Genomic DNA, 114,527 nt, shown 5'->3' on the forward strand with positions numbered 1-114,527 from the left:
TGTTCTAATGAGATGCAATATAGAGCACCCAATCAGAATAGAGTTATTTACATATATCAGTCTTAAAGGCACAGTAATCAAAATGTCCTGTTTGATTCTAGGTGATGAAGATGCCTTGAAAAAAAGCATCAAGCAAAAATACATTATGACTGGTATTATTACATACAGTCTCAAAACTGTTACAAGCATATCTGAAGTAAAAATAATAATAATAATAATATAAATAAACTAAATATGAGAAAAATGTAGGATATGGCTCTTTAAATATGGAGGCACTGTGTAGTAAACACTGTAAACAAGTAAGTTAGGCTAACGGCTAATTCCAGTTTTTCAGTACAGAAAGTGATACGGACATGTAAAATGCGGTCCTTTTATTGGTTTGTCTGAATATTTTAATGTTTTAAAATCCTCTTTTCCTCTCATTTTGTTACGAGGCTGAAGTCCGCTTCTTCCTCCTCAGCTTTTAATTCGAATTTTCCGTTCCACCTTAAAAGGAGCCGTTAACGTTAGATTCTGGCGCATGTACGCCGCTCACGTCTGAACGCTGCCGCGCCATTTAAGGTGGAACGGAATATTCGAGCAAAAAAGCTGCGTGATAAACCAACTTCAGGCTGGTCAACGGGTCACTGTTCCGTGCTGTGAACAGGGTGGACGCGGAGGTCCTCGAACAAACCGTCCATTCTCCCTGCAGCCCGAGAGAAAGTCCTCTGGGAGGTTTCCGAGCTGCTCTTTTCCTCCAGGCGACCACCGCTTTCTGAATGTCACGTTTCATCCGAGCGAGCGTAGACAATGTGGACTGCAGCGTGGAGTTTATGGGGTCCTCTCCTTTTCTCCCTGGCTTCTGGAGAACGACCACGAAGGTAAAACCGCCAGAAATGGCAGAACATTACTGCTAACTTTCTTAATGCTGACCGTCAGCTCGAGTGTAGCGGTAGCTGTGTCCGCTGTCTGAGTGAGGAAGGAGGTGAAATAGGTGGATTAAAGAGCCTCAGAAAGGAAAAGGAAAGTTATTTTAGTCTAATTAAGTCTAAATTAAGGCTAATTCGGGGTAAAAACTCCCTCAGGTACCTAGTTAAGTAAGTAACGTTACTGAGTTCCCTATAGAACTACAGTGAAACTCCTGGAAGGGGAACTCCACCAACTTTTCCAAATTTCCGAATAATTCACTCCTTGAGATGTAAACAGAAGCATTCACAGTGGTGGTGATGGGAACCAGGGGTCACAATGTCTACAACACAAATATAGCCATTTTATTTACCACACACAACCACCAGAATACGCTGTTTTTATATGTAAAATTGCCATATATCTGAAAATAATGTTTTCTTAGAGGCCTATTTTGCCTCAGAATGTCCTGCATGTAGCCCTCCATCACAAATTAAAATTAATAATACATTTCAGTCCAAACTTTTATCCCCAAAGTGTTGCAAAATGAGGTCTCGGGTACCAGGCAGCGTATATGTAGGAATTCCATGTAATAGCTTTCTGTGAGGGAGCTTTTAGAGGCGGACGCCCGGTTCCTATCACCACCACTGTGAACAGTTCTGACTCTGTAAGTTTCTCTAGAACACAGCGTTCCACACCAAACCGCTCAGAGTAGTTAGTCTTCTCTTTTTTGGGGCTAATATAAACTGATAAACCCCTAAAGTGAGACGCGTGATTGGCAGCAAAGCCTGACCAAATGCTAAAACATTATGAAAGACATAAAAGTCCTTTTTGGAACAAAATGGGTGGAATTCTCCTTTACATTTTATGCCATTTGGCTGACGCTCTTATCCAGAGCGACTTGATCATTTTTACACAGGTAGGCCAAGGTAGTGTTAGGAGTCTTGCCCACGGACTCTTATTGGTATAGTGTAGGGTGCTTACCCAGGTGGGGGATTGAACCCCAGTTTACAGCATAGAAGGCAGAAGTGTTGACCACTACACTATCCAACCACACCTTTAGGGCGATGTTTTCAGGATCCTTTCAGATTTGGAACTTAAAAGGGAATTAGAAAGTAAATATTCAGTAAAACGTAGAGTTTTTACTTCACTGAGAAGAAAATGTGTACTCATTAAACATCTCCACATGAGACAGAGGCTAAAACAGTGAGGGCATCAGCTCAAGTCCTTTCAGCTTATTTCCTATTGGTGTGCCACATCACAAGGTAGTAAAATGTGTTTATTTGTCCCCACAGTTCCCACAGGCCAGTGTTCGCATGTGGTGGGAACTTTACTGGACGTTCGGGCTTCATTGGGAGCCAGGGTCATCCTGCGGTTTACCCGCCTAACACCAAATGTGTCTGGAGGATCACGGTGAGGAGTTCAGTTCGTAACGGCATTAGGGCTTTTTAATGTGCTGATAACTAATTATATCTAATTATGTTATAATCCTAGGACAGACACTGTTAAAGGGCCCATATCATGGAAGCGTGAGAGTTTGATGTTGTACATTAACAGTGTTAAATTTCAAACACTGTCACTAATGGTCTCCGTCCAAATGTAGAAACTAAACAGCCTGTTTTTGAATTTATAGTTTTTGTGACATCAATAAAAACAACAAATTTACCTACGTCTGCCTATTCAACTTACAGCAGTTCAGCCTCACCCACTCACGCTGAAGTTATAAGGAGTGTTTCAGCCTGGTCTGCTTTTTGAATGAGCGCAGCCAATCAGAACAGAGCTCGTATCCGTCTTAAAGGCACAGTAACAAAAAACCAGCCGGTGTAGTGTTGAGTGGCAAGGAGACGTTGGAAAATGGTCACATGAAAATGAATTATACATCAAATCACACAAGCATTATAAGTGGGGAAAAATTGATATCCAAGCAGGATGTGGGCCGTTCAGAGCTTTCCTTTTTTGGGGGAATTTTGTTTTTTCCCAAAGATTCGCTTTTATTTTATTTACTATAATTCATTTTTACATGACCTCTCTTTATCTCTTGAAATTAAACAAGCTGTTTTGGTTACTGTGCCTTTAAGGCTGATCTATGTAAATAAGCTCTGTTCTGCTCGGCTGTCCTGTATTGTGTCTAGGTCAATAAGTAGTTCTGTGCTGAGAATGACCACCACCCAAATAGCACCTGCTCTGAGATGGTCCATGGGGTCCTGACCACTGAAGAACAGGGTAAAAGGGGGCTAAAAAAGTAAGCAGAGAAACAAAGTCTGCCTATATATTAAGTGGAGCTGATTAAATGGACAATGAGTATAGAAACAAGGAGGTGGCTTGACCCCGTTGTGTGTGTATATATATAGCAAGTACGTTGTTTTTCTGTGACATCACAAAAACAATGAATTCCAAACAGGTTGTTTTTGCAGCTTACTGGGGTTGAATGATTTTGAAACTTCAACAAGGTCATTGAGCAAGACACATAACCCCCAATTGCTCCCCAGGCGCCGTGGATAAGGCTGCCCACTGCTCCGGGCAAGTGTGCTCACTGCCCCCTAGTGTGTGTGTATTCACTAGTGTGTATGTAGTGTTTCACTTCACGGATGGGTTAAATGCAGAGGTGGAATTTCCCCGTTTGTGGGATTAATAAAGTATCACTTCACTTAGACCCTTTAAGTCATGTATAATGTTTAGTATCTATGCAGAATGAATAGGCTACATTAGCAATAAAGGTTTTATAACCTTCATTTTTTGAGGTCTTCTCAAAAAAGGTCCTATTGGTAAGAGCTGACATCAGATCTGTCCACAGCTTATCTGCAATGCCAAATGTCCACAGGTGCCTCAGGGTAGAGTGGTGTCCCTCTCCTTCCGCGTGATGGACCTGGAGAGCGACAATCTGTGTAAATACGACTACGTGGACATTTATGACGGACATGTCAGCGGCCAGCGCCTTGGCCGCTTCTGTGGCACCTCCAGACCCGGTGCGCTGGTCACCAGTGGCAACAAGATGCAAGTGGTCATGGTGTCGGATGCCAACACAGCTGGGAGTGGTTTCTTGGCCGCTTACGCAGCCATTTGGCCGAATGAAGGAGGTAATGACCCTCTTATTCTACCAGCTCATTACAGGCTAAATATGGAAAGAGGCCCAGCCCTGTGTTATTTGAGTTCAGCCGTGCTGTAGATGGATAAGTATGATATGATTTTGGAAGCACTCGAGTCCTCTGCTGTTTCCTGTAAGCTGTAATGTAAGCTGGGTGGACTCTATCTGGTTCGGCTTGCACAAACATTAGTTTTGGACAGGATCGGTCACTAATTTGGTCACACCTGCTCACAGCAGTGGTTTTCTTCATATTGAATTTTTCCGTTTTAGAACAATAGTGAAGAAATCCAATCGGAAATGTTGACCTTTTGTTCAATAAAGCTATTTAGAGCCATCCCACTCTGACTGACTGAAACAGCTTTACAAGGGCAACATATTAAACTAATTACAGTACCAAGGCAAACATATTACAACCCCAATTCCAATGAAGTTGGGACGTTGTGTAAAACATAAATAAAAGCAGAATACGATGATTTGCAAATCCTTTTCAACCTACATTCAATTGAATACACTACAAAGACAAGATATTTAATGTTCAAACGGATAAACTTTATTGTTTTTTGCAGATATTCACTCATTTTGAATTTGATGCCTGCAACACGTTCCAAAGAAGTTGGGACAGGGGCGTGTTTACCACTGTGTTACATCACCTTTCCTTTTAACACTCAATAAGCGTTTGGGAACTGAGGACACTAATTGTTGAAGCTTTGTAGGTGGAATTCTTTCCCATTCTTGCTTGATGTACAGCTTCAGCTGCTCAGCAGTCCGGGGTCTCCGTTGCCGTATTTTGTGCTTCATAATGTGCCACACGTTTTCAATGGGAGACGGTCTGGACTGCAGGCAGGCCAGTCTAGTACCTGCACTCTTTTACTACGAAGCCACGTTCTTGTAACACAGCAGAATGTGGCTCGGCGTTGTCTTGCTGAAATAAGCATTTTGAACTTTGTGCCGATAACAATCCAGACAGTCCTTTTCCTCTTTGGCCCGGAGGACACGACGTCCATGATTTCCAAAAACAGTGTGAAATGTGGACGCGTCAGACCACAGGACACTTTCCCACTGCGTCAGTCCATCTCAGATGAGCTCAGCCCAGAGAAGCCGGCGGCGTTTCTGGGTGGTGTTGATATGTGGCTTCGCTTTGCATGGCAGAGTTTTAACTTGCACTTGTCGATGGAGCGACGAACTGAGTTCACTGACAGTGGATTTCTGAAGTGTTCCTGAGCCCATGTGGGAATATCCGTTACAGAATGATGTGGGTTTTTAATGCAGTGCTGCCTGAGGGGTCGAAGGTCACGGGCATTCAATGTTGGTTTTCTGCCTTGCCGCTTACCTGCAGAGATTTCTCCATATTCTCTGAATCTTTTGATGATGTTATGGACTGTAGATGATGAAATCCCTAAATTCCTTGCAGTTGCACGTTGAGAAACGTTGTTCTTAAACTGTTGGACTATTTACTCACACAATTGTTCACAAAGTGGTGAACCTCGCCCCGTCCTTGCTTGTGAATGACTGAGCCTTTCAGGGATGCTCCCTTTATACCCAATCATGACACTCACCTGTTTCCAATTAACCTGTTCACGGGTGGAATGTTCCAAACAGGTGTTTTTTGAGCATTCCTCAACTTTCCCAGTCTTATGTTGCTCCTGTCCCAATTTCTTTGGAATGTGTTGCAGGCATCAAATTCAAAATGAGTGAATATTTGCAAAAAACAATAAAGTTTATCCATTTGAACATTAAATATCTTGTCTTTGTAGTGTATTCAATTGAATATAGGTTGAAAAGGATTTGCAAGTCATCGTATTCTGTTTTTATTTATGTTTTATCCAATGTCCCAACTTGATTGGAATTGGGGTTGTAAGTTCCCTGGGTTTTTATGATTATGAAAACTCAGTCAGGCACTTTTAACTGGTACTGTATTCAGTGCACAAAGTGAATAATAACTGTATTTTGGATTATTTAATGCATCCCATCTTCATGGCACTGAAAAAGCCACAAAGACTGATACTATTGATTACAGATACAGTACATCCTCATTGCTCACTGCTTTCCTGTGGCAGGGAACCGGTACTGTGGTGGATTCTTGAATAAACCTGGAACCTTGAAGACTCCTAATTGGCCAGACAGGGATTACCCTGCCGGGGTGACGTGTTCATGGCACATCATGGCACCTCAGCACCAGGTGAGATAACTATCTTTAGGCCACGTTCACATTACCAGGCTGAAGTTGCACAAATCCGATCCAATTTTTTGCCCTAACATGACTCAGATCTGATGTTTTCAGGGTCGTGTGGACACAAATCTGATCTTTTCAAATCCGATCTGAGCCACTTTCATATGTGGTCCTAGATCGGATACGTATCCGATTCGTGGCCATGTGACCTTAATGTGACGCTCAGATCGGAATTCCCTGTGCATTCCCACTGCCATCATTCAGCGTTACCACGGCAACAGCGCCAAACAGAGGTTAAAGCCTGTAAACGGTGGAAAAGCAGCTCATCTCACCTTTTTCTCCTTCATCTGACTCTAATAATGAAGCTGAGAGCTGATCGGAGGTAATGATCTACTGAGCGAAGCTCGTTAGTTTGTGCTGATGATGCAGTGATTCAGTCACGTGACATTACTGAGGAGGATGGGGTCATGTGGGTCATTTCAGGACGCCGGTTCATCACATTAATGACAGATTTGAGTCACTTACCTACATAAGTGTGAGCAATCGTGTCAGATCGGATTTGAGCAACGAGGCTTGTAATGTGAACGTAGATTTAACGTGATAGTTTGGTGAAAACATAGGAATTTCCTCTTTTCCCAAATGCAGTGAATCAGCCAAGACATGAAGTTTGCTTCTTTGGTTTGGTACCAGAGCCACAAAGCTAATGCAGCTAACAAGTAATGGAAGCTTATACCCCACCGATTAGCATTGTGCTAAACTGCTTACCTCAGACCTTGTTGAGTTGTTCATCAATCACAATTAGACTTGTTTATGCGGTTTCCGACACTCTGACACACTGTTATCTGTCAAAGTGGTCAAAATGTATGTTGTAGAGCTAAAAACAGCTTGAATTTTGTTTGTAGTTTTACACGTTTTTCCCAAATTAGACTTTTTCACAAATTGTTCCTTTAAGAGGCTGAAAACTCATTTGGTGTCAGAGCTCCAGGACTCAGAATGTGAGAAAGAGTGAAAGAGAGTAAACAGCCTTCGCCTGGCTGGATAATTAGCTGCTGGCTGATCTGCTGCTCTGCTAATTAAATGCACCGAGGATTAGAGCCTATTGGGTCAACACAGTATTTACTCAGTTTAACTCGAGATTCAGCATCTCTTTGCTGGACGACTCTCTTTAAGTCAAATTTGCTCAGTTTCTCCAAATGTAGTAGATCAGCCGAGACGTGAATGGTGTCTGAAGTTTGTTTCTTTAGTTTTGCACTGGAGCTGCGAGGCGCTTGTAGGTAGGAAGCTTATAACCACTAATTAGCACTGCGCTAAACTGCGTTTCATCACACATCAGCCTCAAACCGGGTTGAGTTGTTAAGTAGTCTTAAGCCGACTTGCTTAACATACTGCAATCTATAAAAATCGACATGTGTACACAAAATTTAGATTAGAACACTTGTGTGGTGTTGATGTGTTTGTTACTCAGTGGTCTGGTGGACCCACTGTTTTATTGTTTTTTTTTAAAAAATAAAAACAGTCACAACAATTTATGTAAAAATACCAGATGTTTAAAATATCTCAAGTGGCCAGCGTAGGGTTTTCCTTCAGCAGCTGTAGCCAGTGAGTTCCCTGTCCATCTTGTCTACAACATTCCCGCGAGAGCCACAGGACCTGCCACAATATCTTGCCGCGGAGTGTTGCAGTTTTGTGCACAGGAGCGGGAGGGAAACCTGCATGAAGAGACATCCCACAAATGAATGAATAGCCTAAAACAAGTAGAATGATCACTAAATCAATAAATGTATAAACAATATAAAATGACAGCAGTAAAACAGTTCAAATGAATGTCGTCATTCAGAGGAGTTGTGTAGCAACCGATCATGTAAACAACACGCAAATTCTTGTAGCTTACAGAGATGGCGTAGTCTATGGTCATGGCCAAAGCTTCCCAGCAAAACACCAAAAATAACCGCTCTGTGGTTTCATTTCTGCTTTGTGTTTACTAAGAATAAATGTCGTTTGGTGAAATTATTCACAGTGAGCCTGGTGACCATGACTGCTGTGTTATTTCAGCAGAGAATAATGTATTTGTGAATAGACTGTCAGATATTGGATGTCAGTTTGCCTTGTTGGCTGTGCGGGCGGGAGCGGGACTAATGATTCCGATTTTCTGGGGGGGTGGGATAAATTACTGGAGCTGACGGGAGCGGGACTGAAAAAAACATTCCCACCAGAACTCTAACATAATGTACATATGCATTACTGAGCCAGTGATAAACTAAAGACGCCAAACATGTCTTGGCTGATTGTCTACAGTTTGAGTAAAATAAGAAAAATTTGATTTTAAACTACTCATTTAAAACAGATACGGCCACATGCGTGACATTGCATGGTTTCACTGTCATTTGTTCATCTTCGACTATATAATGTAGTCATTCGACTATGTTCCTGACTCTCTCTGCGTTGCTGTCTCAGATAATAGAGCTGAAGTTTGAGAAGTTTGACCTGGAGAGGGACAACCACTGCCGCTACGACCACATGGCCGTGTATAATGGCGGGGAGGCGAGTGATGTGCAGAGGATCGGCCGATTCTGTGGAGACAGCCCTCCTGCGTAAGAGCCCATCTCTGCTGTTCTAGTGTTGTGGTCAGTTCATGTTCTTACAGACTCTCCATATACCCAGCCTACTCTCACGCTTCAGCATTTCAGGCACACAGCACCATTACACCATTACATTTGTATAGCATTATTATTGTTGTTTTACTATACTATTCTTTTTACTTTATGCAGTGAAATTATATATTTCTAAAGGTTTAACAGTGCATGACATCGCAGTGCAAAACTGTGACAGTGCCTTGTGGAGAAGGACGTTAATTATAGTTTCTTAAAAAGTTCAAAATTTAAAATGTTAATTTCGGAACACTGAAATGAAACTACTTTGAATTTCAAGGAAATTGAAAGGTAGAGGTGGGTCATATAAGTGGTTGGTTAGTGTAGTGGGTAACACCTCTATCTTCTACACTGTAGACTGTAGAGTCCTTGGGCAAGACTCCTAACACCACCTTCGCCTACCTGTGTAAAATGTTCAAACTGTAAGTCTCTCTGGCTGAAGGCATCTGCTACATGGCGTAAATGATATGGTAAAAATATAATATTGTGATATTTGAGGAAACTTTCAAGATGCGTGACCTGCCACAGTATTAACATTTTCTGACATTTGAAAAGTTGGAACAGACAACAAAAGAACCAACAGTCTTACGTTTACAAAATACTATCAAAAGCTATGATTACAATGTTTCTTATTCAACAGACACTTCACTGCACTAAATCCAGTTAATCAGGACTAATGATGCTCTCGATGTAATAAACATGAAGTTGGTAGGTGTTCTTTAAGTACTGATGATCCACAGTGTACTCAGAAAAGAACATTTATCACAATAACAATAAATATGGTCATATTGCCCAAATCTAGCTCAAGGTTGTAATTTTGAGGTTTTAGGGAGGGACCACTATCTGCTTTCAAATCATTTGTGTACAGGGAGGGACTTTTAAAGTAATTAATTTCAGAGGAAAACGGGGGGAAAAACACACACCTAATAGTACTAGGATCCTAAGGGTTAATAAGTACATGTGAAGGACGTTTTCCTGAGTCTGACAATATTTTAAAGCAATTAAAAACACAAGCACTGCTCACTGCTGCTCATCTCACTCTTACTGGACTCGCATGTTCATTGTCATGGTAACGTTTACTCTAAGTGATACTCCATGCATGCGCGTTGGATCTGATTACTTGTAGTGAGCTTGTAAACAGAGATTTTCATCAGATTGTTGAGTAGAGTGTGATATAAACACTACAGTCTTAATCTATAATCGTATTGGCAAAAATGTTTGCATGTAAACACAGACACTGCTAGGAAGCAAGACAACTAATAAGCCAATTAGGCCACTTTAATAACTGCATACAATGAACAAGAAAAGATGATTAAAACATTACTGGCAATTATTCCTCAAATTTTATGATTTGTTGTGTTTCATGATTTTTGTGACAGCCCCAACAGAAACATGACAAAAGGAGGTTAAAGATAGTTTCGCTTTTCACAAAACAAAATTACACGCACATTCATGAAATTCAAGTGATAATAAAATATCTGCTGTTCTACTTACAAAAATGGATGATAACAGAATGGTAACTTTTAATGGTTAAGTATAAATTACGTTTGTTAAACTATGCTGTACAGAAGCTTTATATTGTTATCAGCTTGCAATGTTTGATCAGTTTGTCAATCATTTTTATATCAAAATTGCAATAGAAAAAAGTGCAATTTCCAAATCACAAGAGCTGCAATTTTAATTATAACAATTTTTTTATTAAAAATCTTGTCTTAATTGGGGAACATTAACCAAATATCAGGTCAGATTGTAAACTGCCTGTAGATGAGTTAGACCAATCAGAAGCAACCAAACAACTATATGCTGTGACCTCATGAACCACAACTAACTGGCAGTCTGGCATGGTCAATAAAGCTTCATGTTCTAGTCTTCGTGACCAAAATAACAGACCTGAACCTCGATTTACAGAAAATAATCGCAATTTAAATTACAGTCACGATATCGATCAGAAAAGTCGATATTTTCTCGCAAATCGTTCAGCCTGATTTAACAATCTAATCAACAGGTTTTCTAGTTTCTAATGTCATTCTTATCTGTCTGTTCAGCCCAATCTACTCTGACGACAGCCAGCTCTTCATTCAGTTTGTCTCTGACCTCAGTCTGACCGCTGATGGTTTTATTGGTCATTACCTGTTCAAGCCTAAAAACTCCACCATCACAGGCTCTCCTCTAACCTCAGCTCCAACCACTCCAACCACCGCGAGGCCCACAGGTTTGTGCTCCCACTGTACTGTTAGTGCTCCATGTGTATGCCCGGTGCCTGTCATGCTTTCTTTACCAGTTTGCATTGACTTTGCACATTAAACACTAATGAAAAGAGGAAAATGCGATCATGTGTAAATATTTGTGACAGTGCTATATTGGGTATGACGTCAAAGCCCACAGCAGCACTCATTAGCATTTAAACATTCCAGTGGTTTAACTTTGGCTTTGTCCCCTTTAACTCGTTTAAATCTGCCACACGTTCATGAAAATGAGACTCCTGACAACCACCTGGAAAACCAAAACTGTCCCCATCAGATAAACAGCATTTAAAGCTTTCATCTCTGAGAGAGAGAAAAGCTGCTGATGTTCTTAGAACAATGGACTGACCACAACATCAGTCCAGACCTCAGCATCACTGAATGTGTTTCAGATTTCTTGGATCATGAGTAGTCGAAAGTGCAACCAACTTCTAAGAGTGAACTTAGGAGGTGTGGAAAAATATCTCTTTAACGTGCAGGTAAACGAAGATTTTTCCATCAGGTTGTGATGCGCGGCTGAGAAAGCCGAAAGAAATCAGAGTAAGGGTACATATGTGCTGAGAAGTCGGATTACTGAGCTAAAATCCAGCTCTCGTTATCAGACTTCTGTATCTAAGAGAGTCACAGTATGCTGTCAGGGTGACCACTTGAATAATCAAGTAAGTGCAGAAATCTGATCGGCTTATTAAGTATTAAGCATGTAAACGCACTCAGTGAAAATCAAACATTAGTCTGAAAAAGAAGGCGAAGTATCCGCAAACTTGACAGGCAGTAAATTTAATAGCAGTGTTATGAATTTGGACGTGTAATGGTCTTTGGACAGTACGGAATGTATTAGCTTGGCCAGACGGGCTGTTTTTCATTTGGCTGCACTATTATTCATAAGCACAATGCATCAGCATGCTTTTATAATAACTCGGAGCTGTGGAATTACGCTGACGTTTCCCACTGTGGTGATAATGTGCTTTTCTTCTCCACAGCACTTACGTATTCAGAAGCTCTCTGCAAGCAGAAATGCACAAGGAGCGGAACAATTGAAAGTCATTATTGCTCAAGTAACTTTGGTAAGGGTTTTTTTTTCTTTTATTTTTTTTCTGTTGTTTATTTAGACCCGCGCAGCCGACAAAGCAAAGCATAGAAAACGTTCGCCTCTGATATTGTTCTTGCTTCTGGTGCTCGCTGTCCTCTGTCTGATATATTTACTGAAAAGGAAAAGCTTGGACACTGAATAGCGCATTGTTGGTCACTCGTCTAGACGGTGATATTTACCAGCTGGAATACGAGCAAACAGATAGTGTTTTAAAAAGACAGCAGAGAGAAGCGTCCGTACTGTGGAAAGAACCGGGCGTTCTTCAGAGAACAGGAAGCCACGGTGTTCTTTCAGTGACCTAATGTTTTGTGCTTGACCTTTAGCACTTTAGTCGGTATTTTTCATGTTTTGATATACATTTTACACCTTATTACTTAATTGTATAGTCAATTAGTTACACAAATTTGTTAAACAATACATTAGTGAATAATTAACATTCAGTTTACATCTTGTAGGGGTGTGAATTGCAGCAGGCTCCACAATATTATTTTGGTACTTAAGTGTGGCAGTGACATATTGTGATATATCGCAGTTTGTCAAAAAAATCAAGATTCCAAAAATTTTTTAAAACATTACCGTAGTCCTTTATATATAGTACCATGCAAAAGTCAGAGGCTACCTTTAATTTTTTCATTTCCTGTCAAAACTGCCATTTAGCACAAGTTTTTGTTATTATTTACACGTCGGGAGATGTTTCTGACGATCCACTTGCCTAAGAAAGGATAAGTTCAAAGGGGAAAGTGAAAAAAAACCAAGCTTCCAAAACTGAAGTTTTAAAAGAATGATTATATAGAGAAAACGAGACTCCTAACAACCACCTGGAACACCAAAACTGTCCCCGTCAGATAAACAGCATTTACAGCTTTCGTCTTTGAGAGAGAGAAAAGCTGCTGATGTTCTTAGACATTAGACTGACCACCTCAGAGACCAGACCTCAACAACACTGAATGTGTTTCGGATTTCTTGGATCATGACTAGTCGAAAGTGCAACCAACTTCTAAGACTGAACTTTGGAGGTGTGGAAAAATATCTCCTTCAGATTTCACTGAAAAACTGAGAGTGGAAACACTAAGCTCTATACATTTTGATATTATATATTAGTTGTTGAGGTTTCTGCGTAATTTCTGTCAAATATACCGTACTGTGCGAAGGTTTTAGGCATCTAAGCAAATTTTTAAACAGTTGACCTCAGCAGTGAGTTTATCACAATATACATTAGAATAAAGTCGTATTCATAATTCAAATAAACACAAAAACAATAAAAAGGAACAAGAATTTCTCGGGTCCATATTTTTCCTTGACACCTTCACAGCCGCCACAGAGACTCGTTAATATCATCAATTACATCATGAGCTCAATTTACTGAGCACTGATTGGTCAAACCAGGAGCTGCTTTTTAACTACATATAATACTGGACTTCCTCGAGGAGAGGCTTGGAAATGGTTAAACAAACACACCAACATCCAGAAAATCATACATTCATTATTAATTAATATTCTGTGAATTTTGTTCATTCAAATATTAACATTTTTCTCAGCAAATAAACACAAACTACACAAATAAATAGATTCTGAAAATGTGTCTTGGGTGCCTAAGACGTTGCACAGTACTGTATGTTTGTTACATTTTTGCTGATGCTGGAAAATGAATAACCTGTGTTTATTAGCCGTTTGAATAAATGAGGGGTGCACAGTATCAGGGCAGTATGCCCCTTTTTCATTTCCATTTCTGTGCTATAACGGCAACGTTGCTGCTTTTTTAGTTTACTTCCTCCAAGTGTTTAGGCAAATGCATCATCATCCTTATGATCCCTGTGACCGGAAGGTCGCCGGTTCGATCCCCAGGGCCGACAGTTCATGACTGAGGTGTCCTTGAGCAAGACACCTAACCCCCAACTGCTCCCCGGGCGCCGTGGATAGGGCTGCCCACCGCTCCGGGCAAGTGTGCTCACTGCCCCCTAGTGTGTGTGTGTTCACTAGTGTGCATGTGGTGTTTCACTTCACGGATGGGTTAAATGCGGAGGTGGAATTTCCCCATTTGTGGGATCAAAAAAGTATCACTTAACTTAACTTACATTGCTAAACGTATGCACAGATATGGTTCAGCTTTATGGGAAATAGACAGTGTTCTTAAGGGGGAATTTTCCCTATTTTGCACTAAAAGATATTTTTTAGCCAAGTCATAAAATGTTTTGTCTTCTTAATTAACTTAATTAACACAATTATAGTATAGATTCTTTGCACTACGAGTGAGAACTAATTAATGTAAAATTACAGCATGCTTTTGTTATCCTCAGCACTAACTGTGGCTTCTGAAGATTAACTGCTAAGAGAATATTAATTCAGTTCCTATCAGTACAGTAATGGCAATATTACTGGTTTTTTTTTCATGTTTCCATTGCAGAAAGAAAGACAAGCGCATAAGAACAAACACATTTATGGGTTTTATTTCATCACAAACCAGTTTTGGTCCATTACACTACACAGTAAAATGCAGTTATAATCAAATACTGTCCAAGACAAAGTTCACTCTATATCATATTGCGATTGTTATTGTACTGCTGTATTGTGAAGGATGTCCAGCTCTACTGTGTCTGATTCTGAAGGAGCAAAGTGTGATATTTTTGTCCATGTCTTGTCTTTGCAGTGATAACGGGCACCCTGATCTCAGCAACCATGCGAGAACATACTGTACTCGCCACTTTCTCCATCATCAACGTGTATAAGGAAGGAAATCTGGCCATTCAGCAGGCTGGGAAGACCATGAGCACCAGAATCACGGTCCTCTGTAAAAAATGCCCTTTAGTCAGAAGAGGTGAGTAGACTTGATAGTAATAGTGACTTTTCCCAACTCGAAGCTGAACCTTATGGCCGAATTTCCCAGTCCTGGTCCTGAGGTACTTCTGCACTGCATGTTTTAGTGCCTCTCTGCTCGAAAACAACCCATTCAAATAATAATTTGGTGAAAAACCTAAGTTTACAAAGTTTTCCCTTCGTCCCAAATGGAGTCGATCAGCCAAGAAATGGAGACTGAAATGTGCTTCTTTAGTTTTGAAGTGGAACTATGAGGCCTACAAAGCAAACAAGTAATATAAACATGTACCCCACCAGTTAGCATGCACAAATTACAGTACTGTACAAAAGTCAGACCCCATCCTTCATTTATTTAATTTCCGGGAATTAAATAGAAGTTATTTATTTATTCGCGTCAGGAAAATAAAAACCTACGTTAACAGAAATTGACAGATTTATGTGTTTCCACGCTTTGCCTTTACTTACATCTATTCTTTTCGGGAGACTCACTTTCAGTCCCCCCAATTTTCATCCCAATTTTGATGTATCCAATTCCACCCACTACTTGGGACACCCTCAATCACATGATACTGCCAGCACTAGGAGGGCGAAGGCTAGCACAGGCTTCTTCCTTCCTGTGAAGCACCGCCGCATCTTTCCAAACTGATGCTGAACGTGACGTCGTTGGACAGCTGAATGCGCTCGGAGGAGAACGCCAACCACCAGATCTGCTACGTCAGCTAACACGCCTGCGCTGACTAGCTGGGGGGGCTGCTCTCTCCCGACCACAGATGTCTGTTGCATCACCAGAGATGGAACTCGCGACCTCCTGATGACAGGACCAGCGCTTAGACAATTTTTCAAAGAAATCGGCAGGGATATTTTTCCACATTTCAGAAGTTCAGTCTTAAAAGTTGGTTGCACTTTCTTCTCACCATCCAGTTAATCCCAGGAACGTTCTGACATGTTGAGGCCCGAACTCTGAGATCTTAGAGCCCGAACTCTAAGATCTCCCACTTGGAAGCCAGGCTCTCCAGATTGGGAACGAGGCCAAGCTTACATGGCTGCATGCCACTGTCAGTCGCATAGTGTCACTGTTTAAGACTTTAGACCAGTTTTGCAATAACCAAGATATCCAGCATTAGCCTGCTTCACTCTTTCTCCTGATAGTGGTAACTTGAACTGTATGAGCTGAGCTGTATTAGTTCCTATGGGCTACTTGCTGAATGAGCAGGTACTTAACTATGGTAAAGTTCAACAGTATGAAAAAATGAGAACTTGAGCCATTTGCTTTGGACACCTAGTGCTGTAAAAGGTTGGCTTCTGGCCTTAAACTGCTGTGCTGTGCTTTCAATTAGTACAGTAACTAATAACATTAGCCAGTAATTTGAAATATTGGTCCCCCTTAAAATGAAATTCTTGCTACAGCACTATGGTTCCTGGACGCTCGATCGGTGGTTTGATAGACAGGTGTCAGTTCAGCTGCAGAACTTGCTGCCTGTTGCCTAAACATGTCACTACCAGTGCACCGTTCCATGGCAGTTGGCCCTTGTTTGAGGGTGATATGAACTAATCAAGCTCATTCTTTGTATACAAATGGCTTAACTGGATAAAAAGAAGCAGTTTAACCTTTACATGGAAATGCCTGGATTCCTGGACAATTTGTCCAAGAATGGAGTTCCTTTTTTTTTCCTGAACATGGGACCAAAAACCTATACAATCCAGGGAAATCCTGGACGGGTGACAACTTCACCTTGTGCTACTGTGGTAAACCGTGAACTGAAGCTCGTGGAGGCGACTGTGGAGCAGTTAGCATAATACCGCTGCATAACGCTGACTGGCCAAATGGCATGTCTCAGTGAAGCTTCCCTTCACTTCTAACTTGGAAGCTTTCAAAAATATCAGCACTGAAGGGTTTACAGCTGAAAGTGTTGGGTTGATCTGAGACAATGTGGAGATTTCAGTCGGCAAATTCCACATTTGCTTGGCTCCATCTCAGACGGTGACACATTTTTAGCAGAATATGCCGTTTTCAACATCCTAGCGTGTGAGCTGAAGCCCATTTTGTCTGTCTTTTCCCTGTCATAGACGGCATTAATAACGGCACGCATGGTTCTCATTTCTGCTCCATGCTTTACCTCGCTTTATTTAGCGTAGAAATGTGGCAGCACCGGCGCAAATGGAAAGTCTGACAGTGAAGCAGAAACGTTTCGTTTCTGAAAGGCAGAAAAGCCACCAGAGTGGAATTTGCTTGGAAAGCAGGACTGGGAATTCGGGGGGACATTTGTCATTGTCTGTGGAATGTTTGTGGAATTAGAAAGGCACAAGTGATTGCGGAGATGCTCTAAAAAATCCAAATCATGTTTTCGTCTTTGTTGCTGTTAGGACTGAATAATATGGACAACGTTAGTGCAGTTATATTGCTGCATTTCTATATTATGAAAAACTGTGAAGATTTTTATTCAGTGTTACATTCACTGAACTGCATTAAGTCCTATTGAAAAGGCTAATTATGCTCTCTTAGTATTAAAGCATGCATTGGTCAGTGTTCTTTATTTATCACAATATAATAATTGCCCACGCCTAACAGGGACTAACATGATCTAACAAGCGAAAATGTCAGATTTTATTTCAGTTTGACCTTAAAGGACCCTGATATAACATGAGTAAAGATGGATTTGAATTATTTTGACCTATTTACATTTCTTGGACCACACAATCCTTATAAATATAGAATAAACTGTTTTTCCAATTTGTAACCTTCTCCAAATTTTAAGGTTAATACGTTGACAAACGTTGACAGTCTTAGCTGCTATTTAAGGGGTCCTTTCAACAAAAATCGAACCATTGCAGGGCAGACAGACAGACAGTCACTCACACCTATGGGCAATTTTAGCATGTCCAATTGGCCTGACTGCATGTCTTTGGACTGTGGGAGGAAACCGGAGAACCCGGAGGAAACCCACGCAGACACAGGGAGAACAAGCAAACTCCACACAGAGAGGACCCTGATCACCCGGCCGGGGAATCGAACCTAGGCCCTCCTCGCTGTGAGGCGACAGCGCTACCCACCACGCCACCGTGCCGCCACTAGAACAATTCTTGTTCAAATTTTCCTGTTCCACCTTAAATGGTGCCAGAAATACCAGAATGGGATACTGCTCTCGCAAAAATAACTATATTGTATCTCTTTTGTTTTATGTGTTTTGATGGCTTTATTGTGCTTCTTTTCTGTAGGTCTGAACTACATAGTCATGGGCCACATTGATGAGCAGGGGCAAGGCATCGTTTCTCCTCACAACTTCGTGATGGCCTTCAAAATTAAGAAGCAGAGAGACCTGGCTGTGCTGACCAATGTCCACTGCTGATGGTAGGAGGTGGTCATCATGGATTTGTAGTCTTGTGTTGTGAAACGCACATATAACCTCTGGTATTTATATTTACCAAATCTGGATGCTTTGTAAGTATGAACGATCACCTGAACCTGAGCAAGGACTGTTTACTGACACAGTGCTTAGGAACTCCTTTCACCTAAAAGAAAGAGCCGTGCATGTCCATGAAACTATACACCTCAAACTGTGTTTTTATTTATGTCTATTGTTATTTGATATTATAGACCTTAAAGCTTCCCAGATATAGACCAGGGCTGGCTTTGCATGGTGAAACTTTTAGGCAACAAGTTGCATGTTCTGAGTTCCCTGGAACCTCATTTCTGTGCAGTTTGACAGTTACGTGAAACAAATAAAGTTGCACGCAACATATTTAGTTGCTCCACTAGTTAGCCAGATTAACAGCTCGTACAAATTTGATCGTGTCATTCACGTGATATAAACTCATCTGCAACTGATCTACATTGAATAATTGATACCATTTTTATAATCTTTGCTGAATTTCTTGCTTAATTTTTCATCGTTTAAAATAGCTGTATTAAAGGTGCTTGACGAAGACGCAAACTAAAAGGGCTTAACGAATGTGGCTGAAAAACGGGCTATCAAAAAGGGTTTTACAGCTGTTAATCCAGCTGGTTACAGAAACGCTACCCTCGAGAAGCTCACATTTGTTCCTTGTTTTCTCTCGGTTAACTGACAAACTGAAAAGCTATCAACCTTGCAAGAAGTCAGTGAGGAGTATCTCCTATTCAGCTTTCCAAAAGACCGTCTTCTCTTTCATTTTTGTGTCCATCGAGTCAGAGTCATTTTTGAAATGATGTCTTTTGACCTGATCCTATGATCCTGTGATAAGCATTTTAATTGGCTGTTTCATGAAACTTGTTCTTTGACCTAGAGATGCTTGCAAATGTTGCGAAGTTTCAAATAAGTTGCGAGACGCTTTACATTATGTAATTCAAGTGCAGTTTAGTTTCATATAGGTTTCAAAATTGTGTGTCAAGGTTTCGCTGTGCAAAGCCGGCCAACTATTTAACCTAGAATTCACTAATTTATTCCACCAATGGGCTCAGTTCATGTCCAGAAAACTATCCTTTAGGCATTTTTTACGTTTTATTTTTTGTTGTTAAATTGAAGATGATTAAAAAAATCTCCTGAAAATGAAACAGAAGTGATTGAAATCTTGTTTTTGAAACGCTCCAATTCGATGCGTCTGGGTTTCTGGTCCTGTGACTCAGTTGCTCAAATGGGTCCTTGATGCTGGAAAACTACCTCACAGATTAATGGACTGTCCTGATACAGCCAAAAGGTGTTCCGGCTATAGAGATGAAAACAGATATTCACATAAAAAATGGTCCTCTGCCAAAGGAAGAGCTATTGCCAAGTACAAATAAGACAAATACAGAGAAATATACAAACACAGCAGCCTGTCCAGCCCAGACACGCTGCAAAAAGCTTCGGCTTTTCTACCAAGAGTCTGTCATTTTGAAACAAAAACATTTAATTCAGGCAAACAAGTAACTCAAGAGCATTTGGAACAGGAATCTGGACTCGTTCCACCGTGGGAATGTGGTTGAGATGTATGTATGGGTCTCAGTGGTATTAGATTTGGGAAGCAATTTGTGGTCCATTTTTCTGGTTTTCTAAAAAGGTTGCCAGACATTTTAGATGAAAGGCTGAAAATTGTTTTTAATAATGGTTCGGCTGCATATCCCTTAAATTTAGTAATAACTGTACATCAAACTGAAATGTAATCATCATCTTCCATTGAGATGTACCACACATTTCTTGTTGTTCTTAGTTACCTTGAAGCAATTTTTTTAAATTTACCCCAAATCTCCCTCCGTACCCCCAATGTAATGTGGATCATTTTAACCATGTTTACTGTCTGAAATTTGCTTCTTTACTTTTGCTCTGGAGCTCCAGGGCTAATGTAAGTTAAAGAAACTTAGAATTCTATCTTGCACCGTACAAACTACACTATAATTCCAAATGTTTTCACTCAACCATCCAAATCGTTGAATTCAGGTGTTCCAATCACTTCCATGGCCACAGGTGTATAAAGCCGAGCCCCTAGGCCTGCAGACTGCTTCTACAGACTCTCAGGAGCTCAGTGAATTCCAGCGTGGTACCGTGATCGGACGCCACCTGTGCAGCAAGTCCAGTCGTGAAATTTCCTCACTACTAAATATTCCACAGTCAACTGTCAGTGGGATTATAACAAAGTGGAAGCGATTAGGAACGACAGCAACTCAGCCACGAAGTGGTCGGCCACGTAAAATGACAGAGATGGGTCAGCGGATTGAGCAGAGTGCTCAGAGGTCAGCAACTTTCTGCAGTCAATCACTACAGACCTCCGAACTTCATGTGACCTTCAGATCAGCTCGAGAACAGCGTAGAGAGCTTCATGGAATGGGTTTCCATGGCCGAGCAGCTGCATCCAAGCCTTACATCACCAAGCGCAATGCAAAGCGTGGAAAGGAGTGGTGTAAAGCACCACCACTGGACTCTAGAGCGTCGGGCTGAAGCAGAATGTCAGCTTACTGGTCACTGTGTTTACATGCACTTAATAATCTAACTGCCTAAAGTCACATTCTGTCAGAAATCCAATCAACATGTTTATGTGCACTTGAGTAATCAGATAATGTGAAACTCCAGGTCTGTGTGAGTCAGAGAGCAGTCAGATTTCTACTTTACAACCAGCCAACAGCTTGCATGATGCTAATTAGTGAGGTATAAGCTTCCGTTACTTATTATGTACATTAGTTTTGCATGGAGCTACAAAGCAAACGAAGCAAACTTCAGTCACCAAACATGCCTTGGCTGGTCAACTACATTTGAGGTCAGAGGAAAGTACGTTTGATTGTTTACTGAAGTATTCTTCTAATAATATGATGATCATTCAGAAACGCTTGAGATTCCTGCAGGAGAAAGGGGGTAAATCTTGGAGCTGCCTCACTGCTGGAATTTCACAATGACTTCCAGATTCCAGCACCACCACAGAGTGTCCCCATGGATTAGAGCTGGGCAGGCTCACGAAGCGATGGCATGGAGGAATGCGAGTGCATTTCTGGTGATGCCTGGTGAAAGCTTATTGTAGTTCGGAATTATCAACATGCTAAAATGCAGGGTAGCTGATAACTGTTTACGATGTATCCCTCTGGCTCCCGTAGAACATTTTTCTTTTATGAAACCACTTCTCGAAATTGTGGCTTTTAGCCACTCTGTTTATTATAGGTTTAACGTTTCTGGATGTTCCACACAATCATTTTCCAACTAAGTGTCATTTGCGAAGGCGGAAGAGGAGACCGCTTTGAGGACAACCTTGAGGAGAATGCTTCAGGAATGAGCGATCAATATCTTTGCATATCGCTGCTGTCGGAACAAAACCTCGTATTTCCAAAATGGGAACTTTACAGGAGAAGGAAAAAACATACATTACTTTCAATGTAAGTCAGTGGACCCAGATTTTTTTCCAAGTCATTTTTGGCTGTTTATTTTGGTCCATCCTTCATGAAATTCACATACAATATAAAGGCCAACATGCATTTTCAAATAATGTCAAAAGCTGAAAATCGACAAACGTGGAGATACGAGTTTTGGTTCCGACAGCAGCGACAAGCTTGTAGATGCCCGAGTTGTGATGTTTAATGTTGACAGACTTGTTTTAATGAGTCATTGGAAGGCAGACATTTACAAACGATTGAAACAAAGTTGAACACATGAATTCATATTACATTACCAGCAAAATCATCATATACGTTTCATACAAAGAGACAAAAATAATAGTAAGTGAACAGGAAAAGAGAAGCAGGAAGGTCAAAGGAATCACCTCACTTCCAGAATCCTAATGGTGCAAATAATGAAGAAGAGGGTCAGTTAACATCGCTTAAATGACATTGTGATAATTTGCGCCCTGTGGGTTTTACTCGTTGGTAACATTTCAGGGTGAAGGATTCCTTGAAACCGGTATTCCAAAAGCAAGGGCAGTGGGAACAGATGGAGGAGAGGAAGAGATCAGAAAGTAGAAGAGACTGAGGGACTAGACAGGAGAAGGAATGCTGACATCAGCCCTCCACTTTGTTCAGGCTCCTGCCCATCAAACAGGCAAACACCGTCATCACCATCTTTGGGTTGACCTCCACGAGATCGTCGGGTAGAGCGTACACTTTGGCTCCGATTTTACGTGCCACTGAGATGGCGTATCTGTGAAGGGGAGAGAGAGTGAGCTAAGGGTGCGTCTCAAATCGATCCAGGTTAATTTAATTTCTAACGCTTTTAACGAGAGACAGTGTCCCGAAGCAGCTTTCCAGAAACACTGCAGTCCCCTAATGATCCAAGGGAGAGTGTTGGGAGAAACTCTGAGAGGAACACTGAGAGGAACCGAGACTCGGGAGAAACTCTCTAAGAACATGAAGAAGAAACACTCAGAGGAACCAAGACTCAAAAGGAGAGCCCATCCTCCACTGAGAAGAACACTAGTACATTACTGATTGTGTTGAACATACACCGACCAGCCACTTCATCAAAACTACCTCCTTGTTGCTGCACTCATTGCCCACTTTATCAACTCCACTGACCAAATAGGAGCACTGTAGTCCATCTGTTTCTCTGATACTCTGTTACCCTGTTCTTCAGTGGTCAGGACCTCCATGGACCCTCACAGAACAGGTAATGTTTGGGTGGTGGATCATTCTCAGCACTGCAGTAACACTGACGTAGTGGTGGTTGTGGTGTGATAGTGTGTGTTGTGCTGGTCTGAGTGGATCAGACACAGCAGTGCTGCTGGAGTTTTTGAACACCTCAGTGTCGCTGCTGGACTGAGAACCACAAATATCCAGCCAACAGCGTCCTGTGGGCAGCGTCCTGTGCCCACTGATGAAGGACTAGAGGACGACCAACACAAACTGTACAGCAGCAGATGAGCTGTTGTCTCTGACTTTACATCTCAAAAAGTAGAAGTATCTAATAGGGTGGACGGTCAGTGGACACAGCGTTAAAAACTCCAGCAGCCACATCACGTGTCACTGCAGTGCTGAGAATGACCCACCACCCACATAAAACCTGCTCTGTGGGGGTCCTGACAAGTGAAGAACAGGGTGAAAGGGGGCTAAACTCAAAGTATGCAGAGAAACAGATGGACTGCAGTCTGTAGTTGTAGAACTACAAAGTGCACCTAAATGGTAAGTGGCTGGTTGGTGTGTGCAGAACATTAGATATGAAAATACGGCAGGTAAGAAGTTCAGTGTGAGATTAACATTGGATGAAGCAGGTTAAGATTTAATGAAGACCAGTGCAGTCATGAAGCTCAGAACAAATTACAAAAGTTCAAAAGAGGTTATGAATATCGCTGTTGTCGGAACGAAACCTCGAATCTCCAAAACGGAAACTTTACAGGAGAAGGAAAAAACACACTTTACTTTCAATGTAAGTCAGTGGAACCAGACGTCTTTCCAAGTCATTTTGAGCCGTTTCTTTTGGTCCGTTCTTCATGAAATGTACACATAATGTAAAGATCAACGGGCTTTTTCATATTATGTCAAAAACTGAAAAACGACCAAAAAAGGAGATACGAGGTTTTCTTCCGACAGCCGCGATATGCATTATTCAAACTGACCCCTCGTAGCGTATGACGGAAACTAACTGACCATTCAGCCATTTCAGCCTCTTCCACGGTAGAAATGATTCAAATGCCATCCCACTATGCATGTACGGGATGAACATGTACCCTAACTAATCCAGTACACCCCAGAACCGAGTCGCAATGACAACGTTTTGTAGATACCCCATTTTTTGGTTGACCATTGAATGTCCTGCAAGTCTTTTATTGGCTTTTGAGTAATTTTCCACTGATCTGGCAATGAGTTCATAGTTAGCTTGATGCTACGCTAAGAAAGGCAAATTCCAGATGACGTCGAGCGTTTCCCAGCGTTCCAAAACATGCTGCTGTCAGCCATCTGTTAGCTCGTAGCTCGTTTGTCACAGTCAGAGAGCAGTTAGTTTAATGCTGTGCTGTTAAAATCGAGCATGTAGTTTATGCATCACGTCAGAAGTTTTCCATGTAAACGCCTTTTAGCTTTTTGTTAGCTTTGAAGTCATTTGTCATACGTTTGGAAGTATATTAGCAGTTAGCCTGATGCTATGCTTTCAGAGTCAAGTTTTACAGGGAGTTGAAATGTGTAAACACGCGGCTTTCAGGCTTTTCTTAGCTTTTAGCACGTTTCTCATACATTTGCCAGGCTGTTATTTCACTGCTATGCTATCGAAGTCGAGCATGTCGTTTACACACGACGTCAAACGTTTTCTCGGTGTGAAAATGAGTTTTATGCTTTTAGACTTTTGTTAGCTTTAAGGTCATTTTGGAGTATGTTAGCGGTTAGCTTGACGATTAAGTTTCAAGTTTTCCAGTAGTTAAAACGTGTAAATACGTTGTTTTCAGGCTTTTCTTAGTTTTTCATACATTTCCCAGTCAGCTAGAAGTTATTTTACTGCTATGCTACTGAAGTTGAGCAGCAGAAGGCGGGAATTACTGCTACTGAGTGCTGAATGGTTGGCGAGCGGAGCAGCTCATTAGCTGTTCGCGCTCACTGACGTCATGAAGGCGCCGTTTTAAACTCCTTTAACTCCAGTTTAAAAGCTCTTATAAACATAACAGCGGTGTTAAAATGTTTTATGCTGTTCTGTGTTCAGGAAATAAATTTATTCTTTTACACTAAAAATGTTCAAGCAGTTATAAACTATGATTTTGCTCAAATGCTCCATATCAACCCATTCATTCTGGACTCGCTTGGGAGCGTTTGAGGAATCCGGAAGACATTGCAGAGCGGGAATTCTCCTCTCTAGTTCTCTGGCTATGCTACCAAAGTTGAGCGTGTAGTTTAAAGTTTTCTATTTGTGGAAATGTGTGATATCCTTTTAGCTTCTTGTTAGCTTTTAGGTCATTTGCCATACATGTGGTCGAATGTTAGCAGGTAGCTTGATGCTACACTTTAAAAGTCTGGTTTACAAATGAGTTTAGTTTGTTTTTCATACATTTCCCATTCAGTTAGCTGTTGTTTTACTGCCACGCTACAGACGTCAAACGTGTAGTCTAAACTTTGCATTTGTGCAAATACGTAGACGCTTTTAGCTTCTCGTTAGTTTTTATGCCATGCATATGGTAGTTTGTTAGCAGTTAGCTTGATGCTACTCTTTCAGGGTCAAGTTTACAGATGACATCAAAGTTCGCGATTAGCTTAAATGTATAATGTGCTATTTTCAGGCTTTTGTTAGCTTTTAGCCTGTTTTCCATACATTTCCCAGTCAGTTAGCTGTTATTTTACTGCCACGCTACAGACGTCAAACGTGTAGTTTAAAGTTTTCTATTTGTGGAAATGTTTTTAGCATCTTGCTAGCTTTTAGGTCATTTGCCATTTGGTAGTATGTTAGCAGTTATGTTAGCTGGTTTACAAATAAGTTTAGTTCATCAATTTTTAGCATTTTTTTTTTTTATACATTTGCCAGTCAGTTAGCAGTAAATGAACTGCTGCGCTACTGAAGTCAAACATGTAGTTTAGTATTTTTAGCTTAGTAGTTTTCCATTTGTGCAAATACGTGAACGCTGTTAGCTTCTCGTTAGCTTCTCGTTAGCTTTAATGCCATGCATATGGTAGCTTGTTAGCAGTTAGCTTGATGCTACACTTTCGAAGTCAGGTTTACAAATCGGTTAGCAGTTTGTTTACTTTGAGCGCAGTTTCCGTATCACGTCAGACGTTCTCCAGCGGTGAAAATGTATAATTAGCTTTTAGGCTCTGGTTAGCTTTTATGTTATTTGCCAGTCAGTTATCAGTTAGTTTATTCGTTCTTTAAAAAGATGGTTCTTCAGGGGTTCTTTAGTAAAGAAAGTCGTTCTATATGCAACCATGAACACTCAAAGAACCCTCTGCATGATTGGGTTCTTCGCATCGTGGAAGGGTTCTTCAGATAGATGGAGTATGTGTTGTAGATGGTTGTATATAGAACCCATTTTGCTAAACCAGTTTAGCATGACATTTAAGGTTTTCAGTGACCTGATGTTCCAGTATATCTAGTCCTCTGTTTGACCTAATCAGGTCACTCACTGTCATTCTGCAGACGGTAATTCAGTACATACAGAACAAGGGGTCGATCTGAAACAGGGCCTCCGTGACAGATCTCTATCTGGTTGATTCATTAGCGGCGAGTGAGGAGAGTTACTTTGCGTTGTTCAGTTTATCCTCGGCGCTCATGTCTCCCCTCTTCACCATCTCGCTCTTGATGGCACTGGGCGCGATGGTATGGATCAGATCGATCACCGGCAGGCTGGTGCTGATCGATTTGTCCTAAAAGGATTGAGAGGATTTGGAGATGATACAATTTGAGCATATGGTGCTTTAGATTAATGGTGTTTCTCAGATGTATTTGTCATCAGAAAAAAAGGTTGAGATGCATTCATCACCTGCGTACGGGCTTCGTTTGCCTTGATCTATATCATTTTGTCCTCTAGCCAAGCTATTACGGAGGATTTACTGATGAGCTAAGCTGGATTAGGGCCTAGGCATGGGCCTAATCTGAGATCGTCAAGCATCATTGAACAAATTGGATAAAGGTGACATCAAAATGCACAAGCTTGTTCAGAGAACAAATCCCTGGTGTCAGAACAAAACCTTCTCCTTTTTCTTTTTTTTTTAGGTTTTGACATACTTTGAAAATGCCTGCTGCTCTTTACATTGACTGTAAATTTCACGACGAATGGACCAAAAGAAATGACCCAAAATTACTTGGTAATTACTTGGTATTACTTGGTAATTAGTTGTATAAAATGAATTACTTGGTAAATAGCTGTAAAGTTACCATCTTGGAGATACAAGGTTTGTTCTGACAGCAGCGAAATACAGAAGGAGCCCGAGCCTCTTGCCTTAAAGCTGTTGATAAACGAGTCTTTCTGTCCTTTCTGTAAGGTACTGTTCACCCAGTCGATGATGATTTGGTCGTTAACTTTTTCTCCAACGCCGATGTCCGATAAAACTTTGACTGTGTACCTGCACACAGCAAATATGATACACACTACTGTTGAAATTCATGTGATATAAACCCAGTTTGGTTGCAGATATATTTCTAAAATTATTCTTCAAAATAAGTGAATCCTAAGATGACAGAGAAAGCTGTAGAACAAATAGCAGTCGTGGGCTGGAGGTTGGGGGACTGGCCTTGTGACCGGAAGGTTGCCGGTTCAATCCCCAACACCAACAGCACATGACTGAGGTGTCCTTGAGCAAGACACCTAACCCCCAATTGCTCCCCGTGCGCCGTGGATAGGGCTGCCCACCGCTCCAGACAAGTGTGCTCACTGCTCACTAGTGTGTGTGTGTGAGTGTGGTGTTTCACTTCACAGATGGGTTAAATGCGGAGGTGAAATTTCCCCGTTGGTGGGATTAAAAAGTGTAAAAAAAAAAATAGGTGTAGCTATGGGGGGCCTGGGGAGGCCTAGGCCCTCTCACTTGGAAGCTGAGCCAACCCAGATTTTGAACAGTCCTCTGTTATCAGTGGAATATCTTATATTACAGAACGACTCCAAGGTCCGTTATTGCATCCTTGTGTCGTTTATTTTCCACCTACAAAAAGGGTCACTTCCAAAGCTTTGATCACCAATTTTCTGGGGGCGATTTTGGCGGCAACACGGCAGTGTTTACACGGCTGCAGTTTTATGCCAACCAAGACTGTGGGAACTTGGCTGAAAAAAGAGGAAATATCCAGTGAGCGGTCAGTTGTGTGGACGAAAATGCCTTGTTGAGAAAATGTGAGAGGTCAGAGGAGAATGGGCAGACTGGTTCCAGATGATAGAAAGGCAACAGGAACTCAAATAACCAACCAGAATCTCTGAGGAACGTTTCCAACACCTTGTTGAAAGTCTGCCACGAAGAATTAAGACAGTTCTGAAGGAAAAGGGGGGTCCAACCTTTTACTAGCAAGGTGTACCTAATAAAGTGGCTGGTGAGTGTATGTCATAGTTATATAAAATAGGAAAAAAACAAGTGATTCCAAACTTTTGAATAGGTTTGTATGTGCCATATGAAACTGGAAATGCAGTGAAACTGTAATGTTTGTGAACTTGCAGTACTTTTATTAACTAAAAAACCTCAAACAAAAACAAACAAAAGCTTACATGCATTATTTTACATTGCAGTACATGGATGTGAATGAAGTACCTTCTCATTAGTTGCCATACCAGTGCCAGGGTGTGCATGGGGCTGCCCTCATTGATATTTTCACCTCCAATCCCCACCAAGGAAAACTTTGCTTCCTTTTTGCCCAGATCTACAGCATAATTGCAGTTCTCAAGCTACAAACAAAACAAACGTTGGCTTTATTAAACATGGACAACATTTGTACAGAATTTTCATTTAGAATAAATACAAAGAGAACAAAACTCGCTCTATGTATCAATGCCGTTGGGGTGGCATGTTGAATATGTTGCTCATAACAGTGAAAAACTATTATTTGCCACTTTCCTAATGCAGCGCTACATGAAGCTTGTAACATTAGGCTAATCTTGAAATGTTAACTGAACTGGTCGCCTATATTACTGACATTTTGTCCGATTCAAGGTAGTTTATGTTAAGGAATGGACGATTGACTGTCGGGTAAGATTGGTATTTCAAAAACATTGATATTAACCCTCTACTGCATTATTTTTTTCTAGCGTGAAATAGATCTGATTATTAAATGTTTTTTTTTTTTTTAAGTAGTGTGTGCGGGGGTCATTTTGGAGTATGTTGCCTTGAGGCAACATTGTGAGACAGTGGGAAGAAATGATTTAGAGTGTTTGTGTTGTGAGACCTCTGGCTTGTGACTGGCCAAATCCATTCTACTGTCCCGCAGTGTTGCTTCTAGGCAACAAACATATTTCTGCAAATTCTCATAACAAAAGAAAATTATACTGAATGTCAAAAAAGAGGTTAAAAAGTGATAGAATGACCAGGAACATGCTTTTTGTTGACGTACTCAAACTGTTCCCTTTATTGTTAACCCTGTCATTGTCTTTAAATATGGATAATGTTATTGTAAAGTGAGGAAAATGGGTTTGTTGCCCTGAGGCAACATCGTGCAATACAAGTTCAAATACACTGTGCAGGAATCTGGCTCTCAGTTCCTCACCCCTGCTGTAAGTGATGAGAACTCATCTAAACTTTCATACAGCCAGAAACGTCAATGTCGAGGTAATAAAAGTGAAATATATGAAGGTTCTGGAAATGAAGCTTAAACTTATTTTGTTAAAAATCTAGGATTTCCAACTGCACAGATAGCTCCTAACTGTTTACTGTAATTGTCTAAAAATGTTTAATTAAGTTAAACCGTTCCCTGCTATTAATCCACACACATTGTTTGGAGAACCATGAAACATCTCAAACCCCCAAACCCCAAACTTCCATCAGTGGTTTGTTTGCACAACTCATACTAACTTTTTTCATGTTGGAACCAAGAATTGAATACGGAGGCCTGTTGACTCTCCTCCAGTCTACAGGCACCTGGATCCGCTCATACAGCTGAAGAATGATCAAACCGTCCATCAGATCACTGCAGAAAAACAAGGTTAGCTCAGTTCTTTATTACAGTACTCAAAGCTGCGGGTTCAGCTGAAACACGGCCTCAGGACATGCTCTGGATCTCTGCATATTAGAGCAGCCCAGTGCGTTATTTATTTACCTTTAATGTGATACACTATATGGCCAAAAGTATGTGGTGACCCACGTAATTATTGAGTTCACATGTTTCAGCTACAGCCATTGCTACCAGGTGTATAATATCAAGCACATAGCCATGCAACCTCCTTAGACAAACACTGGCAGTAGAGTAGGTACTGATAGGCCCAGTGACTTTAAAGATGGCTATGTCATAGGATGCCACCTCTGCAACAAGTTAGTTCATGAAATTTCTGCCCTGCTAGATCTTTCCTAGCCAATGGTAAGTGCTATTATTGTGAAATGGAGGAGTGTAAGAGTGGCAGCAGCTCAGCCATGAAATATTAAATGACACTAACTCATAGAGCAGGCCTACTGTGTAACGTGTAAAAACAGTCCTCTGTTGTATCGCTCACTACCGAGTTCCAGAGTGCCTCTGGAACCAACATCAACACAACAACCATGCTTCAGGATCTTTATTAAGTGGGTTCCCATGGTCGAGCAGCTGCACATAAGCCGAAGATCACAGTACGCAATGGCAGGTGTCGGCTAGTTTGGTCTAAAGCACGCTGCCTCTGGAGGGATGAATCAGTATTTGGTGAATTTGAGTTTGGCGGATGCCAGGAGAACACTACTGGTGGCACTATGCATTCTGATAGGTAAAGTTTGGTTGAGGAGGGATAACGGGCTGGGGCTGATTTTCAGGATTTGGGCCTCTTAGTTCCAGTGAAGCGTGATGTTAATGCTACAGCGTACAAAGATATTTTAGACAGTTATACGTTTCAAACTTTGTGGCAACAGTATGGGAAAGGCCCTTTTCCTGCTCACAGCATCACAGAAAGCGAGCTCCATAAAGACATGGTTGGATGAGTTTGGTGTGAAGGAACTCCAGTGGTCTGCACAGAGCCCTGAACTCAACCCCACTGAACACCTTGGGGATGAACTGGAACATCGATTGTGAGCCAGGCCCTCTCGTCCCACGTCAGTACCTGATCTCACAAATGCATTTTTGACGCAAAAATTCCCAGAGACACACTCCAAAATCTTGTGGAAAGCTTCCCAGAATAGAGGAGCGAGTTTACAGCCGCAAAGAGTCGGGACAACACTGTATTAATGACCATGCTTTTAGAATGGGATGTCCAACAAGCTCATATAAGTGTGACGGTCAGTCATGTTTTGGCCATATAGTTCAGACTTTGCAATACTGATGGCGCAGAGCCTCTAAGCAATCACTGAATGTTCTATTGTCTGCTCTGAGCATCCAGACCAAAGGCATGTTCTGTGGATGGTTGGATGGATTATACAGACTCATTTAATGCGTTTTATCGATTTCCTAGAAACAACCACAGCTACTGTGTCAAACGTAGCTCACTCAGTCTTCCCATTGCGCCTAGCTGCCTCACCTGTACAGATGATTGACATACGGACTGACTCCCAGTGAATTCATCCAATTCCTGAAGGTTCTGTCTTCTCGCGATTCTCCTGCAGAGTTGGAAATAAACACAGTCCAGGGTTATTCACTTATGACTGAGGGTTGTAATGTGCCAACGTGTGCAGTAAAAACTTTCACACTGCATTTAACTTTGACTCTGCATTAGCAAATGTAAGGGGAATATTAATGGACATCCCACGGCTTCAGCCACTGCTGTACAATTTGTGTGGTAAATAGTGCGGAACACGGCAGGCTGCTCTTTGCTCATTCTAATTCATACAATCGCTGCACACATGCTGTGCTGCGACTATATGCTCTTAGAAAAAATAGTGCATTACATAATTACATACCCACGTACAGCGCTCCAAAACCCTTCACAGTCTTTTTTCAACACATAGCGCTGCCTTATGTAACGCTGTAGTAACCCTTTGGCGAGGTTCAGTAGAAGCAGAATTCATTTGGCAGACTTTTGGCCTGTTATAAATACCGAGCATGTGCTCCAAGTTCAGTGAGTGTCATGAGCCGCTGGGGTGATGTTACAGTTTTTCCAAATGGACTTAGCACATTTCTGCAATACAACTCTCACTGTTAACATGCAGTTTGGTCTCTGCAAGTCACTGGAAACTGATATGAGTATACTATAAAAACCAAGTACCTGCATTAAAGCGAAATGTTTATTAGCATGTTTGAATGCCCAGTCCATTGAAATGCTGTGCTTATTAACACACTGATCATTGTTCTAATTGCTGACTCTTCAGGCTGAAATATACTGACAAACTAATCTGAACTATAAACTTGTATTGCAGTTTTGCCATTGGTCGCATACAAATCATGTCCAGAAAAGTTGGGACGGAATGTGAAATGCAAATAAAGACAGACTTTCACCTGTAACGATGATATTTATTGTTCGACCCCACTGTCATAACACACTTATTCTGATATTGATGCCTGCAGCATGCTCCAAAAAGTTGGGAACGGAGCAACTTAAGAAGCAGGTAAGAAAGGCCTAAATCTTTATCATTGCTGATGGTCAAGGCTCGCATCAGCAAATAATCCGACAGTTTATAAATGAGCAAATGGAAGGATTTTAGGTATTTCATGTAAACAAGGAGAACCATAAATGAATGCTTCTGATCTTCGGCTCTTTAGAAGCACTGTATTAAAAGCCAGCATGCTTCTGTGATGGATATCACTGTATGGGCTCAGGAATACTTTGGCAAGCTGTTGTCAATAAGCACTATTGATCACTGCAAATTAAGACTGTACTAGGTCCAAAACGTCCAAAAACACCGCCGACTTCTCTGGGCTCGAGGTCATTTGAAATGGACTGATGCACAAGGGAAGCATATATTGTGGTCAGATGGGTCAACCTTTCACATTGTTTATGGACATAATGGATGTCATGTTCTTGGCGCCAAAGAAGCGAAGGACCATGCAGCCTAAAGTTGAAAAGCCAGGGTCTTTCATGGCCTGAGGGTGTGTTAATGTAGGGTGTGTTAACACTGCAAGGTATATACACATTTGCTAGACTAGCCGGCCTGTCTCTGATTGAAAAGGTGCATTTTGAAGCACGAAATACATCAATGAAGGCCCTGTATGGTTGCACAGCTGAAGACTTCTATAGCTGAGGAATGATAAAAAACATCTGCTTTCAACACTGGATCAGTTGGTGGTTTCAGTCCTGTGATGTGGGCTCCCGAGTGGCGCATCCGTCTAAGCGTTGGCCGTGTCATCAGGAGGTCGCGAGTTCGACCCCTGGTGATGCTACAGCCGTCCGTAGCCGGGAGTCCAAGAGAGCACAACTGGCCTCGCTCACTCTGGGTGGGTAGGATGGCCCCCCCTTCTCCCCCCATCACTCAGTGCAATGCTAGTCAATGCAGGTGTCTGTTAGGTGACTTAACAGATCTGGCGGTCGGCGCTTTCCTCCGAGCGCGTTCGGCTGTCCCGTGACGTTGCGTGAGTGGCAGCTTGAAAATAAGCGGTGGCTGGTTTCACAGGTCTCGGAGGAAGCCTGTGCTGCCTTCACCCTCCTAGCGTTGATGGCATTGTGTGATTGGGGGAGTCGTAACTAGTGGGTGGACCTGGAGACGATTAAATTGGGGAGAAATCGGGTAAAAAAAAAAAGGGAAGTGATGTAACACAGTGGTAAACATGCTCCCATCTCGACTTCTTTGGAAGATGGTTCAGGCATCAAATTTGAAAAAACAAGACAAAAAGTTCACAAAACATCAAGTATAATTTTTTATGAAAATACTCTTTTCAAGCAAAACTTGCTTAATCATGTCTTTCTGCCTTTATTAGCATTCCAACTTGTTTTGGATTTTTTTTCAAACAACATTATTGCTTTGGGCAAAAAGAGTTCTCATAACTGTCTCTTAAGTATCTCACAGAAAGGTCAACCGAGGAAAAACTGCAATGGACACTCTTGCTACTGACCATAACCAAGTAGATTACTGGGTATGCAATTCAGTCACATCAAATGTGTGAAGAAAACGATGAGCAAGCTGTAAAACCGAGAACATGACAGTGTGAAAGTTCCTCTGGTCATCTGTGAGGGGCATTATGAACAATAATGTTGTGTGTTATTAATAACGCAGAGGACGGAGAGGTTAGAGGAGAGAGTGAAACCTGCTTCTGAGCATGCAAAGGGAACAGTCACAACACAGTACCTACAATGGCAGGGGTCAGGTCTGGGCAGGAAAGAGAGGGGAGAGATAACGAAAACATTATTTGGCCAAGACCCAAAGACTTTTGACCTCCTAAAGCATAATTAAATACTGTATGCGTGATAATGTGATTAGACACTATGCACCCCCTGTTGGTCATTCCGAGTACTGCCATCATTAAAAACACCTGTATTTGTCTGTCAGCAGTCAGTGTGGTTGGTATAGAGGTCTGATACCTGACTCGAGCTTGACAGGGCTTGATAAAGTATTGTTTTTTGGGCTATAGATCTGCAAGATGCATCTGGAAATTTTGCACAGTGCACAACAAAGCTGATCTTATAACCATTCACCAGGAACAACAGCTGGGCTGGGAATAAGGATGGATGTACAGTACTGTTCAAAGGTCAGTGACCACCTATGAGTGTCTGAACACTCCAATTTAATCATGCATTAAGCCCAAGTAATTCTTTTTTCAAGGTATATTTCTCAGGATATTAGATATAAGACAACCCGTTTGCATAAAGAGGAAATCAAAGAAAAATAAATAAAAAAAAAAAAACAGGAGTTTCCAAAACTGGAGATCGAAAAATGATTAAAAAACCTCAATGCTATGGATCTGAAAGGATGTGTGGTTTTAAGAAGCTGCTGGTGTTCTCAGGTCAATGGACTGTCCACCCTCAACAGGTGAACGAAGGATGTAATGAAGGTAAAATACTGAAAAATGATACTGTATTTTGTTATTGGGGCTTCTGTGAATTCTTTTTGATTGGAAATTAACTAAGCACTTTTGCACTGTGCTGTACATTTAAGCGACTTTGTGTCAATAATGCACATTTGTGTTGTTTCTTTGTGAAAACTAGGTTTGAATGTGTCGCCTCTGCTGGAGAGAACAGAAAGTTTCAGTGCTGTTTGTTCTCCATCGCTGGATGTTTCTGAGGCCTCTCGAACCCCTTGAGATGTAACAGTGGATTTTTTTAGGCCTTTCAAACTTTAGTACCCAGTGTTGGATCCCAAAAAGCACTGATCTCACACAAAAGCTTTCTTTTAGCTCCTGCAGAGCTCTGTTTGTGGAGCACAACTCACCCTCCAGCATGGCGAGATCGATGCCGTTGTCGCTGGGCCTGCTCAGGGCGGGAAACATGTTGAACAGGTTGGCCACAAAGGCCATGTTGAGCTTGTGATTTCCTGCCACTACGTCCTGAGGCGTGACGAACTGCCTGCAGTCCAGACGAGCCGCCTGTCTCAGCATTAACTCCGCCCTCTTCTCATCATCAGGCTCCTGCAAAAGAGAAGAACGCTCCCATCAGCTATGATCGGTTCTCATGTTCTGCCTCAAGAATGATGTTCCAGTACTTTGTTATGATTAACAGTCTCAAGCAATGTGATTTACTTAGGAGTCAATGCCTTCATTCAGGTTGTGCTCAGTGATTGTGATTAATCTCACTTCTGACTTTAAACATGCCGCTGTGGCATAGGATGCCACCTCTTCCACAAGTCAGTTTGTAAGATTTCTGTCCTGCTAGATCTGCCCCTGTCAACTGTAAGTGCTATGATTGTGTAATCCAGGAGCAATGCAGCAAATGAAGCGGTAGACCTCACAGTGTCTATCCTCCGTTGAATCACTTACTAACAAGTAGCAAATTGCTTCAGGAAGCAACATCAGCAAAAGAACCGTGCATCACTAAATGGGCTTCCATGGTCGCCGCTGTTCTGTGGATGTATCACTCTTCTCTACCTGTCAGTCTGATGGACGAGTCTGGGCTGGGCGAATGGCAGGAGAACATTACCTGCCTGACTGCACTGTGCCAACTGTAAAGTTTGGCGGAGGCGGGATAATGCTATGGGGTTGTTTTAGTTCCAGTGAAGGGAACTCTTAATGTTTCAGCAAAATATTCTATGCTTCCAACTTTGTGGGGACAGTTTGGGGAAGACTCTTTTCTGTTCCACCATGATAGCGCACCATTGCACAAAGCAAGCTCAAGGCATGGCTGGGTCAGTTTTGGTGTGGAAGAACTTGACTGGCCCTCACAGATCCCTGATCTCAACCCCATCGAGCACCTTTGGGATGAACTAGAACAGACATTGTGAGCCAGACCCTCTCATCCAACCTCAGTGTCTGACCCCGCAAATGCTCTTCTGGATGAACGGGCAAAAATTCCCACGGACACTTTCCAGCATCTTGTAGGAAGCTTCCCAGACGGGAGAACCTGTTACAGCTGCAAAGGGGGGCCGACTCCATATTAATGCCAGAATGGAATTCATAAAAGCTCCTGTAGGTGTGATGTGTTGGTACTTTTGTCCATAGGATGTGTAATGATTCAATATACCTAATGGCATTTTCTGATCAATCCCAATAGTTTCTTGGATTTTCAGTGCAAAACTCTACAGTTACGTCTGTGTTCCAAATTAAAATAGATACCGTTGTAGCAAAAGTTTGGACACTTGTTCTCATAAAGATGAAGCTTATCAGTTCTGTGATTGCATGAACATCCATCAAAGGCTCGATACTTAAAGTTTTGTTTTATGAAAGTGTCTCACCATCTGTTTCCCAGCATATAGTTAAGTAAAAGCAAAGATGGGACATGAATGATGATAGTTTTAGTGTGAAATAACTTCTTGAAATATGAACAAGCCTATAACATCTGCACTATGCACTGCATACTCTATGTGTGGGCTAATATAAAGATTATGGGCCAAATCTACTGAAGGTCTGCAGTGGTGCTGATGTATTTACAGCTGATTCATTAACATGTGGACAGAAGGCTAAAAATATGCCTTTTTAAAAAAAGGGCAGGATGGTGGCACAGTGGGTAGTACTGTCGCTTCACTGCAAGAAGGGTTCGATTCCCCAGCCGGGTTCTTCGGTTTCCTACCGCAGTCCGAAAGACATGCAGTCAGGTTAAATTGCCCCTAGGCGCGAATGTATGTGTCTGTCTGTCTGCCCTTTGATGGATTGGTGGCCTGTCCAGGGTATATCCTGCTCCAGCACCCCCCCTGTGACCCAGAAGGATAAGCGGTTAAATGTGTGTGTTCAGGTGCAAAAATAGAGGTGCAGACTGTCCAAATGAACAACCTCGGCCAATTTACTGCCTGTAAACATTGTGTAGTTTAATGCCAAGGAGATTCAGTTACTTTGGAAATGATGTCATGTGCAACGACATATTTATTAAATAACTCATTTCATTACATTTGTAGTTGGTAATATGAGCTAATTTGACATAATTATAAGCAGTGGCTCCACACAAGAGCCTCCCCCAGGGGTTACGTTGTCCTGAAATGACCAGGTTGCATTTTGGGAAACAGTATATCACGAAAAGCTCTGCCCACGTACTGAAATATTTGACTACAGTAGTACGTCATCCAGGGATCATGCTGGTCACAGTACTGCAAACTACTTACTACATGTGGACACCATCAGTACATGAGCTAAGCTACTGTAGTTGGCTATTCCAAACACAGCTGTACTATTTTAGAACAACAGATATCAGTGATTAAATAACTAAAATCAATAAACGCCTTGCTCTGTAAACTCTGCCTTACTCCCTTAGTGCTTTCCAGCGATATCCCTGACTGACAGCTTCACTAAAGCCTCACTTTCACTTCGCTATCTCAGGGTATCTGAGGCCTGAGGATCAAAAGACTGGCCTTTATCTTATCAGCACAAAGGCATGTGATTCAACACGAGGATCGATTACACGGAAAGCAAGCGAGGTCCATACAGACGCTCGCTCACCTGTGGAGAGGGGGAAGACCATTGAGCACACTCACGTTCAGGCCGGACATTTCGATGACGATCCGCATCTCGTCGTCTCCGTCTCCTTTCGGGGAGATCTGATCCAGGAGGTGGAAGTAGGCCCTGGAGTCCTGAGAGAGAAAACAAACAGAGAGTATCAGGCTCTCGTTCCGTTATAGTATGTCGTATCTGGACCGTGAAAGAAGTCTTCGTCCAGCAATGCAGCAACCAGTTCCAAAATTGGTCCCCAGCATCGGCTTTTGGATGAAGTACTGCTTTAAAACAGCCTAATGACAGTCAAACTGGATCAAATGTGGGATTCATCTGGTAAAAAATTCCAATTTCTTTAATAATCTGTCCACAGCTTTGTGACTGGATCAGTGTTTTAATTTGCTCGGTTGTTTTTGTCATTTGGATTCGTAATTTCCTGACTGTGGCACCATCCAACAAGCTCAAGAACACCGAAGCCATAAATGCTAGAAATGATGAGCTTATTAAGTCGAGTCAAAGTTGATGTGTACAGCGCTTTTTACAGCAGACACGGCAACAAAGCAGCTTAACAGAAACATCCAGCTCTGAGCCCCCATGAGCATCGCTCGGTGGTCACAGTGGCAAGGAATAACTGCCTAAATGCAGGCAGGAAAATTTATAAGAACCAAGACTCAAAAGGGGAACCCATCCTCCTCTGGTCGACACCGGACAGCAGACAACAACACGAGCAAAATGAACAGAGGATAAGGTTACGGTGGTCTTCGTTGGCCCTGGAGAGAAATGAGTTTAATTGTTTATCAGTTTTTTAGTGTTTAATTAGCAGGTCAGAGTCTCCTACTGCAGTTTGGTTTTAAGATTAAGTTTGGTTTTTAAGATTTAAGATTGTAAAATGTACCCAAAGCTTTAGAATAATGTGACCTGCACGGCAGACGATCTGTTTTTGTTCTTCTCATAAAAAATAAATGTGTTTGGAAAACTCTCTCAGTGTCTTCAGTTTTTCTTTCTGACTGCAGTGTTTGTATGACGCTTACCAAACGTCTCAGTTATGATTTATGCTTCGTTATAGTAGCTTAAACCCCCCCCTCCCACCACCACCCTCCCCCCGGCCCCAGGAGTAAACTGCAAGGTTCGCCCCACCCGTGACGTAATCGTGCCCGTCCAAAATAGCAGCTGTGTTGCTAGTTTCGGTTAGAAACAAAATGGTTTTGTTCTAGAAACGAACAATGGAAACACATCCAAAGGGATGATACAGGTTCATACAGTTGAGTGAGCTCAGGACTTCAGGAACTGAACAGAAGGCCTTGCAACCTCAGCTTAACCACCACCATAACTGGGAAGTGACTGAGGAATCAGTGAATATGTTTTAAATTAACATTGGGTCCATACTTCATGAGAAAAATCATCACTCTAGGCCCTATAGAAGTTCTCAGAAAGCCACCCACTGTGAATACCAGGTTTTGGTTAGCCGTTTGGAATGGAAAACAGCGGCAGCAGCTCTATCAGTCTTTCCTGAAAGAGCCACTGTAAACAAGCTAAAGCATATCGCAGTTGTTGGAATAAAACCTTGTATCTCCAAAATGGTCCCTTTACAGGAGAAGGAAAAAACCTTTCAGTGTAAGTCAATGGAACCAGACATTTTTCCAGGTTTCTTTTGGTCCATTTACCATGAAATGTACATACAATGTAAAGGGAAACAGGCCTTTTCACATTAGGTCAAAAACTGAAAAAAATTGGAGATATGTTTTCCTCTGAATACGTTCCTTACAAGCTTGGTCAAAACATGTTTATGCTCATCACTGTTAGTGCTATGTACTACTAGAACCCCATAGGAGTGCTAGCGAATCGCACTATTGTGGATGTGTTTTTGAGCTGACTTTGACATTTATGGCCCAAATCGAAGGCCCAGCTCTCACCAGTTAGCCTGGCCAGCTATAGCAGGAATAGTAATGGCCACTTGGGACTGTAAATGATTTCATGCCAATTCAGTCCCAACAGCTATAAATCGTTCTTGGATGAAGTGCTGAACAGCCACAGCTCAGCTGGATCAAACGTGGGTTTTATTGCTTCAGTGGTTTTATAAGCTTCATGTACGAGAATATACCCTCTTATCTGTAGCGTTGATGAGTCATAATCTGCGAAGGTTACTGTGCCGAGATGAGAAGTGTTAAATCGTTGCAGTCTGGCGAGGAACTCTAGAACAGAGTTCACCAGCTCAGCGAATCAGAGACGCTATGCAATTATATGCAATTCTCAGTCCATATACTGTAGATTTGACAATGATGTGCAGCTGGTTTAAACAGGGATAGCACTGATTTAACTGTTAAATCTGACATTATCACAATTCTGGATAGTTCGCTGAGGAGAGGACATTTGGAGAAATTGCACAATCTTTCCTGCAGCTGGAAATGAGGCAATGAGCTATTTTTGCATGGCTGCTTTGGCCCTAAGCAGGCCTATAGAGAGGCAGTTGATGGAGTGGTTATGAAGCAAGGCCAAATCACTTTGACAGCCAGTTTCCCATTATAGAACTGACAAAGCTTTGTGTGCCTGACACATATGTCAAACATCATGTAATTACGTGACCCCAGTGACTTCTTTCCTTATGCTGGCTGTACTTAAGACTACACTTCACAGTTTCACATGTCTAACTGGTTTGGGATGCCACAGTTAAACATGCTGCTCTCATGGAAAATAGCTCAGAAATTCATGTTTCCATAAGGAGGTGACTCAGTAACAGCCTTGCTCACCACTGCAATTAGGTGTGTATGATGTGGACAAAGTACTAGCATTGCGATTAAACACCAATCAAGGCAGAACATTATGAGCACCTCCTTGTTTCTACGCTGCATAGCTGCACTCTGTAGTTCTACAGTTACAGACTGTAGTCCATCTGTTTCTCTGATACTCTGTTACCCTGTTCTTCAGTGGTCAGGACCCCCATGGACCCTCACAGAGCAGGTACTATTTGGGTGGTGGGTCATTCTCAACACTGCAGTAACACTGACGTGGTGGTGGTGTGTTGTGTGTGTTGCGCTGGTCTGAGTGGATCAGACGCAGCAGTGCTGCTGGAGTTTTTAAACACCTCAGTGTCGCTGCTGGACTGAGAATCACAAATATCCAGCCAACAGCGTCCTGTGGGCAGCGTCCTGTGACCACTGATGAAGGACTGGAGGACGACCAACGCAAACTGTGCAGCAGCAGATGAGCTGTCGTCTCTGATTTCATATCTACAAGGTGGACTGACCAGGTAGGAGTGTCTAATAGAGTGGACAGTGAGTGGACACAGTGTTAAAAACTCCAGCAGTACTGCCGTGTCTGATCTACTCATACCAGCACGACACACACTAACACACACACCACCACGTCAGTGTTAATGCAATGCTGAGAATGATCCACCGCCCAAATAGTTAGTACCCACTCTGTGAGGGTCCATGGGGGTCCTGACCACTGAAGAACAGGGTAACAGAGTATCAGAGAAACAGATGGACTACAGTCTGTAACTGTAGAACTACAAAGACCAGCTATACAGTAAGTGGAGCTGATAAAGTGGACAATGAGGGGTCGAAACAAGGAGGCGGTCAGAACGTTGTGCCTGATTGAGTTTGATTTCGATTTTGACGCGTCCTGTGATGTGATACAGTGTACTGGTGAACCAGTGATCTGACATGGTTAAAGTGTGATGATTCACTTCTGTTGGATAACACCAACACCTTGATTCACCCAAACGCCCAGAGAAAAGCTCAACCGCAACTGTGATTGGACCAGGACACTCACAGCACACTTTAAAAACATGGTAATTGGTACGAGCTCATATTTGCATACCGAACGTCTCAGCAATGCAAAGGCCAGCGTTTTAATTTGCTTTGTTTATATAATTTTAATTTCCTGAACGTGGCACCATCATCTCAACCAGCTCAGTAACACCAAAGGCATAAATGCCAGAAATCATCAGTGTATTAATACAGTGTTGATCGGTATTGGTCCTGAACAGATAAGAGTTTAATTGCTTTCTTTCATGACTTTTTCTGTGTTAATTGGCAGGTCAGCGTCTTCTAATGCAGCTTTTTTCTTACTTATATAGTGTAGCAAACATTTCGGGTATGATTTTAAGGTTGAGGCGCTTTTGTGAGAATAATCCATGTGCTTTTAGCAGCTGTTTGGAAAGGAAAAAATAATCATTAAATATGGAAAGCCAGCTCTCAAGACACGTTCATGAGTTTTTAAAAAATATAAAGCGTTAGAATAATGTGACACACATGGCAGGCGAAGTGTTTTAAATAAAAAATAAATAAATGTGTTACGCTTTTCTGTGGCGTTAAACAGAGCACAGCCAGTACTGACTCCTTTTTAACCGTCCAATAAGGTTTGGCCTTCGATACATCCCAAAAACTTTTAAACTTGCAGTAATTATATTAAGTAAACATTATTAAGTAAACATTTTGCTTGCTTGCTTGTGTAGAGTCATAGCCGAGGGGTGGCAAGGGGTGGCCAGTGGCACCCTGCAATGAAGCACAGCCTCCACAGTTATGGAAATTGAGGCATCATTAGTCAGCAATCATTACCAAACCATCCTTTATGCTTTATGGTGAAACTACCATCGGGATGGTGACGCTGCATTTATTAATTAGCATATCTTGCTGTGATTTTCTAATTAGCCAGTGGTGGACGAAGTACATAAACCGTGTACTTGAGTTAAAGTAGAGACATCCAAGGTCAAATATTCCTCCAGTAAAAGTAGAAGTTCCTCCCTTTAGACCTCCACTTGAGTAAAAGTACTAAAGTATTTACCTTCAAATGTACTTAAGTATCAAAGTAAACTTACTAAAAGAGTAATTGGGGCTCTGGCCCTGTGACCGGAAGGTTGCCGGTTCGATCTCCAGCACAGACAGTCCATGACTGAGGTGTCCTTGAGCAAGAGACACAACCCCCAATTGCTCCCCAGGCACTGTGGGTAGGGCTGCCCACCGCACCAGGCAAGTGTGCTCACTGCCCCCTAGTGTGTGTGTATTCACTAGTGTGTATGTGGTGTTTCACTTCATGGATGGGTTAAATGCGGAGGAGGGATTTCCCCGTTTGTGGGATTAAAAAGTGTCTCTCTAAATGAACTAATTTGAGGTGAAAATACTCCAGTGTCTCTCTTGGTAAACCAGATAAACTTTTAATAGAAATTTTACGCTGCTGCGCTGACGTTGAACCGTGTGCTGCACTGGGTCGGTATGACCAACAGGTCAAAACCAGCTCTAAACAAAGTGACCGCTGGGCCCTGATTGGTGCTCTGGCTTTGCGCTTCTTTCGTTTTGACATGTGACGTTTTTATACACACAGAGACCAAAAGGAACGACAGATTTCTCAGAATGTAGGAGGAAAAAGTCGGATATTAGACTCTGAAATGTAGTGGAGTGAAAGGAAAAAGTCGCCCAGAACGGAGAAAGTTCAGTACAGATACACCAAAACTATTTAAGTACAGAAACTAATTACATTTACTTCGCTACCGTCCACCACTGCTAATTAGCTCAGCAAACGAGTGAGTGAATGTGAGCTGAGTCCCTTTAGCAACTTTATGACATCAGCTATTTGATGATAAGGTGAGTTACTATCAAAAATGAGTTAATCGTGTTAACTAATTACTGTACATGCCGTACAGTGACGTGTTATATGTTACCTTTACAGCGCTGTCAGGCAAAAATATGTTACATTCAAAAATGTTCAGTTGCTTGTTAACACAAATAGCTAATCAGCCAATCACACGGCTGCAACTCAGTGCATTTAGGCATGTAGAGGTGGTCAAGACAACTTGCTGAAGTGCAGACCGAGCATCAGAACGGGGAAGAAAGGGGATTTAAGGGGCTTTGAACGTGGCGTGGTTGTTGGTGCCAGACGGGCTGGTCTGAATATTTCAGAAACTGCTGATCTGCTGGGATTTTCACACACAACCATCTCTAGGGTTTACAGAGAACGGTCCGAAAAAGAGGAAACATCCAGTGAGCGGTCAGTTGTGTGGACGAAAATGGCTTGTTGATGTGAGAGGTCAGAGGAGAATGGGCAGCCTGGTTCCAGATGATAGAAAGACAACAGGAACTCAAATAACCAACCAGAATCTCTGAGGAACGTTTCCAACACCTTGTTGAAAGTATGACACGAAGAATTAAGGCAGTTCTGAAGGCAAAAGAGGGTCCAAACTTTTACCTAATAAAGTGGCCAGTGAGTGTATGTCACTGCGTCGGAACAAAACCTTGTATCTCCATTTTTGCCATTTTTTCAGTTTTTGACATAATGTGAAAACGCCTGTTGTTCTTTACATTGTGTGCAAATTTCATGAAGGACCAAAAAAACGGCCCAAAACGACAAAATCTGGTTCCATTGACTTACATTAAAAGTAAAGTAAGTTTTTTCCTTCTCCTGTAAAGTTACCAGAGAGGTTTTCTTCTGAAAGCAGCGATGTGAAAGTTTAATACAGTAACTTCGTTTTTTGTCTTGCCTGAACACCCCAGGCTAAAAGCTCTAGCCATGCCCCTGTTGGAATAAACATGCCATGCATTGTGCAGGTGTAACCCTGATTGAAGAAGAGTGGATGGTGATGGTACCTTGATGTCCTCGCTGAAGTTTCTGATTTGTTTCCATCCAGCAGCATCGAGGTGATAGTTCACCCAGCGCAGCAGCAGCTCCTCAGGGGACATGGAGAGAAGGTGGTCCAACTCCTCAGACTCCCCCAGCAGCGCAATAAGAGCTAACAGACACGTACCATATTAGCACTTGCAGGCAAGGAAGCTTCTTAAGGTATGAGCAGTTTCTTTAAGACACTGAGGCTCAGCGAGTACGTTCTTTAGTTTCATTGTGTTCTTCATGATATTGGCAGAAAAATAATTTGGTCAATTTGGATAGTACATAAAATGGCTGTATTTGTGTTGTAGACATGGTGACCCCTGGTTCCTATCACCACCATGGTAAAGAACTCAGAAGCAGCCTATTCTAAGTTGGTGAAACAAATCGCCATTGTCTGAACAAAACCTTATATCTCCAAAATTATAACTATATACAGGAGAAGCAAAAAACCTACTTTACTTTTAATGTAAGTGAATGGAACCAAGACTTTTATACAAGCCATTTGTGGCCGTTTATTTTGGTCCCTTCCTCATGAAATTTACACACAATGTAAAGAGCAACAGGCATTTTCAAATGATGTCAAACACTGAAAAACAACAATAAATGGAGATACGAGGTTTTGCTCTGACAGCAGCGAAATGACCTTAATAACGATGTTGATTCTGTTCAAAACTCATCTTAGTGCATCATGTTGCCTTGAAATGTTGAGTTCTCACAACAGTGTCTTTTTAAGAGTGCAGTTTCATCTTTTCACTGTCCCAACACACCTGATCCAGCTCTTCAGCTCATTATCAAACCCTTCATGATCTGGATCAGGTGTGCTGGTGAAACTGTGCAGGTCACTAAGAGCAGGATTAAGGTTAACAGTGGTCTAAAGTGTGTCTGACCTTCGTTGCGTGAAAGCTCGATGTCAGCAAACAGGCCGATTTTAATGATTTGCCAAAGGAGCCCCAGCACCAAATGGGGGGTTCCAGCAATCATGTCCTGGGCATCGATGTTGACCACTGTACAACCAATGGCTGAGGCTGAATTGAGGGCCAGAATCAAGTTCTCCTGAGAAACAAGAGAGAAAAGGTTGAGATGGTTACAGTACATGTTCAAAAGGTTGTATGATCTTTAATTTGTCACCCATCACGTATGTTTCAAGAGATAAGTACTTACAGTCATGGTGAATGTTGTGCGTTTCTTTGTACTGATGACCCGTTCATCGATCGTGTCCGGCTGGGACAGGTTGATCATTTTGCTGCAAAGAAATACAGCTAATCAATGCAACAGCATTGATATCTATAGACATCAGTAGATGGACACAGTTAGCATGATTAACATCATCATACTAACAACATCGTACTATACAGCCTAGACCAGGGGTCGGCAACAAGGTGCATGCGTCTCTGTTACTGTCCTGTCTCTATCCTATCCCACAGAATTAGACTTGCAGGTAAAAATAAAGCTCTGCTGGTCGTTCTAACAGTTTTAACAATAAGTGGTCTCACATGTCGGCGTTAACGTAGAACTGCTAATTCACCCTGGCGCGCAGACTGCTTATCACCAAGGCAACCATTGTTGTAGCAGACAGCAATCTTGCCTTTGGTAAACTAGTTTCCTGATATGTTTAATCTGCAGCGAAAAACTGTCAAACACTGAAAAGACAAATTTTCCAGCTCGGAAATTCCAAGAAGAAGCTGGCGAACGAGAAGCGACCTCATCCTCGTAAAAAATCAAACATTGAAAGACATTGTACAAGAATCTGTTTGACTTTTGAGGAAAAGTTTCCTGCCAGAGATGCGAGAAAAGCGGCTATAGCTGAGCTGAAGCTTAAAGCAGAGCAAAGTGAGTCTGTGTTTTCCTTTGTATTAAATGTTTTAGCCTAAATTAGCACATTAACACATATTCCTAGCCAAGATGGTAAAATGGACATAATATTGTGGCTCCGAAGGTGGTTTGATTTTTGCTGAACGTTTGGGTTGCCGAGCCCTGACCTAAATGTATCATTAGAAACTAATGAACAGGATGCCATGCAGTTCCACTGTGGTGTATAATCAAACACACGTGTGCTCATATTACCATAGAAGTATTCCATCCTTGACCGATTTGAACAGGCTGTCATCACTGGGGTCCATAGGGATGAGATGTTTGCAATCAGGGTCGTTTGCCAAGGCCTTATTGATCCAGTTCACAAAGGCCACTTTCTCTTCGTCTGAGGGCCAATTCGACAGACAAAACATTAGCAATACAAGTGGCAGACTCAGATTACTATTGGAAGCCCTGCAGAGGGAAGGGCTATAAAATGACCTCATTCATGCAACTCATCACTACTAATGGGACGGCAGCCTGGCTCAGCTTTCAGCAAAGGCTAAAATATTGCACTGAGCGACCGAAGAAGGCCGTAAATGTTAGCATATTACAGGCGATACATTTGGGAGAGATACGACTGGGTTTCTGTTCTGAAAAGTGACAAAAGTGTGATTTGTTTCTTAAACTGATTCAGCATTTTAGTCCTACCAGCGTACGAGTGCTGGGTTCCTTCACTGGAGATTCCAGAAGTCCCCCCAAATGAGCGGATGCCATCCCTTCTGGAGATGGTCTTGCGGAAGGTCTCTCTCACCTCTTTGCTTCTCAGCTCCTGGTATATCTGAGGAATCAGACAGAATATTAAATGATCACAAGGCGTGAGATGGTCAGACACTCCAGCCAAGTAGTGAGCTAAATCTCCTGAAGCTTAGCAATTTAAGCACCGCAGGACTCCAGCTGTAAAAGTCTGTGTATATCAGAAGCTCCAGATGATATTATACTTCAGTACAGTCATAACAGGCCTTACCGCAACAAACTCCTCAAAGCTAATTTTCTCGTCTTTGTTGGTGTCCCCGGCGATGAACTTCTCCGCTATCTCTCGCACCTTGTACCCTGGCAAAGAGAAGCTAGCTTCCCGAAAAAGCTCCTGCAGCTCAAAGTCGCTGACGTAACCGCTGTTATCAATGTCTGCAAGAGAGACAGAGAGATGCAAATCAATTTTCATTTGGTAAATATGTTGCACAGTTTCTCGTCTCCATTTATAAAAGTGAGGTTTTGTCCATGAGGTGCTGCCAGCAAGAAGCCGTAACTTAGAACCAATAAGCAGTATGCGTTTTTATAAATCCCACTGAAGGCATTTTAAATCAAATAAACTCGTGACCCTATTCATGGCTCGGTCCATTTCTCTGTTAAAGGACAGAACACATTACATCACAAAGAAAAATGAAATTCACCCAATCGTCCACTTGTGCTGCTTTCAAGTGGTCTCAGTTTTATCGGAAAAAAACTTTAGTGCATCAAAACTGGCCAAGTTGTGGCATAAAAGCTATTTTAATCAGTGTGGAAGCAAGACGCAAACGGTCCATCAATGTTGTCAATTAACACTATACAAATATAACAAATCGCAATAGTAAAGTATGTTTCAATGCGTTCCATTAGTCCACATTTTCTGCTTAGTTTGAGTTTGAAAAATGTCTAGAAATAAGGCCAAAGATGATAATAGCTAGTTAGCTACACCAACTACTTCCCATCCTTGGATTTTTACCCAATTTTCTCCCATTTTCAATTCCACCTGCTAGATAGGACTCCCCAATCACACAACACTACCAATGTTGGGAGGGTGAAGGCAGCACAGGCTTCCTCCGAGTCCTGTGAAACCAACCACTGCTTCTTTCCGAACTGCCGCTCACGCAACGTCACGGGACAGCCGAACGCACTCGGAGGAAAGCGCCAACCGCCAGATCTGTTACGTCAGCTAACAGACGCCTGCATTCACTAGCATTGCGCTGAGTGATGGGGGGAGAACGTGCCAGGACGTGCGAGTGTTTCGCTCTTTTCCACTTTGACTAGTTTATCGTTAGTGAGCTATTTCAACATCTCCACCTAACATGGCTTATCTACGTTTTGATGATTTTTGAGACGTTAGCTGATGTTACTGTAGTCTGAGAGCCGTGAAGGCCTTTTTCCATGAAAAAGCACTTAGCATGTCCTTAATTCAGTCTGAACTCCCGCATTGCTGTGTGTTTGGATCTCCAAAAGTTCTAAACATATCCTCGAATTCCAATCTTGGCAACTATGACAAAGATAAAGCGACACACCTTTCTGTGGTGCTGAAGTGATACGAACGCCTGGGTTTCTGAGGTTAGTAACTGTCCGAGGGGCAATAGTGAAATTTGTCTTACTTTGCGTTTAGGCACCTCTAGATCTTGTGAAAAGTGCTTATTAACTAGGGCGGAGAATCGATCTGAAAAAGATTAGATTCCCCAATTCCAGGCATTTGGCAGTCAAGATTTTTGACTTTGAGCTTTGGTTTTGATTTCAAACAGTGATGTTTTGAATATGAAAATTTTGCCCCTCACTGTCTAGACAGTCTGTCTGGACTCATACACTGGCGCTTTTACTGAAAACAAGCACATAAAATATGTACTGTGAACAGTCGAACAGCCGAACAGTGTCAAAACATACTGACAGGGGCATCAGGTACAACTTTGGTCCCCGCTAGTTGGCCAAGTTAATGTAGCTAGCATTAGCTCTCCAAATGTCCTTGCCAAGATCAAAGATAATAACGTAGCACTGTATCAAACAGCAGTATTCCAGTTGAGTTTTATGTTTTTGTGAGGGTCCAGCCGGCCCCGCCTGCTGCCAGCAGAGGGCGACCGCAACAAGGTGCCCAGCCTGTACCGCATGTTACCAGCAGAGGGTGACGGTGGCGAGGAGCCACGGGCTAATTAGGTTCACTTAATACACCTGCAGACTCCCCTACTTAAGGCTGCATCAAACGCCTGTGTTTGTCACACCTTTGTAGAGGGGTGACCGGTATGGTACTTAGTCTTTGAAAAGAAAAGAAAAGAAAAGAAAAGAAAAGAAAAGAAAATGCCCCAAAACCAAAAAGAGATAAAGAGCGCTGAGAAAAGAAATGGCCCCAAAAAATAAAGAGAGAAGAAGAGTGCTGGAAAAAACAAAAGAGAGTAATTGCCCCCAAATTACTCACAAAAAAAAAAATAATAAAAAAGAGAAAAGAATCCAAACCATATGAAAGGTGTTTGCTCTAAGAGCAAACAAGTGAAGGGAAGCATAAAGTTTGCCTCCCTGTCATAATCAAGCTGGCAGTGTCTTTTATGTTCTCATTATCTTTTATTTCACCTTCTAAGTCGGCCTTTGTTTGAGCTCGCCGGTTATAGCTTTCCTTTGTTTAACAGTCCCGCCTTTTTTCTTTCCCTTCCTTGAAGGGCTTCAAGCAGGGCTACCTGTGCGTCCTGGTGGCACAGCGATAACGCCACGGACTGCCGATCGGTACGGTGGCGGTATGAGCCCGGCTCACTGATTTACAATGCCAGAAACACATGCTCCACTACCAGAATAAATCTCCTTACTTCCCTTTTTTCCTCACTGGCTTTCAGTTCTGCACTTGGGTCCACCTCCCCACTGTCCCATAACAGTTTCGGTTTTTGGGGTCGAGATTATTGTGTGGAAATGCCTTGGAATCGGACATGGCTTAATCATGGCACACTTGAGTTGTTAAAGAAACTCAAATTGACTCTGGCTTCTGATTCAAACACTGACAATGTTAGCTAGAGAAGCTAATGTTGGGCAAAACACAGCATATACCATTTATACTGTAATATTGACATTGTCATGATATTGTTTTTCAATGTTTTAGGGATATCGAGTGTGTTTACATGCACTTAATAATCTGATAACTGCAGAAAATCAGATTTTGTCAGTAATCCGATCAACACATTTACAAGGACTTGAGTAATCAGATACTGGGGAAACTCTGGGTCTACATGAGTCAGACTGTAATCAGATTTTGGCTTTGTAACCAGCCAATAAACTCACAGAAGAAGACGTGACATAAATGTTACATAAAACTCAAACTTCATATTGCGGCTTTTTTTTTTTTTTTTCTTTTTTTTTAAACATTGCCCCACTTTACCTGAAAATATGAACATACATCATCTACAAGATGAAGAATATTTAAATCCTTCACTTCGTCAAGCATGTATTTGGTGTCAGCGTCACTCAAAGTGCTGTCTCGCAGCAACGCTGCTCACTTATTTCTGGTCCCTGTCTGTTTCACACATGCGCAGACTGAGAAATGAGAGAAATCAGAGTAAGAGTCACATGCACTGAAATCTGGCTACTGAGCTAAAATTGTATTGGGAGCGATGTTGAGGTGGACACGTGCGGAGACGAGCGAGATTTATTATGGGCAAATCCAAAATCGGGGTCAAGACAGTCCACGGTCATAGACCCAATCCGTAAAACAGGAGGGACAGACATGGCGCCAAAATGAAACGGGATCAAACGAACAACGGAGGCCAGAAGAAACACCAAACAAAACAAAATACAACACATCAAACCTCAAACATATCAAACAAAGACCAGCACAAGACACAAAAACACAGGGCTTAAATACAAGAGGGCTAACAAGGGATAACAGGACACAGGTGGAAAACGGGTGGAACAATCAGGGGCAGAGTCAGAAAACAAGGGGGCCGGACTAGGAAGGAACCCAAACAAAGAAGCGCAAGGAAGACAATCACAATACGAGCACATGGACAGGACTGGGAGGGGCCAATCGGGACAAAAGTCCAGCCTCTTTATCGGATTTCTTAGTAAGACGTCTAGACCTTACTCTGATCTAAGAAATGAGTGTGCTCTTTTATTATGTATTCATTATTGGTTATTAAATTATTTATTTATTATTCATTATTTTCATTATGCCAATAATCAGATAACTGCAGGAAGCTGACTGTGATCGGATTATTGACACATGTAAACACACTCGTTGACAGATCCCGATATAATGCAGATGAAGTAGCGATGCCCCAGTTGCTGAGCAGTTACTTTGCCAGCTTTGGCAGCTTGCCGCTCAGCTTTGCCAGTGGAATGGGATGCTTTGAAGCGGCCACACTAGCATGTCCGACACTGTGTGACATACATCTGTACAGACAGACTTAAAGGATTTCCTATCAAACTGATGGTGCTCTGCTGTAATTGTCATATTTCGTAGCTTCCTGTAAAATCTGATAATGTTTGACTCGTCACATGAACCCCACGCAGCTCCGAATCAGGTGATTTCCAGACTGGCGAATAAAATTGGCATTTTATTTGCAGCTCGTTGACAAGGTGGTGCATTTTGTGTTTTGGTGAGTTGCTAGAAAACTGACCAATTTTGTTGAAGGCCTCTCTTAGGTCCTCTAGGTCCTCACGAGAGATCTGTGTCACATTGTCCTCCATGCCACACTCCCCCGAGCCTCTCTCACCGAAAAATATAACTGCAGAAAGACAATCCACAGACAGAGAACAAGACATTAGTAAATTTCTCCTGAAAAACATGGGTGTTGCGCTCTAATGCAATAATTTATGCATTAGTCGTAATACGCAGCCCAGGGCAACCAGAGAAATGAGGCAATAACCTACATCACCACATGATTAGCTCTTGACTACAGCTGTGCTGATTCATGCCACAAAGTGGCTCTCGACATGATTCATCAACATTCAGGCAACTTTAGCTTGACTCCAATACTAATTTGACACTGAAAACTGTTACATAAACATTAGTGATGTATAAGGTTGGCCTTTCCCACTTACTGTGACTCCCAGTCCATCCAGCTCGGGCTCCGGGCTACTGTGAGAAATCAGGAGGGTGTATTGACCCAGAAGGGTCCGTGAGCGGTGCAGCTTGTTAAGTGTGGCCAGGTGTGATGAGCGCGGTAGTAAATGCAAAGAGGAAGAAACCTTTGACCCTTCTGAATTCTGCTCCAAGCGAGGCGCCTTCACTAAGTGAGCGGTCCGAGTTAACGTTTAATGCCCTGCACCAGTGCTGAGTCAGCGAGAGCTGATGAAGAGGACGGCCTCACACATGCTCGGGTCTCCCGTTTGGGTATAACATTAATCCCACCGCCTTGTTTCTACACTCACTGTCCATTTTTATCGGCACCAGTGACCATATAGGTGTAGGTCTAGAATTATCCTGCCAGCCCGTTCTTTAATGATCAGGACCACCACAGAGCAGGTATTATTTGGGCGGTGGGTCATTCTCAGCACTGTAGTGAGCTGATAGCGATACAGTGATACTGCTGGAGTTTTTAAACACCTTGGTGTCTCTGCTGGACTAACAGTCCACCAACCAGCAATATCCAGCCAACCGCGTCCTGTGGTCACCTGTGACCACTGATGAAGGACTAGAGGATGACCAACACAAACTGTGCAGCAGCAGATGAGCTGTCGCCTCTGACTTTACATCTACAAGGTGGCCCGACAAGGTAGGAGTGGCTAATAGAGCGGGCAGTGAGCTGTTTCTGAATCAAACCGTATATAATCATTGCTAAGGTTGCCAAATGTGCCATCCACACCTCGATCTGTACAGTCTATCTATGGGAACTAAGCTGGAAGCCCATTTTGAGCTGAACGTTTTTGTGATGTCATCAAAACCGACACCTATTTAGCTTACAGCAGTTTGGCCCTGTCCATTAACACCGAAGTAATAAGGAGTGAGGATTATAAAAGGGTCATTTAAAGTGAATTATGACTTTTAAAGAACATAAAACTACACTTGTTGCTCGGGGCAGGGGGGATATTATGATATGGGTTCTTTAATATGAGATGTTGACAGAATTAGTGTGTCATTCGGGTCATCTGTTAGGTAGAGCACTGGCTATACCCTCCACCATGACACTCAAATTGATCACAAAGCCATATGTAATGTAATGTATAAGTCTTCTACGTATGGCGTGTACATCGAAATAGCCACATAGCCACTTGTATTAAGCTATAAGCTGTATGTAAGACATACAATGCGCTAGAGTCTGTTGTTTCATGCCCTATGTGGTGCACTACATAGGGAATACGGAGCCTCTGCACATGTAAAACCCCTGCACAAGCTCACACAGAGGAGAAGACGTTGAGTTTAATGGTTGTTTGTGAATCGATGCTAGCTCATTTGGTGCAGGCAGATTCAAATGAGCTGGGCCAAAAGCACGGCAGGAACACAAAGGACACTCTACACCCGAATGCTGCACACAGCGTGGTAATTAGACCTCATCGACGGGCCGGCCGGCTAAGCCGAAATGGCAAAAAGAAACAAGACCATCGCGAAATCAGCCATTAATGCTAAAATGCTAATGGCTAGCAGTGGATGCTAGCAGGGGCTGCTTAGCATTGCTGCCAAACAACCTGAAAAAGCATGTGTGCTACTGAGCCAAATGCTACAAAGTACACAGCTGAAAAAGGAATTAAAAACTATTGGAAACCGTTAGAATTAAAATGTAATGGTTTTGCTTTCTAATTGGAATGGCCTTAGTGGTGAGGTGACCACTAGTTTCCTGTAGAACAGCTTTAGATCCACTCGAGAAACCATCAAATGCATTTACAGCCAGCCATTGTTCACCTGTTAAACCACTGGGATTCTTTACGTTGTGATATCAACCCATTAAAAAGCCAGAACACATTACAAAACCACCATAAACCAGAAGAAACACTTAATGGTTTCAATGTTTATTCTCAGCAGGGTTGTGGTGGTTTTATCAGGGACTCCAAAAAATGTCTTTGAAATGGTCGTTCGACTCCCAGTTGTGAGTGTTTTGGTCTCTCCCCATTCAAAGAGAGGAATCTGGTCTGTTATGGTTGGAAATAACTGCCCAGCGGCGTCGCAAAGATGACCACAGAGTGAACTTTCCTATAAGGGCCTTGGTGGCAAGTTCTTCGGTTCCATCTTCTTCAGTAAAACTCTGAGTATTTGCAGCTTTTCAAATGATCATACTTTTAGTCATTGTAATCTGACCAGGCTACGTGTTCCTCATTTTCACTCTTATTCACATGTACACGCTCAAAAAGGACGGTTCCTCAAGAGTGCTTTAGTAGCAAAAATGCCTTGATATAGAACCATGGACACGCAAAGAAACCTTTGTCTTGTGAAAGGGTTCTTCAGATTGATGGAGAACGAGATTGGACTATATAGAAACTTTTCGAAAAGGGTTCTATGTAGTACTAAAAGGGTTAGAGGCTTGACATTGTAACAATAGCAGAGCCCTTTTTATTGCTTTATAGAACCACTGTCCCTTGGCCAAACTCCAAAGGTTCCAGTTTCATGGGTTTTAGGATCTGTTTAAAACTGAGACTAAGTCCTAATGCTACTCAAGGTTGTTCTCTTCTATTTTTGGTAAAACTAATTCTTTGCTCTGAAGGAAAAGTTAAGCACTATTGCATAAACAGGAATTTAAGCTAGATCGATCCACCGATGTATTAACCCTGCTGAAAGAGACAGCTGGTCTGTACTGGTTTGTGCTGGTCTGGTGCTGATTTAGCTGGTCACCCTGCATGGCCATGCTGGATGACAAGAATACCAGCATCCAAAACACAACATATGCTGATTTTGTTGGTGACCAGCCACGCTGCTCCATGCTGGTTTGTCTAGCAGAGAACTGGTACTTTTTTATAAAGAGTTCACCACGTTAGCCAGTTAAGAAGCTAAAATTACCTTGTTAGCATTTGTGCTAGCCTCCACAGAATGAGGGAAGTTTTTGCACTGATTTTTAGGCTCAACAGCAAAAAAACAGAAGCATTGACACTACACATGATTCTGTGTAAGTGTAGGCCTTCATGCTTGTGTTGGCTCAGACTGAACTGCACTAGACTGAACTAGGGTTAAGCTAAAATTTAAGCTTAATTGCAGTTATGATGGTCACAGCCGTCTCTCAAGCCAGTGGAAAATAAAAAATGATGTTTTGTGAGTTTAGATCATGCCTTCAACATGGCGGTGGTAGTATGGGGGAAGACTCTGAGTTTAGACGAGTTTAGACTGGGGGCTCTGAGAACTTTGGCTGGAGTTCTCGGCAGCTCCTGTCTGTAGCTAGAAGGCCGGACCCCCTCATAGCTGCAGCAGGACTGAGGAACAGGGAGGAGATGGGGTGGTGGTGGGGATTGCGAACACTTCATCACGAGAACAGAAGGCAAGGATGTGAATTTATAGGGCGTTCCACTGGGTCAGCTCTTGTTTTTGAATGTGCTGTGAAAAAAGGGCTCTTTCATTCTGTTTGCTCAGCTCTGCAACCTGCATTGGTGCTCACACATCTAATTTTGGAGCTTTAGTATTTTTAGTTTAGCTCAAACAGATCCTAAAAAGAGAACAATAGCCCATGACTAACTTTAGCTCCTTTAGATGCTGGACTCCAGGGAGGTTTTTGACCTGATACTCTTTTCTGAAGTTGGTTTTTGAAAGCTATTTTTACTCATACTTCCATTTTTCTCCCTTGATGTTGACAACAAAGCTAACAGCTCTTAGGCTCGTCTGCCCACACCCACTTATCATTAATAGTTGTTTATCAGCATCAGTGTGAGCGGTCTTGAATGCTAGGTTCGCTGCCATGTGTACAATGTCTCTGTACTTGAACCTGGTATAAAATGAGCAGGCCCGGAAGTCTCACTTGAGTGTTAGTGGACATATGTTTGCTGGAGGAGAGCAACATGAGAGGTCCATATGGGACAGTGCACAATACGACAAGCACAATGCTTTTGACTAATGCAAGAAGCAGCTCCTAAAAGCGCTTGGACAGGCTGCTGTATGTAAAACTAAACAGCCCAGCGAACGAGAGTTTGCACGTTCAAGTAATCGCAATTAATAGCTGCGTTCCAAAGCCAGGGCTGCGCCCGAGGTAGGGCAAGTCCTCAGTCGGACTCCTCCTTAGTAGCCTATAGGTCACACATGGAACAGCCCTAAAGATCCTGCCTCTTTCAATTGTGGCGCAAAACTTGCGAGGGAGCTGGTGAGAGAAAATGGAGCATACTACAGTAGCAAATTCAGCAACAAGCTCATGTAGTACAATAAACTATCCCATCCATCCATTTTCTAAGCCGCTTCTCCGTCAGGGTCGCGGGGGGATGCTGGAGCCTATCCCAGCAGTCTTCAGGTGGAAGGCAGGATACACCCTGGACAGGTTGCCAGTCCATCGCAGGGCATAGTACAATAAACTACGTATATATAAAACACTTCTAATTAAAATATGATATATGGACGAAAGCTTCATATCCTTATAAGGATATGAAGAATTCAAGGATGTGAACGACTTGCGTTTTAAACCAAGCTCTGCTCTAATGGCTCTGCTTTCCACCATTTTTGTGATGCTGGGGGTGACTAAAGGCCTGGAGTGATACATCTGTTGCATCCTCAAAACCACTCCGAAAGGCTTAGGCTGTATACGAAGGGTCCTTCACTTTGGAGTGGCCTTATATGACAACGCCTAAGCTGTGGAACACGGCCAATGCTATGTAATGTGAAACTTGGCCAACAGACCAGAAATTTTAAGTTTTTCAAAATTTCCGTCTAATTTAACCCCCTATTGTATGATGTTGCCTCAGGGCAACAAACTCATTCTTCTCACTTAACAATAACATTATACATATTTAAAGGCAATAATATGGTTAACAATAAAAGGAAGAGTTTGAGTAAGTCAATAAAAAGCCATACTTGGTCATGCAATCTTCTAGTGGGCACATTTAAACCTTGTTTTTTAACATTTAGCATCAGTTTTTTTGTTATGAGAATTTGCAGAAATATGTTGCCTAGAAGCAACACTGTGCAGCAGTGGAATGGATTTAGCCAGTCACAAGCCAGACATAGCCTCTATCATTTCTTCCCAATTCCATTGTCTTGTAATGTTGCCTTAAGGCAACATACTCCAAAAGGACCCCTCCGTAACACAATTTTTGTTTTAAATGTTTATGAATTAAATTTAGACCTGATTATTAATCATATATCATTTTAGTGCCATTTAGTGCAAGAAGGGCTTAATGGTTAAAATGTGAAGTGACTTGATGTGAAATTCATAGAGAAACGTACAGGGTCACAGTGGTGGTGATATGAACCTGATGTTTATAGAGCTTCATGCCTTTAAAAGATCCCTCACAGAAAGGTTTATGAATACACCTGCCTGATACCCGAAGCACTGTTTTGACAGTTTTACGAGAACGTTTTGGCCTAAAACATCGTTTTAAAGGATATTCACGGTGGAGAGGTACATACAGGGTGTAGTAAGGCCAAGTAGTCCCCAAAGAAAACTTGACCACTATTTTACCCCCACTAATGTCCTTCACAACTACATTACTATTCATTTACTTCGCATTGAACCGACCCCTGTCAGTAAGATCCTCTACAATGAGCCATTTCACATCAGACCACTCTGAATGCCTTTGTTTACATCCCAACCACTGAATTATACACATGTTTTTTAAAAAATTGAAAGATTCCCTTCAGCAAGGCAACTTCATTAGACTCTCGCTGCAGACGGAGAACCGGTTTCCATAGAAATGCTAATACAGTAATACGCTTACCCAACCAGCTGAGTCACTGAATCAAACCCTTAAAGGAGCTGCAGTAGAAGTCTTATCGCTCACCAGTCTCTCGGCCTCCTGTTTGACATGGAATCTAGGCAACAGTCGCCATGGCTCACCACTGCCTTGGGAGTTGCATAATGGACTGACTCTTTAGTTTGAGCTCTTCTCGAGACTGAAAAAGCAACGGTTCCTTTCAGAAGAACCCTAACAGAAATAGGTGCTTCAAAGGCCCCCCAGACGCTTCGCCGATACCCAATCCAGGGCTGGTTCACTTCTTTAAGAGAGCTCGGGGCTTTGAATCTCCGTCTGCATTATTGATGGCTCCGAAAGGAGGATCAGTTACCACACTGAGTCGGGCCCTCGCTGGAGCAGGAAGTAGTGGAAGTGCGACGTCCTCAGTTCATTCACCTGCAACCCACGTCGCTCTAGCAGTTCGTTTTGACTTAGTGGCTCATACAGGAAGGATTTATCACAAAGGCTGCCTGTGGGGTCTGTGTGAAGGTCAGGGTTTAAAGACCACTGAGGAAGCTGAGTAGTGCAAATAGCAGAGACATCTCCTCATTTATTAAAACAGATGGCATACATAGGAACACAACATTCCTAAGCCACTTATCCTTCTGGGTCCTGGGGGGAGTTGAAGCCTATCCCAGCGGCCATTGGGTGGAAGGCAGCACACACCCTGGACAGGTCCAGATGGCATATATTTAACAGAAAATTACAAGTAAACGTCCAAAAAACTGTCCACTCTCCCTCTTTATTACAGCTTCCATTCCTTTTGAGAGACTTGCTTTCAGTTTTCCAAAGAAATCTGCAGGGATGTTTTTCACACCTCCCAAAGTTCAGTCTTAGGAGTTGGTTCACTGCAAAAAAGTGGCATCTTGTCAAGTGAAATGATCTTAAATCTGGTTTTACATCTATTTTGAGATGGTTGTGCTCTGAATTTTAAGATTATTTTGCTTCTTTCCAGGCGCTTTTCCACTTGTTTAATGTTATTTTATTAAGTAAAGTGATCTCACTATACTGGCAGATGCCTTTTCTGGTTTTAAGAACATTTCTGTACAGGTTTGGCTTTTTCTTATCCACTTTACCCTAATTTACCCAAAGACTGCTGGGATAGGCTCCAGTACCCCCCCCCCTGCGACCCTGACGGAGAGGCGGCTTAGAAAATGGATGGATGGATGGATGGACTTTACCCAAATTTCATCCAGTCTGGCGACTCAAACGGCTGGTGTCAGGTTGCCTGCTTCATGCTATGACGGTATCAGTGGAAAAGCAAACACTCTGCAACTGGATCCTGTCACTTCTCAAAGAACCAGCAGCTACTCAGGAACCTCAAAACACTTAACTGTTACCAACATCACTCCTACATGGAGTCCACTGAAAAATGAAGAGAACGGTCCACTATCAGATCTCTCTCAGACTTCTACCATGATTAGCTTCTGCAACTCCTGCCTGAACCTGAAACCCCTGATTCGGGAAGTTGTAGTTCTGCCTTTCACTTAAATCTACCATCACACGTGTCAAAGTTTTACCACCAGTTTTACCACTGGGTTCTTTCTCCGTATGATCCCAGTATCTTCGTTTCATCTTTATTGTAAATGCTTCCTTCTTGTATTCTCGCCATCAAGTCTTGGTTCCTCTTAGTGATTGTTCCTTGTGCTCCTAGGTAGTTTTTCCTGACACTGACTCTTTTGGCAACGCTCTAGAGTGCGAGACCTACAAGTCCAGAAAGGCTTGAACGTACATAGAACTACTGAAGGACAGAGAGGCACCTTGTAGAACCAAGCAATGTTTTGTGAGTTCAAATCACGCCTTCAACATGGCGGTGGTAGTATGGAGGAAGACTGATTGAAGGAGGCGGGGAGAACTCTGAGAACTTGGGCTGGAGTTCTCAGCAGCTTCTGCATGTAGCTAGAAGGCCGGACCCCCTCATAGCTGAAGCAGGACTGATGCAGGACTGAGGAACAGGGAGGAGATGGGGTGGCGGTGGGCATTGCGAACACTTAGTCACGAGAACAGAAGTGAATTTGTAGGGCGTTAGATTGGAAGAAGGAGGGGTTTCAGGCATGCTCCTCCCCCCAAACTTAAGCTGTAACATAACTACATAATAATTTGCCAAGACACGTAATAGGCTTTTGCATTTAACTCGATCAAAATTGTAATAAAACCCAATAATTTAATACTCATCATTTCTTAACTGATAATGTAAGAAGACTTTTACTGTAAATATAATATCTTACGACATTTCTGAAAATTGTTTCTCTGAGTACTTTGACGGCCTGCTTTCACCCTGTTCTTCAGTGGTTGGGACCCCCACAGGACCCTCACAGAGCAGGTACTATTTGGGTGGTGGATCATTCTCAGCACTGCAGTAACACTGGCATGGTGGTGGCGTGTTAGTGTGTGTTGTGCTGGTAGGAGTGGATCAGACACAGCAGTACTGGAGTTTTTAAACACTGTGTCCACTCACTGTCCGCTCTATTAGACACTCCTACCCTGTCAGTCCCCCTTGTAGATGTAAAGTCAGAGATGACAGCTCATCTGCTGCTGCACAGTTTGTGTTGGTCATCCTCTAGTCCATCAGTGGTTGGCTGGATGTTTTTGGTTCTCAGTCCAGCAGCAGCACTGCTGTGTCTGATCCACTTGTTTTATGTAACAGAGTATCAGAGAAACAGATGGACTACAGTCTGTAACTGTAGAACTACAAAGGGCTGTAGTGGCTTTAATGCTAAGGCTGATCTGTGTATATAGTACGATCCTCTGGTTGTGTTCTGGTCAAACTCGACTGATTTATGACGTTCACGATCATAAATATCATTTATTTAATCAGATGTTCATAAAACTTTCATGAAACTGGTCTTGAAAGTATTAAAGTATTGAAGCATTCATTCTATGAAAAAAACATTTGAGCAACTTACAAATGTACATGTCTAATAATGTAAATGATATATGGTCAACATTAATGTATAAACTCTCCCTAAAGCAATAAAGTATTAATACATGATCAGTTAAGACAGTATGTTATTACATGTTATGACATCTTTGGGTTTTATAACTTTTTTTCACCAAGCGTAAATTCTGACATTATTACATTATTATTATCACCATACTGGCTTCTACATACTTGTATGTCTTCATATTATCACTAGCGATGGTCACCGAGAAACATGACTGACCAATACAGAGAAAAGTGTTTCTATGTCCGCTGAATCGAAAAGTGAAAGAGAAGATACCTCACCTATCATAGTGCCGCTGGGTCTCCTGGTCCAGGAGAAGGGCCAGATCCCAGGCCACAGTTCACTCTCCATAGCGAAGGGGAGTTCAGCAATGATTGAACCAGTCAGGCTATGGCATTCTCGGTCTTCTCCCAGCTCTCCAGCTCTTCAGCCTGAAATGAATCTGAGAAAGGGAGAAATCAGAGACTAACAGTTTGCCTCGCACTGTCTCATTTGTCCATACAGTACTCGTGTCCCAAAGCTGAGCGGTCAGCAGTGTGAGCAGCTCGAGCTTTGGTACATGGCTTCTTTCCAGCCTAATGCAGAGCTGAAATGGACCAGCTATGACCATAATCCTCCTTTGGATATGAATCAGGTCTTTCTCCTGTAAACACTTTCCTCAGGCGTGGGAGCATAATCACGTTTATCCTTTAAAAGGACCAGTTAACTCAGAATTCACGGCTGAATATACACTCATTGTCCACTTATCAGCTCCACTGACCACATAGGAGCACTTTGTAGTTCTCTGCTTACTTTGTTACCCTGTTCTTCAGTGGTCAGGACCCCCATGGACCCTCAAAGAGCAGGTACTATTTGGGCGGTGGATCATTCTCAGCACTGCAGTAACACTGACGTGGTGGTGGTGTGTTAATGTGTGTTGTGCTGGTCTGAGTGGATCAGACGCAGCAGTGCTGCTGGAGTTTTTTAACACCTCAGTGTCGCTGCTGGACTGAGAACCAAAAATAACGTCCTGTGACCACTGATGAAGGACTAGAGGACAACCAACACAAACTGTGCAGCAGCAGATGAGCTGTCGTCTCTGACTTCACATCTACAAGGTGGACCGACAAGGTAGGAGTGTCTAATAGAGCGGACAGTGAGTGGACACAGTGTTTAAAAACTCCAGCAGCACTGCTGTGTCTGATCCACTTGTACCAGCGCAGCACAGTTTATTGTAGAGACTGAGATTACTTCACAGTGGTGGCGATAGGAAGCAAGGGTCGCCATGACTACAACACCAATATAGCCAGTTTATTTACTACCTGAAATCACCAGCGAACCTATGTGAGCTTTATTTGTGATGTAGATGAGGGTAAAATTGTGATAAATCTGCAAACAGAAGTTTTCTTTGGGACTATTTTGCCTCAGAACACCCTTCATGTACCCCTCTGCCATGAAAGGATGAATAATAGTACACTTTAGGCCTAAATCCTATCTATAAATGATTGTAAAATAAGATGGAAAGTTATAAAGTGGTTTATTGTGGTTGGTCTAAAGAGCCGGACCTGTTCACAGTGGTGGTGATAGGAACCAGGCGTCCACCTCCAAAAGCTCCCTCACAGAAAGTTATTACATGAAATGGTTATGAATATGCTGCTTGATGTCTAAAACAGTGTTTTAAGCATTTAATAGCAGAGGGGACATTTTATCACTATTTCACCATAATCAACATTACACATCGCTGCTACAAAACCTTGTATCTCCGTTTTTGTCGTTTTTCAGTTTTTGACATAATTTGAAAATGCATGTTGTCTTTTACATTGTGTGTAAATTTCATGATGAATGGGCCAAAATAAACGGCCCAAAATGACTTGGAAAGACGTCTGGTTCCATTGACTCTCACTGAAAGTAGGGCAGGTTTTCCCCTTCCCCTGTAAAGTTACCGTTTTGGAGATACAAGGTTTTGTTCTGACAGCAGCAAAATATAAACTCACAAGACTTTGTAGGTTCACTGGTGGTTTTGGATGGTAAATAAAAAGGTTACATCTATGTTGTTGTCATGGTGGCCCCTGGCTCCTATCACCACCACTGAGAAGAAACCACTGAATTATGCAGAAGCTTTGATGGAATTTCTCGTTAAGTTTACGTACAGGTGGAACAGGGAAGCACTCATGAGGCGATCCAACTAAGACAGGAGTCTTAAGCTGTAGACGTGATTGTGAGGAGAGTGCAGGAGCGAGGGATGAACAGAAGGTGGCGCTGATGGATAAGGTAACGCACTCTGCACACATCACTGCAGTGCTGGACTGGAACAAAAGGCCCATTGCTGAACTAATCCAACTGCACAGTGAGTCACTGTAATACAGTCAGTATTACAAGATAATCCAACGCTGACGCGTCTGTTGTAACCTGAGTTCGTCTTTCATGTCTGAGAAAGAGCTCATTTACATAAAGCCACACAGAACCATGAACGCTCAAACAAGCACTTACTGGAACGGTTCTTCAGATTAATGAGTGTGTTGTATACGGTTCTATACAGCACCAAAAAAGGTTCTAGTGTGATGTCAAGCCTGCGATACTGGGCCATTTTAAAAAGGCTTTATATAGAACCACCGTCTGAAATATTGACACAACACACACACACACGTGTGCACACTCACACACACAATGCAGACACACACACACACACACACACACAACGCAGACACACAACACACACTCACACACTCACACACACAATGCAGACACACACACACTCACACACACACAATGCAGACACACTCTCTCACACACACAACACAACGCAGACACACAACACACACACTCTCTCACACACAACGCAGACACACTCTCTCACACACAACACAACGCAGACACACAACACACACACACTCTCTCACACACAACGCAGACACACTCTCACACACACAACACAACGCAGCAACACACTCACACACACACTCCCACACACACACAACGCAGACACACTCCTACACACACTCACAACGCAGACACACACACAACGCAGACACACACACACAACGCAGACACACTCCTACACACACTCACACACACACTCCCAGACACACACACAACGCAGACACACTCTCTCACACACAACACAGAAACACACACTCACACTCACACACACACACACAACGCAGACACACACGCAACGCAGACACACAACACACACACACACACTCACACACACAACGCAGACACACTCTCTCACACACACAACACAACGCAGAAACACACACACACTCACACACTCCCACACACACACAACGCAGACACACACGCAACGCAGAGACACAACACACACACACACTCACACACACAACGCAGACACTCATACACACACTCATACACACACACACAATGCAGACACACACGCGTGCACACACACACACACACACACACACTCATACACACACTCATACACACACTCACACACACACACAATGCAGACACACACTCATACACACACAGACACACACACACACAACGCAGACACACACACACACACACGTACGTTCACACACACACACACACAACGCAGACACACACACACACACACACACAACGCAGACACACACACACTCCCAGACGTTTCCAGTCGTATCTGACAGTGTTTATACCTCCTTCCTTCATCATTAATACAGAGCATCGATCCGTTCCAGCTGCACCGTTTGTGTTGTGCTGGGTGTTTTCGTTTGTTTTGCCTCACTGAAACACAACGTCCTGTTATGTCTACATCATATTGTTTTATGTAGGATTTGAAGATTTGTGTAAAAGAACCGAACTGAGATTTCGTCCAAGCTAAATTGTCTTAGTCAACAACAACAACATCCCAGCGGTCAACAATACAGCCGTATGCAAAGGTTTGAACACCTACAGTCAAATCATGTTTTGTTGATGAGCGTAAATAAATGAGCACGTCCTGTACTGTGAACACACTTCTGCAGTTTAATGCACAGTTACTGTTTATTTGCTGAATTTAATGAATTAAACATAAAATGTGGCCTGTACAAAAAACACAATACGGCTTTTCCCCAAATAAACAAAGACAAAATGTTCTGTGTGGAGGACGTGTTCACGTATTTACACTCAGAAAATCAATCAATCAATCAATCAATCAATTCATCAATCGATTAATCAATTAATCACTCAATCAAGAAAACACGACAAAATATACGACTGTAATTAAAACAGAACATTTAGTCATTTACACTCAGACAATAATCAAACAATCAATCAATCAATCAATCAATCAGAAAACACAACAAAACATACGACTGTAATTAAAACAAAAAATGTTTCATTTGTTTGGTCGTCTGTACAAATTAAAGGGCTACTAGTTCTAATCTAATCTAATTACATTCCCTCTTTAAAAAGGTGGTTCTTCAGGGGTTCTTTAGTGGAGAACCGTTCTATATAAAGCCGTTTACATGCTTAAAGGGTTCTTTGCCTGGTAATATGGTTCCTCAGATTGATTGAAATTGTGTTGTATATGGTTCTGTATGGTTCTATACAGCACCAAAGAGGGTTCTGCTATTGTTACAAGCTTGAGCTCTTGTGACAATAGAAGAACCCTTATTGGAACTCCCTAGAACTTCATACAACACATTCTCCACCAATCTGTAGAACCTCTTCACCGTGCAAAGCCTTCTTTAAGCATGCAGAGGGTTCTTTGAGTGTTCATGGTTCTATATAGTACCACTGTCTTTACCAAAGAACCCTTAAAGAACCATCTTAGGAAAAAGAGTGTTGGAATGCCCAATTATTGTGGTATAATAATAATAATAATAATAATAATAATAATAATAATAGTATCTAGATTTGTTATATTTATTATTATTACACAAAATAAATATTATTTTTAAAAGTACTTTTAATAATATCAAATATAAATATAATGTTGGTCAATTGGTGTATTTATAATAATAATTATAAATTATGAATAATATTTATTCCAGCCACTTTGTCACAAGACAGGCATAACTGAGTGAGGCCTGCTGTGTTTTTATTTATTTATTTATTTATTTATTTATTACGTTGGTTGCTTGTTTATTTCTCTCTTCATGTACATTTCTGCGGTTATTTATTTCATTATTTGTTTATTGATTAAATTCCTTTTTTTTTATTGTTTGCCTGATGAACTGGATCCGGCTGGTTTTCCACGCAGCAGAAATTCCCTGTAAGCTGGAAAACTGAAGCCCACAGTCGTTGATCAGGCTAACTGGGAAACCCCACGCTTTTCTCCCTTTCTGCATCTATTCATTCATTTTATTTGTTTGTTTTTATTCCTTTCATTATTTTATTGCTATTTTAATGATACGCAGCTCGTAACCACACACGGCGCGCGGCCAATGTGACGTTTCCTCCGTTCACGCTGTGAAATACCGGAGGGTCTTTGATGGAGGCGGGCTGAACCAATCGGATCGCTCGGCTGCGCTGATTCCGCCAATCGGCGCTCAGAGGAGGCGGGGCCTCTGGGCTTTTGTGTCTGGGAGCTCTGATTGAATCCTCACAGGCTCTGAGGAGGACGGCAGGAGTGAAGGAGCCGGAGAGGAGCTCCAGCGTCTGCCTCCAGCTTCTCGGCTTCCCTGTTTTTCTTCGTGTTTTTTGGACGGGAGGGATTTTATGGTCCTTTCAGTGCAGACGGTGCTGTTTTGCCCGGTGATGCTGTGGACTGTGGCGAGCTCTCCTTCTCAGCCAACACCAAACGCAGGCTGAATCCTGCTGGTGGGAGCTTTTGTGGACTGTAGTGCCTTTTTTGCCTTGCCTGGGGTGTTTTTGGAAGGGTCTTTTTGTGGGGGGCTCCCTCTGTGCCTGAAGGCTAGGCCTGTGTAGAGGATACTGATCTGTTAGGATGCTATGACAACCCCTGGGTCTGGTCCTGCTGATGCTGTTGCTAACAGGGCTTAGCGTTGTTTGAGCATCATCTGACCACTGCTGGCTAAATGAAAATCAAGCCATACCAGCTCAAGTTCACACCGCCTTGGGAGAAGGATGTGGGTTTTGGGAGGCGGCACAGAATTTTCACAAGAAAGCCCACCAAGATAATCGCCAACCCCGGTGTCGTGATGAAAGTGCTACGCCGCAAGAAGATCTTCGTCTTCCTCGCTTACTTTCTGCTTGTTGCTTTGACCATGCTGAATCTGGCCAACTACAGGTGGACCAAAGAACCGCAGCAGTGCAACCACCAATCACAGAGTCCCAGGATCCAAAGCAGATCGGACATCCAGTTCCTCTTCACGGAGCCACCACCAAGGACCAGGCAACTAGTGTACGTGCTGACCACCTGGCGGTCCGGCTCGTCCTTTTTCGGGGAGCTGTTCAACCAAAACCCAGATGTGTTCTTCTTGTACGAGCCCATGTGGCACATTTGGCAAAAGCTCTACCCAGGAGATGCCATTTCTCTCCAAGGAGCGGCCAGAGACATGCTCAACGCTCTCTACAGGTGTGATTTCTCCGTTTTCCGGCTGTACACCAACCCCCCAGGCAAAAATGTCAGCACCCTGGGTATCTTTGGGTCCACCTATAACAAAGTCATCTGTTCCCAACCTTTCTGCTCGTCCTACAGGAAAGATGTGGTGGGTATGGTGGATGAAAAAGTTTGCAGAAAGTGCCCCTCTCAAAAGATCCAACTTCTAGAGCAGGAATGCCTAAAATATAACACTGTCGTGATCAAGGGAGTGCGCATTTTTGACGTGAATGTCTTGGCTCCCTTAATGGAAGACCCCGCTCTCAATCTGAAAGTCATCCACTTGGTCCGGGACCCCCGAGCCGTGGCCAACTCTAGAATCAATTCCAAACACGGCCTGATTCGGGAGAACATGCAAGTGGTGCACAGCCGGGCCCCTAAGGCTCACCATTTGCCGCACGTGGACCAAAAAACGAACAAAAAAGAAGGTTCGGACTATCATGCCATCAGCGCCTTGGAGGTGATTTGTGAGCACATGTCCAAAACTTTAAAAACTGCCCTCTATCCCCCGAGCTGGCTCAAGGGGAAGTACATGACGGTGCGGTACGAGGACTTGGTGGAAAAGCCGATCAAGACCTTGAGGAACGTTTACAACTTCATTAACCTTACGGCCACTCGTGACATGGAATCCTTTGCCATGAACATGACTAGTGGCAACAGCTCCTCCTATGATCCCTTCATGGTTTCGTCCAGGAACGCCACCAAGGCCGCTTACACGTGGAGGACAGTGCTTTCCTACCAGCAGATCCGACAGGTGGAGGAATACTGCGGTCAAGCCATGTCCATGCTTGGGTACTTGCGTGTTCGCACAGCATCGGAGGCCAAGGACCTGAAAAAGTCTTTAATGACGATACCCAAGGTTTAAAACACCTGTCGCCACCCGAGACCATGGTTGGCATTGGTGTTGAGTCTGGTACTCTTCTTCCAGGTGTGCAGTGTATCGGACATGTTGACTGTCTGTCCGCACTGTAATTTCAAGTTGAAAGACTGGTTCCACTGCAGCTTACTTGACCAAAAAAGACTGGAAAATGTACCCTATGTACAGTTTGTCATTTACCATTTAATGTATGCCAAAATATTGCAGAGGTATTCCACTGATTTCTGACATTGTTCTGCATAATTCAGTTGCTGAGATGCAAACAAAGTCATTCGGAGTGATTTGATGTGATTTCTAGAGAAATAGAACAACCAGTGAGCCTAAATGTTCTTACATGTAAAGTTATTGGTGGTAAAAATGACGCAAGTTTACTTTGCCGCACGGTGCCATGCATGTACCTCTCAGCCGTGACTGTATTAAAGAAATCCATTTTAGACCGGAACATTATATTAAAATTACCGTAAAACAACATGTCGGGCAACAGGCAGCACATTTGTAACCATTTCCCGTAATATGTTTCTGTGAGGGAGCTTTTAGGAGTGGACGTCTGGTTCCTATCACCACCACTGTGAACAGTTCTGACGCATTTCACAGCAAACCACTCTGAGTGACTTTGTTTAGATCAGTGGAATTCCCCTTCAATCCAGGTATATACACTTTTCATGTGCTAGTGTTGATTATTACTGTAAAGGCCAGAGGGAGGTTCATTTTATCAGACCAGTAATTACTAATTTCCATATTTCCATTAGTTTTTCTTTAACTGCAGTGCTTTAAGCAGGAATGAATAGCCGCGTGAATTGTAATCTGAGGATGTCTGTCTTTTTCAGCCTTAATCTGGAGTTATTTTAGGAGCAGAAATGCTCACAGATGGTCTGTTTGAAGTGTAACTACCTGAAATACCTGGCATCTAATTTCTGTCCCTCTGATCTGAATCTTCAGTGACACACAAAACATAGTTTGAAAGGCTTTTGTACAAACATGTCTTCATTTTTTTCATGGTTTAGGGTTCTTATTTCCATTAATGTAAAGTGCCTTTGTGAGTTAAAAACTCTTGACATTAGGCCGGTCATGATCGGGAAGTTATAGCTGACGGTAAATTCTCCTTTAAATAACTGCTATTAATAGTTTGATGTATCTCTTTTTACTTTGTATGCAAATCAGTGGTGAGCAATATGTACAAAAATATAATGTTGCAATATTTAAAGAAATCTTTCATGTCACAAAATAAATACTTTCAGAAATCTGATCAGTTGGAGCAGAGAAGAAAGAACCAGTAATGCTACATTGAAAAAAATATGATCAAAAATTCAATATTTGGCACACGGTGTTGCACCAAATCCAGTTAAACTGGACACATTTTGCTGTAACAATTTATCACGATAACGATATGTATATTGTCTTATTGCCCAGCCCTAATGCAAATATTACGTCCAAGCCAAAGTGGCCGATTAGCTATCTGCTTACTAGCTGTCAATATTTAATAGCTCCCGAGTGGCGCCAGTAACAACTCAAGCTCAAAAGAACAAACATTACTCATCACTGCCCTATAATGGGGTTATTAACAAAACTTATTTTTGTAAGACTCACAGTGTGTCACAGTAAATGTGTTTGGCTTATCTTTGCCTCAGCTAGATGGATAAAAGCACCCAGTTAAGGTTCTCTTTTAGTAGTGGACAGGATACTGGTTCACGTCACAGTTATCGCAACGTAAAAATAGTATAAACCACACCAACGTTAGCCCGTTTAGCTGAATCACAGAGTTGGGGATGTTTCAGTCACATTTGAACTGAAAATGAACACACAGTAGACCCCCAGTCACCTGCCGATGTGTAGTTCGTTGAAGTAGTTCTTGTTTTTGAGGCAGCAGGCAAAAAGGAATCGACGGCCTCTTGGGGTCAGACCCTAGAGTGAAGGCCATGCGTTCTCTCATACCACCTGAGAAGTCCCAAGGCTTGGTTGGCTGCATCAGTCAAGGCCATGTTCAGCTGGTACTGAGGCATGAATCACTGTTAGATAAGTGTTAAATTTTCCAAATTCCTGCATTGCCTGACAGTCAATCATGAGACAGATGACTCAAAACTGAAGTTGGCTTCCTATCTGAGTTTCCGGTTCCACCTTAAAAGGTGATGCAGTTGCCTTCAGGCCCATTTAAGGTGGAACTGGAAATTTGAATTGCAGATTGAGGTGCAACAAGCTGCTGAACATCAGTCTTGTGGAAATTCATACATGAATACTTGGCCCCCTTTTTTTGGCCAGATGTTTGAACGACATATTGACTTTGGTTCATCTGTATACTGAGTTATGTTTTTACTATTTTGCACAATAAAAGTATTTCAGCTTCTTAAAAAGTGACCACTGTTAACCTGCACAGACGGTTTTGTTTGGGGGGAAATAAACACAATTCTGTTAATATGGCACATGTAAGGTGAACAACTGTGGGAAATAAAAACGACTAATTAAGCTGCATAATAACTGTGACAGGCCTAATTGATGTACAGCCACATGTGATTCTGCTCATTCATCTCTTAGACGTGGGACATTCTTTCGGTTTATGTTGATACGTGTACTTACACACACAGTGAAGATTCAGGACAGTGGACAATGTAATGGTTTGATGTAGGGGTGCACAGTGTGGTCATCTATACATCCATCCATCCATCCATTCTCCAAGCCGCTTCTCCGTCAGGGTCGCAGGGGGATGCTGGAGCCTATCCCAGCAGTCTTCGGGCGGAAGGCAGGATACACCCTGGACAGGTCGCCAGTCCATCGCAGGGCAGGCAGACACAGACAGTCACTTCATTGTGGTCATACGTTATCATTATTATGATGGGTTTCAGCAACACACACTGGTTAAAAAAACTGGAACGATAGACATGATTTACCAACCGTCACCGATAAATCTCATGTTTCTTATTTTTGCAAAGGATTCATTAAAAACAAAAGACATTGTACCATGTGTGTTTTTCCATGAATGTGGCACTGCTGTTTTTTCTGATGCCTTTCCAACTCAAACTAAATATCATAGATAGATAGATCGATAGATAGATAGATGGATAGATAGACAGACATTGTTTTGTGTGACAGTATCTGAGACAGTTTCGGAGCTACGAGCTCTCAGAAACCCACAGATCTCCATTCCAAAGCCACTGCTTGGTCGCCTTTTGGGCCGTAGTGTCGGATATCTGAGCGTAGTAACCCACAAAAGCAAGAGTGGTGGACGTCCTTGGAGACCGTCTCGTAGGCTCTGAGAATTCGCCAAAGTGGTGAAGTGTGTCGGAGGGCCTCTGAGGGGCCGCTCAAATAAGTGAAAAGCAGGGGCCGGCAGGAGAAGAGAAACCTCTCAGGTAGAAATAAGAGCAGCAGCACAGTAGGAGCGAGGATGAGTAGTAGTGTCAATAAAGATGTCTATAAAACAGGTTCACGGTGTCTGGGGTCGCCCCACCAGCCTCATCAAGACTCAAGTACATTTATTTCAATATTTGTGAAAGACCTACTGCCCTGGCAGGTTATACCATAATAGTCTTATACAACCCCAATTCCAGTGAAGTCATTTTGAATTTGATGCCTGCAGCACGTTCCAAGTACTGTGCTGTACTTCTCACGCAAATTGCTGTCAACAATGGAAACCATGCGTTGATTTAGAAAGGAATGCAAAATAGAACCAAATCCAGGAGCAGCCGCAGACTTTTGGACTCCACTGTACTCCTAGCAGCACACGTAAAACAGACGGTTCTTAAAGGGTTCTTTAGTAAAGAAAATGATATATAGAGCTATGACCACTTATAAAACCTTTGCATGATTAAGGGTTCTTTGCATCATGAGTCGGTTCTTTAGATTGATGGAGAGCATGCGTATATGGCATTTAGCAGTTAGTTCTGGCCATGCAAGCTGATTGAGAAACGTTCCAGCTTCTGTTTTTTCACCATAACGTCACAGGTTTTTCACAAATGCTGCATCACTCCATTGAGATGCCGTTGCTAAGCAACGACTTTGACAGCTGTAAGAGATGCTTGAGCCATTTGAACGTTTTTACTTCTTACTTTGCCAGAAAATGAAACAGAAAATGGACACTGTTAAGATCACATTTGACCGACAGCCGATTTGGTCCGACTCTGAAGACGAGACGACACTAAATTCCCAAACTGTCGTCACCACTGAGCAGCTTTTCAGTCAGCAGCTGTGACAGAAGATCAGCTGAACAACCTGGAATCAGACAGAAATGAACCCAATACCATTCGCCAAACGTGTGGTCTGATCTTCAGAGTCTGACCAAATCAGACTGAGCCGTAAAACTGACCCAATAATAAAAAAAATAGCTGCTCAGTGGTGACGACAGTTTGGGAATTCAGTGTGAGGAGCTGGAAAACGGCTGAGCAGCGAGTGGCCGGAGCTCGTTACTCTGACGTAGCTACAAGCTGCTGGTTAAGGAGCTATAATTAGGAGGAAGGAACTGAACATACTAAACGTCGTTCACGGCCAGTTTATTAATTTCTTACTGTATTTATTTACCTGTTGTATAAAAGCAGTAGAGCATTCAAGGAGTGAGCTATCACCAATAACATCACGGCTGTGCCGATCTACAGCCACCAAATCACAGCTGTGATGTTATTTCACGATAACACACTCCCTCTGTGTTCTACTGCTTAAGTAACAACAGCAGAACGCTTTTTGGTGCTGTGTAGAACCAATTTCAAAAGAAAGCGTTCAAAAGATGTCATCGGAATCAGGGTATTAGCCTCGGTTCTGGACTGAAAAGAAAATCAGTGGTCTCCTTTATGTCTGGCAGTGAAGCTTAAGGAGTGTGGGAGTTGCCTGGACACCTGATGGCTCTCAGGCTGGAGAGCTGGCATCTGCACTGGCTTCTGGCCATCTCCTCTCTCTCCCTCCCCCTTCTCTTCTGTTCGAAATCAGCAGAGTGGGCTGGAAGCTCTGTCCGCGGCTCAGTGCTGCCCGTGGCTGGGCTTAAAAGGCCAATCAAGCATCTTGGCAGTAAACCAAAAGTCAGATGGAGTCTGACTTTCTTATCTTCAGTGCTCAGCTTCAACCTATCAAACAGGGTTTTTTCACCAGGCTGTGCTTAAAGGTACAGTCCTAAAAAGACGGTTCTTCTACTCAGACCCATTTCATGCTCAAATGGGGCTTTGCATGGTGAAGTGGTTCTTCAGATAGATGGAGAAGATGTGTTATGTATGGTTCTGTATAGCATCAAAACGGGTTCTTCTATTGTTGCAAGCTTTTTGATGCTATAAAGAACCATTTTCAAAAAGATTCTATGAAGACTATGAACAGTTTTCCACTGGCCTGAAGAACAATTTCATAATGTAAAGAACCATTTAAGAATGAAGTGTTTTATTCTACTTTGAACCATTCCATGCTTAAATGGTTCTTTGCATGGTGAAAGGGTTCTTCAGTTTGATAGAGAATGTGTTGTAGATGGTTCTATGTTCAGTTTGTAACAATAGGAGAACCCTTTTTGGTGCTATGTAGAACCATACACAAAACATTCTCCATCGAAGAACCGACGAACCATTTCACCATGCAGAGAACCATTTAAGCATGGAATGGATCTATACAGAACACATGGTTTTAAATAGAACCATTGTTTTTGCTAACAAGCCCTTGAAGAACCGTCTTTTTTAAGTATGTATGGTTACAAATCCATGATTTTTGTTGCCAGGTGAGCCGTACTGTGAGTACCTTTGCTGAATTTGGTTAACCTTCTCGCTGGGGTACTGATTGCTGAGCTAGAACGTATTGGCGAAGTTAGAAATGGTGCAAACCACTTACTGGTCACTGGAGTAAAATGCACAGAGTGCCGCGACCATCTAAGTGTTGGCCGTCATCAGGAGATCGTGAGCTCGATCCCTGATGATGCCACAGCCGTCCGTGGCCGGGAGTCCAAGACAGCACACCTGGCCTTCTGGCTGTTGTCTCTCTGGGTGGGTAGGATGGGCCCCCCATTCCCCCATCACTCAGTGCAGTACTAGGCAGTGCAGGCATCTGTTAGCTGATGTAACAGAACTGGGGGTTAGTGTTCTCCTCCAAGCGTGTTCAGCTGTCCAATGATGTTGCGTGGTAAAAGATGCAGCAGCACTTCACAGGTCTTGTGCTAGCTTTCCCCCTAGCTTTTCGCTTTTTTTTGTTTTGACGTTATTGTAAAGGTAAGACTGCCTCATATTGTTCTCTTCTGAGTAAATTTCACTAGCCTTCAACATGTTAACACACATTTATTGGTATTAAAACATTTTAAAAAGCTGCTCACCCCCTTTGCGATTTTCAGCGAAGCAGTTCATTTGGGCACAGGAATTTGAAGGTGTGCTGAAGGCAAAACTACTAACGACGTATTAAGAATAGCTGGAATCTCGTCTCCGAGGAGGGGCAGCACAAAAAAGCTGCAAATTCTGAACACAATGTGCGTCACCGACTCTGAGCCTGCTGTGCTGAGCCTTTCATTCCACTTTTGAGGCTCAAGTCTGATGCATTCTGCACAGATGTTCTGGAAGAAAGTGGTGCGTGAGCCAGAGATAATGAAGTGAATGTTAATTCAGGCGCACTGAGAAAACTCACATCAGTTTCACCTGTGTGTGGACATCTGGCTCTCAGCTGTCCAGAGTTTTTGAGCTCTCCTCCGCACAGAAAGAAGCCAGTGCACATGACTTATTCAGATTGGGCCACCGTCAGTTCACACGGCAGGTAAACGTGGCCCAACTCCGGTCTTTTTCATAGACTAGCTGTATATATATATATATGTTGTGTTGAACATAGACTATTTTGCAGGATATTTACATCCAACCAGATGTTTTCCGGCTTGGATTTTGAGTTTTGTTACTGCTGTTGATGTTATTATTCGTGTTCTTACTGCTCTACTGTACCTGCGGAGAAAACGCTGCTGGTCTGTCTGGGTTCACCTGTTGTAAGTTGTAAAGTTGTAATTGTAAAATTGTAATTTGGCAGGGATGGATCAAAAAGGACAGGGAACCCTGATACTGCAATTATTAGCTTTTCCTCCATGCTCCACCGGAACGCTTGAATACGGAGAAAATGCAAACAACAGCTATCTTCTGATTGGACAGACGCATCGTGTTGGCTGGATTAATTTGCATAAAATACAACTAAAATTTTGCCACACTGCATCCCCCAGACTCAATGCGCCGGACCCATCATGCACTGAGCGACAATGTCGGGCGGAACCGATGCTTTCCACTGAAAACGAATGGGATAAGTTGCGGTTCGTCAATGCACTGGAGCGGCGTAAATGCAGCGTCAGTCTGAACAGCCAGGTCGGAATTCATGCGACTTTTACGTCAATCCAGCTCCACAATCGTCATACTTCCACGCTGCTGAGACTCAAACATTTAGGGTGATATTTCTGTACAAAATATTAAAATAGACCCAAAACCCTCCGCGTTCGAAGAGCTTCAGAAAGAAACATCTGAACACGGCCGTAGAAGGACGAAAGAGAACGAAAGGGTGGTGATGAGCCCAGCTGTCAGTCAGAGCAGCTTCATGATGGCTCCTGTGATGCTGGTGAAGATGAAGCTGAAAGCTCCTCTATGCTTTAGCGTTCATTCTGAGAAACAGAGCTACACACAGTCACGCCAGAGCTTTCTGGGTGTAGCTATTCAGGTCTGGAACTAATTTTGTGCCCAAACTATTTTTAAATAAAAAAGGAAAATCCACAAGCAAAATATTGAGCACCAAATGTCTACATTTTGTTGCAAATACAAATAATGAGAGTTAAATTAAACCTAATTATTTAAAAAAATCCTACTCATTTTCACTCATTCGGGTATAAATTTTTTACTAATTTTTCCAGGTTTTGATTGAATTAATGGCGCTTTTTAACCGGATTGGGCCTCAGAAGAGGGCGTTCACCTGCACTCTCTACTGGTCAGCTGATTTGGAGCGACAGGTCTTCAGAACACACATCCACTCCGGATGACCCGGCCCCATCGTACTGATGTATGGACGAAAGCTTTAATTAATCAATCATTTACACTTGATAAGGGAACGAAGACGAATTCAAGGGCGTGAACAGCTTAGATTTTAAAGCAAACTTCGTTTTCCATTATCTTTTTTTTCTTTATACGAAGGGTCCCTCACTTTGGAAGAGCCTTTCATGGCGCAGCGGCTGAGAAATGCAGCCTAGGCTTCGGGCTCTAGGCTTTATTATTAATAGCATATCTGATGTTATGAGCAGTTGTTTCATATTCCTTCTGTGCCAACCTGTCTAGGAGATAGACCCGGTTATCTTGGGTACTTTTGAACATAAATTCCTTTATTTAGGAATGAATGAAGCCGTTTTCCACCAAAACTAAAGCAAAAACTGGCAAAATCAGTAACAAATTTATATCAGAAGGAGTAGAAATCTTTTTGAATTTTTGGTTTAAATCATATTATTTGAATTTACAATGTATGTTAGACACTTTAATACTCAACATTTTGCCTGTGGATCTTATTTTATTTAAAACATGTGGCGCAAAATGAACTGCAAATGTGCCCCCTCCCCCCAACCCCCCATGTCAAACTCACTCCTACACCCATGAATTAATACTTTTGACTATTGCATCTTGACTGTTTTATCTGAAAGTCAGAAAAACGTACTACATAGTGCAGTTACACATATTGTTTACCATGAAAAGCTGTTCAAGCTTCATCATCATCATCATCTTTAACTGTTTAATCGAGACTAGGGTTGCGGTAGCAGTTGGGGGAGCAGAGAATCCCAGACGACCGTGTCCCCCGCAAGCTCATTCCGGGGGACCCTGAGCTGCTTCCAGACAAGCTTAGAGATATAATCCCTCCAGCATGTCCCAGTAGGCCTTGGCTGCTAAACCCCCACCGGGAGGCATCCAGGGGCATCCTGATCAGATGGCCGAACCGCCTCAACTGGCTCCCCTCAATGTGGACCAAGCATTAGAATCTAATTTCGACATATTGCCCACCTTTATACCCAAAACGTACCACATATTCAAAAATGAGAAGCACGAAACCTAAAAGAGAACAAGCGAGTCTTCAGCTGAACTTCTTAGATGACTGACAGCTGCTAATATATGTGGCCATTTCTCACATGTTCAGAGCCGCCTGCCTTGCTGGTGTTTGGCAAGTCGTGAGTGCCAAAGGGAGCGCCAGTTACCTGATAAGCAGGATTCTGCAGCGTTCCATCTTCCACCACGCCTTGGTGCCCAACAGCGATGCCTGTGCTGATACTAAATTAAGAAAATTAAATAAATTCTTTCTCTACTGAGGAACTTTGTCACACTGCTAATGCGAAACTGTCGCCCAACCACCGTAACCGCAACTTCAGATCGAGTAGCTACTTGATATGTTTTGACTGACTGGTATCCAAGTCTCGTTTGATTGACATCTCCTTTGAGCCTGAGCGCTGTTCACACCCCAGTTCCTTACAAAGTGTCAACCATCTGTACACTGCTCGCCACGGCCACAGAGGCGAGGCGTTGCCACGGTTACACGGGCAGAGTTGCCCACGGTGCACATGGAGCAGATGGTGGTCGTGCAGACGTCTGGGGAATGAGAGAAGATGGGGAGAGTGTGGAAATGTCTGAGGGGAGAAAACGGAGAAGGCTTTGAATAGACAGGCCACAAATCTTTTGGAACGCTAATGGATTCTCACTAAAATTGGTAATGTGCAAGAAATTTTGGCCAGTCTAACCCGGGACTTTACTTCTGCAGTTCTTAAAGCTTCACTGGCCACAAATCTGAGAAAGAAAAACTACAGTTTGGCTACAGTGTCCAGTTTCATGAAACTGAGATTAACAAATTTTTCATGAAAACTTGCAAATTTGAAAAAAAAATAAAAGGAAGTTTTTTGGACCAAAGACTAAAAACACAATAAGAATTATATGAAAATGTCTCTACACACAGAAACTACCAGGGCAAAAATGGCACCAATTGATTCAGAACAAGGAAAATTACAATAATATATGAGTAACTCTTGGTATTTTGATACTGCTAACCTCATTCTCAGCTGTTTGCTCTCTGGTGTGGTCTCAAGGTTTCTTCCTCCTGCTCTTAGGGAGCTTTTCCTTGCCACTGTCACCGTTGGCGACGCTCATGGGGGCTCAGACCCGGATTTTTTTTCTGTAAAGCTGCTTTGTGACAACGCCTGGTGTAAAACAGCACTATATAAATAAACTTTGACTTGAGTTGACGTCACTTTTGAGAGAAATAACCAATCTTTTTTCCTTTTCTCCTAAAATTCTGACTTGGATGGTTATTAGAGATAGGAAAGAAATGTGATATAGTTGTTAACAAATTCAAACATTGGCTGGGTAGGCAGTGTTACTAAGTGGCCTGGCACCAAATTTGAGGTGTTTCTGTCAAACAGAAAAACATCTGTGGCCAAGTTCGTCTTTGGGAGTACATGTGCTAAAGCGATAGTAAAGCTTTTCCTGCATCTTGAGATCTTAGGCTTCTTCTTCACTGAAATGCACCGCCTCCGACTGCAACACCCTACAGTGAATAGTGAGGGCAGCTGAGAAGATTGTTCTTCTCCTTCTTCATGGACATCTACACCAAACGCAAAGCCACCAGCATTGTGGACGACCCCATCCATCCCTCACACAGACTTTCCTAACTGCTGCCGCCTGGCAGAAGTATTTATTGTATTGTTTCTAGTTTAATGTTTGCACACTTTCGTCTGCACGTTTGCCCTTTGTACTGTCTATTTTGTTCCATGTTGTTCCTGGATGAGAGTAATTTCACTGCACTTTGTACTTGTATGTAGATGGAATGACAATAAAAGCATCTTGACTCTTGACTTGAAGTCGTATTAAGCTCCTTATTGACTTCAGACCTGGTGATGTGCGGATGAAAATTGTTCGTACAGCAAATTATACAACAGTTCCAGCCACGCCAGCTGATTGGTTGAGAAGCGTTCTAACTTTGCTGTTATTTCACCATAAGATCACGGGTTTCTCACAAACACTCTGCTGAGACGCCGTTGTTAAGCAACGACTTTGACAGCTGTAGGAGACGCTCAAGCCATTTGAATGTTTTTCCTTCTTACTTTGCTACAAACAGAAAACGGACACTTAAGATCACATCTGACCGACAGCGATTTGGTCCGACTCTGAAGACGAGACGACACTAAATTCCCAAACTGTCGTCACCACTGAGCAGCTTTTCAGTCGGCAGCTGTGACAGAAGAACAGCTGAACAACCTGGAATCAGCCAGAAATGAACCCAACACCATTCACCAAACGTGTGGTCTGATCTTCAGAGTCTGACCAAATCAGACAGAGCCGTAAAACTGACCCAATAAAAAACAAAACAGCTGCTCAGTGGTGACGACAGTTTGGGAATTTAGTGTAAGGAGCTGGAGAACGAACTGCCGGCTGAGTAGCGAGTGGGCGGAGCTTGTTACTCTGACGTAGCAACAAGCTGCTCGTTAAGGAGCTCTAATTAGGAGGAAGGAACTGAACATTAAAACATACTAATCGTCGTTCACGGCCAGTTTATTCATTTCTTACTGTATTTATTTACCTGTTGTATTAAAGCAGTAGAGCACTTGAGGAGGGAGTTATCACCAGTAACATCACGGCTGTGATGATCTACACCAGGGGTCTTTAATTAAAATTCAATAAGGTCCAGTTAGAGAAAATCTCCTCAAGCAAAAGTCCAGAACCTCATAATGTCTAACCTACATCGTGATTCAGCGCCACGTACTGTTTACTGAAGTAGCCTAGTAGGAATATCAACATCTTATACAGCCAACAACTGAATATGAAACCACATAAAGTTCAGTTTAGTACCATTTCAACAACGTTTACCCTCCGTTTTCTCTTTTTAGATCACGTCATGTGGAATAACTTCCCTCTGACTCACTTTCTTCTCTGACTGCTGTTTCTGGCCTCATCTCTCCCCTGTGTGACTCCCCACTCAACTGAGTCTCAGCGCTCATTGTAATGCACCGATCTGATTGGCTCAGTAGCATCACGTGTGATATTTACAACGCATACGATTGGTCTATGAGTCTCCTGGGCTGCCGATTAAAACAGGACCACCCTGTCCAAATGAAATAATTCTCCACAGTTTATCGGTTAAAGGCCCAGGTCCACATAAGACAGCATCTGGGTCCGGACTCGGACTGTGGTCCGCCTATTAGTGACCTCTGATCTACAGCAACCAAATCACAGCCGTGATGTTATTTCACGATATCACACTCTCTCTCGTCTTCTATGGCTTTAAATGCATCAGGTTTGGAACTTTGCTGGCTGTTGTATTGTATCGTTTCTGAATTCTCCATTAATTTTTCCTCATAGAAAAAAAATGTTTGGGTGTTGTTCAGACCGTCTGGTGAACTTCGAAGGTCTATTGCTTTTGCGAGTGGTGTTTGAACTGGCTTTGTTTGCCGTGGCTCGATTCCTGGTGTTAAATGAACGGCCGTATTAGAGCTAAACCCACCCAGGCCTCATGCAGTATGAATTCTGCATGAACGCATTAATGCAGACCGACTCCCTTTCCACAGCTTCCCTGATACAACTGGACGCTTGACCGAGCTTTTAGTGAGCGTGCGCTTGCATCATCTTCTCTCACGGGCCGACCTGAGACGGAGGGATCATTAGCATAGCGCCTGTTACCTCCACTTAACATGCACCCCTCGATTAAAAATTCAGAAGAGCCCATTTGATGGGATTTGTCGGGCCTCATGATCTTAATTGGGAAAGCTTATGAAAGCAGCGGGATTATTTATTTATCATCTGAAGTCGTTGCTGGTTCATTTCTATGGAAAATTATGTTAAAATGTTTCCAAAGTGCTCTCCGACTAATACCAGGCCACGACTGTTAATAGCGCGGCTGCTCTCTGCCAACGCTTTTGAATTACAAATGGCAATGAAGCGGAAAAGCCTTGCAAACGAGGGGAAGGTTTGGTCTTGTTTGGAAAGGAGTGGGAGCGCCCACCGCTGTTAGTAATTAAGCCTTCAAGGTCACCATTGCGTTCTCTTTCCTCCTTCACATGCAGCTTTTCACACTTTCTAATTACATTCGCTGCTTACACACTCAGCTGGAAATAAGCGACAACACTAGGAGGGAGAAGGAGAAAACAAAAACAACAGAGGAGGAAGGATGTGAAGGAAAATAACCCCTTAAAATCTCGCCTCCCCTGTTTCATTATACAGTTTAAATGCAGTTAAGTCAAACTTTAATATTCAATTTAGATTCTCATGATTAGTGTTTCTGCGCTCACTGTCCACTTTATCAGCTCCACTTACTGTATAGCTGCACTCTGTAGTTCTACAGTTACAGACTGTAGTCCATCTGTTTCTCTGATACTCTGTTACCCTGTTCTTCAGTGGTCAGGACCCCCATGGACCCTCGCATAGCAGGTACTATTTGGGTGGTGGATCATTCTCAGCACTGCAGTAACACTGACGTAGTGGTGGTGGTGGTGTGTTAGTGTGTGTCGCGCTGGTCTGAGTGGATCAGACGCAGCAGTGCTGCTGGAGTTTTTAAACACCTCAGTGTTGCTGCTGGACTGAGAACAGTCCACCAACCAAAAATATTCAGCCTGTGGGCAGCGTCCTGTGATCGCTTATGAAAGTCTAGAGGATGACCAACACAAACTGTGGTTGACAGATGAGCTGTCGTCTCTGACTTTACATCTACAAGGTGGACCGTCAAGGTAGGAGTGTTTAATAGAGTGGACAGTGAGTGGAGATGGTGTTTAAAAACTCCAGCAGCACCGCTGTGTCTGATCTACTCAGACCAGCACAACACACACAAACACACCACCACGACATCAATGTTACTGCAGTGCTGAGAATGATCCACCACCCAAACAGTACCTGCTCTGTGAGGGTCCATGGGGGTCCTGACCACTGAAGAACAGGGTAACAGAGTATCAGAGAAGCAGATGGACTACAGTCTGTAACTGTAGAACTACAAAGTGCTCCTATGTGGTCAGAGGAGCTGATAGAACGGACAGTAAGTTTAGAAACAAGGACTTAGTTCTTAGTCAAGTGGGTGGTCGGTGTGTTTAGATTGAAATGTGACAATGGAGAAAGAAAATGGAAATGAAATCTATCTCAGAGAAACGAGAACATATAGACCTACAAAATCAAGCTGTGATGACCATTTGGATATGAAATAAGCGCCATGTGCACCAAGTACGGTACCTGACGGCTCGGTCCAGATGGAGCCGGCAGACAGAGGGGCGGCTCCATAGGAGAGTGAAACTGGAGAAGGTAGAGGTGAAAGTGTCAGACAGAGACAGAGCGGCACCGTGACCCATATTCGATACACCAGGATGCCCATGAAACTAATACCAGGTGCCTTCTGGTCTAGGATCATTCGAGCTGGTCCTGGATTTGACGTATCAAACTGAAGGGAGTAAACATGTCCTATTTTGACTTTACACTGTTAGAAATAAACATACTGTGCAGGTAAAGGATTCGTTCATCAAGCTGCAAACAATGTAAGTGTACCCTCAAAGGTAAAACAGTGGTGTTAAGGTCCAGGGGTCCAGAGTTTCTCCGAGTGGAAAAGTAGACATTTGTACCTTTTCATAACTGAATGTTTTAAAGCAGAACAATAAAATAAAAGCCGGGGGTGTGGAGTCAGCACAGCTTAGAAAATATGATCTCAATGGATTATGGTAGAATCATGTACCCCTGACTAAAGGCACTGGGATGTACCCCTGATTGTACCACCACAGTGAAATGAGGGCTACTGCCCCAGTGACAGTGCTGTACCTTTTTTTCAGAGAGTGTACCGCATTTCTTGATGGATGCAGACGGCTGGCTCTGCTCTGATCATGTATAAGAAACAGAGGGAAAGCCCAGTGAGAGAGAGTGCCCAGTGAAAATGTTCATTGTGGAAACTGGAGATGAGCCTCCGGTGTTAATTATTCACCATTATACACCACGCAGAGGCCGACTGCATGACCTTTCCAAAGAGCAAGGGGTATCATTCAATACATGCCGTGGGACTGTATTGTGGGCAAGGCTGGCTATAGATCATAGTGTTCGCAACACCCGAGGCCATATTGTTCACGTTCCATCCAGTGTGATGTGTCCACGCTCAGAAAAAGAGGTGCTAAACGGTCACTGGTTCCCTCAAGGGTACGTCTAAGTCAGGGAACATAGCTGAACCATAATCCATTGAAATTATATATTCTAAACTCTACTGACTCCAGACTGCTCTGTTTTATAACATTCACTTAGGAAAAGGAACAAATGCAAACTTTTCACCTCGAAAAACGCACTTAGGGTTCACAATCAGACCTTACAACCACCGATCTACCTTTGAGGGAACATTTACATTGTTGTAGAACCTTGATTTCTTTCATTAGGGTGGCTAATTATGCATATCGCTGCTGTCGGAACAAAACCTCTCCAAAAAGGTGACTTCACAAGAGAAACAAAAAACCTACTTTACTTTTAATGTAAGTCAATGGAACCAGACATTTTCCCAAGTCATTCTGGGACGTTTATTTTGGTCTGTTCATCGTGGAATTTACATATGATGTAAAGGGCGACAGGCATTTTGAAATTACGCCAAAAACTGAAAAACTCAAAAAAACTGAGATTTTTTGAACGAGGTTTAGTTCCGACAGCAGCAATGAGCTTAATTTATTTAACTGTTGTATTAAAGCAATAGAACACTCGAGGAGTGTGTTGTCACTTTAATCTACAGCAGGGGTCTTCATTAAAATTCAAAAAGATCCAGTTAGAGAAAAATGTCCTCAAGCAAAATTCCAGAACCTCATAATGTCTAACCTACATCGTGATTCAGTGCCACATACTGTTTACTGAAGTAGCCTAGTAGGAATATCAACATCTTATACAGCCAACAACTGAATATCAAATCAAATGAAGTCCAGTTCAGCAACATTTCAACAACGTTTACCCTCCGTTTTCTCTTTTTAGATCACATCATGTGGAATAACTTCCCTCTGACTCACTTTCTTCTCTAACTGCTGTTTCTCGCCTCATCCCTCCCTGTGTGAGCGCCACTCACTCCAGTCCCAGTGCTCTTTATAATGCACAGATCTGAATGGCTGAGTAGCGTCACGTGTGATATTTACAGCAAATGCGATTGGTCTGTTCATCATGGAATTTACATACAATGTAAAGGCCGACAAGCATTTTGAATTTACGCCAAAAACCGAAAAACTAAAAAAAAATGGGGATCCGAGATTTTGTTCCAACAGCAGCGATGAGCTTCAGACCTGGTCTCAGCAGAGTGTTTGTGAAACAACTGTGATCTTATGGTGAAATAACAGCAAAGTTAGAACACTTCTCAACCAATCAGCTCGCGTGGCTGGAACTGTTGCATAATTTGCTGTATGAACAATTTTCATCCGCACGTCACCAGGTGATTGTGTTCTAGATAACACTCACATGTCTGCGCCACGGGGGTGGCACGGTGGCGTGGTGGGTAGCGCTGTTGCCTCACAGCAAGGAGGGCCTGGGTTCGATTCCCCAGCTGGGCGGTCCTCTCTGTGTGGAGTTTGCATGTTCTCCCTGTGTCTGTGTGGGTTTCCTCCGGGTTCTCCGGTTTCCTCCCACAGTCCAAAGACATGCAGTCAGGCCAATTGGACATGCTAAATTGCCCCTGGGTGTGAGTGACTGTCTGTGTCTGTCTGTCTGCCCTGCGATGGACTGGCGACCTGTCCAGGGTGTGTCCTGCCTTCTGCCCAAAGACTGCTGGGATAGGCTCCAGCACCCCCCCGCGACCTTGACGGAGAAGTGGCTTGGATAATGGATGGATGGATGGATGGATGGATGTCTGCGCCACACTAATTTTTCATGCATTTGATTTTGGGATTTTTACAGAGTTACAGGATTTTTACAGAGTTCTAGCCTCGTAACTCCAGTAGCTCTAAATCACATGTGTCAGGCTCCAGTCCTCACGGGCCAAAACACTGCAGACTTCAACTCAATGCTTCATTAAACACGTCTGATTCAGCTCTTCAGCTAATCAGCAAAGCCTTCATGAGCTGAATTCAGATTGTTAGATGAGGGTAAACGTTGATCTCTGCAGCACTTTGGCCTGGAAAGATGCCAGTTTGACATGCCTGCTCTACACAGAAGAATTAAAAAACGCCTTCCAAGCACATTATCTGATCAACCACATCTGATCAAGTGGAAAATGAAACAAAGCATGTTCTACTACTGTTGGAGTCGGTTAGCCTTCTTCATTATCTTATTCACTAACATATCTATTGGGACATCAGCAGAGTCAAGGCAGGGCAGAATAAAGTACTACACCTTGACGGGATATAAAGTGTAAAGCTACATTCCCATCTTGGTGGAAGATGAATCACCAACATCAGATATTCTGTGGTTTTCAAAGGAGCCACACCGGAAACTTCAGCCACCACCAACAATGACATCAATTAGATCGCAGTGCTCAGAGAACCGATCAGTTAAGGATTCAGAAGTTAATCAATTAATTAATCAATCAAAATAGGCTAATCAATTCCAAGAGGCAAGGTGACACTCGAAAACAAGGCGTAGTGGAAAAAATAACAAATAATTGGCGATTAGGATTAGAACGCAAGTCGATGACAGAATGCTAGATTCCATTGCCAGAACGTGCGCAAATATTTACGTCATTTTTGTTTACAAACTGCGAAAGTGTCTATTGTACCTTTTTTGAACAACTTGTTAATCTCTCTGTCTTGTTGTCTGGGCTATCTAATCACTCATCTCAGTGTTGGCACTATAAACAGCTCACATTCCTTCCAGTTTGTACGTGAACATTCGCTTTGTTCTTCAGTTTTCTCTCCCAAAACACTTATCAGGGCTTGGTGACAGGCGCTATTGGTGAGATGAATGATTAACGCTCAGTCATTCTGGCTTTTGTTGACAGTCTTTTTCAGAGCGTCCAGCTTTGGAATGAAGGTATACGTGCAGTACGTGTGTGTGCGCAGACTGAGGGCAAAAATGCGACAAAGACCTGAGCAATCGCAAAAATGCGCACCTTGTGTGGATAATGACACGATTGTTCTGCCCATGACTCACAGATCCAGTTTCTTAACATCACACATCACCCATTAGCTCCCATCAACTGTACACAGACAGCCCTAACATCGGTTTACCTGTCTTAACTCATAAACCAGCATCTCATCCATGGTAACCGATATCTTGGGGTCCTACACAATAAGAAACATGTCCAGATAGTCTAACATTAACCATCAGGGTTCGTGTTAGAGGCTAGTGGATGGAGTAGCTTGTTTGAGGCATGACAGGCCAGATCAGAGTGCTTGTGAACATAATTGTTGGCTATACTTCCTCGAAAAAAGATTTATGGCCATCAGAAACATTCAGCAAACATTTTACATGAAACTTGATTACAAAGCATAAAAATACACTTCACTCTTCATTAAAAACCTGATTTAACTGAACTGTAGAAGACCTGTTAGACTTTTCCGCTAAATCTCATTAGGAGGCCGAGCTGAACAGTAACAGGAAACGCATCATCAGCCAGGAAACTGCTTCAGCTGGCGTGGTGGACATGGTGGCTCTTTTCATCTCTACAATCTCCGCCATCCTTCGTTATTCAGTGCGACTTTAGTGAAACAGTGATGCTCATTAACTTAACTTGTGTTTTTAATGTTTTTGACCAGATATTAATGTTTCGGCTTATTTTGAGAGATATTCCAGACAAACACCTGTGAGCTAGCTAGCTAGCATCCTTGCTAGGTCTGCTGTCATGGTAACGGGTACAAAACGTAGATTAAACAAACGATGGGAGGGATTTATTGTGAACCGGTATATAATGTTGTATTCCATTAACATTTACATCAACAGTTCGTGGTTTCTGTAACTGCTGGTGACCTCGTCATGTTGACATGGCATGAAGTGACTGATAGCGTTAGCTGCTAACTGGCATGATGGTTAGCATGAGAGCTGCTCCTCAATAGGGAAGTTGTGCACATAAACATCTGCTTTAATTAGTAGTTCAGTTGGGAGTGAATAGAAATTCTAAAGCAGGGAATTTGATCACGGCTGAAATCTGTAAAGTTCCATTTATTTCTTTCACATTAGGCTTTAAAGTTTGGGGGGGTGGGGGGGGGTCTGGGGGGTGGGGGGGGGCAGAGCTTGTACAGGAGGTTGAGAGGAACCAACTAGATATAGTTGGGCTCATCTCTGCCCAGAGTGTCGGCTCTGGAACCAGACTCCTGGATAGGGGTTGGTCCCTCTCCTACTCAGGGGTTGCACAGTGTGAGAGGCGCTGGGTGGGTATGGGAACACTCATGAGTCCCCATCTGGCGACCATGCAGTTGGAGTTTGTCCCGGTGGACAAGAGGGTCGCTTCAATGAGAATTAAAATCACAGAGAGGAAAACTCTGACTGTTGTCTGTGCTTATGCACCACACAACAGGTCAGAGTATTCGGCCTTCTTGGAGCAAGTGGACGGGGTTCTGGAAAGGGTCCCACCTACAGACTCCATAGTCTTACTGGGAGACTTCAACACTCACATTGGCAATGACTGGGAGGCCTGGAGAGGCGTGATTGGGAAGAACGGCCTGCCCGATCTAAATGTGAATGGTGAATTGTTATTGGACTTCTGTGCCAGGCATGAATTGTCCATAACAAACACCAAGTTCGTTATGGAGGATGTTCATAAGTGTACATGGTACCAGAGCTCCTTGGGTCGAAGGTCAACGATCGACTTTGTTATCGTTTCATCTGACCTGGGACCGTATGTTCTGGACACTCAGGTGAAGAGAGGTGCTGAGCTGAGCTGTCAACTGATCACCATCTGGTGGTGAGTTGGATCAGATGGTAGGGAAGACTGATGGTCTGACCCAGTAGGCACAAGCGAATAGTGAGGGTGTTCTGGGAACGACTGGGACCGAAGATTCATGCATTTAAATTGAATGGAAAACTGACATAATTAAAATACAGTTTTAACTTTGGGGCTTAAATATTTTTTTGAATGCAGGTGGATAACTTGCATCAGGTCAGTATGGAAGCAACTCAATTTACAGGACAAGTTATAATAAGTCCAAGCTGAACAGGGTAACAGCTTGGACTAATTTGGACAGTTTAACAGTTTAGATGCTGCAAATTGATACAAGAAATTAAGCAGAACAATCAATAGAAAAGCTCAGTAAAACAACCATTTAAACCCACAGAAAACAGTTGTTTACCTGCTGTTTACTGTGTGCAAAAACATATTGATTTCATAGTAAAGAAATATTTTATATATATATATATATATATATATATATATATATGAATCTCATGTTTCTCATCTATAAACACATTTATAACATGTTATAAAGCATTCATAAAGCATTATAAGCATGGTTATAAATATTTATAAAAATGAATTATGCTGAATTACACTTCATAGCCATGTTTTTTACAGATTATGAATTGTTAATATAATGCATAAGTAGTGTTAATAACATGGTGTACTGCCAGTGCCAAAGAAGTCAGTCCCAGCTTGGAGAGCATAAAGTAAAGACAAATATAAAGTTTATTTACATCCTGAGATTTCCAGTATTTCATTTATTTCTGTTAGGGCTGCATCTTCGGGGCTTCGGTCCTGACTACTCAGATGCTCCAAACTGGCCGTCCAGCCTAGAATCACTGCTACAGTGAGCTTTTCTTACCCAGCGCCTCACTTTAAATGGTACATTACATCACAGGAAAACCAAGCACATAAGCCCCTCCCCTGAGCCCCCTCTGACATCACACTGAGTTACTGTGGAGTGAAGGCCTGGATAAGGAGAGAGGTGAGATAGCAGAGAGCTGTCTTTGTAATTTGTTCCCTCACCCTCACTTCTAACATCAAGCACTAGAACCCTTCACTCTGTAACACTACAGTACAGTACAGTAAGGCTAATTTCTGCTAGCCGTTCTATTGGATATGCAGTGTTAAGTTAGTGCCAGGCTAACGGTGGTGCACATTAACAGTGGTGTACATTTGACTTTCCCTCATTGGGTAAAACACTGACGGCAGCTCTAATTTAAACTCTGACATTTGAAGCCTGTAATGAGCTTTACTGTGGATGTTTTAGTGTTTCAGTAAATCCTTCAGTAAATACTTCAACTTGAAGCCTCACTCTTAACACTGGAGGAGGCTTTAGTCCAGTACACAAATACAAACTATGAGCTCTTATAACTTATGTTATCAGTTCATAAAGCATAATAAGCATTTTTATACATATTTATAGCCATGTTTATAATGCCATATGAATGCATTATAGCATGTTATGAATGTGATTATAGATGCTTAATAACATAAGCATCTGACATTCATAGAAAGGTTTACCGAGAAATGCTCCAGAATTTTCAAGCTGCTGTTCAGAGCTGTATGGGCCGTGTAATCGGGTCGTGTAATGGCATCTCCCATTCAACATAAATAACCGTGCCTTTGTGGCAGTGGTGACACTGAAGACGTACCCTTGAGGGAGATACCACACCCATAACATGAGCGACACTGACATGATATTAATGAGTCTCTGTGTAGCCACTCTTCAGTAATTTCAACGCCCTCTGTTCATGATCACAATGGACTATTCCATAAGAACTATGACAAAGGACGGTGCAGCAGACACTGTGGAGAGGTCGGTGTCATGCCTGCTATAAGTAACATTAGGCACCCACACCTGGAGTCCTCAAGACAAGCAGGAAAAGAGGACAACTCTGCAAGCCCTGGTGGCAAGACCTGGAGGCGGTCAACAAGAGACTGGGAAAAGAAGGGCCCAGGACAGGAATGGTTGGAGGACACTTGTCAGAGGCACAGGCCTGTTTTTGGCCTATACGGTTTTATTGATTTGATTTCAAATGTAGGTTCAAGTTTAAAAACAAGTGTAGTGCCCCCAACTCCCAACTGGAGCAACCGAGATTGTGAGCTTGAACGCCCGATGATGCCACAGCCATCCGTGTCCAGGAGTCTAAAAGGGAATAATCGGTCTCGTTCACTCTGGATGAGAAGGACACACCTCATCTCTCCAGTGACTCAGTACCAATAGTGCAGATTGCCAGAATAGAATAGGTTTTTACAACCCATACAAGTTTACTTTGAGGTGGGACGGGGGGCTAGAAGTGTGAAAAAAGTGTGAAAAATAAAAGACTAATAGTACTAATAAAACTAATAATAACTTCAGAAGTCCTTGATTTGGTGGAAGAGGTGTGTTAGATTTGAGTGGCAGGTGAAACTTGCAAGAGCTTTAATCTCCAGGAGGAGAGTTGGTGGCCACTGCTCTACGTGATGATCCACATGTTACCAGGTTTCCCACCATATTGGAGCAGTTCTAAAATGTGAACATTGGGCCACATTCAGAATTGACCTTGACCTCCAAGACAGCTTCGATTGCCGACTGTAGAAAATGAAAAGGAATAGTTTTATGAATGTTAATTGATTGTAAAGAGCTGGCAACGCAAGGAAGGACAGAGGAGCCTCTTAGCTTAGAAACAACAATGCCATTCTGTCTTAGCATGAACGCTCGTCATTGGTCGCCTAGTGAAGCAAACATGACACAACAGCTCGGCGCTGAATAGCTCTTTCTCCGTCTTAATCACTCGTTTCTGAATACAGCATGCTCAGTGTCACAAAGCCTGACTTGGCTACAAGTCCTGTGCTTAAGCAATGCTGAGAAAACAAGCCGAAAGCCAAGCTTTTGAGAGCCATTGTGAAAGAACAATGTGGAGAGCTCTATATAAGCAAAGGCTTTGGGGCTGCTTGTGAGTGGCTTTAAGAGAAGACTTTAAAACTATTGTAGGGATTGTTGAAAAAAATCTCATTCTTTCATGATGAATGGACCAAAAGAAATGGCATATATACAAAATAAGCAGTGATTTTCTGGATGTCGGTGTGTTTGTTTATCCATTTCCAAGCCGCTCCTCGAGGAAGCCCAGTATTATATGTAGTTAAAAAGCAGCTCCTGGTTTGACCAATCAGTGCTCAGTAAATTGAGCTCATGACGTCATTGATGATATAAACGAGTCTCTGTGAAGGTGTCCAGGAAAAATATGGACCCGAGAAATTCTTCCATCCATCCATCCATTATCTAAGCCGCTTCTCTGTCAGGGTCGCGGGGGGATGCTGGAGCCTATCCCAGCAGTCTTCGGGCGGAGAGAAATTCTTGTTCCTTTTTATTGTTTTTATGAATTTTTCTTGTTTATTTGAATTATGAATTTTGATGATTGAATTATGAATTCGGACTTTATTCTAAGGTATATTGGGATAAACTCACTGCTGAGGTCAATTGATAAAAAATTTGCTTAGGTGCCAAAACCCTTTGCACCGTAGTGTATTCATTATATAATGGCTGTATTTCCGATTGTAGCCACTCTTCAGTCATTTCAATGCAGCCCTGCCCTCTGTTCATGATCACAATGGACTGTTCCATATTGTTATATGATTGCATGAAGACAGACTGGTATGCACTAATGATTTACATTTTGCAGTCCAGTCAACAAACCACAGGCCTATGAGAAAATAGCTGGAGACATCCAACTGTGTTGGGCAGCTCAGCTTTATCTGCTGACCTGTATCTGCTAAGTTGACTTATTTACTCTGAAGTAAAGTTGACTTATGAACTGTTTGTTAGTTCTATTCTGGTTTGTCATGTCTGAACCCCTATCTATCCGTGTTGGCTATGTGAACCTGGACCGTTTTGACTATGACCCTGGATTTGCCCCTAATAAATCCCGCTTACCTCCGCACATGCGTCCGCTACATCGCTCCTCGTTACACAAACAAAGCGACCCAAAACTACTTGGAAATCTGGCTCCATTGACTTACATTAAAAGTAAAGTAGGTTTTTTTCCTTTTCCTGTAAATTAACCATATATGTATATGGTGGTGTGGTGGGTAGCGCTGTCGCCTCACAGCAAGGAGGGCCTGGGTTCGATTCCCCGGCCGGGCGGCCAGGGTCCTCTCTGAGTTAGCATGTTCTCCCCGTGTCTGCGTGGGTTTCCTCCAGGTTCTCCGGTTTCCTCCCATAGTCCAAAGACATGCAGTCAGGCCGATTGGACATGCTAGATTACCCCTGGGTGTGAGTGACTGTCTGTGTCTGTCTGTCTGCCCTGTGATGGACTGGCGATCTGTCCAGGGTGTATCCTGCCTTCTGCCCGAAGACTGCTGGGATAGGCTCCAGCATCCCCCCGCGACCCTGACGGAGAAGCGGCTTAGAAAATGGATGGATGAGTGGATGGATGGATGGATGGATGGATGGATGGGTGGATGGATGGATGGATATATATATATTTCACTTTTAACATAAGTCAATGGAACCAGATTTGTTTCCATGATTTCCATTTTTCCAGATTTTTTGGTCCATTCTTCATGAAATTCACACACAATGTAAAGACAAACAGGCATTTTCAGATTATGACAAAAACTAAAAAAAACACAAAAATGGAGATACAAGCTTTTGTTTCAGCAGCAGTGACATTTTAAGATTTTGTATATTCACACCATCTCCAAACGTGCAGGAAAGACATGCAAATGCAAAATCATAATCAAGATAAATTGTGTAAAAAAAAAATGCAATAATTAGAAAATAATATGAATAACATAAGTGATATGTAAATAAGTAAATAAATAAATATATTTGTACATTCCACATATTCAGTGATGACATGCCAGTGCAATTCAAAGTACTTTTGCTTTTAATGCCTATGAAAGCCTTACGCATGTGTTATGAAGTCCCTCTGACGTGTATAATGAGAACCGAAAGCCCAAGCCTTCTTTGCGGTGTATGTAAATAGATACAATGGAGGACAAAGGACTGGTGCTCTGGCAGCTTGACAGTTTAAGACCAGAGGGTAAGAGTCTTAAAGCCGCCTGTTCTTTCAGGTAGCCTTGTCCTCGCCTCCTCTCTCAGACTAAGGAGGGAGCCCCCACGTGCCTGAACACTCCATGCACACTCAACTGTTTCCCTGTCTGCTCTGCGCTTACATAAGTCAAGATAATGGGGTTATTTTTAACTGCCCAGGTCCTGCTCAGCTTTTCTGCTTTGACCTGGGTTCCTCAAGCAGGGAGGCACGTGGGACTGATCTGAATAATTAAACTCCCTGACCTTGCTGATCACGCATGTTGCTGGACTGCCACTTTGAGCGACTAATGGCCCTCTGGCCACTTTATTAGAAACACTGATCGTGTGCTTCCACTCGCTAGCTTCACGTAAATTATAGGTCCATTATACACCCCCACCTTGCTGTTCCACCTTGTAGATCTAAAGTCAGGGGCGATAGGTCATATTTTTGATTGAAGAGGCGAGGTGAGGGAGGAACTCCAAACTAGCCTCAGAATGACATACAAAAATGGGTTTTATTCCATCTTCTTCCATCTTCAGCCCTGCAATGGACTGGCGACCTGTCCAGGGTGTATCCTGCCTTCCGCCCGAAGACTGCTGGGATAGGCTCCAGCACCCCCCCGCGACCCTGACGGAGAAGCGGCTTAGAAAATGGATGGATGGATTCCATCTTCTTCTTTTAGGGTTTTATTCCATCTTCTTTTCTGCTCCCTTTAGGGGTTGCCACAACGGATCATCTGCCTCCATCTTGCCCTATCCACTGCCTCCTCTACTTTCACACCAACCATCTCCATGTCCACCTTCACTACATCCATAAACCTTCTCTGAGGTCTACCTCTTCTCCTTCTACCCGGCAGCTCCATCTCCAACATTCTTTGACCAATATATCCACTATTCCTCCTCAACACATGTCCAAACCATCTCAACCTGGCCTCTCTGGCTTTATCTCCAAACTGCTCCACCTTCACCGTCCCTCTGATCTGCTCATTTCTAATCTTGTCCAGCCTTGTCACTCCCAACGAAAATCTCAGCATCTTCATCTCCGCCACCTCCAGCTCAGCCTCCTGTCTTTTAGACAGAGCCACAGTCTCCAAACCGTACATCATAGCAGGACGCACTGCTGTCTTGTAAACCTTCCCTTTCACTCTTGCTGCTATCCTTCTGTCACACATCAGCCCTGACACCCGTCTCCACCCACTCCATCCTGCCTGCACCCTCTTCTTCACCTCTTTGCTGCACTGTCCATTGCTCTGGATGGTTGACCCAAGATATTTGAAGTCATCCACCTTTACGACCTCTACTCCTTGCATCGTCACCTTTCCACCTGCCTCCCTCTCATTCACACACATGTATTCCGTCTTGTCTCTACTGACCTTCATTCCTCTCCTCTCCAGTGCAAACCTCTTCCACCTGCTCTGTACTCTCACCACAGATTACAATGAGGGTTTTATTCAATGAAACCCTTTGAATGTTTTCTTAATATCTGGAACCTACTGATGTTGTACGTAGCTATGAAATACTTAAATATGATCTATGTTGTATCACTGTTGTAAAACCTTGTATCTCCAAAATGGTAGGAGAAGGAAAAAACCTGGAACCAGAGATTTTGAGTCATTTTGAGCCTTTTCGTTTGGTCTGTTCATCATGAAATTTACACATGGTGTAAAAAAAACAAAAGGCATTTTCAAGTTATATCAAAAACTGAGAAAAAACATCAAAAATGGGGATACAAGGTTTGGTTCTGACAACAGTGATAAGTGGACTTTTTGAACATAATATTGCAGCAGAGTTAGAAGGCAGCTGATGCTGCAGATGCTGAAGTTGTAGAACAGAGTAGTGGCTTGGGTTCCAACAGTCTATAATGAATGCAAAACACATCCAAAAGATATGCAAAGAGAAGCATCCAGTCATTTGGAAAAAGTTTAGCCTCCTCTAGTCAAATTACGTCTTGTGGATTTTCTAAATAAGTTAACACGCCCCTTGCCTGGAACACACGTCTGCACAGTTTAATGCACCAATGCTCTTATTGATCAGCATTTAACATAACGAAATTCATGTTAACCTCAGCAAATACACTGAAGCTCATTACTCGGTAGGTGTGTTAAGTCATGCCATTTGACCTGGGGTGTTCGACTTTGCATAGGACTTGTCATGAGTTTCTGTATGTAAAAGAACACAGGCCTCTTTGAATATTTGCAAATGAAATTAGTTCCACTCGTATTTAAACCTAAAGCCCTTGAGTATGTTTAATATATATATATATATATATATATATATATATATATATATATATATATATATATATATATATATATATATATGTGTGTACACCCCTCACATGCAAATTATTATTATTTTTTTTTATAATTTTTTATTATATCTTTTCGTGGGACGACTCTATAGAAATAAAAACCTTGTATAGCTTGTATAGCAGTGCAGATTTCTGTCCTCAAGATGTTGCTTCGGCTCATCTCCTGTTCACAGCTAATGTGCACATTTCTCAGTCTCCGAGTTGCCATGGCAGCAAATAAGCTCTATTCATGTGAGGACTATGGCAATTGCTACGGTGAACAAACACTTTTGTGGAATGAAGTCTCACCTTGTCATTGCATTACAGTTTGAGGCCGAGACTCTGTTTGGGCACCGTGTACTGAAATCACAAAAGCATGAGCTGTTGGGCTGAAACTCTGCTGAGCAATTTAGAGGACTGAAAGAGTGGACGGGAGTTAGTAATTGATGGGACAGCAAACTTGAATGAAGGACAATATACAGGAGCAGGAATAATGGAAACCTAGCAGCAGGGACGCATTTCAGACCATTTTATCAGCTCGTTTCGGGCCTTTTCTCCACTCATAATGACAGTAGGTTGCCCACAGTGAATGAAACTACAAGAAAAGCTCAGATCCAGACCCCCCTGAATACCCACTCCAGCATTTCCTACTGATATATATTTGAAATACATTCCAAACACCAAAATGTATTCCACAGTACACTGATTAGGCATCAGACACAGTGGATCAGACACAGCCGTGCTGCTGGAGCTTGTCCACTCACTGTCCACTCTATTAGACACTCCTACCATGTCGGTCCACCTTGTGGATGTGAAGTCAGAGACGACAGCTCATCTGCTGCTGCACAGTTTGTGTTGGTCGTCCTCTAGTCCTTCATCAGTGGTCACAGGACGCTGTTGGCTGGATGTTTTTGGTTGGTGGATGTTCTCAGTCCAGCAGCGACACTGAGGTGTTTAAAAACTCCAGCAGCACTGCTGTGTCAGATCCACTCAGACCAACACAACACACACTAACACAACACCACCATCATATCAGTGTTACTGCAGTGCTGAGATTGATCCACCACCCAAATAGTACCTGCTCTGTGAGGGTCCATGGGGGTCGTGACCACTGAAGAACAGGGTAACAGAGTATCAGAGAAACAGATGGACTACAGTCTGTAACTGTAGAACTACAAAGTGACACTAATGACTTGTAATTAATCATATTGTGCTCAGTTAATTGCATTATTTTGTGCAGTTAATCATGATTAATCAGTCATGGCCTGTATTTTCATGTCTCTACTGAAACACTGAGATTTAGTCCATGGGAGCTTTGTTTAGCCATGAGCCTGTATTTCAGAGCAGGGAGTGAGGCTGCATCCCTGTCCCCCATGGCCACATGATGGGCCTTTAGATGCCATTATGTTGAAGTAAATGTGTCCCAAAGTCTGAAAAATCAGTGGAAAATTGAGAATTGTTACTGTGGGGAAAACTGGGAATTGAAACATATTTTCTGCAATTAACTCAACTTTTTATGTTTTAATGAAAAATGCTATGATTTTCAGTGTAGAAAAGAGGTGAGGAAGAGGGTGCAGGCAGGATGGAGTGGGTGGAGACAGGTGTCAGGGCTGATGTGTGACAGAAGGATAGCAGCAAGAGAGAAAGGGAAGGTCTACAAGACAGCAGTGCGTCCTGCTATGATGTACGGTTTGGAGACTGTGGCTCTGTCTAAAAGACAGGAGGCTGAGCTGGAGGTGGCGGAGAGGAAGATGCTGAGATTTTCGTTGGGAGTGACGAGGCTGGACAAGATTAGAAATGAGCAGATCAGAGGGACGGTGAAGGTGGAGCAGTTTGGAGATAAAGCCAGAGAGGCCAGGTTGAGATGGTTTGGACATGTGTTGAGGAGGAATAGTGGATATATTGGGCAAAGAATGTTGGAGATGGAGCTGCCGGGTAGAAGGAGAAGAGGTAGACCTCAGAGAAGGTGTATGGATGTAGTGAAGGTGGACATGGAGATGGTTGGTGTGAAAGTAGAGGAGGCAGTGGATAGGGCGAGATGGAGGCAGATGATCCGCTGTGGCGACCCCTAAAGGGAGCAGCCGAAAGAAGAAGAAGAAGAAGAAAAATGCTATGATTTTATGTGTACGAATGTTGAAAGCTGTCATGTACTGGCTGCGTTTTTGAGTTCTGCTCAAATTTAGCTAAAACTCAGTGACTGTCTCCGATACAGCCACAACTGGAACATCTAGTAAAGTTTCACGAGCGTCATGATTATCTTGGTAGTCACAAAATGGCATCTTCAATCTTTTGTTTTAATAAAATAAGCATAAAAAAGTTTAGGGTCTCTCAAAGCACAGGGACAGGTGTGAAGTCCAAGTGAGTTCAAAGTCTGAAACATCTGGCTTTGAACCAGTTTGGGAAGAGGATCCGCCTGCAGTGCTGGGTAGAAGTAAATCATGCGATTCCCATTCTTGTAGCCTCCCCGCACCCCCAACTCATGACTATTCCACTATTGTGCGTCTCTCCACAATGCTTTTGACTTTTCACTCACTTCAGGTTTCACCATCTCGGATAGAATGGCAGTGCAGAATGACAGTTGGACACCTGCCCTACTGGTTGACAGAATAAGATAAAGGCTGAATGAAATGACTTCCTCCAGAGGCCGTTTATGAAACATTACTCTCCTGTTCTATTAAATATGATTGTCACCAGCGTGAGTATGGCGGTTGTATAATTCCCAAAGGCCGGGACAGTCGTCCCAGCTTTATTCACTCTGACTCAGCATTTAGGAGTTTCTAGCATTCCACCGCTTAACTGACGTGGCACATGCAAAGACGTAGTAGCGTCGTCTTATGCTCAGTTTTCCACAGTAGTATTGCACAGTAGTTCAGAGTAATAAAGTACAAAATGTACATATTATTTCTACTAAACATTTCGTGTGAACACACCTGCCATTGTTCACTGGGTTCAGTGAAGTTCATTGAGTTCAGTGAAGATCAGTTCCGTTTAAAAAAGGTCTGACTGTAGTTTTTTGGGGTTCGATGAAATTCAGTGGGCTCAGGAAGGCTGGAGAAGTTATACTTTAGATTACAGGCAGATTGAAGAATGAATCATTTCCTGTTGCAGGCTAAATGAGGGTCACATGTTTTAATAAGTTGTGTTTGAATTGTTTTTTTTTTAAGGGTCAGTTGGTTTAAACAATTGCTTTTTGGGTTCTATAAGATTCATTTCTTTGGATACGACAAGTTGTTCAGTGGGTTTAGTCATTTTTATCAAAATAAGTTGTGACTGTATTCAATAAGGATTAAAGAATTGGATAATTGTTTATTATTTAGTATATACATAAAACGGCCAGTTTATACACACACACACACACACACACACACACACACACACACACACACACACACACATTTTCTAAGCCGCTTCTCCCTCAGGGTTGTTGACGGTGCTGGAGCCTATCCCAGCTGTCATCAGGTAGACGGCAGGATACACCCTGGACAGGTTTTATATATACATATATATATATATATATATATATATATATATATATATATATATAATATCATAAAATCCTTTTGCAGTCCATAAAGTTAAGTTTGGGTTCAATAATTTAAACAATTTAAATTTGAATTCTATATAATAATAGAATAATTGTTTATTGAATTAGTTAAAAGTTGGTTTAGTATGGTTTAAATAAATATCTGAATTCAAGAGAAAAATAAGCTGTAAAAAATATTCTTAAGTACTTACCCTTTTTGATATTACATTCAAAATAGGAGCAGAAATCTGTCCTTTCTTTGAGGTATAATGATTGAAAAAAAAAAAAACAATCATGAAATAAATATTTTTCTTAAATCTGTATGTACCACAATTGATGGCACCTCTAGAAATTCCTATGAGTGGAATCTAACTGAAGTGTATTCCTATTCATATGTTGTGTTCACCTGAGCGATTAACACTTAAATGGCCAGCAATGACTTGATTCACTTGGGAATATATATGAGATGAAACACAGGCCAAACTCCCTTGGTCATCCATCCCTATTAGAAAGACCAGAGAATACAGCAGTGATGTGCAACGAAAGGTTGCAAAGCTGCACAAATCAGAAAATGGCTACAAGAAAATAGCTGAACCATTGACAATGCCCATTTTCACTAGCATGGCAATAGCTAACAAGTTTAAAACAACTGGAAATGCTAAGAATCTGTCAGAGATGCAAGTGGAAGTAGAGACACAATTGCAAGTGAACCCATCTTTTAGCCCACCAGTGAGTGTTACACTGGGCTCCAGTGACTTGAAAGCTTAAATGGAGAACAGCGCGAGGTGTGGGTGCAGTGTCATCTGCACTTACATGTCACTTACAGTCTATCAAGGTTGATTGATTGGGCTCATTGATTCACTCTGTGCAGTGAAAAGTTGACAAAAATGCTCAAGAATCAAACCAAATCTGATAATTGGCAGAAGATTATACCTCATATTGTCTCCCTGTCATACAGTACACTGTATATTGTTTGCTAAAGAATGTCTCCTTTTATCATTCATAAGCTCCCATTCAAACCTCTTTTCAGTCACGGGAAAGAATCACATGCATCATCAGCACAAACAAGCAGAACAAGTTTCGCTGAGAAGATAATTAATACTGATCAGCTTTCAGCTTCATTATTAGAGCGAGACAAAGGAGACGAAAGTCTTCAGCTCATTTGCCTTCAGCCAGATCGCCTCAGCCTGTGAGTCTGACTGCAGGGCAATTTATGGCCTGACATTTTATATCTTTATATTTCTTTCACTTCACTCCTCTAAAGACTCTAAAGCTCCCTCTGCATACTTCTCATACTGTCCCTATGGCCTGCCCTAAAAGCCCTCTTCTTCTCGTTCAGCAGGGCCTTCAGGTTACCAGTGACCTGAGGTTTGTTGTTTGCCCACTAATGCACAGTCTTGGGTGGCACAGCATTGTCCACACAAAACTTTATGTAGTCTGTTCACAAAGAATGTCCCAACTGTAACCTCAGCTGACCGCCTGCTCATCAACTAGGTCACTAGAGTTTGCCTCAGTACAAGAGGTTTATATGGGGCAGTCGTGGGCTGGAGGTTAGGGATCTGGCCCTGTGACCGGAAGGTTGCCGGTTCAATCCCCAGGGCCGACAGTCCATGACCGAGGTGTCCTTGAGCAAGACACCTAACCCCCAACTGCTCCCAGGGCGCTGTGGAGAGGGCTCCCCACCACTCTGGGCAAGTGTGCTCACTGCCCCCTAGTGTGTGTGTTTCACTTCACGGATGGGTTAAATGTGGAGGTGGAATTTCCCCGGTTATGGGATCAAAAAAAAGTATCACTATTATAATGAGACCTCTGTTACATTAGATTATGATGTGAGTTTCCCAGTGGAGGAAGTGCAGTAGAGCTATATGCATCATTGACATCAGCATATAGCATGTCTTGTGTCCAGTTTCCCTGGTGAGGTGACAGACATTTGAATGTGGGCAGAATGCAGGAGAGATTGACGTGATTAAAGGCTCCAGGGATTGTGAGCAGGGCTTGTGGTTGGCGAGTCTGTAGTGCACTGTCATGCTGTGGATGACAGTGGCAGAGAGGATTTCTACCACCATTGCGGTAAAATGCAAAAATTTCCCAGGCAAGATCTATGGTTGCCTGCTAACTGCCAGTATCTCATTGTACCTCAGTGAGTACACAGTTGTTACTTTACAGCAATGTGACCCAGATTGCACCAAAAATGCCAACTCACCTCCTCTCCTCTTTCTACTCTCTCTGTTGTTCCTGCTTGCTTTCACCAACTGGAAGCCTTCAATGTTAGCATTAGTGTCAGTTCATGCATTCAGGTCTCTGTAAAGCACATACAACTACATTCCTGGCATTTCCACTGACTGTGAGCTGTTTGTTCATCCTTTCTGTTTGAGAGGGATCTTACGCTGCCTGTTGTCACAGATGGCACTGTGGGTTTGCATCTTCTCTGCTTGTCCTGTTGCTTTGCTCTGGCCCTGCACCCCCAGAATGGCTTGTAGATTTCCTGCAAGATGGCAGGTCTCTGGTCCGGAGCCACCGCTCTTCATTGATGGAGCTGCTGCAAGAGGCTCTTAGATTTGGTCAGTTTCTGATATTTCTGCCCTGCTAGATCTGCCCCAGACAACTGTAAGTGCTATTATTGTGAAAAGAGCAACAACAATTCAGCCACAAAGCTGAAGACCAAGCCAACTTACAGAGCGGCGATGCTGAATGCAGAAGCATGTGGTGTGTAAAAAGTTCTGAACTGCCTCTGGAAGCAACATCAGCCCCTTGATTCAAGGATAATGATAATGCTACAGCATATAATGACATTTTAGATCATTATATGCTTAGCAGCAGAAAAGGTCTTCTTGCCCAACATTGGTGCCTGACCTTATAAATACTCTTTGGACTGAACTGGCACAAAATGTCACAGACACATTCCAAAATCTTGTGGATAGCCTTCCCAGAAGAATGGAAGCTTTTTCAATCGGAATAGTTTTGGAATGGAATGACCAACAAGCACATATGTCTGGCCATATAGTGTGCTTCATTTAGCATGCAGTAGCTATCAAAATAACTATGCATTTAAAAGTCCACATCTACTGTCAGAGCTATAATGAAGACAACCACAGGTGTAGCGAACCTGCCTGGAAGAGGACTGGCCTTCACGCATAGTGAGGAGGACGGCTAAAGAGGCAAACATCTGTTCAAGGATAACAGTTGGGAGACTTGCAGAAGATGGTAGAAGACTTTGGGGTCACCAAGTCTCCAAAACTATAGTTAGGTGCCACCTTGGTGCCAAAAATCTGGAAAGTGTGTCAGAAGCCTTTTCTTTTACTCTAACCATAAATGTAAGTGCCTGATTGGAATTGGGTTGTATGGTCAGACAAAACAAATGCTCAAGGTGGGCTTTACATTAAAAAAAAAAAAACAACAACTCATGCCCACTGTTAAGTGCTGTTGGTATTGTTTTCTCTCCAAAGGCCCTGGGAACCAAAAAGCCAAAACTAGGTCGTGGTTGGATCTTCCAACAGGACAATGATCCAAAAGATACATCCAAATCCACACAAAAATGGGTCAATGACCACTGAATTAAGATGTCAACACCCTATCCCAGTCCCCTGAGCTAAACCCCTCAGGACATCTGTAGGGTGAACCGAAGAGGAGAGTCCAGTAGAAAGGACCTAGGATCCCTGAACCTCTGGACAGACTCTAAGAAGACCTACTGCTGTTATGTTTGCAAAGGCCCCTTGCACAAAGGTTTAAATGCAGAGGTGCCAATAATGTGACAAGATTTTGTAGGCTTGTTGTTTTCTCCAGTGAAATGTACTTTTTGATTTATATTTTTACTGCAAGATCGAGCTAATTAACCACAAAGGGCACTTTTATACCCATCTCTACCAAGGTTGACTGCATTTAAACGTTAATGCCCCTTTACCAACATCTTGCATGTTCCACCGAGTTCTCAAGTGCTGTGATGCTGCAGTGTATCGTGTTACACGGACACAATCAGTTTGCACAGGAACTCTTGAGAAAGTTACCTGACTGGCTCTGTTGCTATTCTAGCTTGAAGTCATTTCCTTAGGTGTTGAGGTCTAGATTTCTCTTGAGGTCGGTTGTAGTTATATTTCCTCAATTACATGAAGCACATTGATGTACTTTCTTGAGCATTTTTAACTTATAATACTATAAAAAAACAAAGAAATCTACTTTTTTTTTGTCCCATTTGTGTCTGCACCGCAGTCACCGTCAAGGACTGCAACGTGATGTTGTCCTACCTCATTAACAGTCTATGGAACAGTGGTGACACCTCAATTCTACACAATTCCACACTAGTCATATAACCAAATGCATTAGCTGCATTTCAGCTACAGTTCAGCCAATATGAACACTTAACGTCAGCTCAGCAGCTCAGAAATTTAGCCCAAGTCTTAATGAACTTGCAGCAAAGAAAGGATGCCAATACATAAGTTTAAAAGACTGAGCTTCTCGGGACGTTTACATTTGAAATATTTCTAGTATTCATGCAATATTTCAAGGTCCGCTAAGCAACAGTCACTTCAGGTTGTAGCACAGCATTAATTAAAAATGACACAAACACATGGTCGGTGTTTGGCCCACTGGTTTGTTCTTTGTTTTTTAATATGGGCCTTTTAATGCTTGAGTTTGAAACCCCTGCTCTATACCGTCCTGACTAAGAGCTGGAGTGTGGCTCATTCTTGTGAGGATGGACCCGATGATCACTGTGGGAAAGTACCTTTGTACCCAAGTATTAATCAGTGGTGGACTGTAATGAAGTAAATGTAATTCGTTGCTGTACTTAAGTAGTTTTTTTTGTGTGTCTTTACTGAAGTATTTCCATTTTGGGTGACTTTTTACTTTCACTCCAGCTTGTTAAAACGAAAGAAGCGTGAAGCAAGAACACCAATCAGGGCACAGCGGTCACGTTGTTTTGAGCACGTTTTGACCTGTTGGTCATAACAATATTTAACAATTTTTTTCAAAAATGTGGTTTGCCTCCGCTGCAGGCAAAAGTAGGTTTGAGATCACTTTCTCCAAAATGTTTGAAATAGAAGGTCATTTAAAGTCACTCTATTACTTTTGACTCAATATAATTAAAATATGATGACTTTACAGGAGGAGGAAAAAACGTATGTTATTTTCAATGGAAGTCAATGGAACCAGATTTTTTTCCAAGTCGTTTTTGACCCTTTCTTTTGGTCCAATCGTTATGAAGTTTATATATAATGTAAAGGGTAACAGGGATTTTCAAATTCTGTCAAGAACTGAAAAATTATATATATATCAACACATTCACTGGCTCATGGCTCATGGCTCTGACTTGTCTTGGTTGGAATAAATGTTATTGCACTACCAGCATTCCAGACTTTGCTGGAACAAAACAGGCTTACTCAGATTAATTGACGCATTACCTATCACAGATTGAAATGTGCATCAGCGATGGAACAGATACTTCTGACATGTGGAATTAAAAGCAGGCTAACGACATTTTCCACACGGACTATGATCTGTCTGTTAACTATGCGATTGTTCGTTCTGTCGATGTTGAAACCCCCTGAGGAGACATATGGACAAGCACATTCTTGGTCTTTAAAACAATAGAGGACATTTGGAGAAAATCCCCAACTTTTATCCTTTCAACTTCTTGCATAGTCAAATGGTTCTTTAGACTGACAGAGAATCCTTTGCATATAGTTCTATATAAAACTTTTTAAAAAATGGTTCTGTATAGCACCAAAAAGGGTTCTTCTATTGTTGAAAACGTGAAATCATAACAACAGCAGAACCCTTTTTGGTGCTACATAGGAAAATCTATGTAAACCCATACAACACATTCTCTGCCAAGCTAAAGAACCGTTTCACTATGCACTAAACCATTTAAACATGAAAGGGTTCTTTGAGTGCTTATGGTTGTATAAAGAACCATTATCTTCACCAAGGAACCCTTGAAGAACCATATTTTCAAGAGTGTAGGATCACAAAATCTGCAATGTAGAAATAAATTTAAAATGTTTAAGCATAAGCTATTATATAAGACACTGTATGGTTAAAAGTATGCAAACACCTGACCACCACGCCTTTATGAGCTTGTTGGACGTCCCATTCCAAAACCACGGGTACTAATATGTACCCCCACTTTGCAGCTATAACAGCCTCCACTCTTCTGGGAAAGCCTTCCATGAGAATTTGGAGTGTGTGTGTGGGTGTGTTTGTGTGTGTGTGTGTGTGTGTGTGTCCATTCAGTCAAAAGAACACTTTAGTTCAGGAGGCCTGGCTCGCAATCAACAATCCAGCTGATCCCAGAAGTGTTCAGTGGGGTTAAGGTCAGGGCTCTGTCCAGGCCACTGGAGTTCCTCCAGTCTTTATGGAGCTCACTTTGTGCTCAGGGTCACAGTCCTGCTGGAACAAGAAATGCGCCTTCCCCAAATCTGTAATGGAACTAAGTGACCCAAACCCTGTAAAACAGGCCCAGCCCATTATTCCACCTCCACCAAACTTTACTGTTGTCACTATGCATTCTGGTAGATAGTGCTCTAACTGGTAACCATCAAACCCATAATAATAAATCAGACTGCTAGATAGTAAAGGGTGATTTATCACGTCAGAGAACACACTTTCACTGCTCCAGTCCAGCATTGCATATCATGATCTTTGGCTTGTGTGAAGCTGCTTGACCATGAAAACCCATTTCCTGAAGCACCTGATGCAGTTTTCTGCTGATGTTGCTTCCAGAAACAGTCTGGAACTGATTTTTATGGATTATGTGCTTCATGTGCTTGCCAGCCCGGCTCTGTGAGTTTGCGTGGTCCACCACTTTGTGGCTGAGCTGTTGTTGCTTCTGGATGCTTCCATTTCACAATAATAGCACTTACAGGTGACCGGGACAGATTTAGCGGGGCAGAAAATTTGCAAACTGACTTGAGGGTTTCATTCAATCAGATGTGTCCACGTTTTTGACTGGTGATGTATATTTCTCATGTGCTTCCTACTGATTTGTTCGCTTATACCAATGACAGTAAAACATGAATATGCGGAGAATGTTGTGCGGTTCTATTTGAGGTATTTTCAACACCTGTGTCCAAATCATCAACACTGACTTTATGGGAAGATCCACACCCAGTACTGTAATCTTCAGGAGCCAAAATGAAAGTAAAGTGTTAGTGAGCTATGGAGGATGAGCCTGTGGGTTGAATGCAAAATCACAGAATGTCCCTCAGGCTCTCTCTATGGTTGCCCTGGTGGATGATGAAACAGAGCAGCAATGTGAGAATTTTAAATGTTTTATAAGACTTTAACTACATGACGGCCTGAGTTGAATACTTTGGCAGTGCATGGTTCTAAACTTTCAGTCTATAACTCATTTGTGTTTGTTAGTAAAAGATGAGAAATTTGATCACAATTTGAACTGATGAAGGGTAAATGCACCTCCTCGTTTCTGCGCTCACTGTCCATCTTATCAGCTCCACTTACTGTATAGCTGCACTCTGTAGTTCTACAGTTACAGACTGTAGTCCATCTGTTTCTCTGATACTCTGTTACCCTGTTCTTCAGTGCTCAGGACCCCCATGGACCCTCACAGAGCAGGTACTATTTGGGTGGTGGGTCATTCTCAGCACTGCAGTGACACTGACGTGGTGGTGGTGTGTTAGTGTGTGTTGCACTGGTACAAGTGGATCAAGCACGGGTACCAATAATGGGCCTCATTCACCTTCATCTTATCTTCCTTAAGTCCTTTTCATTTTTTCTTAAACGCGTTTTCGAGGAAGTTCCTAAGAAAACTTCGTCAGATTCATGACGTGACCATGTTCACACCCTTGTGCTCTCGGGTGTGCGTCGATTCCGTTCTTCCCAAATGAAAAAAACACTGCCGAATGTCAGAATCTTCGTAAAAAATGACGTAAGTGGGCAACACTTTACCGTAGGGCGCTGTTCATAAGGTTACATGACACCTTCATAAGGTTGTCATTACAACTGACATAACCCTACATAACGCTTTATAAATGCTTATTACAACAGGCGTCATCTGCCATAAAGGCTACCTCAGCCGACTTTGATCAAAATTGGCAAATGCAGCATTTATAGCAAATGATGCTTATTGGAACAAGCGTTTATAAACTTTTATGTAGGGTTATGTCAGTTGTAATGAGAACTTTATGTAGGTGTCATGTAGCCTTATGAACAGCAACCTACAGTGCATAATTCCATCAAAAACTCCTGTACAGAATGACTTAAGCTTGCAAATAAAGTATCCTGCATTGAGAGATATTACACCGAAATATGAAAATAAATAAATAAACAAGAATCCAAAAAAAGCTTAAAACACACTACTACTTTTTATTCTATGGGGAATTATGCAAGATTATTTTGGAGGGTTTGTGGGATGTTTGTAAAAAAAAGGAGTAGAAATTCTATTCTGATGAATTATCAGAAAATACACTGCATTATGATTTTTGTTAATTCTGCTGTTTGTGTGCGTGTTCTCTATCACTCTTTATTAAGGACTTCTAGTAGCTTGATGAACGCCTTCCACTTAGTTGGCATTCATGATGATAACCTGAACTGGCAAACCTGAACACCGTCAACAACATGTGAAGTGCTTCCAAACCTTAGTTTAACATGAGAGTGTGTTACGACACAACAATGACATTTTGCAGACAGAATTATATTTAGGAATTGGGAAAGTTCATCAACAGAAATCAACTAAGAATGAGGGGGATTTTGGGGCAAAAGTCTATTGAGTGTGTAAGCTCTGTCCACATTTAATGATTTTAACGTAACTCGGTAACTGAGGGTTATGCAAGAAGTTGTAAGTGTATAAAAAAAGTAAAGCAAACAAAAAATAAAAAAATAAAATGAAAGTGCATTTATTAAGATTTACAGTGATGGGTGGTCTCGAACTTTGGCACAGTACTATACTTTTTCTTGTGCTCAGACTGGAAAAACCATGTAGCAGTAAAACGATGAGGTACAGAAAGTACATGTAATGAATTACACAAGTCTGTAATTCAACTTCTATAACGACACAATGGAAATTGAATGTATAGTGAAATTACAGTAATCACTATGGAGGGTTAACCTCCTGTAAGACAGTAGTAGCTTAGCTGGTGTTTTTCCCCCTCGCCACTGGGACCATAATTCCTCTGAGACCCAAGGCTAGCCTAGCCGGTGAGACTCAAACTGCCATGGGTTGCTAACGGAGAGGCACTCAGCTCAGGAGGAGTAAAGGCTACTCAGTCATGGGCAGGAGCATTCAAAGCAGCAGACAGGCAGGCGATCTCTGCTTATTACTGTACTGTAAAGTGCATTACATCACCCGGAGGTCCGGTAGGAGCCCCCCAAACAGACAAATGAAAGTGCATTATTTGCCCACAGTAGGCCGCTTATAAACCTGTTGGGAAGCCAATTCACTTTCCCTTCTTCAGCCTATTGCCTTACAGTCTTACTTAGAGGGCCCATATCACGAAAACCTGAATTTCCTTGCTGTTTTTGGTATTATGTAAACATTTAACGCGTAATAAAGCGTGGTGTTTCAGTAACTCTACAAACTGGTCTGCAGGAACACCACGTTTTATCACTTCAGCATGAATAGGCGGGGCTAAACTGCTGTCAGCTGAAGAGGTGAACATATATAAATAATGCTCATGTTGTGACGTCACTGGTATGATCAATTCCAAACAGAACCAAAAACAGCAAGGAAAATCGGGTTTTCATTCACATGGGCCCTCTCAGTAAGACTGGGATGATGAAGGCAGACAGTTTGTAGAGTTACTGAAAGGGAAGAAGTAGGAAAACTATCAAACGTGGTGCTGTCCATGGCTGTCAGGAAGTAAATGGATCACTTCAGCTGTTCGAGGGATCCAGACATACAAAAAAAGCGGCTTATTTTTCTCTGTTGCCTATTGAATGAGGCACAATACAGGGCAGCCAGTCAGGACAGAGGCCATTTGCATACAGCCAGCACCCTTGGTGAAAGGTCATGAAAAAGGTCCTAAGATATGAGGGAAATGCAGCATTTAATTGAAGTAAATGTAATATTTGAATGAAATTTTGGGTAAATTTAGGCTTTTTTTTTCTTTTTTACTGCACTAATGCAACAATCTTAACTGCTCCCCGTTAGAGAAACACTGCACTATTCAGTTTGTCACGTCGTTTGATTTGTCTGCTTTGTCAATAATCTGCTTTTCAATCGTTTCCACTCAGCTTACTATGTAGTAGATTAGTGCACCATCTAAAAACAGAGTGTATATACAGGGTAAATTCATATTTCAAAGTTCATCACAAATGACTTTTAGTTCTTTAGAGTGGTGTGACACTATACGTATAATATTTGCTTTGTTGAAATTCCTTCCTAGTTCAAGACTGAAATTGAAAATGGTTGCGTGTTTTGTTTGTATGTCTGAGAGTGAACACAAGTGACCTCTAAGTTCCTGCCGAACTGGAGAATCACGTTGACATTCCAGATCGGCGCTAGAAACGTATTCAAATATACTGTGAAACATTGAATTCCAACATTACAGTGTATTTCATATCGCTGTTGTCAGAAGAAAACCTCGTATCTTCAACGTGGTAACTTTACAGTAGAAGGTTAAAACCTACTTTACTTTCAATGTAAGTCAATGGAGCCAGAATTCTTTCCCAGTCATTTTGGGTCATTTCTTTTAGTCCATTCATCATGAAATTTACACACAGTGTAAAGGGCAACATATACTTTCATATTATGTCAAAAACTGGAAAATGTCAAAAATGGAGATAGGAGGTTTTCTTCTGAATTCTAGAATTATAGAAGATTTAATACGTATTTATTCTTTGGGGCCTTCTTTTTCTATTCTATATGCTCAATACCGACATGCTCCCCTCTCCTCCCTCACTCAGACTTTCGGATACATGCAAAACTGGACTGCTTGTTTTCTGTATTATGCATACATTCATTCAAAGGTAGGCAGGAGTTCTGTGAGGCTAGTCGCATAGCGAAAAGAATGGTGGCAAAGGCAAAGGCTCAGGCCTATGATGAGCTGTATGAGAGGCTGGACAGTAAAGAAAGAGTAAAGGACTCGTATCGTTTGGCTAAACAGAGAGATAGAGCTGGAAAGGATGTACAGCAGGTCAGGCTGATAAAGGATAGAGATGGAAATGTACTAGTGAGTGAACAGAGAGTGATGAGTAGATGGAAGGAGTACTTTGAAGAACTAATGAATGAGGAAAACGAGAGAGAGAGGAGGACAACGGGGGGAGAGATAGTGGATCAGGAAGTGCAGAGAATTAGTAAGGTGGAAGTGAGGGCAGCTTTAAAAAGGATGAAGAATGGAAAGGCAGTTGGTCCAGATGACATACCTGTGGAGGTATGGAGATGTTTAGGAGAGAAGGCAGTGGACTTTTTAACCAGGTTGTTTAACAAAATCCTGGAGAGTGAGAGGATGCCTGATGAGTGGAGAAGCAGTGGACTGGTCCCCATTTTTAAGAAGAAGGGTGATGTGCAGAGCTGCAGTAACTACAGAGGTATAAAGTTGATGAGCCACACCATGAAGGTATGGGAAAGAGCTGTTGAAGCAAGGCTAAGGCGAGAGGTCCAGATCAGTGAGCAGCAGTTTGGTTTCATGCCAAGAAAGAGCACCACAGATGCAATTTTTGCGTTGAGAGTGTTGGTAGAGAAGTACAGAGAAGGTCAGAAGGAGCTACATTGTGTCTTTGTGGATCTAGAGAAGGCATATGATAGGGTGCCAAGACAGGAACTATGGTACTGTATGAGGAAGTCAGGTGTAGCTGAAAAGATTGTTAGGGTGGTGCAGGACATGTATGAGGATAGTGAGACAGTGGTGAGGTATGCAGTTGGAGTGACACATGGTTTCAAGGTGAAGGTAGGGTTACATCAGGGATCAGCTTTGAGCCCCTTCTTGTTAGCAATGGTGATGGAAAGGTTGACAGATGAGGTCAGGCAGGAGGCTCCATGGACCATGATGTTTGCAGATGACATTGTAATCTGTGGTGAGAGTAGAGAGCAGGTGGAAGAGAATCTGGAGAGGTGGAGGTTTGCACTGGAGAGGAGAGGAATGAAGGTTAGTAGAGATAAGACGGAATACGTGTGTGAATGAGAGGGAGGCAGGTGGAAAGGTGAAGATGCAAGGAGTAGAGGTCATAAAGGTGGATGACTTCAAATATCTTGGGTCAACCATCCAGAGCAATGGACAGTGCAGCAAAGAGGTGAAGAAGAGGGTGCAGGCAGGATGGAGTGGGTGGAGATGGTTGTCAGGGCTGATGTGTGACAGAAGGATAGCAGCAAGAGTGAAAGGGTAGGTTTACAAGACAGCAGTGCGTCCTGCTATGATGTATGGTCTGGAGACTGTGGCTCTGTCTAAAAGACAGGAGGCCGAGCTGGAGGTGGCGGAGATGAAGATGCTGAGATTTTCGTTGGGAGTGACAAGGCTGGACAAGATTAGAAATGAGCAGATCAGAGGGACAGTGAAGGTGGAGCAGTTTGGAGATAAAGCCAGAGAGGCCAGGTTGAGATGGTTTGGACATGTGTTGAGGAGGAATAGTGGATATATTGGTCAAAGAATGTTGGAGATGGAGCTGCCGGATAGAAGGAGAAGAGGTAGACCTCAGAGAAGGTTTATGGATGTAGTGAAGGTGGACATGGAGATGGTGTGTGTGAAAGTAGAGGAGGCAGTGGATAGGTCAAGATGAAGGCAGATGATCCGCTGTGGCGACCCCTAAAGGGGGCAGCCGAAAGAAGAAGAAGAAAGCATACATTCATTCAAAGGGGAATTCCACCAGTCGTTAAGGCGTGAACAGAATCTTTCAGAGTGCTTTGATGTGAAACGCTCTGTTCTAGAGAAACCCACTGAACTGTTCACAGTGGTGGCGAAAGGAACCAGACGTCCCCCTCTAAAAGCTTCCTCACAGAAGCATAACATGTTCATGAACACAGTTCCCGACGCCTTGTTTTCTGATCATTTTGAGAAGTTTTTTTTGTTCGTTTATTTTTTTCCTGGTGGAGAGGAACATGCAGAGAGCCTAGAGGCAAAACAGTTCCCAAAACAGTACCTAATTTTGTCAGATTATATAATACATATAATACTGTATAAATCATGATCTCTGGTTTCCCTCACCACCACTGTAAAGAAATGGGAATGACTTTGTTTACATCTCAGTCACTCAATGAGACGTTTCCCACGTTTTTACTTAATACATTCAGCTGATAAAAAAAAGGAATGTTTGGTTAAGTTGTGTATGTAGCGCACCGGTGGCGTAGCCGTGCGCTCCACTGGTTAACCCACTCTTCAAGCCAACAACAACAAGACTAGGCAGATTCATCAAGAACACAAAAGAAACCTGAACATAGAACAAGAGGAGGAAAACAAAAGTAAGGGGAATAAAAACAAACAGAGAGTGTGTAATGAAATGCGAATAAATGGTGCCATGGGCAAACACAACGATTTATATGACTGGAGGTTAGGGAACTGGCCCTGTGACCGGAAGCTTGCCGGTTCGATCCCCACAGTCCGTGACTGAGGTGTCCTTATTTAGCATATTGAGCATCATGAGTGTCATGAATGAGATCTTAAATCTCTGCTGTATCCGTAATCCTTAATCATTGGCTCTGGCACTGTATTGGTTAATCTCACTCTCCACATTATAGTTCAGTTTGTCCACCTCAATTTACAGGACTAAAATCGTAAAAGCCAACTATTCAGTAATTGCATGAAATAAATTCTTATGCCTTGTGTTTTTGCTTGGTTTGTGTGTTTTTGTACTCATTCCATAACCTCACCCTTTCCTCTACCGGACCCTGCATCCATTCCATGGTTTCATCTCCCCCCAGCTGCTTAAAGAGGCCCAAAATGGCTCAATCAAGAGGAGACCTCCTCATTGTGTTGCTGTGATTGTGTGTACATTTTGTAACCCTCGCCTGTCCCTGCTTGTTTTGACCACGATTTAGCCTGACCCTAATAACTGTATATATCTTGTATATATTTGTAAATAGTCTATGTGAGCCGGCTGTAGGGAGCGGCCGCTGTTCTGATTGGGAACGGGGTTTGTCTTGTGTGTGGTTAGTCAGGGAGGGAGGTTAGATTACTGTCTTTTATTTCTTTTTGTTTGTATGTAGGGAAGGTAGACTGGGTTATAAAGTTAGTGTGGGTTTGTTTGCCGTTTTGGCCTGGGCCATTCCTGAGATTGTTGCCGGTGTGTCGATCTACTGTTTGTATCCATATTAGTCACACAGTCATACAGTCTTGACCTTAGTACTTGTGTTTTGTCTCCTCACCCACGTCACCACATCTCACTCTATTCATATTGTTACGGCCTGACCTTGACCAGGTCGCAACAAAATGTGTTGTTTTGTATAAGCTGCCCTCAAATGGACAGAAAATGTGTTTAACGGTCATAAATATGCCACATACTTACAATTTACTGTAGTGCATAGATTTTGCACTTCTCAAGCTACCTTAGCACTTAGAAACTACTAGAATCGAACAGGAAAACCAGCAGAAGACTTTAGGACCTGAACTTTATCCTCTAAAAAGCTGTAATAGTCACTAATATGTTGCCTCGTCTTAGGATTGAAAAAGGAACATTTACCCACATCTGCTAGACTTAACAGACTCTGTGCCTCGGTCAGAAACGAAACTAATTTCTTAATGTTTGGAAAACAAAAGTATCATACCAAAGTCTCTCAGGAAATTCCTAGTATTCTCAGCCGTTGACGCTTATTACCGTTTATGATCACAGTGCTGAGGAATGAGGCAGCAGACATTTTAAAACAGGTTCCACCTCCACCAGAACGTTACATGTGACAGGTTTATATGTAAAACACACATTATAAGATTAGACTGTTGACAAGCCGCCTCTGCGACCTGTTTCAAACTAGTTTATTTATAGCTATGGCCTCGTTTGGGAAGGTCTTTCATTTACATCAACTTTATATCTAGTTTCTGTGAATGGCTGCTGACTGTGGAAGGTTATTCAGACAAAAGGAATTTAAATAAATAAATAAATAAATGGCATAGCGTGGCAGTAAATGAATTGTGCCAAGGGTGGATTACTGACCTGGCCACTGGGACCAGTGCCCATGGGCCTTGGTCTTTCAGGATCAGAACAAAAGGCCTGAGATGGCTCAAACACATAAGACAACCCATTGCAAATGTAACCAATACATGCACAAAGAGACCTTATATACCATAATGCCAAAAGCATTCACTCGTCTGCCTACGCAGACACGCATCTGAACTGGAGTGACATCCCATTCTTAATCCATAGGGTTTAATATGATGTCTGCCCACCCTTTGCAGCTATAACAGCTTCAACTCTTCTGGGAAGGCTTTCCGCAAGGGTTAGGAGTGTGCTTGTGGGAATTTTTGACCGTTCTTCCAGAAGCACATTTGCAAGGTCAGACACTGATGATGGACGTGAAGGCCTGGCTCACACTCTAGAGTCTCCACTCTAATTCATCCCAAAGGTGTTCTGTCGGGTTGACGTCAGGACTCTGTGCAGGCCAGTCAAGTTCTTCCTCACCAAACTCGCTCATCCGTGTTTTTATGGACCTGCTTTGTGCACTGGTGCGCACTCATCCGCTGACCCCACTCTGTCATTTTACATGGCCGACCACTTTGTGGCTGAGCTGCTGTCGTTCCCAATCACTTCCACTTTGTTATAATCCCACTGACAGTTGGCTGTGGAATATTTAGTAGTGAGGAAATTTCACAACTGCACTTGCTGCAAAGGTGGCGTCCGATCACGGTACCACGCTGGAATTCACTGAGCTCCTGAGAGCGACCCATTCTTTCACTAATGTCTGTAGAAGCAGTCTGCAGGCCTAGGGGCTCGGCTCTGTTCAGGTTTTGCTGTGAAACAGCAACTGAAATCACAAGAGCAGGTCCTCCTCTGAACGGCTCAATAAACTACATTTGTGGAGCGTCACAGTCAAAGT

General features: G+C 42.5%; 3 protein-coding genes across 6 annotated transcripts; 2 read left to right on the plus strand and 1 right to left on the minus strand.

Moving 5' to 3' along the window:
- Positions 1-320: 320 nt before the first annotated feature.
- Positions 321-19,466, plus strand: pcolce2a (procollagen C-endopeptidase enhancer 2a). 2 transcript variants are annotated; one of them, XM_017714664.2, is made up of 9 exons: positions 322-860; positions 2,181-2,298; positions 3,707-3,962; positions 6,028-6,149; positions 8,595-8,731; positions 10,834-11,000; positions 12,012-12,095; positions 14,769-14,936; positions 18,152-19,466. In XM_017714664.2, the coding sequence occupies exons 1-9, from the start codon at positions 790-792 to the stop codon at positions 18,280-18,282; spliced, it is 1,254 nt and encodes a 417-aa protein (XP_017570153.1). In that variant the 5' UTR covers positions 322-789; the 3' UTR covers positions 18,283-19,466. The 2 variants fall into 2 exon arrangements, with proteins under 2 accessions (XP_037400788.1, XP_017570153.1); XM_037544891.1 differs by lacking the exon at positions 12,012-12,095 and having other exon boundaries at positions 321-860.
- A 2,034-nt stretch (positions 19,467-21,500) lies between these two features.
- pls1 (plastin 1 (I isoform)) lies at positions 21,501-61,215 on the minus strand. Of its 3 annotated transcripts, none has more exons than XM_017714665.2 (16): positions 60,989-61,215; positions 51,588-51,695; positions 47,222-47,382; positions 46,906-47,035; positions 46,468-46,600; positions 45,565-45,646; positions 45,291-45,456; positions 44,385-44,527; positions 37,845-37,940; positions 35,160-35,355; positions 31,382-31,460; positions 29,760-29,874; positions 28,506-28,639; positions 27,215-27,338; positions 26,515-26,639; positions 21,501-22,506 (listed from the first exon to the last, which is right to left on the minus strand). In XM_017714665.2, the coding sequence occupies exons 1-16, from the start codon at positions 61,056-61,058 to the stop codon at positions 22,368-22,370; spliced, it is 2,001 nt and encodes a 666-aa protein (XP_017570154.1). In that variant the 5' UTR covers positions 61,059-61,215; the 3' UTR covers positions 21,501-22,367. The 3 variants fall into 3 exon arrangements, with proteins under 3 accessions (XP_017570154.1, XP_017570157.1, XP_017570156.1); XM_017714668.2 differs by lacking the exon at positions 60,989-61,215 and adding an exon at positions 57,748-57,815; XM_017714667.2 differs by lacking the exon at positions 60,989-61,215 and adding an exon at positions 52,012-52,135.
- A 5,019-nt stretch (positions 61,216-66,234) lies between these two features.
- Positions 66,235-71,007, plus strand: chst2a (carbohydrate (N-acetylglucosamine-6-O) sulfotransferase 2a). Its single transcript, XM_017714669.2, has one exon. It carries the CDS (start codon positions 66,656-66,658, stop codon positions 68,042-68,044), a length of 1,389 nt encoding a protein of 462 aa, XP_017570158.1. The 5' UTR covers positions 66,235-66,655; the 3' UTR covers positions 68,045-71,007.
- The last annotated feature ends 43,520 nt before the right edge of the window (positions 71,008-114,527 follow it).

The sequence above is a fragment of the Pygocentrus nattereri genome, chromosome 2 (genome assembly GCF_015220715.1).
Source record: "Pygocentrus nattereri isolate fPygNat1 chromosome 2, fPygNat1.pri, whole genome shotgun sequence".
NCBI lineage: Eukaryota > Metazoa > Chordata > Actinopteri > Characiformes > Serrasalmidae > Pygocentrus > Pygocentrus nattereri.

What these genes read in the sequence shown, in the direction of transcription:
- pcolce2a (XM_017714664.2), top strand. Translation starts at nt 790, where the DNA reads ATGTGGACTGCAGCGTGGAGTTTATGGGGTCCTCTCCTTTTCTCCCTG. An exon ending in AATGTGTCTGGAGGATCACG is followed by an intron (nt 2,299 to 3,706) that starts GTGAGGAGTTCA and finishes AAATGTCCACAG; the next exon opens with GTGCCTCAGGGTAGAGTGGT. An exon ending in TTATTGCTCAAGTAACTTTG is followed by an intron (nt 12,096 to 14,768) that starts GTAAGGGTTTTT and finishes TTGTCTTTGCAG; the next exon opens with TGATAACGGGCACCCTGATC.
- pls1 (XM_017714665.2), bottom strand. Translation starts at nt 61,058, where the DNA reads ATGGAGAGTGAACTGTGGCCTGGGATCTGGCCCTTCTCCTGGACCAGG. An exon ending in GTATGGCAACTAATGAGAAG is followed by an intron (nt 27,339 to 28,505) that starts GTACTTCATTCA and finishes TGCTGTGTGCAG; the next exon opens with GTACACAGTCAAAGTTTTAT. An exon ending in GATAAACTGAACAACGCAAA is followed by an intron (nt 22,507 to 26,514) that starts GTAACTCTCCTC and finishes TCCCCTTCACAG; the next exon opens with ATACGCCATCTCAGTGGCAC.
- chst2a (XM_017714669.2), top strand. Translation starts at nt 66,656, where the DNA reads ATGAAAATCAAGCCATACCAGCTCAAGTTCACACCGCCTTGGGAGAAG.